This window comes from Mus caroli, unplaced genomic scaffold (assembly GCF_978045245.1).
Source record: "Mus caroli unplaced genomic scaffold, Mus_caroli_1 scaffold_11, whole genome shotgun sequence".
NCBI lineage: Eukaryota > Metazoa > Chordata > Mammalia > Rodentia > Muridae > Mus > Mus caroli.
Genome location: NW_028227266.1, coordinates 71,053,242 through 71,175,137, shown reverse-complemented (window position 1 = coordinate 71,175,137; position 121,896 = coordinate 71,053,242). Strand labels below are relative to the sequence as shown.

General features: G+C 42.9%; 2 protein-coding genes across 6 annotated transcripts; one reads left to right on the top strand and one right to left on the bottom strand.

The window, feature by feature from the left end:
* Positions 1 to 241: 241 nt before the first annotated feature.
* Tex9 (testis expressed 9) lies at positions 242 to 57,839 on the top strand. 5 transcript variants are annotated; one of them, XM_021172496.2, is made up of 13 exons: positions 242 to 258; positions 19,406 to 19,640; positions 19,748 to 19,827; positions 23,487 to 23,550; positions 25,289 to 25,368; positions 30,576 to 30,621; positions 32,170 to 32,252; positions 33,920 to 34,098; positions 36,205 to 36,287; positions 36,749 to 36,922; positions 40,683 to 40,817; positions 53,755 to 53,889; positions 54,449 to 57,839. In XM_021172496.2, exons 2-13 carry the CDS (start codon positions 19,569 to 19,571, stop codon positions 54,524 to 54,526), a joined length of 1,209 nt encoding a protein of 402 aa, XP_021028155.1. In that variant the 5' UTR covers positions 242 to 258; positions 19,406 to 19,568; the 3' UTR covers positions 54,527 to 57,839. The 5 variants fall into 5 exon arrangements, with proteins under 5 accessions (XP_021028155.1, XP_021028154.1, XP_085700904.1 ...); XM_021172495.2 differs by lacking the exon at positions 242 to 258 and adding an exon at positions 687 to 709; XM_085844778.1 differs by lacking the exon at positions 242 to 258 and having other exon boundaries at positions 19,325 to 19,640.
* A 489-nt stretch (positions 57,840 to 58,328) lies between these two features.
* Mns1 (meiosis specific nuclear structural 1) lies at positions 58,329 to 79,230 on the bottom strand. Its single transcript, XM_021172507.3, has 10 exons — positions 79,062 to 79,230; positions 78,286 to 78,507; positions 72,419 to 72,546; positions 71,079 to 71,181; positions 68,549 to 68,778; positions 67,938 to 68,154; positions 67,746 to 67,853; positions 64,257 to 64,514; positions 60,500 to 60,625; positions 58,329 to 59,078 (listed from the first exon to the last, which is right to left on the bottom strand). The coding sequence occupies exons 1-10, from the start codon at positions 79,062 to 79,064 to the stop codon at positions 58,998 to 59,000; spliced, it is 1,476 nt and encodes a 491-aa protein (XP_021028166.1). The 5' UTR covers positions 79,065 to 79,230; the 3' UTR covers positions 58,329 to 58,997.
* Positions 79,231 to 121,896: the final 42,666 nt, after the last annotated feature.

The window sequence follows — 121,896 nt, the reverse complement described above, 5'->3', positions numbered from 1 at the left end:
CCTAATTTACATATGGGCAGGGCCGATTGGCCTGTTTCCCAGGATATTAAAACAACATCCAAACTGCTACTTGCCAACACATCTTTCCTGTTCTTCATCAGCTGTTGCTTTGCTTCTCAGTAAACACTTGTTTGTCCATCTGCTGTTCCTCTAACCATGAGACATCGACTCAGGAATCTGGCAGCAGTGGCAGGAGGGGTGACCCTGCCCACTTGGGAGTCTTTTAGAAGGGTGCAGTAGTAACGCAGGGCATCACTGGTAAGCCGGTCCTTGGATTGGCTCCCATTTCATGCTGTCCATTCACCTTACGTACATCTTCCTGCTGCCTAGTCACGAGTAGCCATGGACTTTTGCTTACAATAGCTTTTCCTTTGTAAAACATCCTCTCTTTTGGCTAATTGTTTTGTCTTTTTATTGATTTGTGGGCATTTTTAGATGTGAGCTTACTTATTGGATATATTTGCATCATACAAGATATGTATGTATTTACATGTGTAGCAAATATTCTTTACCAGACTACGTTCTTCTCTTGATGTCTTTTAAGATATTTACTTTTTCTATTTTTAATTATATATAGGTATATGTGTCTGCACATGGGTATGTATACTTAAGGGCAGGTGCCACAGAGGTGAGATATAGAGTCTGGAGCTGGATTTACAAATTGTTGTGAACCATCTGATGTGGGGGCTGGAAACCAAACTCCTCAATGGTAGGTAACTTTTGACAAATTACAAAATTTCAGATTAGCAGACTTCTATGGCTCATGCTTTTGGTGAAATCTTACTGAAGGACTTGATGCAAGCTTATTCTATAGAGTAAGTCAGGAGTGTAGGAACCATGTGGCTTGCTGCTTTTTTTTTTGTAACTAAATCTGCATGGGAGCTTAGCACTTCCCATTCATTTATGAGCTGTGTGTGGTTGCTTAATGTGCTAACAGTCCAAGACCATATGGCTGAATGTCACTTGAGTGTGGCCATTACAGGAAAGATTTATGAACTCTCCTAAAATATTATTTCCCCCATGTTTATGCATGATGTCTAACTGGAGGAATTTTTATAATTTTATGAAATATGGGCTGTAATTTGAATGTCTTTAACATGTTATTCTATAGAATAAGCATGCATCAAGTCCTTCAATAAGAGTCCACCAAAAGCATGAGCCATAAAATAATATAGTTTGAATGTGATGGAAATTTAACCTCCAAGAATAGTGCTGCAACATTGGTATTAAGGTTCTTGGGTCATGAAGAACCTCTCCTTATCAGTGCATTCATATCAGTATTGTGATAACACTGTTTGCTAAAGAAAAAAATCCTACTCACTTCAAATGGCCGTGGTACTCTTATTGCATCACAGGTTACAGTTTATGAATTGGCCTGTTTGGAACTGTTTTCTGTTATACTGGGCTATTTATCATTGCACTGATACTTACCCATGTGAAGGATTGTGGCCTTGTGGTGACTCTTGATGTCTGATAGAGTAAGTCTTTCTGCAATTTCTAGACTATGATAAGTTATTTGCATTTTCCATACAAATTTTAGAATTTCTTAATAAATTTCCACAATAAACCCTCCTGATCTCAAATGGGATTGCATTGAATCAAGAACTTACTTAATGGTGTGGGGGGCAGAGTGATGGCTCATTTTCCAAGACAGCCAACTGCTCTTCTAGAGGCCATGTATTCAGCTCTCAACACACACCTCAGGCAGCTTGCAAGCACTTATAACTTCAGTTCCAGGGAATACAATACTTTCTTCTAGCCTCTTCAAGTCTCTGTACATATGTGTGCATGTATAAAACACACATGCACATACAAACACACACAAAGTCTAAAAAAGGAAAGTTACTACTTCTGGCAGAATTGACATTTTGCAGTACTAAGAACCTATCCACTTACTTACGTCTTCTTTAATTTCCCTGGAGCATTTTCTAGTTTTCAGTTTATTTATCTTGAATGTCTTTTATTAGGTTTACTTCTAGACTTATGAAAATATGGTCTCTTAAATTGAGATACTATTCACATAATATAAAATTTGCCCTTGTGACCATGTAAGTTTAGTGACTTTTAGACCTTTAACAGTGTTAGAAAACTGTTCTTTAACCCTTTCTTTTTAACCCTAAAACATTTCCTTCTAGAAATATTTTTCCTTTCTCTTTAGCCCCACCCCGTAGCTGTTAATTTATTTCTTGTCTCCATGGATTTGAATATTATTTATTTCACATAAGTGTAACATACACTATGTAGCTTATTGTGCTTATCATGCTTTTATGTGCATACAATAGCCTGATTCATTTTATTCTTTTTTATGGCTGAATAATATCTGTTGCATGGATATACATGACATTTTACTTTGAAATTCATCAGTTGGTAAATATTTGTGTTGTTTTCACTTCCTGATTATTATAAATAATACTGCTAGTATGTTTGTGCACAACTTTTTATGTAAACATTGTCTTAGTTACTTTTCTATTGCTACGATATAACACTATAACCAAGGCAACTTAGAGGAAAAAGAGTTTATTGGGGCGGGGCAGTGGTAGCACACGCCTTTGATCCCAGCACTTGGGAGGCAGAGGCAGGCGGTTTTCTGAGTTCGAGGCCAGCCTGGTCTACAAAGTGAGTTCCAGGACAGCCAGGGCTACACAGAGAAACCCTGTCTCGAAAAACCAAAAAAAAAAAAAAAAAAAAAAAAAAGTTTATTGGGGCTTACAGTTCTAGAAGTTTAGAGTCAGCATTATGGCAGAGAGCATGCAGCAGGCAGGCAGTTATAGTGCTGGAGAAGTAGCTGAGAGCTTATGTCTTAATCCGTAAGACCTAATAGGAAACAGCATGGGCTTTTGAAACCTCAGGGCCCACTGCCTGCAGTGATTTATCTCCTCCAACAAGGCCACACCTCCTAATCCTTCCCAAATCCTTTCCAACTACCAACTACCAAGCATTCAAATACATGAGATTGTGGGGGCATTTTCATTCAAATCACCACACTCATGTGGTTTTTGTTGCTTTTAGACAGGATCTATGTAGCCCTGGTTTTTCTAGAACTCATTATGTAGGACAGGCTGGCCTAGAACTTACTCTGCCTGTCTAGTGCTGGGATTACATATATGCACTACCACACCTCTTTCTCTTTCTCTTTCTCTTTCTTTCTCTTTTTCTTTCTTTCTTTCTTTCTTTCTTTCTTTCTTTCTTTCTTTCTTTCTTTCTTTCTTTCTTTCTCTCTTTCTTTTTTGAGACAGGGGTTCTTTGTGTAGTTCTGGCTGTCCTGCAACTCACTCTGTAGACCAGGCTGGCCTTGAACTCAGAGATCTGCCTGCCTCTGCCTTCCAAGTGCTGGGATTAAAGGCATGCGCCACCACTGTGCAGCTCAATATGCATTTTCAATTCTCTTGGAAAAGTATACCCAAGAATGGATTAGTTATGTCACGGAGAAAGTCTATTTTTAACTTTCTGAGGAGCCACTAAACTGTTTTTATGCAGTGGCTACATCATTTTCCATTCTCAATAGGTCTGATTTTGTACAAAATCTAAAATTTCTTTGTTTAATCTCTTTAGACAGTTTACAATAATGTTTACCAATACCTGATTTAACTTCAGCATCTTGCTTATTGTTTGCTATCTAATTAGTTGTTTCATAGTTTTGTTGCCATTTTACTGCCTATTAAATTGTTTTTGAAATTCAAATTTGTCTATACTTTTTGTTTCTTCTTTGTAATTTTTATTTGCTTACTGTATGTTATTTTATCCATGTTTTCATCCATGAAGTGCTGCATTGTGTGTGTATAGCACTGAGCTTCATGGCAGGTTATTCCCAGCTCTTACCTCCAATCTGCTGTTCTAGTGTTTCTGCCCATGCCTTTCACCTTTATTCATGCTGTAAACTCAAACACAATATTCCTGTTTTGGTTCTCTGTGTGCCTGTAAGAGGCCAGAGGTTAACCTCAGCTGTCATTCCTCAGGTACTATCCACCTTGTACTTGGTTTTTGTTTGTTTTTTTTTTTTTTTGGTTTTTCGAGACAGGGTTTCTCTTTATAGCCCTGGCTGTCCTGGAACTCACTTTGTAGACCAGGCTGGCCTCGAACTCGGAAATCCGCCTGCCTCTGCCTCCCGAGTGCTGGGATTAAAGGCGTGCGCCACCACGCCCGGCTTTGTTTGTTTTTAATGACCTTTGTTGATGTGCGTTCATGGATGGTCAGAGAATGGCCATTCTTTGGGGTTGGTTCTCAGGCCTGCTGTCAAGGGCCTTTACCCAGGAAGCCATCCTGTTGGTTCTGCCTTGTTTGTTTGTTTGTTGGTTGGTTGGTTGTTGTTGTTTTGAAACACAGTTTCTCATTGATCTGGAACTCACCAAGTAGGCTAGACTGGTCAGTGACCCCTAGAGATCCACCAGTCTGGGTCTCCCCAGTGCTGAGGCTACAAGAGAGTGCCATCTTGCCTGGCTCTTTTCATATGGGTTCCAGGGAACCTGGAGTGCAGGCCATGTGGCTTGACAGCAAGTGCCTTTACCCCATCCATTCACCCCACCAGGCCTGAAGAAGGTTCCTTAATACCTTTGCAGTGCAGATTTAATGGCAATGCCTTTCTTCAGCTATTGTCAATTAAAATCTATTTCTTCTTCTCATTAGAAAAACTGCTCCATGTGATATAAAATTTCACCCTGACAAACTTCCCTTCAAGCACGCTGCAGCTTTTCTCCCACTGTTTGTAGCTCACATAACTGCCAATGAGTTGTCCAATTTTGATCTGCATCTCTCTGTTCATAAAATTTCTTCTTATATCTGTCAGTCTTTACCTTTTATTTTTGGCAATTTGAATGTGATGATTGCAGCTGGTTTTATCTTGTTACTCTTATTTATGCTGCTCAGGATTCCCTGATGGATCTTGTTGGCTGCTTTCTGGTTGCTGTAACATGGACTTGAGACACTCAGCTTATGAAAGGGAAAGGCTCATTGGCTCATAGTTTTGGAGGCTTTAAGTCATTTGGTTGGCCTCATTGATTTGATGAGTTAGCACATCATGGTGGAGTCAGTGGTGGAACAAAGGAGAGGATAAGACTGGGAGTTGGGGTCCTGTTTCCCCCCTCAATGACATACCTAAGTGACAGAAAGGCTTTCTACTAGATCCCACCTCTCCTTCATCTGCAGGCTTCCCTATGGCACCAGCTGTGGGAAAGTTTTTAACATATGGAGAGCCACTGAGGGCAAATTACAGTAACTATTACAGATTTGTATTTCCCTCCTCTTCCCTCCCTCCCTCCACTCCCTCTATTTTTCATCCTTGGACTCTTTAAACTTGGACCCAGGTTTTCATACTTGATATCTTAAACATGAAAGCCTATAGGAATAGCAGGACTGAGTTCCATTAATCATACTTAATCACTACAGACCTAATAGCATAGAGTGCCACCCTGTCAACCCCTCTCCACACAGAGTAAAACCTCCACTCATCCATCTGCCCTCATTTGTATGACAGGAACTGAAAAAAAAAATCACAAATAAAAAAATCTCATGGCTGCCGGGCGTGGTGGTACATGCCTTTAATCCCAGCACTTGGGAGACAGAGGCTGGTGGATTTCTGAGTTCGAGGCCAGCCTGGTCTACAAAGTGAGTTCCAGGACAGCCAGAGCTACACAGAGAAACCCTGTCTTGAAAAACCAAAAATAACCAAAAAAACAAAACAAAAACAAAATCAAAAAAACTCTCATGGCCTGCTTCCCTCATACTGTATAAAAAGAAAGAAAAAAAAAAAAGAAAAAAAAACCCAAACCAACCAACCAACCTTGTGTTTATCTACACTGATCAGACTTAGATGAATTCTTTAACCTTTTACAATTCAAGGCCACCACATTAAGATTTCCCTAACTTGTTTGGGTCAGAATCTTTTTCTGTCAATCTGAGCTTTTATTCAATTTAGTCTTGGTATACATGGATGATACAGTTAAGGCTCATCTTCATTGCCGTGAGAAGTATTGTAGTCTTTCCCATCAGTGACTCTTACTACAAAGGAACCAATAGAGAGCATCCTCTCCAAGCCTGTTTCTTTGGCCAGCACGTCCCTTTGGTCATCCTCATGAAGCCTCCAGTCTTCCGCGGCACACGGTCACGTGGTGGGTGTTCGTCCATTTGGTGCTGCCTGACACAGTGTGCCTTTCCCGAGCTGTTCTCACTTGCTGCAGCAACCCTGACATTGTGCTTACTCTCTTCCTTTTCCATGCTTCTATATGACACCTACTTAACAAGTTCACAGTCTCTTGAGCACTTTGCTGTGGATGTTAATCCCACATATTAAGATTTTTAAAAAATTTACACATCTCCAATCTTCTAGTCCGTGAGATGAAGAACTGCAGGTTCAGTCTTGTACAGACCGCTCTTGCTCTTCCAGCACTCCTGGCTGAGCTGTACATGTTCTTTTCTTCTTAGTGGGTCCACATGACCCCACCCTGGTTACGCTCTGACCTTCATTAGAATCCTCCTAAAAGTACTTACCTTATTGTTTCTGGGGAGTTGTTGAACATACCCTGTCTTACAGAGGAGAGCTTCATTTTCTTAAAGCAGTTGAAAGTGGTAGCTCTCAATAGGGATGCTCTCCTTACTTTGGCAGACTTATATGTTTTAGGTGAATCTCAGAATTCAAGATTCTCGGGGATATCAAGCCAAATATTCCAAGTACCATATTCAGTACACATAGGAACTCAATTGTAGTAGATTATAGGTTTCTTGTTTGGGAGTTGAACAGTTTTTGAAGAGAATCACTAATAGTTACGTTTTGGAAATAGAGCCACTTCCTATGCTGCTAAGGGGGCCCTGTGGCTTTTCCTGGTCTTTTAACTGCTTGTTAGTTGCTTTCAGCTTTTCATCTTCTTACAGCACCAGTCCAGGTTAGCTTTAGCCATAGAGACTCATTGTCCCTGAACCCATATTCACATGTATCAGATATATCAATCTAACTATGCTAGTCATCCCTGTTGGGAGCTGGTAGAAGCTTCAACGGTTGCAAAGCTGGATATTTATTTCCCTCACCATCAGAGAGAGTGGCCTTTCTATCAAAGCCATGTGAATGATGTGACTCCAAATCCCATCATCTTACCTACTTTCCTAGATGTCTCCAGTATCAATCCTGGTTGGGCTTCCTTGTTTCCCTTTGTCCAACATGGTCATATGATATTCTGTCTATGTGAACTCACCTTAGCCTTTAGCTGACATACATCAAGACTGTGAGTATTCCAGTTAACTATGTTCTGAACGATAGCAATTCAAGTATTGTCCTCCCTAATATTTTCAGCCCGTAGATAGTTAAATCAGCAATGTTGTTTTGTTTTATAGTAAATCAATTCATATTTCTTTAACAAAATGTCTCAGGCCAAGTGGTGGTAGTACATGCCTTAAAACCCAGCACCTACCCAGCCAGAGGCAGGTTTATCTCTGAGTTCAAAGCCAGCTTTGTCTATAGAATGAGTTCCAGGATAGCCAGTGCTACACAGAGAAATCCTTTCTCAAAAAACCAACCAACAAAAACCCACAATGTCTTAAATTACAATTTATAAACAATAGAAGTGCTGCATCAGGCTAAATGTGCAGGCAAAATTCCACTGCATATGAAATAAAAATAAACAAGTTTATTTTAAAATTCAAAAATGTCTTCACCACCACTAAGAGTTTTTCTCATTCATTGCCTTTCTACATTGATTTTCTTGGTGAGAATCTATCCTGTCTTCCTTTTAACTTTGTCTAATGTGTTAGCTCTCAACTTAGTTGTAATCTTCCATATTTCCATTCCAGATTTCACCCTTATGTGCCTTTTTCCAAGTCCTCCAGATAAACTAGCTTACTCATAATTACCTAAAAATATTGTTTTTCTAGTTCTTCTGGTTTTCCTGAGCTGTTTCTTCATTCGGTTCTTAACCATGGATAGGTTATAAAGTCCATGACTTAATCACTTAACACAAAGTCATTTTCTCTCCAGTTTAGACCACTTTTGAATGCTAGAGTATTTTGATCCTTTATAGACTTTTATAGTGTTCAATTATAATGTTATAAAACATTTAGAAAATAAAAAAATTCAGAATAGATTATACATTTTAAATTTAATGTAACATATTTGTATGTGTTGGTAGTTTACCTGCACGATGCACCCAATGAATGCAGTACCTAAAGAGACCCTAAAGAGACCCATCAGAGGTCCTTAGACCCTCTGGTGCCGGAGAGAACAGTTGTGAGCTTCCATAGTGAGCTGGTGATTGAACCTGGGTCCTCTGGAAGAGCAGCCAGTTTTCTTCACCAGAGCCATCTCTTTAGCCCCAGATTGTACTTTTTTTGTTGTTGTTGTTGTTTTGAGACAGGGTTTCTCTGTGTAGCCCTGGCTGTCCTGGAACTCACTTTGTAGACCAGGCTGGCCTCGAACTCAGAAATCCACCTGCCTCTACCTCCCAAGTGCTGGGATTAAAGGCGTGCACCACCACGTCCCGCTCAGATTGTACATTTTTAAGGAGAAAAATGACGGGTTTGTTTTTAGGGAGGATGAAAATACTTTTAGTGAAAGTGTAAAGGGGACAACTCTGTCAAGTGAATGATAGTTAAAATAGCTTGACTTGTCTGTCGCCTTTGTGTGTGATCCCTTGAAAAGAAAGTGACTTCTGAAAATACAAGTTATCCCTGAGAAATTTTTTGTCTCCAAAGAGCAACGATATTGTGTAAGTCTGAAACCTCTGAAGAGACCATAAATTTTCCTGTTCTCTAAATTTAGACCCATCAACAGTAATGTCAGTCAGCCATTTACTTTAAACATATCAAAACGAGTTATGGTAAAGAGACTATCCATAAAGGGATAGATCTCATCACATATAAGTGACTCTTAGAAATATGTAATTGACTAAAGCCATGCAGTACTTATTTTACTAAGACAAGTGAAATGCCTAGCATATAGGGAACCAAAGTTAGCTGCCTGTGCCAGGACCTCTGTAGAGGGATGCGCATGTAACTAAGAGAAGCCACAGAGTCTGAAGGGCTCTTCAGGACTGTGGGGAAGATTGGATCACACGTGTCCCTTCCCCCACTTCTTTTTTAAAGCTATAGTTTATTGAATTAAGAGAATTGAAATTTCACTATCTCCATTTTAGAATGGCTAGGAATGCTTGAAGAAGCTCGGATTATGTAACTCTTGTTCCCCTAGTAAATAGCATTCAAAGATTAAACTAACTGAAGTAGAAAGAGAAATGAAGTCGCTGATAGTGTTTTAACTGACCTCGATGATCCAGATAAATTTAAATTCTTCATCTATAGCAATTGTGAAGTCTGTTAAGATACTTCTAGGTCAGAGGTGTTGCTGGTCTGAGCAGGGTTAAGTGGAATGGATGGTCCTGTTGTGGCTGTATAGAGTGGTAAGGATTTGAAAGCTCAACAACGAGTGAATGGGTTTTGCTCTTCAGAGGGGGGCCTTGCTATGTAGCCTTCATTATCCTGGAACTTGTTCTCTGCCTCACCTCCAAAGTGCTGGAATTACAAGCATGCACCACCACACTCAGATCATCCTTAGAGGGCTAAGAGGGTCTTTATGCTACCTCAATAGGCCCATAGATTACTTTGTGGCAAGTTGGCTACCTGCATTAACTTCTATGTTTTTCTTTATTTGTACTATTAATTGACAAGCAAACAATGTTTTTGAGACAGAGACAATGTAATCCTGGCTGGCCTGGAACCCACTTTGTTGACTAGATTAGCCTGGAATTGGGAAACCGATGTTGGGATTACAGACATGCACCAATGCACCCTGTGGACAAGTACAATTTTTTGGATTTATGTTTTGACAGACATAGATGAATAGCTTAATCAAGCTAATTTATAAAGAATTACCTATACACTTATTTATTTGTAGACAACACATACAGTCTATTCTTGTAGCAATTTAAAAGACTGTAGTATACTATTATTTACTATAGTTAATGTGACACACAGATTTCTAGAATTTTCCTCCTATATAACTGAAGTTTTTATATCCTTTGAAAACATCTTTCCAATCCCCCAAGCCTTAGAGCATAGATCCTTTCTCAATGTGGCTGCTGTGGGTATGGGTAAGTCTATATTTCTCGCAGTGCCTTGGGCAGCTATATCCTCTGTGGGTGCATAGAATTTATGATTTATTGACTTGAGATCTCATATCACATCTCCTTAGAACAAAAGACTCACTTCAGATGAGATGAGGCAATTTTTTTAGGACTATGCAAATCAATGGTCCTACTACACAACCTACCACCAGTAAACCCAAGAGGCTATCAACCTAAGCATGAAGTGGCATGACCCTGGGGGCTTATAGATGACTTCCAGGAGCGAAAACAGAACTATTCTTTAGCATGTTGTATACATCTTCAGATTGTGGTTAGTGGATGGTGTTTGTCCCCTGAAACTAAAATACTAGTTTTGGTGACCACAGATGGGAATAGCAGTGTGCCTACGCAACATAACCCTGTTTGTTAGCTGTCTTGTCAAAATACCTGACAAAGAAACTTAAGGATGGAAGGGTTAATTTTGGCTTGCAGTTTGAGGGTACCATCCATCATAGGAAGAAGGCAAAGTGGCAAAAACTGGAAGCTGCTGGCCATATCATATACACAGCTAGAAAGCCCTAAGCAATGGCGGTGGTGCTCAGCTTCCTTCTCCTTTTCATTCAGTCCAGGCCCCAGCTTGTGGGAGGGTGTTGCCCATAGCTAAGATGGTAAATTTCCCACCTTAACTAACCTAGACAACCCCTCACAGATATTCCAAGAGGCTTGTCTCTTAGGTATTTCTAGCTCCTGCCAACTTGACACTATTAAACATCACTCTCCACATGAATCACTTGGACAAAGTATTCCAGTTTTGTAGTTTTTAGAGTCTGTGGATTGAAAGACTTCTGGGGGAGGGGTTCCTTTTACAAAGTAGATGTTTTCTAAACATAAGACCATAGCTGCTTCTTGGTCACTTTGGACACCCTCTCCCTTTATAGCAGCTGACAGATGAAAAGAGCAGTGAACTTATGAGCACAATAGCAGGGATCATTGGCCTTGGTCATCATGAAGAGCTGATGCTCATACATACAGGGGCATGAAGAAATGGGAGTGTATTCAGGTAGCCTACTGGGACAGTTCTTATTTCTGTGCCCAGTTTTAACAGCTTGGCAATCACAATCTTGGAGGGCCAAAGCTTTCTGAGTATTGGAGACCTGAAATATACTATCAGATAATCCTAGACCATAGAAAACGCTTGTCAGGAGAAAGATATTTGCAGAATGATAGGTAGAAGAAAATGCCCTTAATCCCAAGATGCCACAGAGTGGCCCATGTTGGCTCACAGCTGCATTCAACTCATGAGAATTACATTGGTCTGTTAGTTGCCTCACCCAGAAATACCTGGGTGATGTATCCAGTCTTCTACCTATCACTGATTCAGACCCTGTGTGTCCCATAGCTCATGGCTCACAGATAGGTGGGCTCAAAGCCCCTTGCATCAAGGAGGATAATTCCAAGGCTCAGGCATGCTTAAGAGCTTCCTGTCAGGTTAGGCTATGACTAGGCTAGATTTCAGCTTTTAGATATTTCTTTGTTTTACCTCTTCTATGGTGCTATCCTGCCTGCTGTCTCCCTGCCTGCTGTGTCCCATCCTGATAGCTTTCTCCCAAGAACACGTCAATAAGTCAGTTGTATGAGAATCCTATGTCAGGCCCTTGTTTCTAGGTCCATTCTCCATCTACAAAGAACACTAGGGGGAACAGTATATACGTGCCTGTTATGCAGCATAGAATAAACTTTCTCCCAGGACAGGTGAGGCATTTTCTCTCACCTACCAGGAGATGACCCCTGGACCTATGCTTAGTAGCAAGTGACTATGAACATTTCACTACTCTTTTTTTTTTCCCCCGAGACAGGGTTTCTCTATGTAGCCCTGGCTGTCCTGGAACTAACCCTGTAGACCAGGCTGGCCTCGAACTCAGAAATCCGCCTGCCTCTGCCTCCCAAGTGCTGGGATTAAAGGTGTGCATCACCACTGCCTGGCTCATTTCACTACTCTTTTTTTTTTAATTTTTAATTTTTATTACGTATTTTCCTCAATTACATTTCCAATGCTATCCCCAAAGTCCCCCATACCCCCCCTCCCCCACTTCCCTACCCACCCATTCCCATTCTTTTGGCCCTGGCATTCCCCTGTATTGGGGCATATAAAGTTTGCAAGTCCAATGGGCCTCTCTTTCCAGTGATGGCCGACTAGGCCATCTTTCGATACATATGCAGCTAGAGACAAGAGCTCCGGGGTACTGGTTAGTTCATCATGTTGTTCCCCCTATAGGGTTGCAGATCCCTTTAACTCCTTGGGTACTTTCTCTAGCTTCTCCATTGGGAGCCCTGTGATCCATCCAATAGCTGACTGTGAGCATCCACTTCTGTGTTTGCTAGGCCCCCATTTCACTACTCTTAAGTGTTGGTTTCCTTATTGTAAAATAGAAATATGTATATTACTTGTATATTACTACCATCTAGAGTTATGAGTATTATACATAATGTATGGAAAAAGTTTTTTATCCAAATTAAGTACTTAGTAAATGTAGCTATTACTAATAGCTTTTATAATTGGATTCTAAAATTTAACTCATTAAGTATCCTAAAGGGGCACCTCTTGGCATTCTATCTGGATCTGATAATTAAGGTGCAGAAAATAGTCCATTCGGGATGCTCCATTCTCCCTACGTCTTGGATAACTTCTTGAGGACCAAGCTGTTTACCAGCATCCACCCTTCCTTAGTCCTGTTCACTTAACGGCACTCTCTATGTGAGAAACATTCAGCTTCCTTGTTTCTGACCATCTTGCCAACACTGATTTTGTCTTTCTCCCCAATCTGGAAGTGTTTTGCCAGTTGAAAGCAGAGCAGTTTCAACATGAGATTAATTTTTTCTGCTCAAAGGCTAACTTTTGTATGCCTGGGGAGATGGTTAGGTCAGCTTAACAGAATCTAGAATCACCAGGGAGATGGCCCTCTGGGCATGACAGTGTAGGATTATCTTGAATACATTAATTGATGCTCCAAGCTCCATCATGGTTGTTGGCAGTACTGCTCCCCTGGCAGAGGATCCTGGGCTGTATAAGATGGAGAAATAGAGCTGAGCACTAAGAGGTATTCATCACTCTCTGCTTCTTGACAGTCAAGCAATGTGACCAGCTGCTTCTGGTTCCTGCTGGCTTGACTGTCCCACCGTGATGGACTATACCTTGACCAGTGTGATGGTTTGTATATCCTTGGACCAGGGAGTGGCACCATCTGGAGGTATGGCCTTGTTGGAATAGGTGTGACCTGGTTGGAATGGGTGTGTCACTGTGGGTGTGGGTATAAGATCCTCACCCTAGTTGCCTGGAAGTCAGTCTTCCACTAGCAGCCTTTGGATGAAGACATAGAACTCTCAGCTCCTCCTGCGCCGTGCCTGCCTGGATACTGCCATGCTTCCACCTTGATGATAATGGACTGAACCTCTGAACCTGTAAGCCAGCCCCAATTTAATGTTGTTTTTTATAAGACTTGCCTTGGTCATGGTGTCTGTTCACAGCAGTGAAACCCTAACCAAGACAACCAGTAAGCCAAAAGAAAGCCCTTTTCCCTTGAGTTGCTCTTTTCAGGGGAAAGGAACAAGAATCCTGACTTTTCACATCTTCTTACCTCTCCATGTTATCCCAGGCCATGTTTATAGGATCTCTGCCTAATCCTCAGTTTATTACTCAGAACTCAAGCTCCCGATGGGGATAGGGATGATGGAACAAAGGCATGTGGGAGAGAATGCTAACAGCCTTTGTTGGAGGGGCTGAATCCAGTGCTCCACAAACACATGCTTTTGTTAGGCGTTTGCTTCTGAACCCTCAAATTTCAGGCCTTTCTCCATCTTCTATTTTGTCCGCCCAGGCCTACCGGAACAGATTCAGTGTCAATCTAAGTTGGTGAGTTTGCCATATGAACCCTGGCTTGCTACCCTGTGACATAATCTTATAACTAGGTCAGTTTCTCCTCCTGACCCACCCAGGACTCGGCTCCCAGAAGAGCTCGGAACAAAGCTCTATAAACAGCCTCCTATTTAATGCCCCGAAGAACTTGGGCTCTGTGCTGCATTACTCGTGTTCTTTTAAAATCTCCTAATCACCTGATTTTATGACAGACACTAATTTGTTTCTGAGCTTCAGATTCCATTTTTGTTTTAGCGCCCTAGGAAAATTGCTCAAGTTGCTTTAATTAGTATCAATTTGGTTGTCAGATTTTCAAGATGAAACCATTGTGTTCAAGCATTATTTAAGCTAGGGCATTAAAATTAGCCGGGGATTTTTTTTTTCAGGAATCACTAATTATGACCCAATTTTAAATGTAACATTTAAAAAGAATTATTAATAAGTCTATATCCTATCTCTTTGGGCTACAATATCTCATAGTTATATAAAAAGTTAATTGCTAGCCAAAATTTGTATCTCTTTTCACTGTGTAAAATATGTCAATGCAATTGTCTGTATTAAAAGAGGAAGAAGTTGAGTAATTGCAAAGTAATTTATATTTATCTTTGGAGTGCATGTGCCCTTAGATTTGAATATGTCTGAGTCTGATGTCTAGGGAATTCATATCAAAATAATGAAGCTGTGTTAAAAAAAAAAAAAAACCTCTCAAGTCGGGAGATTGCTTCCCTTTTTGTTGCTTTCCTGGGTTGGGAAAGAAGGCTAAATTGAACCCCATTCATCTTCAGTAGATTTGTGTGTTGAACACAGATGTGCAGAAGTGAAGTCATTGGTCTGAGAGGAATTCAAGAGTAGAGTAAAAATATGTTAAAATAGGAACTTTTAGATCTCTGTTGGATTATCTGATAAAGGCAAAGAAGGAGAATTAAAAATAAAGAAATGTAGAAAAGAAAAAAATGGTTTTGAAAAATCATTGCAGTATTCTGCACTAAGAACCGGGAGGCAGAACTGCCCAGGCATTAGGCTGGCGTGGACTCTATCCATTCAGTTCTTTCTGTATACTGTGATCTATACAGATAGAAGATGAACATGGAGACAAAGAGGCAAGAGTAGGTAATTGAAGTTTAAACTAGTATTTTTGGAAATTAGGTAATAGATTGTGGAAGGGCATCTTTTGATGTAATAATAAAAATATATCATGTTTTGGGGCTGGAGAGATGGTTCAGCAGTTAAGAGAACTGACTGCTCTTCCAGAGGTCCCAGGTTTGATTCCTAGCACCCATATACTGACAACTGCAGTAAATGACTTTTCTAATTGCAAGTACCTAACATTCTACCCATCTAAAGGCAGTATTTATTAATGCATTGTTTTCTTTTTCTAACTAGAATATACATGCTCTGAGACTAGGTACTGTGCCATAGATCTCCATATTAGGAGAATCATTTGGCTCATTTTAGATCCATCTTTTAAATGAATAAAGTACATTAAAACAAATGTATATGACAGGTCTGTCATCAGAGAGGCTTCACCCATCAACTAATGGAAACAAATGCAGAGACCCAGGAAAACATTAGGCAGAGCTTGGGGAATCCTCTGAAAGAGGAGAAGGAAGGGCTCAAGGACACCTACAGAATGAACTAATCTGGCCCCATAGGGGCTCACAGAGACTGAACAGGCAACCAGAGAACATACATGGGACTGACCTAGGCCCTCATATGTGACAGTTGTGTAGCTTGGTCTTTGTGTGGGACTTCTAACAGTGGGAGTATGGGCTGCCTCTGACTACATTTGCCTGCCTTTGGGACCTTTTCCCTCTACTGGGCTGCCTCTCCTAGCTTCAATAGGAGAAGATGAACCTAGTCTTCTATAACTTGATATACTAGACCTGTTTGATATCCATGGGAGGCCTCTTTTTCTGAAGAGAAAGAGAGGAAGAGTGGATGGGCATGGGGTAAGGGGAAAGGACTGGGAGGAGAAGAGGGAGGTAAGTTGTGGCTGGATGTCATGTAAATTAATTAATTAATTAAAAATAAGTGTATGTATGTCTTTAGGTTTCTTTCAATATTCTGAGTACCAAGCACATAGCTGTCTGATCTCAGCCATTTTAAGGGCTTCTCAACTTGTTCCCCTCGTGTCAATTGTGTGAGCTATGTGGAATAATTATGGGTCATATTATGGGTAATTGTGGTTTACTTTATTTGCATTGCATCTTTACAAAAATTATTTGAGATGGCACCAAACTTATTATAGTGGATGAGCCACTTTGCTTGCTTTCTCTTCCTCCTCCTAGAAGTTCTTCTCTTTAAAGTTTCATGGTGTGGGGCTAGAAAGATAGCTCAGCAGTTAAGAGCCTTGGTGTTCTTGCACAGCACCCAGACTCTGTTCCCAGGACCCACATCAGGAAGCTCACATCCAACTATAACTCCAGCTCCAGGTAACCAAATGTTCTCTTCTGGCTTCTTTAGGTACTGCACAAAATCCATCCATCCATCCATCCATCCATCCAGGCAAAATATGCATAGCCATAAAATAAATAAAATAAAATTTAAAAAAGTTTCTATGAAGAAGGAAAATATTTTCTGGGCAGGATCAGGTAGTTTTTTGTTGCGGCCATGAGGGTGTATCCAAAGGCATCTGGCAAATAAGTCAGCAACTGGAGGGTCAAAATCCCACCCTAACTGAGGATGGTACTTCCTACTTCATCTGGGAGTAGGGAATGGCCAGTGCAAGCTTGATTTTTCCTGAATGAACCTGGACTTGGTTGCTGCCATCACTAGTGGACCAGCTTCATCACCTTTGAACTTGAACTCACACCAGCATCTCCAGAGTTTCAGTGGTTTCTTTATTCTGAGGCTTCTAGCTTCTGAGACTAAGCACCTCTAGCTCTTTGGCCTATAGATAGTCACCATGGGACCATACAGAACCTGATTAGGCCAATTTCATGTCTGTCTGTCTGTCTTCCTACCTACTTTTCCATTATACTGCTTCTCTAGAGGGCCCTAAGGGACTGGGGAGATAGTTGTAAAATGGTTAAAGCACTTTCCAGAAGCTTGAGGACTAAGGTTCAGGTCCTCAGAACCCACGTGAATGCTGGGGAGGTGTGGCAGCCTGCCTGTAATTCCAGTCTCATGGACAATTATCCCCCAGAGCAAGCTGGCCAGCAAGATTGTACCAGCAAGCTCTGGATTTGATTGAGAGTCCCTGCCTCAGTGAATAAGATGAAAGTGTATGATTCCTGACAGCCTTGGGCCTCTATGAACATGTGCACCCATGTGCATAGACACCCACATGTGCATGCACATGTGCACACACACATGGAAACATGTAAAAACATGCCCAAAATGGAAGGAAATGGAGGAGAGAGCTGATTAACCTACCAGCCATGAAAATGGTTAGAAGGTCATGAATGCAAGCAGCTGCACAACTGCCCTAGTTTTCTAAAAACAAACTCCACTAAAGAAACGTCGCTGGGATTTGGGGCCTGGGTCTCCAGCAGAAGAGAGAGTGTGTGGAGAGATCAAGCCAAGAGAACCAAATCGGTCACAGGTAGAAACTAGAAAGAGGCCAGTAATGTTCCTCGCTGCTTACAGGCTTCGAAAAGGACATGTCCCTGCCAAGACCAGGAGTTCGCTAACATCTCACCCCTAGGACTATGAGACATTTGTGTTGTCTTCAGCCGCCAATTAGTAATACTTGTTAAAGCAGCCCAGAATTTCTCTTCTTTTAAAGAAGAGCCTCCCTCATCCCAATGGCTCTGTGAAGAGGGAAGGTTCTGCTGACTTTGCATGAGTTTTTTATAAGTGCTGATGGACTTAAAAGATGGTTGCTAGTGCTGTTTAGGATCCCTGTGTCCGGACTGGCGTTCTGTCACGTGACCTGCCCATTACTGTAAGAGGCATGTTGGCGTTGCCATCTGAGTCCTGGTATGCCTGCTTCCTTCCCCTTGCGGTGTGTAGTCTTACTGACTACAGCTTGACAATTCTGCATTAGGCAAATGAATGCTAAGGATTAGCATTCTAATCTAATTCTCCTTGAGGAATTAAGGTTTTCCTCCCTATATAATGTTCCTCTTTGTGCTTAATAATTTCTCTGAAATCATCTTTGTTTAAGGTGAACTGGATACTGTAGCTTAACTTTGGTTAATGTTAAGCATGGCCTGCCTTTCTCTAGCCTCTAACTTTTAAAATAACTCATTTAGAAATGTTTTAACATTTTGATTTATTCACATATTTACCATTCACTGCACATAAAGTGTACTATTCACTGATTTTTTAAATAAATTTAGGGGGATGTGCCACCAATAGCAATCTATTAATAAAGGAATTAATAGATTATCTACATAGCTACTACATGATCACTGACAGCACAAGGCTCAAATATCTCCACATAGTCCCTCATTTGTTCCTGTCTCCTTTTAGTTACAGTGACCTTAGTGTGTAGGAGAGGGTATCTTACACTGGTTTTGGTTTCCATCTATCTGAAGACCCACACTTCTGAGCATCTTTTTATATGTTTTAGTTATCTGTGTATTGTCTTTGGATAAATGCCTATAAAAGGCCCCTTAGTGGTTTTTTTTTTTTTTTTTTTTTTTTTTTTTTTTTTTAATTTTGGTTTTTCAAGACAGGGTTTCTCTGTATAGCTCTGGCTGTCCTGGAACTCACTTTGTAGACCAGGCTGGCCTGGAACTAAGAAATCTGCCTGCTTCTGCCTCCCCGAGTGCTGGGATTAAAGGCATGCACAACCATGCCCGGCTCCTTAGTGTTTTTCTTTTTTTATTCTAATCGTTCTTTATATTTTGTTCAGACAGTTGCTTATTCTTCTGGGGGCATAGCAAAAATAAAAAAAAAATAATAAAAAAAAGAAAAAAGGAAAAAAAAATCTCCGTATTCAGAGAATTCACACACATGGTGCTTATGGATAGGTTTTCATTTAGCTATGATGTGGAATTCCTTTTTTAATCTGGTGTGAAATATCAACCGTAGTTTGTTCTTTTATGTGTGGACATGCAGTTGCCTTCCATTGTTGCAGAACCCTCTAATCTTCTTGAATGACCTTGGCGTCCTTTAAATGGAAAGGCTTATTTCTAGACTCTCAGTTTTATCCCCAAACAATCAGATGCTGCCCTGTGTTGCCCTGGGTCTTAAGCATGAGATCATTTCCATCTCAGTGACTAGGTGCTGTTGATGCTATTCTTAGTCCTGCCTTGCAGAGGAAGTGGTTTATATCTGTGAATGGTATGTCTGGACTCAAACATGCGCCAAAATTGACTGCCTGAGCTCTCAGCCGTGGCGTGAGTAAATATTCACAATCAGAAGTATAGAACGACACTGAAAAATCCATTTTAGCAAAAACAACTGTGAGTGGGATTGGCCTACTGGGCTGGAGAAACACTCCCAGAAAGGGGCTTATACTTGCGTGTTGTCTGCGTGGTGGGCTCAGAAACCCTTCCATTTCCAGGCAGAGGACTCGCAGGTTTGTGGATTAAAGCGCTAGTCTCGATGGGTGAAGGGAAAACCAGGAGCTGCTGGTCAAAGCCTACGCAAAAGCTGTACTTGGTGGAGACAGAAGAGGCTGCCCTTTGGCGGGAGGCTGCCCGAGACCTGAGAACTCTCGCGGGAAGATGTACGGTCACCACGGCAACCGCATCGCCCTGGGGTTGGTAAAGATGGCGGGACGAAGTGTTAGAGTGCCGGTGAGTTCAACCCCAGACTACTGACCAGTGGTTGGGCTGCGGGCTGGCGGGCGGGACGGACGGACACCGGACTCTCTTGAACTTGAGCTCTGCAACTCTACCTGCAGAGACGCGGTTCTGCAGGTACCCAGTCGCGCGGGCAGCTTGCAGCTGGACGGGACCTCCTCGCCCGGGAGCAAGAGTACAAGTGAGCATCCCTCATATTTCCAGGGCGGTAACTGGGGTGCCTTTCCTGCAGGGTGGCTGCATATAGGGACCCTCTCTCTCTCCTCATTTCCCCTTAGCCTTGGCTCTTTCACAGTAGTAGCCTGAGAAAATATTTGTAGGGGCAAAACTGTAGTCCAAAACCGTGTTGGACGGCAGGAGGGTTCACTTGGAAGTGGTTTGGAGCGCAAAAAAAATCCCCAGATTTTGAGGATTCTCAAAGTACTAGAGTTTACTTTGCACAAATTTCTTGGAGGCTTGTTTTCCAAATGCAAAGCTCCTGTCTATAGTGTGTGTGTGGTGGTGGTGGTGGGGGGGTGGGGGTGGAGAAGAATGATATCCCTTCCTTGTCTTGTTCTCTGACAATTACAAAGCTCTTGAAAACACAGGCTTCACGATGTCTGCCAACCCCCACTGCCCTTCCCCAAATTTCTTGCAGAGGCCAGAACGACCTTTTCATTTTTGTTTCATTGCACTGCTTGGAACTGCATTTAGTTGTTGTCATTGCACCTGCAAAGTTTTGGCAACTCTGGCACTTTCATTTAACCTGCGTCTGGTCTCTTACTTACATAGCGTGGAACTCTTCGGTCACAAGGGACGTAGTTCTTGCTTTCCTCTCTTTTCGAGGGAATCACACTTGCCTTCGGACTGTAAAACTCAGAGGGGCCTCTGACAGTGCTGATCAGGGCCCTAGTTGTTTAATAAATTTTTTGCAATTAGCATATTTTGTTAAAATAAACTCACATGATTGCTTTTTCTCTCCCTGAGACAGGGTCACTACACAGCTGTGGCTGTCCTGGACCTCACAGAGCTCCTATCTGCTCTGCCTCTAGAGTGTTGAGATTAAAGGCATGCACCACCATACCCAGCAGTAGTTTACTTTTCTATATTCTGCCTCCTCTACTGGACTCTGAACTCCACCAGGGCAGAGATTATGTCTGCTTTATTTGCCATTTTATTTACCTTTTGTTTTTGTTTGATTTTCCAGACAGGGTTTCTCTGTGTAGCCCTGGCTGTCCTGGAACTCACTCTGTAGACCAGGCTGGCCTCGAACTCAGAAATCCACCTGCCTCTGCCTCCCAAGTGCTGGGATTAAAGGTGTGGGCTACCACCGCCCGGCTTTGCTTTTTTTTTTTTTTTTTAAGTGTATTTTAACTTTTTAAATTGAAAGCATTTAAACTAGCTTGTTTCAGGTACAACAAGAAGAAGATACGCATTTCAGCAGTGTGAAGACCTTCAGCACTGCTCTGCTGTGGTTCATGCTGTAGAGCCCTGTGAATGCTGGTGGAGACCACCATCTGCTAATTTTGATAGTGTGTCTTCTGTGTATCCCCTTTTCCCTGTTTATGACAATGAAAAATGAAAGACAAACAGTAACCACAAGCAGCTGTAATTTTGAAGAGCTCACATTAATAATTCATTATTTTATTTGAGGTTTGCTCCAGGAGTTGGGTAGATAGATCCCTTTTAAAATAGGCTCTAAAAAGTTGTTTGCTTTGATTCCTAACTTGACTAAATGTAATTTTTAAAAATTTTGATGTAGCTGGGCATGGTGGTGCACACCTTTAATCCCAGCACTCGGGAGGCAGAGGCAGGCAGATTTCTTAGTTCCAGGGCAGCCTGCTTTACAAAGTGAGTTCCAGGACAGCCAGGGCTATACAGAAAAACCCTGTCTCAAAAAACCAAAAAAAAAAAAAAAAAAAAAAAAAAAATTGATGTAAACTTTTCTCCACACTTTAATTCAGGTCATAAACTCCACATGGCAGAGGAGTTTATGGCAGGCAGGGCACCTCGGTAGGTCAGGAAACACAGAGTTCAGGCAGGAAGTGAGGCTGGACTGTAAGGCTAAGAGACCTCTCCTGGTACCCTACTCCAAAAGCTACACCTCCCTATCAGCACTGCAGGCTGGGAACCACCCGGGGGAAGTTAACTTTCAAACCATAACAGTCTGTCCTTTCTCCTTTTCCCTTTTTCAAATTAGAATTCTGATTACAAATTTTTTAATGTGTTTCTCTCTGTCTTTTATAGTGTAAGTAAGTCCCTCCTCTCCCTTCTTGTGCCTGCCTGTTCTCCCTTGGTGGCTAATGTGATCTGTTATTCTTTTAAAGCCATCTTCGGCAGGGCTAGTTTTCAGAGCCCTTACCTTCTAGATGAGAAAATGTCCTTGTAGCCTGGCTGTGTGTTTCTCCTACTGGCTTCCCTCTCTTCTGCACTAAAGTTGGATGAAGGTTGGGAGCCTGTCTCTGAACCGCCTGGACCCCTCCTCCGTGTGTTTGAACTCCAGGGTAGTCCTTCCAGCTCATCACCTGAGGTTGTGGGCAGAGTCTTTATGGCCACTTGGCTCACGTGCACACTGAGTTCTCACTGCTGGGGGGTTGTGGCTTCTATTCCTCTGTGTGGCGCTCTCGTAGAATTTTGAGTCATTCTTAATATGAGGCCATTTCCTTTGAGCTTGAGGTTAGTGATTATTTCTACCATTACATTTTATCTCTCATTTTAATGAATTTAGAGTAGAAAATAGGCTTAATCCTCTTGGTTGACCTGCATTGACTCTAAGTTTCAATTTAAGTCCTGATTATTCCAGGAAACAATTAAAAGTCACTTTAAATATAATAAATCTATTTCTTAGATACTTCTCTTTTAACCAAGTAATCCTAAAACATGAACACATTTCTTGCAGGTAAGACTGTTTTAAGAAAGGATATGGTGCTATCTGTCCTTCCCCTCCCCCTCCCCCTCCTCCTTAGGTTAGAGACTAGATTCTCCTGTTACTTTAGAATTATGTGCCAGTGAGCCTTCCTGAGAATTCCTTGACAGAATTTCAGCCATGGTTGGAAATGGGATCCTTCAATAGGAGAAAAAGACATATATCATAGTGTGAATCTTTAAAAGGGAAATAGGAACAGAATGTAATGCACTAGGCTAAATGTACTCTCTGGACTGTTGTGAACCCAGTTAAGATGCTGACCATGTGAAGATAAATATATTTCTTTCCTGTTTCTGGGTAAATACAAACTTGTGTGTGTGCTATAGATAAGAGTTGGGAGGAAAGATTAAAAAATAAAAAAGGTTAAATGATAACTTCCCCTTTGAAACATTTTCCTTATACTCATTCATGCTTTTTGTTAGAGTGCAAATGGAGGCCAAATTAGTCCCACATTTATGATGATATTGGTAGTGAAGTGTGTGGCTGAGTTGTAAGCTGGCTCTCCATACAGAGTAGCACCCTAGTCCATGCAGGCTTCTGTGATTCTGGCCACTCTAGTCATCATCAGGAGAGCAGCCCCATCCCCCACCCCCACCCCCTCCCTCTTGTCTCTAAAGACTCATGGTTGGAATTTGTGTTCTCTAGTGGTTAGTCCTGGAGCTGAGTTGAACTCACCCAGTTCCTCTTGCCTAACTTGCTAGTCTGATGACTTACTTCAGAAGACATTAGTGAAGGGCCATGACAGGCAGGGCAGTACTGCCATCCTACCAGAGGTAGGAAGAGGCAGCGGGTTCCAGTAGCTGGGTTCATTTTAGACTAAAAATGTTGTGTGTTTTGGCATGCATTGATTATAATGTACTTGCCCAAATGTAATTATTTTTATTTTTGTTACAATTTGAGTATAACCCAACTATCACATTATTTTTTGCTTTTAGGCGTTTAAATGAAGAATTGGAGGCAAAAACTGCTGATCTGGTTCGACAAGCTGAGGAAGTAATAGTAAGTAGACGTACAGTTTCCCCCTGTGAGTGCTAATTTTTAACTTTAAATCTAATGCATAACATGCATATTAAAAATACCCAAAGCATCAATGATCAGCTCACTGGGTGACAATAAGCAAGAGTGTGTGTGTACAGGGGTGGTTTCTAGTCCGATGCTCCAACCACATAGCCAACAAGAACATTACTGCAGTGTACTGGCTATTTTTGTGTCAACTTGACACAGCTGGAATTATCACAGAGAAAGGAGCTTCAGTTGAGGAAATGCCTCCATGAGATCCAACTGTAAGGCATTTTCTCTTTTTTTTTTTTTTTTTTGGTTTTTCGAGACAGGGTTTCTCTGTATAGCCCTGGCTGTCCTGGAACTCACTTTGTAGACCAGGCTGGTCTCGAACTCAGAAATCCGCCTGCCTCTGCCTCCCGAGTGCTGGGATTAAAGGCATGCGCCACCACGCCCGGCTTCGTAAGGCATTTTCTCAATTAGTGATCAAGGGGGAAAGGCCCCTTGTGGGTGGGACCATCCCTGGGCTGGTAGTCTTGGGTTCTATAAGAGAGTAGGCTGAGCAAGCCAGGGAGGCAAGCCAGTAAAGAACATCCCTCCATGGCCTCTGCATCAGCTCCTGCTTTCTGACCTGCTTGAGTTCCAGTCCTGACTTCCTTTGGTGATGAACAGCAGCATGGAAGTGTAAGCCAAATAAACCCTTTCCTCCCCAACTTGCTTCTTGGTCATGATGTTTGTGCAGGAATAGAAACCCTGACTAAGACATGCAGTAATCTTTTCCAGTACCAAAATAGAAGTACCATAGAGTTCTAATGTGTTCTAGCTGCTGTTCGTAGCTGAGCCATTCTTCACTGTCAATTTTTTTTTTAAGATTTATTTATTTATTATATGTAAGTACACTGTAGCTGTTTTCAGACGCACCAGAAGAGGGCGTCAGATCTCATTACAGATGGTTGTGAGCCACCGTGTGGTTTCTGGGATTTGAACTCGGGACCTTCAGAAGAGCAGTCGGTGCTCTTAACCACTGAGCCATCTTGCCAGCCCCACTGTCAATATTTTATTTTGATGCTTCATATAAATCCATCATTATTTATTAGTTGAGGATTAAGAAATATAGCATCTATAACATTTCACTTAATAGATAATAATCTCAGCAATGCTAGTTGGCATTTGTAATTAAGTATTTTACTGGAACTACTTTAATTTTAACTTACAGTTTTGTATTTGAACAGAGGGAAACATTTTCCCAGAAGAACAGCATGTCACAGTAGAACGAGAGGTGCATTTTCTATATGCTTAAGGAGTTCCCTACCAAGACCCTCCATGTCCACCCAGAAATAACAGTCTAAAAAACTGAGGGGGGCTGGGGAGGGGGAGGCTGCTTGCTATTCCCAGAAGCTCACTGAACGGAACGTCTGCCATCTTCAGTGTGCATTTACTGCTTTGTTGCTTACTGGCTCCTCACCAGAAGTTTCCGCTCCCCAGCTTCACACGGATTTCACAGGGTCTAATGGCTGCGGCAGCCTTACCACTCATGCTTTTATCTCCAGAGAGTTTCATAAGCTGGAATGAATGAAAGAGGAGTGAAACGGTAGCAGTCAACACTCACTTGTGATAGCACAGCATTCCTGACACTGTCGAGGCCTGGGCAGTTCTGGAATGATGAGTGTTCAGAGGGAGGTAAACTCAGTCCTGTCAGTGTTGTTGTGAGCATTCATGGTTTATCTTGTTTAACTAGAGAGAGCAGCAAGAAGTGCGAGCCAGGCCTTTTTCCGCACTAACTACATCATGCAAAGAGGAAGATGGTTACAGTTCGAGGTACGTAACTTCAATTCTCAGTTATGGCTTTCTTTCAGTGGTCCTTGTAAATCTTTAATGTATAAAATCTTTTTGAAAATGTTAATAATTCAAAGAAGAGTATAATATATATGTTGGGCTTTATAAGTTAGATTCAAGGCACGCTCTTCACCTGTTTTATCTCTTGTAACTCTAGGTATTGTTTTAAAGTAGATGTTACTGCCTTCATTTGAAGAACTGTAGCTTAGGGAAGGTCAGCGATAGGCAAAGGTCAAACAAAGAAGTTTCCCTGGGGTTCACAGCACAGCCCCTTCACAGGCCCTTTCTCACACACTCTACTTCCTTTCTTTTAAAGTTATGTGTGAAGATCAGGTAATGATAAATTAGTATAGATACACACATGTTATTTTTTGACTTCTTGTGCATTTTTAGTGCATCAAGAAACTAGGCAACCATAAAATATTTGTAATACATTTAGCAGAATGTGAGTTATATGTAAGTAAAATTGTATAGTCTTATTGAAGGAGAGGCAGTGATGGCCCCAAACAGCCCATGCCGTGACTTTGTCACTTTGTCTCTTGATAACTCACAGCTGTTTTAAGCATTACACAATGAAATTTTAGCCACACCTGTAGTTTCCGTTCAGTGGAATTCTCTTCTTGGTTCCAGTGAACACCACATTTCACAACTGAGTCTACAGGATTTTTTGTTTTTGTTTTTGTTTTTTCGAGACAGGGTTTCTCTGTGTAGCCCTGGCTGTCCTGGAACTCACTTTGTAGACCAGGCTGGCCTCGAACTCAGAAATCCGCCTGCCTCTGCCTCCCCAGTGCTGAGATTAAAGGCGTGTGCCACCACGCCCTGCTGAGTCTACAGTTTTTTATGAACCTTGTTCTTCAGTATACAGAGGACCCCAGTCACAGTGGTCACTAAATGGGCCTGTCTCTACTCTCAAGAAGTTAACACCTAGCCGGGCGTGGTGGCGCACACCTTTAATCCCAGCACTCAGGAGGCAGAGGCAGGCGGATTTCTGAGTTGGAGGCCAGCCTGGTCTACAAAGTGAGTTCCAGGACAGCCAGGGCTATACAGAGAAACCCTGTCTCGAAAAACCAAAAAAAAAAAAAAAAAAAGAAGAAGAAGTTAACACCTGTAATTACAGCCACCTGTCACCTTGTGTTTTCCCACCCATCCACTAGTTCCCAGGAATAATGACTCTGAGACTTCTTAGATACGAATAAATGCTTAGGCCAACAGCTTTGGTTCTGTTTACCAACTAACTGTTTTCTTAATTACTTATTCATTTTATTCTAAGTCATGCCATATAGCTGGCTACCTGGTCCTCAGTTTCCTATTACTGTTTTCTTCTGTGTCTGGGCCGAATCTCCTGTGCCTGACTATTTTCTCAGCATTCCTCTCTCTCTATCAGATGTTCCACCTTCTAATCTTGCCTCATCTCATTAGCCAATCAGCCTTTATTGACAGGTAATGCTTCCATTCAGTACAAAAGATTATCTCCATAAACGCCTATCTGTCAAACACCTGTCACGAGCACAAGCTGAGGAACTTGATTTGTCGTTTTGCAGCCCCCAGGTTGCTTGGCTCAACACCTGTCACTCTAGCTCCAAGGAATCTAACGAACACCTCTGACACACACTTACTGAAAAATAATAAGTATCAAAATAAGGATCTTTTAAAAAGCACCTGCTAGCTGCTCATCACCATGACTCTCTGCAACATAGCTATTGTGACTGGGGGCCTCTGTACAGTGAGGTGCGAGCCTTGGAATGAATTCTGTGTGCAGTAGTGTGCGGTACTCACTGGAACCACGGGAGAGAATCACACAGCACAGGAACTGCATGTGGCTAGAATTACACTGTGTATCTCTCAAAACCACTGTGGCTTCTCAGAAGACAGCTTCAAGTCATGGCTGTGTGAGGACTCTCACTGCCTGTCACTTGGAGGTTTTCGCTCCTGTAAATCAGAAGTATAGTTTGTATCATTGTTTGGCATGTGCGTGTGTCCAAGTGACAGTAGCCACTGACCTGTATGTGGTTCTGTCTGCTGTCTTATGAAAGAAAATACCCAGTAGCTACCCACATTCCAAAATTAGGATTACAGATAAAATTGAGCCTGGCTTTTATCCAGAAAACTAAAGAATCAAAATGATGTATGTGCAGCTGGTCTTTAGTTCCTGCTGAAGCAAGCGAAAGACGATTTTACAAGCATAAAAATAAACGCTGAACCTCTACTCAGTTTTTCTTGTGTCCAAAGTGGTGATGATGTCTCTGTTTACCTGCTACATGTGGATTTTTTACACTTATTTGTTTTTGTGTGTCTCTGTGTGCCCACATATTGTGTGCACACATGCATACAGAATGGAAGTCAGGAGATAACCTGTTCCCTCCTTCCACCACGTGAGTCCCAGGGATGAACTCAGGTCATCAGGCTTGACAGCAGGTGCTTTGATCTCAGAACTCGTCTTGTCAAACCGAGAATATTTCCTTTCTTTCTTTCTTTCTTTCTTTCTTTCTTTCTTTCTTTCTTTCTTTCTTTCTTTTTCTTTTTCTTTTCTTTTCTTTTTTTTTTTTTTTTTTTGAGACAGGGTTTCTCTGTGTAACCCTGGCTGTCCTGGAACTCACTTTGTAGACCAGGCTAGCCTCGAACTCAGAAATCCACCTGCCTCTGCCTCCCAAGTGCTGGGATTAAAGGCGTGCTCCACCATGCCCAGCTCTTTCTTTCTTTTTTAAAAAGATTTATTATATGTAAGTACACTGTAGCTGTCTTCAGACACCCCAGAAGAGGGCAACGGATCTCATTAAGGATGGTTGTGAGCCACCATGTGGTTGCTGGGATTTGAACTCAGGACCTCTGGAAGAGCAGTCAGTACTCTTTACTGCTAAGCCACCTCTCCAGCCCTATTTTCTTAATGCGGCTGTTTCAATGGGTGGCTTTTATCATGTGAAATGTGGCATTTGATTATTTTTGGGAATTATTAAAGATGAGAGACAATTCTGTAAAGAGACCATCCATTTCTCTTCAGAGTGGTAATAACTTAGAGAGATAGGCCGTGAGTTCTATGATAGGTCTTCAACACCTATGGTTGCTCTGTCAGAAATACAGTAAGGAAACCAGAGTTTAGTTTAACATCCAGCTGCTCTAGTGTGCTGGAAGGAAGGCTGACCACCCAGGCCATCCCAGTTATGCATCGGACAAAACTTCATGTGAGTCAGAGCACTGTCCTGCAGCACGTCTTGGGAGGGAGTGGGCCAGCAGAGGCAGCATGTCTACCTCATGTCATGGGCAGCTGGCAGATGTTTTTTTTTTTTTTTTTTTAAAGATTTATTTATTATATGTAAGTACACTGTAGCTGTCTTCAGACACTCCAGAAGAGGGCGCCAGATCTCGGTACAGATGGTTGTGAGCCACCATGTGGTTGCTGGGATTTGAACTCTGGACCTTCGGAAGAGCAGTCGGGTGCTCTTACCCACTGAGCCATCTCACCAGCCCCCTGGCAGATGTTTTTAAAATGCTCTTTGTTTTTATGTTTATTTATTTTTTTGACTATGTATGTGGGTATGGATGTCTGTGCATGGGAATGTCACTGTATGTGGGAGCCAGAGGCATTGGGGTCCCTGGAACTGGAGTTGCCCAACTTGGTTGCTGAGAACTGAACTCTGGCCTAGTGCTCAAGCCTCTGACTTCCCTCCAGCCCCTGGTAGATGTTTTCAGTTGTGCATGTGTGTGTGGGGGGGTGGGTGTGGAATGGGATGGGCAGTGCAGAAGCATGGTGATGCCTAATGAAATGGTAGGCGTACACTCAAAATAAGGACACTTCGAGATACTTATGTATAATTTTAGAAAGATTTGTGTGTTGTGTGTGAAAAAGGTTACTTTCCATAAATTTAAGATATTTTGAAAACGACTTTTCTAGTATATATGATCTAATTTTATATACTTTCATGTTAAATTGCAAGAAACCTATTCATGGCCAGGTCACTAGGTAATGTCTGATGGAAAGCTGTTTTATTTTGTGTGTCCTCTACTGTGGCCAGACATTCTAGGGAATATGATGGCATTTCCCTCATGTAGCAGTGGATAATAACACAGTGTGGTCCATGATATTAGTATAGATATTCCAGACAGTAGGTCAGGGGCAGGTGAGCTTTCCATGGAGAGGGCCAGGTAGCAAATGTTTTAGGATTTTTGGGCTTAGATAGTCTCTGACACAACTTAGATAGTCTCTGTTGTAGAGTGAAACCAGCACAGGTCATGAGTGGTGTGTGTAGATCCAAGGCAGTGGGTCATGAGTGGGTGGGCGTAGATCTAGCTACTGGTGAGCCAGTGTATGTATACACCTACAGAGATGCCTCATTCTAAACTACAGACATAACTAAACTGAAGATAAAAAGTTGAGGAAATAAAGTGGATTTAGATTTATCTATTCTCTTATTCGATGCCTGTTACTTAATGTCATTTTAAAATTTTATATATGAAATCTGTGCCAAATTCAAAGCATTAAACAATGAGAAAGGCAGGCTGGGCCCTACGGTCATGAGTTCATAATGTTACGAAGAGAGACCCTGACCAAGTGTTCAAGTGCACTAGAATGGTCGTGTTGAGCATGGTTACAAGTAAAAGTGCTGCAGTGGGTTATTTGTTATTAGTGCATGTGCGTGTGTGTGTGTGTGTGTGTGCACGCATGCCTGTGTGTGTGTTGCATGCATAGACGAAGATCAGAGGACAACCTGTGGGAATTAGTATTCTCCTACCACCATGTGGGTGCTGCAGATAAAACTCAGGTGGTCAGGCTCAGTGCATTTATATGCCGAGCCATCTTGCCAGCTCTGACTCATTTAAGAAATGGGTACCCTTTGTTATGATTTACACTAATAAAAACTTGTACATTCCCCTAAAAGAATATTGTCATACCTTCTCTGTAGTGAATTACTTAACCTGAGCACTTTTTATTTGCCATTATTCAAAGTAAATTTACGTCTAGGAACTAGAATCAAAGTGAAATGTAATTCTGTATGTATATATAATTATTAAAATATATGCATACATCTAGATATAAGTTACATAGAAATCAACTTATAAATCATGTCAAGTTAATGTATAGCTAGCTGGAATTGGAGCAATATTTCCTCTTTAGGATATAATTACTGTTGAATTTCGTGGTCTTTCAGCGTAGTATCATGTATTTTAATGTAGAGCTTACTTTTGGTTTGTAGAGATCTGTTGTCATCTGAAGGGGCTCATCCATGGACAGAAACCAAGGTATGAAGGCAAACTTTCCATAAATGCAACCACAGTCTGTACAATTTAGGATGTTTAACTAAAAAACAAAACAAAACAAGATTTTTATTTGTGCCACCTCATGCATATGGATGTCAGAGGACAGCGTGTGGAGGCTGGTCCTCCCCTTCCACCATGTAGAATCTGGGGATTGAACTCAGGCCATTACACTGAGCAAGCATCTTATCAGCTATCTTGCTGGTTCCTAGGGTTGGTTCGTTTGATTGTTTGTTTTTAAAGACAAGTAGGCAAAGAGTATGTCTCAGTAAACAGGATGTAAAACTTAATACTCAGCTGTGATCACTCATTCAGCATTGCTTATAAAGAGATCTTGGGCAATCTCTGTCTTGTAATTTCACTGAGTAATTTGGAGAATAGTGAACAAAGTTCTAAGGAAGAGACTTTATAGAATTAGGCTATTCATTCTCCATGAATCATAATCCTTAAAGTCACACAGGTCCTCATCCAGAAAGCATGGCACAGAGATCCATCAGGAAAGTGGGCTTCCTGGGATCTCAAGTTTCCATCCACAAGGGAGCTGTAAATTTCAATGCTAGCAAAGGCCTGCTTGCCACATGGTTGGCTAATGAGGGGAGCTGCATTCTATGAATCAAAGCATTCTGATTTAATATTCACTACCTGGCTGATTGTACATGCATCTTTGGAACTCATTTTCTATATTCCTGATTCTCTTGGTCTGGGTGCTGTTTAGGTCTTTCCTGCATAGTTCTGGGATTCCTGAAAATGCAGTAGAATTAGTTATATAAAAATACCAATTCTTATTTGTAGCAAAATAACAATTGCATATGTTACAAAATTGTTGGAGCTGGAGAAAAGGCCCAGTGGTGAAGAGCACTGACTGCTTGTCCAGAAGACCCAGGTGCAATTCCCAGGGCGCACATGGCAGCTCACAACTCTCTACAACTCGAGTCTCAGGGTGTCCGGTGCCCTCTCCTGGCCTCCAAGGACACTGGGCACACATGTGGTACACAGACATACATGCAGGCAAAGTACTCATATCCATAAAAACCAAAAACCAAAACCAATCTGAACAAAATTTCTGTTGTTAGCGATTATTATTAGACTTTGGCACTGGAGAGATGGCTCAGTGACTAAGAGTGCTGACTGTTTTTCCAAAGGACTGTAGTTCAATTCCCAGCACCCACATAGCAGCTCACAACTGTCTTAACTCTAGTTCCAGGGGATCTAACAGCCTCACATATGTACAATAATGATATACAGATGAAATAAAAAGTTTTAGAAAATCATTTTTAAAAAGATTTATTTATTTATTATATATAAGTACACTGTAGCTGTCTTCAGACACACGAGAAGAGGGCATCAGATCTCATTACAGATGGTTGTGAGCCACCATGTGGTTGCTGGGAATTGAACTCAGGACCTCTGGAAGAGCAGTCAGTCCTCTTAACTGCTGAGCCATCTCTCCAGCCCCTAAAAAAAAAAAACATTTTTTAAATGAAGAAATGATTAGACTTTTAGTTAATTATAGTTTCACTTCTTTTTCTCTAGCCAAAGACCAAAAACACTGGTCCTGTAAACAAGATTCAAAACAGACTCCACTCTGCAGATAAAGAAAGGAAAACAAATTCAAGGTACAGCACGGTTTGACATGTGAGAGTCTGTTCTACTCCTCTGCGGCTCACAGTGTCTGCATTCTCAGTATGGACTTTCTGTTTCTCCCGATTTCTATAAAGCTCCCAATACAAAGCGACTGCATCATACTCAGTAATGCAGTTAGTGTTCTCTAAAACAAACTCACTACCTTCTCATACAGATTCCTGCCATTCTAATGAGACACTATTGAACCTGGGACTGAGATCTGGGTTTTGTTTAAAGATTTTTTTTTAATGTGTGTTTCTATGAGTGTTTGCATGAATGTGTGCCATGTACAGGTGGGATCCCTCTGAGGTCAGAAGAGGGTATCAGATCCCCAGAGTTACCAACAGTTGTGACCTGCACTTAGGTGCTGGGAGCCAAACCTGGTTCCTCTGCAAGAACAAGTGCTCCTGACTGGTAAGCTATCTTTCTAGCCCTTGGACCTGGGTTTTCGAGTCATTCTGTCAGGTTCTTGTAAATTGATTAGATTGTCTTCTAGTTCTGTACTTCTTGACAGATGCCATCTATTTAGTTTGTGAGATGGATGGAATAGTTCGATATGGTATAAATTAGATTGTATCAAAATTTTAACTTACATTCTGCTGTTTTTGTTGTTTTTAAAGATTATGAGACTACCTTTAAGATCATAAACATGTTTTCATGAGACTGGCTTTTTTTGTTTGTTTGTTTGTTTTTGGTTTTTGGTTTTTCGAGACAGGGTTTCTCTGTGTAGCCCTGGCTGTCCTGGAACTCACTCTGTAGACCAGGCCGGCCTTGAACTCAGAATCCGCCTGCCTCTGCCTCCCAAGTGCTGGGATTAAAGGCGTGCGCCACCGCCACCTGGCTTGAGACTGGCTTTTTTAATAAAAGGAAAAGAGTTTGGATGTACTAACCGGTAAGCTGTTAAATCTTTGAGTCTGCGGTTTACCCAGGCTGCTAATTACATTATAATAATGTGGAAATCTTTAGTAACGCTTGTGCCTTTTAATTGCTTCAAAGGCAAAACAATAGAATTGAAGGGGCAGAAGATAGAATTAATAAAAACCAGCCTGAAGAGATCATTGGCTAAACTGCATATCCCACTGCAGGATTAATCCCCTTGTCCTGGGCTCCCAGTCAGTGTTTAAATAAAGGGGGTGACTGCGAGAGCTTAGGAGCATTTGCTGTCCTGTTAAAGGTCATCTGGGCTTCAGAATCACAGTCTGGGTGACATCCCAGTGTATTTGACCTGGTCCAGTCTTTAATGCTTTTGGGAGTGAGTTTCATTCCCTAATTCTTTCTCCAGTTAATGTTAAAAGTCAATTCCAACATTTTTTGTCACCTCTGATTCTTGTCAGAGTGTGTTTCCCTACGTGGTAAACAAATGTTAGGTGTGAGGACATGGTCATTGTTTCTCAGGATGGGGTGCCATCACCTGGACATTTCTTCTCCAGAAGCAAAATTAAAACTGTAGGCTGGATGTGACCAGTAGCCCTGCGTGTGCCCATCAGAAAGACTGAATGCCTCCTCAGACTCTTAGGACAAAGTCCTGGAAAGTCTCCACCGTAGCTGTCATCGTGTTTACACTTTACAACATGTCTGCCTGGTTGTTTTGGAGCACAGCTCCACCTCCTTTCCACCATTCTGTTTCTGCTCATGTATGCCCGTGTGTTTTATTTCTTAGTGCTAAACTGAAATATCCTGACGGGCAGACTGCCAATGATGTGGCCATCCCAGACGATTTCTCAGACTTCTCCCTTGCCAAGACGATTAGCAGGATTGAAGGGCAGCTGGATGAGGACGGCTTGCCCGAGTGTGCAGAGGACGACAGCTTCTGTGGTGTGAGTAAGGACATTGGGACAGGTAGGGTTTCTTTTCTTCATAGCTTTTCCCTTAACATTACAGTTACTTAGTTAGAAAAAAGATTTGGGGAAACTGTTTCTTTAAAAATGTATCACGATTTATGGATTTGTGTCTAGATAATAATAACGTACAGTCATGTAAAGGATGGAGGGAAGGATGGAGAGTCTAGATGAAGCAATGTTGTTGACCAAGGGTGGTGGCGTGAGTGCACTGAACTTCCCTCTGCTTTCATCTCTGTCGGATATTTTGTATTGTAAAAAGTCATGACTATAGTATTGTTTTGGGTTTTTTTGACGTTTTCAAGTGAAATTAAAATGTTGTATAGCTTATCACTGGAATGAAGTTTCTCTGAATTCCTTTTATTTTTATTATGTTGTTTATTATATGTTAAATTGATATATATTTGAAAAGGATAATTTAATTGATTAGCAACACATAAGTAATCAAATGAGTTTTTTAATGAATATAATTTCCTTTCTGATTAGCTTAGACTCTGCATGTAACTAGCAAAAGACTGAGGTGGGTTTTTTGTTTTTTTGTTTTTTTTTTTGTTAAGACTGAGTTTTTAATTATCTAAAAGTATTGTATTCGTTAGCAGCAGTGCCTCTAAAATTACTGAAATTGTGAGGATCCACCTGTGCTGTTGGGACAAAAACCAGAACAATTGGAATGAGTAAGCATAGTTACTGTGAACTGTCATTTGGCTGTGAAATGAGCGGGTGTGCACTATGGTTAGCTGTGACTCCAATCTGGCTCCTGAGCCCCTCTGTGATAGCAGTGTCTCCATTTGAAAATGAGTTTGTCAAATGATGTCTTGAACCTAGCTAATATATCACAAGAGGCTGACAGTATCTGAGGCAGAGGGTCCTTCAGAGCAGTGTTGTTTGAGCTCAATACAGACCAGCAGTCACGTCTCAGCTGTGCTTAGCCATTCAGCCAGGGTGCTGGACAGTCAGTGGTCACCAAGGTCAGTGGCAGATTCCCTTATTGCTAGGATACATGGCTTGTATGCATTGCACTACATTGGAGACCGGCCTTTGCAGAGCTGTCTGGGGCCTGGGTTTTTATGGTTCTTGTGAAGCTTGCACACTTTTCGGCCCATGCTCCTCATTGATGTGGGTTTCCTGTGCAGTCCCAGGGCATTGCTTGTTCCACCCAGGTGCTTGCTTCTCCTGTCAGCGTGTTTTGATTGTTGGGTGTTTAGCAGGAGTTTTAGTTTTAAAAGTTTACTACAGATGATCGTGAAGTTTATCTCTGAACTTTATACTGAAGAGTCCTAACAGGTTGTGTGTGTAATGATGATCAAACTAGTGCTCTAGTTGGTCACAGTGGGAAGCAATTCAGTTATGCATTTGTAGCATCACCTGACCTAGTCAAGCCCCTGGAACTAGTAGAAGGAAGAACAATAATGAATCAGGAAGTTGGTTGTTACTCTTCAGATGCCTTCCAGGGTGTGCTGGGCAGATGTTTGTTCCTGGAGACAGTCACCCACTGCCCTGTTACAGGACAGAGATGTAGAAATCCAGGACCAGCAACAGGCTTTACCATGAACAGTGCAGTAACACTGTCTCGGTGCCTTCCTTCTTCAGTGTGCTTGACCTGGGAGAGTATCCTGTACTCCAGGAGCTTGCTTGGCATGTCTGGGTTATGGTTGAACTGAATGAGTCAGTTTGGGAGCACAGACTGTAAGATATTGAAAATTCATTTTTGCTAGAGAAAATGTTTATTTCTGTCAAATTCTTGGACATTGCCAACCTGAGACTGATATCAATTCTGGTTGATATTGTTTGGATCACTGTAGTAGATGTGAGACCGGTCTGTAAATGTGCAAGAACGCCAGTTTGTAGTGTGGTTCTTAGAAGAAGGAGTTTCTGTCTGGTCCCTCTGCCCTTACCCACTCTCCATGGCTGATGTGGCCACCTGTTGCTGTTCCTTTTAGTTTCCTACCTGTGGAGTGTTTAATGTTCACAGTGTTCCTGTCATGGTCTCCTGTTAGACTGTCTACTTTGGCCATATTTTACTTATAAAATATGATTTTTTAATAATTTATACCTTAGATTTGATTTTAAAAAAAAAAAGCAATCATGTCATGATTTGACTTCACAGAGGCTCAGATCCGATTTCTAAAGGCCACGCTCCATGTGATGCAGGAGGAGCTGGACAGCGTTGTGTGCGAGTGCAATAAGAAGGTAAGCTTGCGTGGCCTCTGACAGCAGTGCGCTACTGAAGATGTGACGGACAGGCAGTTTTAATTGTATTTCAGATTGCCTTATTTGGATTACAAGCTATAGTTAAATATCAGATTTGAAAATTATATATATGTATATGTATCTATATATACACATATATATATCAAACTATTCTGAAATTCTGAATTACCACAAAGCTTATAAAAATATTTTTTGAATATCTCAAAATTGTTAAAATTAGAAATCCTTATTTTTGACTTGCTAGATAAGCGTATTCAATATAAATATTTCACTATAAATGACTTCCATTTCTGATAGTGAGTATGAAATGGGCTTTATTTTTCTCAGCAAATCATGAAAATATCTCTTCCAAGACCATCTGAGGCTCTTGTTTTCTGCTGTGTGTTTTGATAGTAGATCTTGTACATTTTTCACATAATTCATAATATCATTGATTGTAGGAGGATGAAATTCAGGACTTAAAGTCCAAGGTGAAAAATTTGGAAGAAGACTGTGTGCGACAACAGCGAACAGTTACATCCCAGCAATCCCAAATAGAAAAATATAAGAATCTTTTTGAAGAAGCAAATAAAAAATGTGATGAATTACAGCAGCAGCTGTCATCAGTAGAACGGGTAAACATTTTGTCTTGTCTTCTGACCCAGTCCCCAGGACACAATGAAACTATTAGAGCTACATTCTTGTTAGCCGTTCATTTACTAATATTTACTGAAAACACCCCCTTAAACAGAATATTTGACAACTTTTTGAGGTACACATACTGTATTTCACTTTCTAGTAAAGTATGCAGTTCAGTCGGTGGCTTTAGTAGATTCATGAGTTCATGTAGCTATGACCTCACATAGAACATATTCACATTTTCCAAAAGATGTCTCTTACCCTTCATTCCTCCCCGCACATCTCCTGACCGTGCCCACCCTGGGTTTCTGCTGTGTTTATTGTCTCAGTGGACCTGTCTGTTCCTTCCACACAGACACAAAGACCTACAGTCATTGGAATTGATTTCTCTTACTGAACACAATGGCTTTTTTTTTAACTGTTCAATCATATTACAACACTAATTGTTTCATTCTTCTTTAATTGTGGAGTATACTCTATTTTGTATAACACATTTTATAATTTATTGTTTGTTTATGTATTTGTTTATCTGGCAATGCTGAGGTTGAAGGCAGCGCCTTCCTCGCAGGGAAAGTTGCCAGCTGCTCTCTAATGACTCACTTCACTTCCATCAACACAGAGGGTCCAGGCTCTCCACACCCTCACCTGCCCGTCTTCAGTTATCCTTTGGCTATAGCATCCCACTGGCATGAATGTACACACAAACATGCATGCATACAGTAAAAATCTTTACTAAAAATCATCTTTATTGGCTGGGTGTGATGACCTATGTCTTTAATCCCAGCACTTGGGATTCAGAGGCAGGTGTTGATCTTGTCATGTGCTGTGTGCTCCTCTGTGGTCTGTCTGTACCCATGACAGGACCAGGCTCTAAGGCTCTTCATGATCCCTTTTGCATCCCCTTGTTAGATGCTTGGGGATTGTGTCTGATCTTTTGCTTTGCTGCTGCTTTTTTTTTTTTTTTTTTTAAGCATGTGTTTCCAAAGGCAGAAGTTTTAAATTTTTGGTAAATTGTATATATCATTATATTCAAGTTTTCATTCTGCCCAGAAACTTTTGCCTACACCAAAGCCATGAGAATTTTTCTTTTAAGTATTTTACATAGTCTGTATAAATCAGCATCATATGAGTCATATACATGTGATCTATTTCAAGTAGAGTTTATGTGTAGTATGAAATAAATGTCCATTTTTTTCATGAAGGTAAAAACATTGTGGGAAATACTGATTTATCCCCATTTCATTACTATGTCATTGACTGTCAGGCCCAGGTCAAGGAAAACTTTTAAAACAGGTGTAAAATTGAAACCTTGAGATTTTTCTCCCATAAAATTTGACAATATGTGAATTGGTTTCTTTGAGGGGAACAACAGTGGTTTTATCTGTTTTCAGAAAGCAGTGTGTCTTCTCTGCATGCTATAAAAGTTACCAGGACAGACATAGTGTTGGGCTTGATGGTTCAGCCTTTTATTCCTTGGGGTCAAAGCACTTGGGTGACAGAGACAGATCTCTGTGAGTTTGAGGCCAGTCTGCTCTAACTAGTGAGATTGATTCCGCCCCCAAAAGAGAGTTATCAGTGTACGATTGAAAACACTTGTTTTCAAAGTTTTTACCCAGGTTTTCTCTTAGTGAGCTTACTCACATGGAGACATGCCATGTGTTCCTTTGCTGTTCGTCCCCCTTGCTGTCCTTTTCGGATTTCTGAGAAGGAAGTTACAAAGTCACCAGCAAACTGAAGGGCAAAGGTCTATGGCGTTCTTGGTGAGACTGTTGGGAGGCAGCTTTGCAGGGGGAGCTGGGAGGGAGCGATGGTTCCCAGCATAGCTGCCTCCCACAAAGCTGTGCGGAAGGGCTGCGCAGCAGATGGCAGCCAGGCGCAGCTTGGTTTGTTTAGAGACCTACATAAGGAGCAGCATGTGTTTTGTTTTGTTTTTCCCTTTAATTACTCAAAGCCACAGAGATGAGTTTCAAAGATGATGTGATATAGCCAAGGAAGAAATATTTAAAAAGACAAGTGTCTAAAGTGAGCTCTGTCTCTACAGTGATTACTGGGTTTACTGAGTGCTCTTAGGAGGCTCTGGGCCAGCCCGGCCATGTGTTGTATGGGATACGATAGAGGTGTCAATATTACAAGACAAGCCTGAGTCATTTTTTTTTTGAATTTTATTACATATTTTCCTCAATTACATTTCCAATGCTATCCCAAAAGTCCCCCATAGCGCCCCCCACTTCCCTACCCACCCATTCCCATTCTTTTGGCCCTGGCATTCCCCTATATTGGGGCATATAAAGTTTGCAAGTCCAATGGGCCTCTCCTGAGTCATTTTTAATATTTAATTATTTATATGCATGTGTATGCCTGCATGCCTGTATGTCCACCAAGGGCATATGGTTGTCTAAGGCCAGAATAGGGAATCAGATTCCTGGAACTAGAGTTACAGGCTGTTGCAAGTGGCCTAATATGAGTGTTAGCAGCAAATGTTCTTAATCACCGAGCAATCTCTTAAGCCTTTATGAAGATACTGGTAGTGTCTTTTACACGCAACTATGATGCTGGGACTACAGAAATAAAAACCGGTGATAACTTTAAAAGTTTGTACTGCAGTGGGAGAAGCAAGCAAGGAAATGGTTTTAGCACCTGCAGCAGATGCTGTGCTAAACCATTTTCTGGATGGTCTAGAAGCTCTCAAGAAAAGGTATCAAATCAAATTAGATAACAGGGGTTGTATGGGAGGAGAAAAGTCCATGTCCACAGGGAGAGATGCAAGCAGTGCCGTGGAAGACCCTGATGGAACATGCGTGGTGGGGGAGGGAGCTTTTACCACCGAGTTTATGAGGTGAGGTATTTTCTTCAAACATTAACCGTCCACTTGCAGCAGCTCAGTATCTTAGAATAATTGCACAAATACAAGGCCCCCATACTTTACAAGGTAATGCTGTTTCTGCTCAGGTTGGAGAATTCCAGTGGGGCTAATGTACAGTCCTCCCTTTATCTCTTGTTTCTTCAACAGTAGACTTGGTCAGTTCTCCAAGAGCACTGTCCATGGGCAAATGACCTCTTACATTGGCCTTTTGGAGGGTTTGCAGAAGGCCTTGAGTGAGCTAGATGTGGAGGCGCATGCCTAGAATCTCAGCGTTCAGGAGGCAGACACAAAAGGCATGAGAGTTTTAGCCCCTCCTGGGCTACACTGCAAGATTCTGACTCCAGAAAAATTAAGTTTTAAAAGTTGTGCTCCTAAAACAGATATGGAGGATAATTACACAGTATTTTGAATCAGTAGAAGGAGGCAGAAAATACTAAACAAAAAGAGCAATATTCATTGGAGCTAGAGAGATTGCTCAGTGGCTAAGAACACTGGCTGCTGTTCCAGAGGACCCAGGTTCAATTCCCAGCACTCACATAGCGGCTCACAACCGTCTGTAACTCCAGCTCCAGGAGATCCGATGCCTTCTTCTGGGCTCTGCAGGCACCAGTCATACAAGTGGTGCAGAGGCAACAGTGCATGCAGACAAAGCACCCACCCCCCACAAACACAAAAGGGTAGAAATTTAAAAAATTATAAAGGCAGTCACAACTACATTTTTAGGTGTCTTTTTCGAATACCCATTTTGGGTGAGAATCCCCTGAGAACTGTGTCTCTTGATGCTTAGCCTGCAGCCCTGTGTGAATGAAAGCAAGAAACATAGAAATGAAATAATGTCAGACATAAAAGGGAACTAATGATATTTCAATACTCCATATTTTTTAACTGCACAGGAATTAGAAAGTAAAAGAAGATTACAAAAACAGGCTGCCTCAAGTCAGAGTGCCACGGAGGTCCGTCTGAATCGAGCTCTCGAAGAAGCAGAAAAGTATAAAGTGGAGCTGAGTAAACTCAGGCAAACTAACAAGGTATGCAAAGCCAACAGCTCCAGGAGTGCTCACCGCGGGTGTGCTCACCCTTGGGAGTGCTCACCTAGAGAGTGCCCACCCCCAGAGTGCTCACCTAGGGAGTGCTCACCCCCAGAGTGCTCACCTAGAGAGTGCCCACCCCCAGAGTGCTCACCTAGGGAGTGCCCACCCCCAGAGTGCTCACCCTTGGGAGTGCTCACCTAGGGAGTGCTCACCCTTGGGAGTGCCCACCCCCAGAGTGCTCACCTAGGGAGTGCCCACCCCCAGAGTGCTCACCTAGGGAGTGCCCACCCCCAGAGTGCTCACCTAGGGAGTGCCCACCCCCAGAGTGCTCACCTAGGGTGTGCCCACCCCCAGAGTGCTCACCTAGGGAGTGCCCACCCCCAGAGTGCTCACCTAGGGAGTGCCCACCCCCAGAGTGCTCACCTAGGGAGTGCCCACCCCCAGAGTGCTCACCTAGGGTGTGCCCACCCCCAGAGTGCTCACCTAGGGAGTGCCCACCCCCAGAGTGCTCACCTAGGGTGTGCCCACCCCCAGAGTGCTCACCTAGGGAGTGCCCACCCCCAGAGTGCTCACCTAGGGAGTGCCCACCCCCAGAGTGCTCACCTAGGGAGTGCCCACCCCCAGAGTGCTCACCTAGGGAGTGCTCACCCCCAGAGTGCTCACCTAGGGAGTGCCCACCCTTGGGAGAGTGCTCACCTAGGGAGTGCCCACCCCCAGAGTGCTCACCTAGGGAGTGCCCACCCCCAGAGTGCTCACCTAGGGAGTGCTCACCCCCAGAGTGCTCACCTAGGGAGTGCTCACCCTTGGGAGTGCTCACCCTTGGGAGTGCTCACCTAGGGAGTGCTCACCCCCAGAGTGCTCACCTAGGGAGTGCCCACCCTTGGGAGTGCTCACCCTTGGGAGTGCTCACCTAGGGAGTGCCCACCCTTGGGAGTGCTCACCCTTGGGAGTGCTCACCTAGGGAGTGCTCACCCCCAGAGTGCTCACCTAGGGAGTGCCCACCCTTGGGAGAGTGCTCACCTAGGGAGTGCTCACCCTCTGGAAGCAGTGGAAACCATTGTTTGTTTACTCGTTGCAGGGAGGGGGTGAGTGGGGTGAGAGATGTGTGGAGTGGGCTGGGGCACACATACCATGGTACTCCTGGGGAGGTCAAAGGGCAGCTTCATGGAGTTGGTTCTCTCCTACATTTTCTATGCAGTTGAGGGATCAAACTTAGGTGGCAAAGCTTACACGTTAAGCCTTTACTCACAGAGCCATTTCACCAGCCCAGAAAACAGGACTTTTGAAATTAAAATTCTTCATGTCATGTTGAATGTTCAAGAGTAGGACATTTCCACTAGTTAGAACTTTATGGTTTGGCTGTTGTTGTAATTGAGTGACTGTACAACTTTGGAGGGTTTATTCTTATCTTATCTTATTCTTATCTTCATATCTTTAGAGTGGCCCATGTTCTATGCCAGATTCTTTCTGAACTTGTGGATAAACAAAGGGAAAAGAGCGCATCTTTCATATCTCACCTGCTACCTTCTTCTCTGAACCTCAGGTTTCTGCCACACGTAGGGAGGGGCTGTAGTACGGGGCCACAGTTCTGAGCGTTGAGCACCTAGAGGCTTTTTGTGAAATTCAGACCCGTAGGCCTTGGCCTTGGAGCATCTCCTCAGGTTAGGGTGAGGCTGGAAAATGGCACTCTCATCTTTGGTGGTAAGGGTTACAGGCGTGTCAGCAGAGTCCTCAGTCAGTGCCTTGATGTCTGCTGCCTGAGAGGAGGTGGACACGGACGTGAGGGCCTTTTGTTTGTTCTATAAAGTGAGTTCTGTATCAACCTGATGGGATTGCTTCCTTAGGACAATCAGTACCTTAACAATGACTTAGAGAGAAGAGCCTCAAACTGAAGGAGGGAACTCAAGTGAGCAGCGTCATGATGGAAGAAATTGAGATGAAGACAATTCATTATCTGTACTTAAAGGATAGAAGGACCTTTAAGTTGACCTATGAGCAGTTCCAGAAGCTAAGAAAGCACGTCGAGACAGACCATTACCCTCAGGAGGACACTCTGCAGGCCTTGGCTGAGGAACTCAAACTGTGGAAAGAAGTCATCAGATCCTGGTTCTTCACTCAGCGTCAAAGAGAGATGAGGCACAGACGGTTTTTGATGGGTGTCAAGGGTTGGATAACTCGCTGTCACTACTGTACAACAAGAAGGACTGCCAGGCAGAAGAACTCCAAGGAGTGCTCTCAGAATGACCCTGGACACTCCGAAGCGTTGGAAGCCTTGAAGAGGCTCAAGCTCTCTTCTGGGTACCGAAGCAGAGATGGCATGTCAGAGGATGTCTGACTTTTCAACTTCTTTGTTGGGGCAGGGGTCTGTCTACGGAAGAAGGTACATTAATAATAAAGCTTGCATTCATAGAAAAAAACCAGAAAAAAAAAAAAAAACAAAAAAAACCCAATGACTTAGAAACTGCCTCGTTTCATAGCTGATGGTGCATTCTGGATTTTCTCAGTAACACTGGCTAGAAACAGAGACTTTGGCTAGTCTTCTGACACAAGTACCAGGAGCCAGCATACGGCACCTTAACTAGAGAATTTCAGTGAGTCCATCTGAGGCCCCTCATGCTGCGGGACCGCTTGTTCCATGTTCAAAGGTCATCAGAGATGATCTACGAGAGATAAGTCATCCTCACGTACCAACACTCAGCACGCTGTTCAGATAAGAAAGTCAAGGAGAGTAACTTGCTGATTTAGTTGTTGGTCTGATTTCTCCCCCACACCCCATGTTAGGAAAATAGAAAGGGAAACTGGTTTCTTGGCAATAGGCAACTTTCCTTGTATCTAGCAATCTTGAAAATCCAAGTAATAAAACCTTGGTATATGAAAAAGTGGATATGTGCAAGATTGACACAACTTATTTCAAATTTCAAAAGCTTTTAGTGAGACCTCATCTCAAAACCAGAGAAAAGACTTTCGACTCTTTTACCTATTTGCATATTTTTAGGATTTGTCACTGGGGATGTTTAGGCTCCACAGTGGCTTTGTTTTTTCTTAGCATTTAATCTGTGTGTATGTATTCTTTGGTGAGACCTTTATATCTTCTTATTCTTTTTAGACATGTGATTAGGTAAATTAAAACTTTCAGGTCCTTATGTTTAAAACATGACAAGAAAATAGTAAGGTTTCCTTAAAATGGAACAAGATTCTCTCACAGTCATCAGAAAGTTAAAGATTTGTTTTTAAAATAATGACAAAGTTATTTTCCACAGATGCTAGGAAACAGAAAATTGGATTTTAAGGTAAAGGTAACCTTTTGAACTGAAGTCAGTCAGCCTAAACCAGATGAAGGGTTACAGGAATCTTTATTATTATTATTATTATTATTATTATTATTATTATTTTAGTGTAAGGCTGGGTGTGTGTGTGTGTGTTATATGTACAAATGTATATACACACATGTGTATTGAAGGCCAGAGGTTGACCCTGGGGGCCAGGGTTGACACTCCATCTTCTTCAATCACTCTGCCTTATTTGTTGAGACAGGGTCTTGTACTGAACCAAGAACTGCCCCGTTCCTTTCATCAACCCGAATAGACTGCTCCAGGATTGCACTGGCAATGATTTACATGGGTGCCAGGGATCCAGACTATGGTCCTCGTACTTATCCAGTGTCCAGTGACTCAATCCAAACCCTCTCTGGATGCTTCTCTTTTCTCTTCTTCTTCTTCTTCTTCTTCTTCTTCTTCTTCTTCTTCTTCTTCTTCTTCTTCTTCTTCTTCTTCTTTTCTTCTTCTTTTCTTCTTCTTCTTGAGACAGGGTATCTCTGTGTAACAAGCCCTGGTTGTCCTGTACTCCTTTTTTGTAGACCAGGTTGGCCTCGAACTCACAGAGATCTAGCTGCCTCTGCCATCCAAGTGCTGGAATTAGAGGGGTGTGCTACCATGCCCAGCCTCCCTGTGATCGTAACTGTTCCTAAATGGCTTGTCTATGACTGTGTCCTCCACGTCTGGATAGTTGTAACTGTGGGACCTTCTGAGGGAAGGAGTTGTCAAATATTAGAAGCGGGATATTTGATGAAATGGTTGTTTGAAATTTGGAAGCAAAGTCCTTGTTACTTCATTTAGAAAGTGATCATTTCTGATTCTTTATCAATTCATTTAGAAATATTTCAGAGGTCCTTTTAGGTACTATGCCACCCAGAGGTCTATTGGAGGTTGTAGGTAGATAGTCAAGAATCAAATGTAGTTCTTGCATGAATATACCCAAGTTGATGGAGTGCAGAAATTGGATACTTAGGTTAGCAGCCAGGCAAAGCTAATCATGCACAGCTGTGGAGGGAACATGGTGTTCTGAGCAGGTAGCCAGACCATGGCATTTGCTTCCTAGATGTAATCTAAGGTTATACTGGAATCATCAGTAGCAGTTAGGTGCCAAGAGAAAAGATTATGAACAGAAGGAATAGTGTGTAGAAATGGCTGTGTGGCAAGAAAGAAGAGCAAGGCAATCATAGATGTGAAGGAGGCAGTAGGAGACAAGCCATGAACATTAGAGAGGACAGAAGTCGTTCACGTGACTCACTGGGCCACGCCTGAGGCTTCTGGAACTCATTCACAGAGCAGGGCAGATCAACTGTAGTTGCTCTGTAGAGAGGGAACTGTTGCAGAGGGCACAAATGAATGCAGGTGAGCTGGTTAACTAGAATACAGGCAAAGAGAGACAGTGTAGGCTGGGCTGACTGATTGTAGCAAAAATGGAAATGATTTGAGTATCAAAAATTGCATTTAAGAGAGAAAATCACAAGGACTGGATATGGGCTTTGCAAGGGAGAAACCTGAGGTATTGTTTTTTTTAAGATTTATTTATTTATTCATTCATTTTTAAGATTTATTTATTATATATATGTAAATACACTGTAGCTGACTTCAGACACCACAGAAGAGGGCATCAGATCTCATTACAGATGGTTGTGAGCCACCATGTGGTTGCTGGGATTTGAACTCAGGACCTTCAGAAGAGCAGTCAGTGCTTTTAACCGCTGAGCCATCTCTCCAGCCCCAAAAGATTTATTTTTAATTAAGTGCATGTGTGTATGTCTGTGGGTGGGGGTTATATGCACATGAGTTCAGGTGGCTGAGGAGACCAGATGAAACTATTGGATCCCTAGAGCTGGAGTTAACTACAGGCTGTCTTGAGTTTCCTGATGGAGGTGCTGGGAACTGAAATCGGGTCTTTTGTAAGAGCAGTTTGTGCAGTCTTAGCCACTTATCCACTTACCAGCTCAGGATTGTTTGTTTGTTTAACACGGTGCTGCCATTACTAAAATAAGGAAGTCTTGAATAGTTTTAGGGAAGGACAGTTGTGGTACATGCCAGTAGGCCAATAGTGAAGATGAGCAGGAGCATTGCAAATTTGAGAACTGAGGAACAAACTTTATGAATAATTTTGATACTGTATTGTTAAAGCTATGCTGAGGAATCTGAGATGGGCGGTCACGACTTACGAGTCTGCAGGAGCAGCAGCTAAGTGAGAGGCACAAGGGGTGGCATAAAGTGGCCACTGCGGTTGAGCGTCGCTGAGGTGCGGTTCTGTGAGAACTGTTCATGTACGCCGCGTCAACAGCTGAGCGTCACCTTAGACGTGCTTGTGTATGGTGCTTAGTGAGGAGGCTGAGTTCTGTAAGGGACTAAACGTGAGCGAAATGAGGAAACGAGTGAATGCATGTGAGTGAGAAAGTGGACCTAGAGAGAAACACAAAGTTGACTATTTGTTTAATGATGTAATTGAAACGTGGTGAAATGTAGATTGTATATGTATAGTTTGGATCTTGGCTCTTACATTTTCATTGCCCAGAAAGATCCTATGTCTTGTCCAGGTCCTTGTAGAGGTCCCACTGTGCTGACTGTCCTTCCTGACCTGAACACAGTGGACTCACTGATGGGCTCGCTTGGGACTGGAAGCGTGCACTCAGCAAGGAGTGGGGACTGACTCGCACTGGGAAGGTTTTTCTTCCACCCATCTTATTGATGAGCTATCAGTTACTCTTGTCAAAGAATGAGCTTTTGTTTTGCCTTGAGTCTGTTTTCTGTTTCCCTGACAACTCCCTTTCGCTTCTGCTTTCTTGTTTGGGTTTCAGTTTGCTCTTTTGTCTCTAGCTGAAGTTGAACCTTAGAGCATTGGTTTTAAATTTTGTTTTCTAAAGCATTTAAAGCTACATTTGCTTTTAAAATGATACTCTACATATGTCTAACAATTTCTGGCCTGTTTTAAGTATATTTTTCATACTTTCAGGATATAACTAGTGTAGCATAAGCCTGCACATGCTTGGAGTAAAATGTGATTGAGTTTGACAGTTACAGCTTGGGACTGAGACAGGAGCCGCCATGTTCAGGCAGCACTCAGTGATGCTCCACTAGGACGTTGCCATTAACCTGTGGTTTCACACAGATCATAGTTTACTCAGCCCCCTTCCTACTGTGCCCTGTTTCTCCTCATCTACTGTCCCCTTCCTCCCTTCAGGCAGCTTCCACTTTGCTTGAATATCATACAAATGTATATGCAAACCTGGAGTCTCTATGAGAGAAAGCAGCAATATTGTCTGAGCCTGGTCTGTCTCACTTGTTCTGACGACCTGCAGTTGCGTGCTCTCATCCGTCTATACTGTCCCCCATTGCCTTTATCCACGCAACTGCCAACTTAGATTCCTTCAGATAGATACCCAGTGTGGTACATGTGGGTCACATGGTAAATATATGTTTGTCTCTTCAGAAACCTTCATATTGCCTTCCCAGTTTCCATTCCCACCAGCTAGTGAATAAGCCCCTCTTCCCCGAGTCCTCACCAGCACTGGTCTTGATGGTGTCAGTTCTGACTGGGTGAGATGGGATTCCCTATGTAGTTTTCATAATAATATGATTTGAGATTTTCAGACTGTAAGTTTTTTGCATTATTTATAGATTCTAGATATTCCTGCCCTTTCAGGTATCAGATGGCTAGATCTGTAAGAAAAATTACTTATTTTATGTATGCTTGTCTGAGTATATGTAAATACCATGTGTGTACAGGTGCCCATAGAGGTCAGAAAAGGGTGTCAGATATCCTGCACCTAGATTGCAGGTGGTTGTGAGCCCACATATGAATTCTGCATACTGAACCCAGATCCTGTGCAAGAGATCTCAACCTTTGAGCCATCTCTCCAGCTCCATTTTCTGTAGTTATTTAAAGTATATAAGTGATATCCATTCTGCCTTTTTATTCCCTTCATTCTCTATGTTGGGTTCAATTTCTTTTTTCTTTTTGAGACAGGGTTTCTCTGTGTAGCCCTGGCTGTCCAGGAACTCACTCTGTAGACCAGGCTGGCCTCAAACTCAGAAATCTGCCTGCCTCTGCCTCCCAAGTGCTAGGACTAAAGACGTGTACCATCACTGCCCGGCCAATTTCTTTTTTCAATTTTTTCTTTTGTTAATTTTTCCACATGGACATGGAAACTGCACTGAAACTTTTCCTTCTGTCTACTGTAAGAACTTACCTGGGAACTTTACTGTGTGTATTCTGTTGGCTACTTCCCACAAATTGGATTATTTTAAAAATTTTCATTATGCTATTTAAAACACTGATTTTTCCTTCTGTTTTCTCCTTGAACACAAACATTACTTAGAAGTTTGCCCCTCTATTTCCACATATGAGGGTATCTCCCTCCCTCTCCAGATACCTTTCTTGGAGATTTCAGGTTAATCTCATCATGGATAGAGAGCACATGGTCTTTATAGATTTGTGCAGGCTTGTTTTATGATCCATAATATAGCTTAAGTTGGTAAATGTTAGTCTCATGTGCTTTCTGCCTTTGCTGGATGGAGTAGTCCTCAGATGTCAGCCATGTAAAGTTGTTGCGTGACAGTTGCTGTGTGTGGCACCTTCACAATTTTCTGTATATTTACATCAGGAGTAAAAGAGGAGTATAAAGGAAACTGTGGCTGTGTTAGCTTCCTCTTCAGCCTTATCTGCATCTCCATCCTGTTTGTCAGAGCTGTCACTAGAGAGAACATTGGTGTCTTCTTGGTGAATTGGCCACTTTGAAAATAACTCTTTTCTTCCCAGATGTAGCCTGTGCTCTGGGAAGCCTTGGTATCCCAGCAGCTTCAACTCTGCTCAGTTAATGTCACCTCTGCCCTGTCTTCTGTCCTTTCCCTGTTCACTGCTTTATGACTTGTAGATTACAGAGCTGAGGTTGGCTTTTTAGGACTCAGCTCTCTTAATATTATTTCTTATATGGACGGCCTGTCTGTTACCAACCACAGAATTCCTTTTCCTGGCTCATTTGCACTTTTTTGGTGCATGTCAGTATTTATTACGCGTCTTTAGCGTACCATTATCTGTATTCGGATGACACAGGAAGAATTTCACAGATAACCTACAGAACTTTCAGCAGCTATCACACTCTCTCTCCTCATTAGTGCACTATTTTTTATTATGGTTAACTATACATAGAATTTACACTCTTTTTACACATTTTTAAGTGTAAAATCTTTATTATGGTTTTGCAGTCTGCCTTTATGCTTCTCATTATGGAAAAGTGGGAACGCAGTAGCCCGACTCCCAGGCCCGCGCAGCCACCATTCAGTTTCTGATCCTGTGAATCTGACGTCTGTATGTGCCTCATTGCTGAGTAGAATCACATAGCTTTCTTTTTGATTAGCTTTGTTTGTTTGCTTGCTTAAAAGAGTGTTCTCGGGGTTGTTCCATCTTTTCAACTGTAACTTCTTTGGAAGGCTCAATAAAAACCCGTCATACTCGGATCTTCTCTTGTTTTTCTTCTCCCGGGGGGCACTTGGGTTGTGTGCTGTTGGGTGCTATCTGGAGTGCCTAGACCTGATCAGAGGTGAGGATCATTTGGTTTCAATAGCAGCTGTGCCATTTCACCTTTCCACTTGTAGAAATGACCAAGAGTCCCCGTATCATCAACATGAGTCATTTTGATTTTTATTGATACCGGTCATCCTAATGGGTTTTGATTGCTTCATTGAGGTTTTAATTCCCACATCCTTAATTATAAGTAATGTGTTCAGCATCTTGTATTTAGTAACCATTTGTTCATTTTAAAGAAACATCTGGTCAAGTCCTTTGTTAATTTTTACATTTTATTGTATGTATATTCTGGACATTAAGCCTGTGCATATGTGGCTTGTAAATATCTTCTCACATTCAGCCGACTGCCTTTTCAATGTTTATTGTGTACTCTGTGGCCTTTGTGTGATAAAGTCCAATTTATTTTCCTTTGGTGTCATCTAAATCCAGTGTCATTAAGAGTTTTATACCTTCAGCCTTTTTACTCAGAGTCTTTATTCATTCAGCGTGCGTGCACACACGCACATGCACACGCATGTATCTGGAGTATATACTATTTTTGCAGAGGACTCAAGTTCAGTTTCCAGCAGCTTCTAGCCAACTATAACTCAAGTTCCAGGGGGACTGACACCTTCTTCTGGCCTTTTGGCACCCAGCATGTCTGCAGTACACAGACTCCATGGAGACAAAACATTCAAACATAGGAACAACACTAAAAACACAGAGAAATAAACACAAGAAGACAAAAGAAAATTAAATATAGGTGAATGGTATGGACCCCTCATAAACCCTCACATACACAGGTGTCAAGCAGTCAGGAAAAGATTGTCTCTTGTAAAACGGTACGAGGGAACCCTGCAGCCTGTGTGTGTGTGTGCGTGTGTGCATGTGTGCACGCGAGTGTTTATTGCCAATGATACACTGTTCCAATTCTAAATATATAATAAATATTTGATTTGTTTTGAGCTGCCCAATATTAGTCTGTGAAAGGAACCCTTTTGTCTGTTGCTTTTGTAGCCTACAGCTTTGCCGAATCCATTTCTTGGTTATGATGATTTTCTTAGAAATCCGTACGGATTTCCACAGTTGCAGTCTTGTCATCTATGAGCAGTTTTCGTCCTTTCCATTGTGGATGTCATTTGTTCTGTCCCAGTTGCTTGGGTGATGTCTTCCAGTGCTGCATTCAGCAGAAGTGATAGAAGCTGCTGCCTTTGCCTCGATGCTGACCAACACCGGAGCTTTCAGTCCTCACCACCTGTGTGTGAGCTGAGGGCTTTTTGTCACACAATCCTTTTTATTTCTGTGAAACCAGCTGAAATGGCCACTCTGTGATTCCTGGTTCCATGTACTTCAGTCCTCCTTTTTTTGTGGCCTTTATCTGGGGTTAGTTTCCTTCTATTTGATACTTTTTTTCATGAAAAACTAATTGACTCCTTTTTTAGTATCATCAGAGATACTAAAAAAGTTTTTCTCTTTACCCTGTGAGTGTGGAATATTAGCATATTAACATTGAGATTTTGTGTTGAACCATCATTTGTCCTGGCAGTAGATCCCACTTGGTCATTATCTGTCATTCTCTTAATGTACTGTTGAGTTTGCTTTCCATCAGATTTTATCAGTGGTGCGGATCGGAGGTTTTCTTTTAATGGCTTCAGTTTGACTTTGGTTTATGAATGTTTCCCTGAGAATTATGAGATAATTACATAATTTCTCACTTCCCTTCCCCCTCTCCACACATCCCTTGATCTCTTTGAATTTTGTGGCTTCTTTTCATTCACTGTACTTACATACATATATATATATATATATATATATATATATATATATATATATTCCTAAACCTTCTTAGTCTGTTACTTCTGGTAAGTTTTGAGGACCAGGCTGGCCATTTGGTATTGGATAACTAGTTGGTATAAAAATATTTTTAATTAAAAAAAAAAAATGAACCTTTTCTCTACAGTTACTCAGCCTCAAGAGTTTTTTTGTTCTAACAAAATACTAATACAGAAGTATTCTGTCATTTTAGTTTGGGGTACTTGTGAGAAAATGGTGTCAAGTATTTAAGGATATGGTAGAACTCTCTCGTCAAGCCTTCTGGTTCTCTTCTTTTTTGAAAGTTTCATTAGTGATCCAAACTCCTAAATCTCTGAAATCTTTAAGTTTTGGTGAATTGAGATTATATGAATTAATATTATCTAGGTCACATAACGTTATAATCATACGATCCTTTTTATTTCTGTGAAACCAGCTGAAATGGCCACTCTGTGATTCCTGGTTTCATGTACTTCAGTCCTCCTTTTTTTTTTTTTTTTTTTTTTTTTTTTTTTTGCCACTGCACCTAAAGGTTTGTTGATAGTCACAGAGCAAACTTTGTTTCTTTGATCTATTAGTTCACTTATATATGCTCTCAAATTTACCATTTCTTTTCCTGCTAGCTTCAGGTGTCTCTTTGCTATTAGGAAAGGTTGGGTTGATTTGAGCTCATCTGATCTTCGTTGTGTCACCGTGTGAGCATCCCACCCATGAGTGTCATATTCTCTCCTGTAGATGCTGGTGCTTGAGTAATTGTCTAATATTTTTTGAAAATTGGTAGTTTGAGGTTTTGGTTCTTGGATGTCCCCACAAGCTTACATTGAAGGCTTGCTTGATCCCTGTGTCTGCATTACTGGGCAGTGGTAAAACTTTTAGAAGATGGGCCCTGGTGGAAAGACATTAGGCCATTGAGGGGTGTGGCCTTGAAGGAAATATTGGGAACTGAGCCCTTTTCTTCCCTTTGCTTCCTGGCTTCTTTAAAGCCCGGTGTCCTCTGCTGTGTGCTTTCACCATGACAGTCTGCTCCTCAGGCCTAAGGCACTGGGCCCAGGGAACGTGGGCAGAAACTGCTGAGGCCGAGCAAAGCAAGCCTTCTGCAGGTTGTCTCGAGCATTTTGCTATAGGCCAGAAAGCTGACTCAGTGTGTGCTTAGTTTACACATATTTAATTTCTAGCTTCAATTTATGGTTACAGAAGACACTGCATGGTTCCAGTCTCCTTAAACTTGTTAAAAATTATGATCCACCATGATTTACTATGGAAAATGACCTGGTTGCATTTGAGAAAACTATATTCCCTTCTTGTTGGGAGGAATATCTTTCTTAGTTCCAACTTATCTGCAGTCCCCCGTTTCCTTATTGATCTGTCTGGTGACCATGCGTGACTGAAAGTAAGATACTGAACTTTCTGCATTTATCGTAGTGATCTTCCTTGAATCTGTTCATTTTTGCTTCTTAGGCTTAGGCATGCTGATGTTTGATACACATGTAATTATCACAGCCAGCTTGGAGAACAGACCCTTTTGCCATTATGTAGTCTTGCCTCTTCCTAAGTCTGGCTGAGGAACAACTGTACAGTCATGCGACGGAGAGAGACTGATTTCTTGTGGCTACTGTTTCTGTGGATTATCTTCTTCCACCCCTCACATGTCTCTAGAGCTGAACCCGAACAGAAGATGCCTGGCTTCCCCTTTTAAGAAGTGTGTGTGGAATCTTAGCTCCTTCTGCTGTCTGACTCCTTTTGTGAAACCTTCTCTTCAGTACTGCAAGCACAGAGCCTTCCAGGACCTAGTAACGTCTACTGTTCCGTCTTTTCTGAGAGTTCAGATTTGCTGTCCTTGTTATTGCTGCGGATGAGTTCTCTGACCAGCTCTGCGGAATAAGTCTTTCACCGGCTTCTGAGACTCTCACTGCGGACATGATACTGCTGTCTGCCAGTGCTTTAAAAAAAGTGTGTGGGTAAAATGTGGGGCTCGTTCTTGGATCTCCAACTTGATGCAGTATCTCACAGTCCTGTTCTCTGTCTTGAGCCCAGCAGGACCACTGTAAACCTGTACTGTGGAAAATCCTGCTAGGGATGATAGTGGAATATGTGGCTCTTACCTCAAACGATCATACCATGTGCAAATTCTGCTACTGAAAAGTCTTATGTTCTGTCAAGTTTAGGTTTATAGATTTTTTTAGAATTGAAAGTTAATTTTAAAAATATTTTTAAAGAGCTGACTGAAATTATTTAGTAATATAAACAACAATGTTATATTTCAACTAATTTTTTTTATTTGCTTTCATAGGATATTACAAATGAAGACCATCAAAAAATTGAAGTGTTGAAATCAGAAAACAAAAAACTAGAAAGACAAAAAGGAGAATTAATGATAGGGTTCAAGAAGCAGTTGAAATTAATTGACATTTTGAAAAGGCAGAAGGTGAGTCTAACAATAGACGCTATCTATATCTTAGATACGCTACAGACAGACCTTTCTACCGAAAAGTTTGTTTTTACTTTGTTTATAATCTTACACATAAAATTGTATCTAAAGATGCACTGTATACGTGTGAAGTCACATCTGTGTAATACATAGTGAGGTTCACTGGTTTAAAATACACACGCACGCACACAGATATATTTGTATATATAGTCCCTCCCAACTACAGAAAGTACCACTCATGAAATGACTATTTTTAGTGGATTAATTTCCTCTTCAAACTTTGAGCAGTAATTCTAAAACACATTGTATCTTTCTTGAAACATGAAAAAAAGACAATTCACAGCTCTCTCTCTTGTTACAAAGATCAAGTATAATGATATCAATTTATTCTTTTAACAGTAGCTTGGTCTTCATGTAATACCATTTAAAGTGTTACACTTGCATGGTTAGTATATATAATCCAACAATAGCTTATTTTTTGATAGCATATTAACACAAATTTTCTTTTGTTGTGTATCCATCTCTAAATTGAACAATATATATTTTTTAAAAACAGATGCATATTGAAGCTGCCAAGATGCTGTCTTTCAGCGAGGAGGAGTTTATGAAGGCTCTTGAGTGGGGCAGTTCATGAGTGAGCAACTGCAATGGGATGCTCATTTGATATCAAGTGTAGTCTTCTTACTGTTCATGAGTAATAAGAACATTTGTGAAATAAAAGATTTAGATAATGACCTGTTGAAATAAACAGAATGTTTGGGAGGATGTTGGAAGACAAAGCCAGACTGCAACTCTGGCCTGACTTCCTTTTTCATTAATAGTTATCAAATAAGGAAGCAAGACTTCGACTTTTAATTATTTTTTATGACCTACTAGACCTGGGAGAGGACAGAGAAGATGGCAGGGCAAGATTCTGGAGATCTCCAGCTGCAGCTGCTGAGTCTGCCTGCAGGCCTGTGTGCTGTGCACGGTTGCTGCATCCAACAGCAGTGATGCAGGCTGGGACCAGGGGCTATGTGTGTATTCTCTTGTTCAGTGGTTGTGCACACAGGAGAGAAAATAGAGATGGAAACAGGGACACACTTAACTGTACTTATACACAAAGGATCATAAGTATAAGTGATTATGAACAATTTGGATAACACAGAATGTTTAATTTCTGGAGATATACTACCAAGAATTAACTAAGATAGAAAAACCTGAACACACCCATAGTAAGAAGGGAGATCAAGTAGATCAAATCCATAATAAAAAGTTCTATTGGGAGCTGGTGTGATGGCACAGTGGTTAAGGAGAGCATTGCTACTATTGCAGAGGACCCAAATTCAGTTCCCAGCACCCACAGGGCTGCTCACAGCCACCTTTAACTCCAGCTCTAGGGGTTCAAGGCCCTTTTCTGGCCTCCATTGACCTCTGCACAAACAGGATACACAGACATGCACTCAGGGATACACATAAAATAAAAATAAATATTTAAAAAAATGAAGTCTCCTCAAAGCAAAACACAGGACCTGATGGCTTCACTGCCAGCTTCTACCAAACATTTAAAGATTGGCAGTTCTTCTCAAACTATTCCAAAACACTGACAAAGACATTTCCACATTCAAGATGCTCATCCTGATACCGAAATCATGCAAGAGCAACAAACAAAACCAAGCCAACAACTCCCATAGTCCAGTGTCTCTGATCAACTCAGATGCAGAAATGCTCCCCAGAACACCAGCAAACAACTTCAATACATCAAAAGATCCCTCATCATGATGCAGTAGGATTCAACCTAGATGACTTGACATTCAAATCAGTAAGCATGTCACACTGACAGAACGAAGAAAAGGTTTGTAAATTCAGTAGAGAGAAAAGCCCAAGACCGAGCAACACTTCATGACAAAACTGTCAGCAAAGTAGGTTACAGAAGGAATGTGCTGTAACGTGAGTCATATATGACAAACCCACAGCCAACACACTGAACAGGGAAAAGTTGAAGCTTAGCCCATGTATCTGTGTATCCAATCCTTTTATATTGTGACATGATATTCTGATCTACAGAGTTCATACTGAAAGACTATGCAGCAGAATTACAAATTAAAAAAACGAATTTTGTATAACATTTTAAGTTTGCTATTTGTAGTGGTCTGCATTAATCACGTCCCAGGCTGGCCATCCCTATAAGACCTGAAATCAGACAGTTAAGAGCAACTGCTAGGCAGAGAGCACATGCCTTTAATCCCAGCATTCCGGAGGCAGCGGCAGGAAGATCTCTGTGAGTTCGAAGTTAGCCTGGACAGCCAGTTCCACACAGTGAAACTCTGTCTCCACCCTGTCCAAAACCTCCCCCAAAGAGCACTAGTTGCTCTTGCAGAGTACCCAGGTTTGGTTCCCAACAGTCATCTGTAACTCCAGTTCCAGAGGCTATGATGCCGTCTTGAGGCATTCTTGAGCACTGCATACATCTAGTACACATATATGCAGGCAAACACATGTAAACTATTTTTTAAATCTTAGCAGAAATGCTAATCAGATATAACCAGCAAGAGAAGGAAAAATAGGAAGGCTGGGAACAAAGAAGTTGGATTGTCCATTATCAAAAATGGTTCAGATCAAACCAACTGAGTAAAGTTACAAGGTAACAAAACCAATACATACACATCAGGAGACCATCAGCACAAGTGACAGCCTTGAGCTGTAGCTCAGCGGCAGAGCACTTACAGAGCATGTATGAGACCCCAGATCCAGTCCCTAGCATAGCACAAGCCAAAGTAGTGACATTTTTATACATCAGTGGCAAAATATCAGAGAAAAATCTACAGTAGCCCCATTTGTAGAATCTAACAAAAACATTTTAGACTAAATTTTACCAAGGAGATTGAAGATGGCTGTATTGAAAACTACAAAATATTGACGACAGAAACTTGAGAGAAGTAAATAGCTATTTAATGTTTATGAATTAGAAAACTGTCTTACATACTGCCCAAAGAGGTCTGTCGTCTCACTGTGGTCCCTGTGGAAATATCCAGAATGTTCTTCAGAAATAGAGAAAACGATTCTGTAATTGCCAAGGAACTATAAGCACATATATCACCAAAGTGTTCAACTCAAAGCTGACGACAAGACTTGTGGCTACTAACTGTGGTCCTACTAACTGTGGTCCTACTAACTGTGGTCCTACTAACTGTGGTCCTACTAACTGTGGTCCTACTAACTGTGGTCCTACTAACTGTGGTCCTAGCAAAGGGGGTAGGTACTAGACGATAGCAGAAGGTGCCACCATGTTGACTTTATGATGTGGAAACTTACAGTTCTTTGGAAAATTAGTTATGTCAAATGATGTTTTCCTGGGGCACACAGACAAAAGGATATCTTGATAAAGCAAACATGTGAAAGACTATTTTCCTGAAGCAGAGACAGGTGAAAAGATGTTTTGATATAGCAAATATGAAAAAGGAGCTGTGATGGAGGGGTATAGCCCCCCAGACAGTGGGAGAGGAGCTCTGAGTTGGTAACGACACACACGTACTGGTTCACCTTACATAGCTTTGTTGAGCTCAATTTGTGATAACACCATCATTGAGAGAAACTTGCCCAAGAACTGCTCGTGAGGTTCCTGTGGCAGCTTGCCAGTTCAGCAGCCTCACCTCAGGCCAGTTGGTGAGCCTGGCAGTTTCTTCCAGATTGACTACAGCTGCTGGTTCATGCCTGGTGTCTGTCTGTCTGGCCTGCAGCTGCTGAATTGTATTTGGAGTTTGCTCTAGGAATGAACTGCTGCCAAAGAAGATCCAGCTTGCCCCCAAAGAACTATTGCTGAACAGGTCCACTTCCCCCACATCCTAGTAGCTTTCCTCTTCCACCTCCTCTGTTGGGGCGTGGGCTAGAGGAGAGGTGGAACCCTTATTATAAGTGGGTTGCAAAAAATTTATGCCTACAGACCTAGGCAGAGTTTATGGTTTTTTTTTTTTTTTTAAGACCTCAGAGGTAATGATCACAAAGCTGCACATCAAAGGGAACAAACTATGGAATATGTTTTAAAATGTTAAAATCCAAAAACATGTATAAGCTCAGCATGGCGGGGCATGCCTTTAGTTCCAGCACTTGGCAGGCAGAGCTATAGAAAGAAACCCTGTCTCAACAAGCAAGCAAACAAACAAACAAACAAAATCCCAGAAAACCAAGTATGAACTCATTAGCAAGGAGGGAGGGAGAGGGACAGAGACAAACAACACAAAAAGACCTAAATAAACATTTCTTAAAGATGTGCAACCAACCAGTAAGTATGTGAAAAATTGTTAAAATATTACTGTCAGGGCAATAAGAAGTAAAACCACAATGAGAATAAACCTCAGCCAAATTAAAGTAGCACACACACACACACACACACACACACACACACACACGCGCGCGCCCAATCTCATATACGATGTATATATGAGGTGGGAACTGGAGAGATATATGTGCAGTAGATCGTCTACACCCACAGGGCAGCTGTCTCTAACTCTTAATTCCAGAGATCTGATGCCCTCCTCTGGCCTCCTTGCACATTGCACACATGTGGTGCACATATGAACATGCAAATACCCATATACACAAAATAAAAAAAAGAAAACCTTTTAAAAAATGAGAAGATAATGTCTGGGAGGCTGAGGAGGAGAAGGAACCATTAAGGGCCAATGGTGGGAATGTAATGAGTACACACATCATAGAAGACAGCCAGTATCGGGTTCTCGTATGATGATAATCATCCTGTTGTCGGGAATACATACATTTTAAAAAGCTGTGTGTTGAAGACCATCTGCACTGTCTGGAGGATGAGACAGCAGTACCGGAAGCATTGAGTAGTGAGCTTCTGTGTTTGGCCTCTGTGGTTCTGTGGAATTCTGTGATATGATGGCATCATAGAATGCATAGTAAGTAAAAATGACTAATTCTGCAGTTAAAGTACTAATGTGTTTAATTTTTGTCAAACTGTATACATGATGAAATAGGAGGATATTTTAGAACATGCATTTAGACCAGGGCCTACTGTCACCAACTGTAAAACAGCAGTTACGCTGACATCTAGTGGCAGCATCTGAGACCTCCAGGTCTCGCCCGGCCTTGCTGAGGCCTTGTCTTCAGACTCCATCCCTTTTCTGATAGGCCTTCCTGAACTCTTCACCAAGCATGTCAACGTCATCTTCTCTTTTAAACACTCCCTACAAAGAAGCATTTTGTTGGTTACTTTGAACGTTAGAGTATTTCACTGAATTTTCTTAGGACTAACACAGACATGAAGCTAATGAAGAAGCCCAGATAATGAGGTCTATTATTGAAACTTAATTTTAAATTACCAGAAAGACTGGCTTCACGTATATCCTGACTATTACTGAGCTGCCCCCATTTCCTGATTACTCAACCTCCGAGTATTAAGCTGTGCTAGGGTCTGCTGTGCCTTATGCTCTATCTACAGCCGTGACTGCCTACATTACAGGCTGATCTAAGCTAGGTTACTGTACGGACACACTCTTTCTGCCTCAGTCTGTGGCTCATTCTGAGACACTGAATTTTACTCTTTAACAGGTCCCAGCTATCCTCCAGAAGTATTTTCTCCACTCAAATGTTGAAATCCAAAGGCCCTCTCAGCATATATATAGTCTGTTTTATTAAATATACCAATCATGGGTGAATTTTGGCATCAGGCTATCGTGTATTTAAATCTACCTGACTTTAATACACTACTGCTAGCAACTTTTAATAATTTTCCTTTTTCTTTCATTGGTTAGGGACTGAACACACTTGATTCTGCATAGTCAATAAAGACCTCAAGCAATATGACTCATATATTTGAAGGACTGTGGCTTTATGAATCTCCATCTTTATATGGATAAGGAAGCTAATTATTAGCAGTCACAATGTGTCTCAAATACACATGAAAATTCACCGCCTATTGGAATAGCTCTCAACAGTTGAGGCTGCCCAGTACCTACTTACAATCAGTTTCCCACAGAGCAGACTTGGCTCAGACTCATGTCTAGCATGTGTTTCACCCATGACAAGGCTTCATGTCTCTTATTATCTTCATGTTTACCCTTTTATAGTTGTTCTAGGGTAGTTTGTTTTCAGATTTCCCATGCAACAAGCAGAATGAAGAGCCTCAAAAGTGTTAGTTCAGGGGCTGGGGATATAGGTCACTACATAGAGCACTTGCCTAGCAAGGCTCTAGGTTAGATCCCCAGCACCACAGAAGCTTGGCAAAGTAACACAAGCCTGCAGCCCTAGCCCTCAGGAGCAGAAGCAGGAGGACCACAAGTTCAAGGTCATCCTCGGTTTCATAGGGAGTTCCAGGACAGCCTGGGCTACACCTTGTCTCAAAAAGTAAAATGAATAAATAAATAAATAAATAAATACTCAATCTTGATAACTCTAGCTCAGATCACTAGTAATGTTCCAAGACAAGCTCTTACTATAGAGGCATTTAAAAAGGACTATAGGTATCAACTCTGCCAGGGTCCCAGTTCTTCACCAACAACAGCATAAAGTCACATGAAGTTTCTCCCTCTGACTCTAGAGTCACGCTTCAGCACCGTTGTTTTCTCCAGAAGGACGAGGCTCACACACTAAGGTCAGTGTCACTTACTTTGGGGAGATAGCCTAGTAACTTTGCAGCATGTTCTTTGAGGAGTCTCAGCCTCTCTTCTTCGATAATCTCATTGATGCAGCCCTGCCGCCTTTGCTGTAGCTGCAATTCCTCCAGCTCACGTTGCTGGAAACGAAATCAAAATGTTTTAACTGTCACACAATACATTCATCTCTTATGAAGTTTACAAATAAAGCTAGATGATAAGACTGGTGTGTTAATTATAAGATTAGAAGATAATTATGTATATCTTTATTTTTTAAAGATTTATTTATTATACATATGTGAGTACACTGTTGCTCTCTTCAGACACACCAGAAGAAGGCATCAGATCTCATTCCAGATGGTTGTGAGCCATTGTGTGGTTGCTGGGAATTGAACGCAGGATCTTAGGAAGAGTAGTCAGTGCTCTTAACTGCTGAGCCATCTTTCCAGCCCATAGTGTATGTCTTTTACATATATAAATATATATACCTGTATTTTTATCATCATTATCTCTCTAAACTTTCAAGAACAAGTTATATCCCACCCACATTTTTGTTTTCTTTATTTGTGGTGCTGGCGTTTGAACCCAGGGCCCTGCACCCGCTAGGCAAGTACTCTACCACTGAGCTGCAATCCCAGCCCTATGACAGGAAGTTTAAAGGACCCTTTTTTTTTTTTAGGAAAAACTTAAATCTCAAGAAAAAATGTATTCAAATGAGTGATTTCCTAACTAATTCAGCAAATATTTATGTAGTTTCCACCATATACCTAAAGATACCCCAAACAGTTTATAGTGTAAGACAAAAATAAAATCCTAATGCACAAAACAAAACACAGTTATCTGAAGATACGTTTTTTAAATGCATCTTTAAAGGTCTCAGTGGAGCACACTGCAGAGGTCAGAGTCCCAGCAAAGGAGCTATGGTACCTTTCTGGAGAATACTGAATTCCGTGGGTACTCTGAGCTATGGAATGCCGATGGCTGTCATGTACATAATGTTAGGGCCCAGAGAACTTTACCAAAACCACACTCCTGAGTAGGATCTGCAGAAGTGGGAACGGAATCAGGTAAGACCTCTACCACGGAACAGCAACCCAGCCCCACACACTGATTTAATGAGATGACATAACCTATCTAGTCTGGGCATAGCACAGGGTTTTCCTTCCTCTGCTGTGCTACCCCACACTACATGTTTACCCCCACTTCACATAATTCTACTCTAAGTCAGGTATTGCGGTTTAGAAAGGTGTGGGACAAAGCCTGAATAAACTGGTAGTAAAGTCTTTTTAGGAATTTGTTTAAACCATACACATTCTTAGAGGTGAACAGGATTATAGACAGCTACTTAGGCCTCTGAAATAGGAATGGGCAGTTTAGTGCTTTTAAGGCTACGCAATGCTATGAATTAGTAAGTTTTGTTAAGGCATCCGCATTTGCTCCAGGGCAAAGCAAAAGTGCTCACTTGTCTTAGCACACCGACATCTAAGCCAGTTCTTCATACTGGGCATGCTTACTACTAAACCCTAAAACATATGTGATAGCGTGTGTTACTAGGGGTTTTAGTGAGTTCCATGTTTGCATGTCTTGCTGGCTTTTCTCTGAGTGTCCTGATCAGCTCTGTAACCCCTAGATAGGGTGTCCACTGTCCTACCCTTCTACAGGAGAGTTAACTCCTAGGCCATACAGGTGATTCCAAAACCTTTTAAATTTTCTATATTCATTAACTCAACATTTAAAAGTACCAAATGTCAGGCAAATTGCACTTTATAGAGCATTATAAACCCCTTAAAGGTTAGATTCAGGCCAAGACTGACTTACTCTAGGCCTAAGCAATTGTGGCTTTGATCTGTTTAAGAGTACACTGAGGTTTAAGTGTGAAGCAACAGGATATTTATAAAAATTACTGATTGGCAGCCTGACCAGTTACAAGGGGACCAAGCTGAAATGCCAAGGAGCAGGAGGGCCTTCTGGCCTCTTCGTCTTCTGTGATATCATTTACAGTCTGGTTTTTTTTTTTTTTTCTTCTCATCTTAAACCATAACTGTGACGTGTGCTCCCTGAGTCTCTCACACTTGAAACCTTTGAAATATTTTGATTCCTTCCTTCTTCTACTCTATATGCTAGGGGGAAAATCATACAGTCTCAATTATTTCCTGTAATTCATCTGACATCCCCTGCTGCTGCTGCTGTTTGTGGCCTGTAAAAGCTAGAACTGCCACTGGACGTCTCAGAGGCCACTCTTACTACATTTAGAGTTTTCATCTTTTAAGAGTTTCCACACAAGACTGTGTTGAGTTCTTAAAAATACCCTTCCAGTGAGACAGATCACCTGGGGATTCTTTCAATTTGTCACTGACACATAAATATTTAAGTCAGTATGTCAAACTCACAAGCTGGTTCCCTGTCCAACTTTTTCCCCCCTTATTAGATGGGGTTTCTCTGTGTAGCCCTTGCTGTCCTGAAACTCCGTCTGTAGACCAGGCTGGCCTTGATCTCTGAGCTCTGCCTGCCTCTGCCTCCTGAGTGTTGGGATTAAAGGTGTGTGCCACACCACCTGGCTCCCTATCCTATCTGACTTTTAAATCAACATTTCCAACAATCAACCTTCTCTTCCAGCCACAAAATCAATGTGAACAAATACATATTCCTTCCCAGGCTGCTTGCCTCTCTACGTGCTCCTTAGGACATGGCTGGCTCACTTAAGAAAGGAGTGTTGTAGTGCTGCCTTAAGTCCTCATCTCTCCAGATTCAACTGGTCCCCAGGATCATCAGTTCTGCACGTGTGGCATCTAAGGAGCCCCTTCTGCGTGCGCACATGCCACCTCTTATCACCGAGACTCTGTACACTGCTTACTGCCCCCACTAGCTCTGGACTTGCCCCTTTTACCTCTATTCTCAATGATGCTACTTGGATCATCCATGCCAAACTTAACATGCAATTCCCTAAATTCTTCAGTGACTTCTCTTGGGGAAAGTCCATCTTAATATTCAAAGGTATCACGATGTATAATTCTTCTCTGCTATACCAATGTCACCACACCCTTATTATCACACACAAAATACATTTATAACTTAGTTATATATTGTTCTTGACCAAGACTATATTCACAGATGGTAGTTCTCAAGTCCAGCACATAAAAGCCTCAATAATCAGATGCTTTAATAAATGATCACTCAGTAAACGTATAGCTCATATGATCAGTAAGAAAATACCTAACGTATGACACATAAATAGTTTTCAGTGGGCTGAGGCGATGGCTCAGTGGCTAAAGTGTCTGGAACACAACCATGAGGACCTGAGTTTATATCATCAGAACTCGGGTAAAGTCATGTGTGGATTCCAGGTTCTGACAAGTGGAAGACGGCAATAAAAGAATCCCAAGGAATCCCAAGATGTCCAGCCCCCAGGTCATCTGCAGTGGACAAGACCTTGCCTTACACAAATTGAAGGAGAGGAGCAATGTGAGGTTGTCCTGTGCTACACACACAGACACACACACACTAGGCCACACATGTGCACACTCAAGCACACACACACACTAGGGTGCACATGTGCACACTCAAGCTCTCTCCTCTCTCCTCTCTCTCTCTCTGTCTCTCTCTGTCTGTCTCTCTCTGTCTCTCTCTTCTCTTTCCTCTCTCTCTCTCTCTCTCTCTCTCTCTCTCTCTCTCTCTCTCTCTCTCTCTCTCTCTCAGCAAATGTTTACTGATGAACACATGAGCTGGGTGCTGTTCAATGAGAATAACCAAAGAACCCAAGGCTTTCCTTACTTTGTCTGCGAGAAACTGGTTCCGGCGTTCTTCAATGAGTTTCTCCACGGCACGTTTGTGCTCCAGCTGCTTCATTCGCTGTTTCTGGGCATTCATGAGCTCAATGCGGTCATCTTCGGCAAACTTGGCCAGCATGGCTTTCTTAAAGGTCTCTTCCTCCTCTTTTGCAGCCTGCAGTATGACTTCCTTCAGTGCCATTTGGTCTTCAAAGTCTTGCTTCATCTCCCTCTGCCTCCTCAGTCTCAGCTCTGCTTCTTCCTGCACGACAGTGGGGCTAGAGTTACGTGTGCCCTGCATTGTCATGAGGGGGCAATCTCAGCGAGAGGGAGCCGGGAGGAGGGTCAGGAGCTTGAGACCAGCCTAGGCTACAGTGAGATGCTGTCTCAGGAAACAAGACAAAAGAATAAGACAGAGTTAGGGGGCTGGAGAGATGGCTCAGGGGTTAAGAGCACTGGCTGCTCTTCCAGAGGTTCTGAGTTCAAATCCCAGCAACCACATGGTGGCTCACAACCATCTACAGGGGGATCTGACGCCCTCTTCAGGCAGGCAGATGTATATGCAGCAGAGCACTCATAAATTAAATAAATAAAAATTAAAAACAAAAGACAGAGGTTATGCTGCAGATTACAATATGAAATCAGAGACAGAATTAAGCTACACTCTGTCCCAGCCTCTTAAGACTTTTGAATAAAGTGACATGACCTTTTTAAAATTGATTTTTACTTGTGTGTGTGTGCGCATGTGTGTGTGTGTGTGTGTGTGCGGGCGCTCATGCGCACATGTGCAAGTGTGCACAGAGGCCAGAAGAGGATGTTGGATGCCCTGGAACAGGAATTATAGGTTCTTGGGTCCTCTCCAAGAGCAGCAAGTGCTCTTAATTATTGGATCTATAGCATGGTGGTCATTTATTCTAAAAATTTTAAGTTGTATATGGTGCCATCTTGTTTCTAGGTTCAGAACTGATGTGTGACTGATTTGAAAGGAGCCACTGTGAAAGCCTTTGCCCACCCCTGCGTTTACTCATCTTCAACCGAGGACGATTATGTCATGTGTCCAAGGTGTGGACCAACTTCCTCACCTTGTGACACCTATGCTGCATGTACCCACTCTAGTTTCTAACCCTCTGATAATTCTCAAAGCAACAAACAACAGAACAAAACAAACAAACAAAACACCCCCCCAAACTGCAAAATAGTTTAAAAAAAAATCAGTCATCTAGCAATGAAATTGGAAGTTTTTCAAAGAAATAGAAGCATACTGGACACAACTAAATTCCTTTCCTGTGAGCTTTTATTTTCTAAACACTTAAAATTTTTCATATACAAAAAATGTAAAAACGTTTATAATAATCATCTATATTCCTAACAGCTGAAGTCTAATGATGACAGCTTGCTGTTGGTGTCCTGTCACCTATCTAATGACAGCTTGCTGTTGGTGTCCTGTCACCTATCTAATGACAGCTTGCTGTTCGTGTTCTGTCACCTATCTGTTCACCCAGAGCTAGCATGCACTTTAACTCACATTATCTTGTAATCCTCCACCACCCCCAAGCTCTGGGAAGCCACTGTCCACGCGCATCTAAAATCTTACCCGCCGCACCAGCCTCTCACTTCCTCCATGGGCGTGGGCCTCTCGCATCCCCTCCTGAAACTAATCAAGCTACTCAAAGACATATATTTTGTTTTATGTTCTGGGTACAATGATGTTTTATACTGCATATTTTGTACTTACTTGCCAAGTAATTGCACAGACATCAAGGGCTTGGAGAACAGTTTAGTTTGTGACATGTAGTCTGAATGCCTCGAGTTTATGGCATCTGCACACAGTAATGTACTTTATATAGTAACATATATATTTATATATATATGCACATATATGCAGTCCTGGGAATCTACCACCTATGCAAAATTTTTGTTCAATTCAATAGTGAAGACATCTTGCAAAGAACAAAAGGAGGGAGGAATGTTTGGCCAAAGAATTGCTTTGATGTGAAAATGTCCATACACCCCCTGCTGGGTCCGCATAAGGAATAGACTAGTCACCAGCAGTGCGGGCTACCAAATTTCCTGCCCTTTCCTGTGTTCCAAAACCCGTTACATGGTCTTGAAACCTTTAAATCATTTGCTGTACAGTCACTCGGACCCCAGTAACTTTCCAGAGTCTCTGTTGGGAACAGAATGTATCAGGAAAGAAGAAACCCAACCCAGGGCAAGTTGGAAAGATGGTTACACAGTGCTCACTGAAGCTGTGTTCTCAGGACCTTCCCTGGGAAGGACAGAGGAGTGATCACCCATCAGTGACTTTCCAATTGGTGGGGAGTGGGTAGAGAGGTCTGCTTCTTACTGCCACAACTCTCCCCTGACTGTGGAGAAGCTGTCAGCACAGTTAATCTAAGCTCTCACAAATGTGCCCCACAGCTGTTCCCAGGGGACAAAGGGAACGCATTTCCAGAGATGTCTGCCTTGGGAAAGCAGTTGATCTCACAAAGTTCCACGTGTGTCATCTATTCATTGAGTATTCTTGACTACTTCTTAGTACAACTAAAGGCTCACATACTGCATCTTCTTTACATTCCATCAGCTGATGGACATGAAGGCTACTCTCATGTTTTAGCTATTATAAATATATTTGTAAACACAAGATTACTGGCTTTTAACTACTCCTTTCTAAAACTGTAAAGATAATACTTTCCACTAACCTCTGCTGTGCCCACATATCTTTAAAATTATTATTCAGTTTGCAAGTATCTTTCCTTTGCTCATTGCTTATTAGAAAGAAATACATGGTTTCATTGTGGTGCACTTAATGACTACATAATCATTCTTATTATGGATTCTTCATTTGAAAAGACTTAAAAATCGTGTGAATTTACAGAGGTTCACTTTGGGTTCTAGGAGCTGTCCGTGTGTATTCTCTGTGGATGGATGGAATCTGTATTGTGCTGTTGTTTGTTGGGTGGAGTCCTCTTTAACCCTGGCTGTTAACACAGCTGTTTCAGGCTGTCATTATGCAGGGTGCTGTTCCCGGGGACTGGGTGCATTAATGATAAAGGAGCACTCTGGTTGGATCTTCCTACTCTCCCCCTCTCATCAGTTTTCCTTCATGTGTCATGAAGCTGTATTGTCAACGGTCACAGGCATATACCTGGATGAATTTATTTTGACTACAAACTTCCATGTCCCACAGTTGACTTTGCCTCATATTAACATATGCACTCCAGTCTGCTTTGCGTTGCATTGTGTTTTCCTCCATCCTGCTTTGAGCTTGCATGTGCACTCATTTAAGCTGTGTGGGCTGTGACTGACCCAGCTGCATCAAGCTCTTCAGGACGCTCTATTTTTGTCGAGTCTCTTAACTGCAGCATTGATGACTTGACACACAATGCGGCCACCACTATGGCTGGGTTTAACTATGCTATCTTCCTGCCCCTTCGCTTCATTGCTAAAGTCTTCTCTTCCCTAATCAACCCTCGGTCTGTGGCTAACTTACTTTCACTTTCAGCTTGATGATCTCAGCCTGCTCCTCCTGGTACAGCTCCTGCCGCACTTGCTCCAGGTCATCCCGCTGCCGCAGTGTTTCCTCCAGCTGCTTGATCAGCTGTTAATAAAACACCGGTTTAGGAACTGGATTGGGCCACTGTTTCAGGAATTTAGCACTCTTTAAAAAGTAGTATTTTTATACCAAATTCTGACGCTGGACCCTCTTTTCCTCGATCTCGTGAACTCTAGCCATCCGCTCGCCTTCTCTTTGCTCCTGTATGTTTGCAAACTCTATGATTTTCCGGTTCTCTTCCTCCATCTCCTCACGCTTCTTTTGTCTCCAGAAGTCTTGTGCCCTCTGGAATTCTTCAATATACTTCTGAATTGCATTCCTTTTTTCTAATCTTTGCTGTCTTTCCCTAAAAAGCAATCAGGAGAATGGTTTATAATTACAGAAATAATAAAATAATGGCAAACACGGACTGTTCAGAGTCTATCGATTCACAAATGCCACAGACTTTCCATACATACTGCTGGGCTCTCTTCTAAGGGTTCACAAAGGTGACTGTCTGTCCACAAAATCCATACAGCACTCTGTATTTAAGCCGTGTGCCAAGGAGAGCCATCAGAAAACAAGTGCTCTGACATATGAGATGTACAGAACACACATGACATCTATTATTTTTCCAATCACCTATTACTACTCATGCTAGCCAAAGTGAGGAAGAGCTGTAAAGTCACGATAGAGCTCACGCTGAGTGAGCACACACACCCAGTGGGGGGGTATAGCGGTTTGTCTCCGGGTGGACTTACACCTGGTCTTCCTCGTAGATCTTCCTGACAATTTCGTCTATCATGAGTTTCTCCTTCAGCAGCTGCTCGTATGCCTCCTGCTTCCTCCTCTCTTGCTCTTCCAGCTGCTTCTCCAGGTCTAGGTAGTACTGTGCCCTCTCCTTGTTCCGCCGCTCTTGCTTGTCGCTCTCTTCCTTCAGCAGCCTATCATGCTCCTCCATCATGATCCTTTCTATCTCCGCATCACGTTTCTGGCATTGAAACAAAACCCTTCCACGTTCAGGAGTGGACACAGCTTATTACAGCACCGTAAACAGTTGTACCCTAAAAACCTGCTATGTAAAACACTGTCTATTAAGTAAGAAGCAAGAGTTAAGTCTTAGAGAGCTGGAAGGTGTGAATGAGGAGTCAGACCTGAAAGGGGCGTTCCTACTCTTTCCAGAGGCTCCTAGGACAACCCCTGGCAAGGATAATAAAGTCCACATTCAGAAACCACAAAGTAAAGATTTAAGTATTTTGTTTTTAATTACTTCAACCACCAAACCATTGCCCCCTCTGCTGGTTGATCACGGTAGTGTCCGTTCTAATGCCACTGTTTGCCAGCTGCTGTTGAGCGCTCCTCTGCCCATCCTTGTTGAAGGGCCCTGAGCAACTCTCCGGTTCCCCCAGCTCAGCCCTTCCCTATCCACACATCGTCTCGGTTATTTAGTTACTGAGTAACTGTTCGTAAGCTCAGTGTGGTGGCTTCCGCTGAAAGACCACACACATCACTGTGGCTGTTCTCTCTCATCTTCAGCTTCGTTCATGAAGGACCACTCCCACCGAGTTACAGACTCACTGGCCTTTCCGTAAGTGGAAGCCCGTGCCTCTTTTCAGCATGGTCAGAACTGAGTAGGTTTAAGCACTGGAGCAATGGTGGAAACTACCCTCACCTGCTGTGACTGCACTCCAAATGTCGGATCAGTTAGCAGCAAAGAAAGAGAGGGAGCCGATGGGAAGACCAATGCAGTCATTCCCAAAGCTGATGGCTATCACACATGCTGGGTATCGTGACTTAATCATAAGTTCTCTTATCTTTGCTCATGCTGTACTACATCCTTCTACAATGTAAGATAGCAAGAAATATGTATGATAACAAAAAATGTATATAGACCCCACAGCCTTACAGAAACACAATGCTCTAACTTTATAGTTAAGAAAACCAGCTAGAGCTCCACAGGACCCGGGTCTCACCACCCACATTAGGCAGGCAGCTCACTAGTACTTGCAAACCCGATTCCCTCTTCTGACCACATGGGCACTGCATGTATGTGTTGCATGTAGACAGGCAAGCAAACATGTGTTCACACACACACACACAAAAACCAAACCTAACAAGTACAAAGATATACTTCCATTTAAGTCAAGTCCTAGGAGTCTATGGCTCTAATTTTTTGAGTCAATTTTGATTTAGAAGACAGTAGCATTTTTAGGAGTTGAATGTCTACAGTGGCCATGGATGATCTCATCTATCAGAGTAATCAAAACTGAACACAGAACAAACTGTACATTATGTTCTAGTCTATCATTGGAAACAGAGGACTACACAGTTCACAAACAGGCCTCCCCGTCTTCTTTAGGCTGTCCCTGATAGCAGCATGTTCTACAACAGTGGTTCTCACCTTGTGGGTTGTGAACCCCTTGGGGGTAGTTCGATGACCCTTTCACAGGGTGGTATATTATGATTCATAACAGTAACAAAATTACAGTTATAAAGTAACAATGGAATAATTTTATGGTTGGGGGGTCATCACAACACGAGAAACGGTATTTACGGAGTAAAAAGGCTGAGAACCACTGTATTAGAATCTTCTAGGTAGCCTGTGTCCATGCTGCACCACACTGGTTGAATATTGTTATCATGTCTATAATCCTGTGTGTATAAACGTGTTTGTTAGTATTCACAACCCACATGTACAAGCATACATTTATATGTAACTGTCTGGCTTCCCTGTGAGAAGGAGCTCGGTGGTGGCTGAGATGCCACGCACCTTAGTTTTAGGCGTTAACTCAGCGAGCCCGTTCACAGTGCGTGCCACAGCTGCCGGGGCAGCTCCCGAAGCTGCTTCGACCTTCCCCTCAAGACTCAGACAGGGATGAAAACAGAAACCCAGGTTAAAGAGGTTACTGAAAAAAACGAGAGTTAGAAAGTGGGATGGAGAGAGAGCCCCGGTGTGTATAGAACGGGAAAGCTCTGCATCCACTGCCAGGCTCTAAATATCCATAGGTAAGCAGTGGGAAAGCATAGTCCCCAGTTAGGACGCAGACAGTTTGTACTGAGTCAGCTGGCCGTGGGAGCAGGCTCAGGAGCACGGCAGATGCGGGAGTTAGCTGGGCCTGAGGGTTCCAGGGTGCAGGCAGACACAGTGGAAATCACCTAAGGGTCTGAACATCACAGCTTGGGGAACCTGGTCTAGCAGGTTCTTCACAGGGGCGGCTGCTCTCAGGACCAGGCCTGCCTCATCCCTAACAAGGCTCAAGCGACCGACCGCACAGAGAGCAGCCAGCTTACCATCTGCTCGTACTTCATGGCGTCCTTCTCCACGATCTGGGCTGCTCTCTCTTTGTTCATGTAGGCAGCTTTCAGTTTCTGCTCCAATTCTCTGAGCTCAATGCTGAGGGGAAACGCAACTTTAAGCTTAAGGACAACAAAATAACTCAGCTTTACACAAAGTCCGGTGAGTTCTTATTTACTCAAAGAAAGCACACACACAACTGGTATCATTCAAGTCCATAGACAACTCACCTCATTTAATGGACACTGTAAAGGTTAGCCCTTAAACCTTATGCTTGAGAAGGGGTTACTCTTCTCTAGTTTAATCTTCCTTTATTTTAATTAATATACTGAAATTTGTGGGAGTCCTGTTCTTCTGTGCAGTGGGTCTGAGATCAAATGCAGGCCTTCAAGCTTGGCAGCAGGTTAGCATTAAACTATCTTGCCTACCACAGATTATTCTATCCTAGAGACGTAGTCTCCATCTTTGGTTGTCTTCATAAAGACTCAGTAATTCTCTGGAAAGTGTATCTCCAGTTCTGGTGCCCACAGGTCTTAACTGACAGTAAGTTATAGCTAGCTTAAATGATTCAATCTAAGCCGGGCAATGTTGGCACACACCTTTAATCCCAGCACTTGGGAGGCAGAGGGAGGTGGATTTCTGAGTTCGAGGCCAGCCTGGTCTACAAAGTGAGTTCCAGGACAGCCAGGGCTACACAGAGAAACCCTGTCTTGAAAAACCAAACCAAAAAAAAAAGAAAAAATCTAAAGCACCATTAAGAAATTTGTGGTAGGGCTAGGAATGGTGGACCATGCCCTAGAACCCAGAACCTGGGAAGCAGAAGCAGATGGATCTCTGAGTTTAAGGCTAGCCTGCTCTACCCAGGGAGTTTCAAGCCATCTAGGGCTTCATAGTGAGGCCCCAGCTCAAACAAACAAACAAAAAAAACTAATACAAGCCAAGTATTCTAGGATTCCACAAGTCTGTTTTTTGTTTGTTTGTTTTTGTAATCAGAAATCATTTTAAAATTTGTCCTTAAAGAAAAAGACAAAAAGGGACCAATCCATAGTCTTCATTATTGCCACAAACACTTAATCCCCCTAAAGCAGCTGACCTGAACGCTTTCTGTGGGTTGAGGCTGTGACTTTGGTAGGACACTTGCCCAGCGCATGTGAAGCCCTGGGTTCAATACCCAGCCCCACGGCAATAGTTCAAATGAGTATCTTTGAGCTAATGCTCCATTCCCAGGAAAACCATACCCTGTACGTGCAATGATCTAAAGTCTCATGTTCAGGTGCCAAGGGTGACAGAGCGCAGGGGTGGAGACTACACAAGCAAGCGGAAGAAACCATGACACCTGTTCTCTCTCACTTGCTGCCTCATCTTCTCATCCTTCAGACTCTCGTGCTTCAGTCTGGCCAGTTCGTTTGCAAGTCTCTCTTCCTGCTCAAGCTGTCGCTCCCTCAGCATCTTGTTTGCTTCTGCCTGAAGAGAGAAGTGGAGCTTTAGTTACCTAGGTCCTCAGATCAGGCACTATCCAAGTTCATGGACTCTACAACAGCAAACTGACTGCTCTGACAGCGAGAGTTCACTTCAAAATAAAAACATATCTCAGCAAATACATCTCAAATATTTTACCACAGAAAAAACGTAAATAACACCAATACCGTGAAGAATATTAATATACCTATATTAATTTTTTTAATGTACCAGTATTCTGTAACTCCTCTCTAATCTTGCATTCAACTCCATTGTCCCTATTTTCTATCTCCATCACAGTATTTTAAATCAAATCCGAGGGGGGCTGCAGAGATGCTCAGAGATTAAGGGCACTGGCTGCTCTTGCAGAAGAGCCAGGTTTAGTTCCAGCACACACATGGTGGCTCACAGCTGTCTGTCCCAGAGGCTGATGATGCTCTTCCGACTTCCTTGGCACCAGACATGCACACCGTGCAGTTATACACATACAAATAAATACAGCTTTAAAACCCAGATAATAAAACAGCCTTGGAGAATGCTGCCCGCCACAGTAACCGCTTGGTATGGATCTACCTGACAAGAATTTCTTTTTCATAACCATACCATAAATTAGCAATACTTCCTGAGTGAGATCTAAGGTCTTGCCCACACTCATTTCCCAACTGTCTCAAAGATACTTTTTTCAAAACCAAATACAATTTACAACGTTGTTCTAAGTATCTTTCTCCAGTCTCCTTTATTTTATATATTAGTCACCCCTCAATACACACACACACACACACACACACACACACACACACACACACTTTTTTATCCCCTAAGCCAACAATTTGTAGTAATTACAGCCTGTCTAAGTTAGGATTTCTTTATTGTAATAAAACATATGACCAAAGCAACTTGGGAAGGAGTGGGTTTATGTCAGCTTACAGCGCCACGTTATAGTCCATGATGAAAGCGAGTCACAGCAGGAACGTGGAGGCAGGAGCTGAGGCAGAGGACAAGGAAGAGTGCTTCTCACCGGCTTGCTTACCCCTAAAATTCAGGACAGCCAGACCACAATGATACTGACCACAGAGCTGGACCCACCCACATCAACTATGGATCAAGAAAATATAGCATAGGCTTGCCCACAGACCACTCTGGGTCACTTTCTCAGTTGGAGTTCCCTCTTCCTAAATGACACCAGCTTGTGTCAAGCTAACATAAAACTTTCCTATTGGATAGCCCATGTTTTCTTGTTCTTCTCTTAGGAATTCCCTAAACTAGCCTCTCTTCGGTTTCCTGTAAAATGGCGGGAAGATCTGGAGGCTTCAGTCCTTGGTGAGTTAGGAAGCACATGGTGGTCTAGGCCTAGAGCACAGAATCCAGGAGGCCAAGGCAAGAGAGCCACCAGGCATCCACGCACAGCTTGGCCTCATAGTGCGTTCCAGTCCAGGGATGTACATTAAGACACCTCAGCAGCCGGGCGTGGTGGCGCACGCCTTTAATCCCAGCACTTGGGAGGCAGAGGCAGGCGGATTTCTGAGTTCGAGGCCAGCCTGGTCTACAAAGTGAGTTCCAGGACAGCCAGGGCTATACAGAGAAACCCTGTCTCGAAAAACCAAAAAAAAAAAAAAAAAAAAAAAAAAAAGACACCTCAGAAATAAAGAAATAAACAAAAAAGTAACACATGAAAAATGTTCAACGTTATTAGCCAAAAGAAATGTGGATTAGGAAGCAGAGGGATGGGCCCGAGTCTACTTCCCAGCATCCATTTCAGATGGCTCACAACTACCTGGACCCAAGAGACCCACAGTCCCTGAGGGCACCTGTTCAGATGAACATATCCACATGCAGACAAAATCTACACATAATTAATAAAAATATATCTTTTACACAATCTACACACAATTAATAAAAATACATCTTTTTTTTTTTAAAAGCAAGTTAAAAGCCAGGAGGTAGTGGTGGACACCTTTAATACCAGCTTGGGAGACAGAGACAGGTGAATCTCTGAGTTCAAGGCCAGCCTGGTCTACAGAGTGAGTTTCAGGGCAGCCAGGGATACACAAAGAAACCCTGTTCTGAAAAACAAACAAAACAAAAACAACAAAAAGGCAAATTAAAATTACACTGGAACAATACTTGAACATTCATAAAACACACACACACACACACACACACACACACACACACTGGTGACACGAAATAGTGAAAAACTGCACCATCTATACATTGTGAGGCACTCTGGAAATCAACCTAGTAGTTTGTCAAAAGGCTGGCCTACAATTACTACGCAAACAATACACTCTTAAGCACTTGTCTCAGAAAAACAAAACATGTTTATTTAAAAATATGTATTTAAATATTCACATCAAATTTATTTATAATATCCAGTATTGGAAATTCCTCATCAGGTAAAGGGTCGAGAATATTGTGTATATCCACACAACAGAATACTACTTGGCAATAAAAAGGAAATAATCCATAAAAATAAAAAATAAAATACACATAAAGATACAATTAAAAAAAAAAAACTTTAAGAAGATAGGATTCAAAACACGAACTCTTAGCTGACACTCCCTGTCTCTGGTTCCCTCCATGCAAAGGGCATAAAGGTTCGTAGTCAGCTGGATGTGTGTTCATCAGAAGGGAGCCCACCCCAGCCAGCCGTGGTTCAGCCTACGAGACAGCGGGGAGGGGAATCAGCACACCTGTGTTTCTGCCCCGGTCGCTGTGTGCAAACACGAGTTGCTACAAGCTGTTAAATTTTCAGTAACGTATTACATGGTAGAAAGCTGACACCAAACTACACTTTCCACAAGTGTCAGGAAGAGACTCTCAGGCTGGAAAAGCGAGACCGGAGGGACCAAGGAGACATGACACTACAGGTAACTTAGGCTAGAACAAGAAGAACATGAGGAAAAAGCAAAAGCCAACAAAAAAACCACGTATTTAGTAAACCCTCAAGTTCAGTCAACAGAACAGTAGGAACTACTCTGTGGTGAGAATTTCATGGTTTTCATCTTCTATGTAAGATTTCTATGTAAGACTCTGGCATAGGAAGCCGGGCAAGGGGTTTATGAAATCTCTATACAGTTTTTTATTTCTTTGATCAATCCCATCTTGCCTCAAAATAAAAAGCTATAATGTGTATATTTTCTAGGTCTGTTCACCAAAAGGCCCCAGAGGTATGATAATCTGGAAATAGTGATCACTCTGACTTTGGCATAACTGGGGTGGCACAAGGCCTGCCGAAACGAGCCCTGTGTGAGCCGGCTGCTCCGGAGGAAGTGATGAGCAAGCCAGCAAGCCCCAGGAGCTGCAGGGAAGCCCACAAGCTGAAAAGCCAACCACATCACTCTATTCCGAGTCTTACATCTGAAACCCAGTAGATGAAATGCTGTACTTCCTGTCCAAACTAACAAGGGTGAGCTTAGGACCCAGGAAGAGACAGTGTTACAATCAGAGTCCAAGGCAAAAAACAAAAAATCAAAAGCCCTGAAGCAGGTATCTCCTCTTGAAGGGGTCTGGTCGGAAGAATTAGCTGTTTTGGTAACTCTCAGCCTCTTTGTTCTACCAAGCTTTCAACTGGCAGGATGAGGCCCTCCCTCATGTGGGAGGGTAAACTGCTCACTCAGCCTGACTTGGTGTCACTCTTATCTGAAAACACCCAGAAAAGGTTAGCTCAGGGCCCGATCAAGCCAAGCCAACATGTAACATCAGCCACGGTAATATACTTTGTTCTGGCAGAAGGCAAGAAAGTTATCAAAGATCAGAGGTTGTTTTGTCAAAAGAGCACAGAAGCACCCACTGGCCAAGGACAGAATGATGGGAGGATCAAAGAAATACCAGGCCCCTGGTAAGATGGCTTGGGGGGGGAGGGGCGAGGCAAATGTGCCCAAGACTTGCACTCAATCCCCAGGACCTGCATGAGAGGAGGAGGAAATGGGACTCCTGCTAATGGTCTTCTTCCCCACTACACAAGGGGGGAGGCAGAACTGGGGGAAGAGAGGGGGGACAAGGAGTTACTTTCTTATCTTGTCCTCAAGACAGTAAAGAATAGTAAATAACAGAGGCTAGGGCTGTAGCTTAGTGGTAGAGTGTTTGCCTTGCATGCATGACGTCCTCGGTTCAATCCCCAGTACTGTCAGGAAAACCCACCTGCAATTATACATGAATTCTTCAATGTTGATCTCATAAAGATATTTCATGATTTGTTTAAAAAAATACTTATTTTAATGTGTATCGGTGTTATTCCTGCATTTGAGTATATGTACCACGTGTGTGCCTAGTGCCCACAGAGACCAGAAGAGGGTGTGGTAACCCCTGGAAAGAGAGTTGCAGACAGCCCCATGGGTGCTGGGAACTGCATCTGGGTCTTCTGCAAAAGTAACAAGTGCTATTAACTGATGAGCCATTGCTCCAGCCCCATAGAGATATATTTTTTTAAAAAGACATATTTTTAAAAAGAAAATAAAAAATCAAAGAGGACAAAACTTTAAAATAACCCCAACATATGCAGAAACAAGTTCATGTAAAAAGTCACCATTTTCTCCCCAGTATAAGATGAACTGCAATCTAATCAAGTCTTCCTGGCTAACTGCCTTTCCAGACCATGGGAAAGATAAAGGCACACACCACAGAAACCAGACAGATATAAAACCACACCCATCTAGAAGATAACAGGTCTGATATCTCCATCAGGTTAAACACATGAAGTTAACAAAGGATGCATCGATGACGATCATATTAATGAAACATTGTCCATAAAAACTATATACACTGTATGAACCTTGCCTGGTCCTGATTAAAAGAAGCCAACGCTAAGGACAGATTTCAGCATAGTACAGAATTTTGCTTAGAGGCATCTATCATGAGAAGATGACATCAGAACAACACTCGAAAGAAAACATCCCCTCTTCATCAGATAGACCAATGGTCGCTAGGCGGAGTTAGGGTATATGGGAGTTTCCTTAAAGACATAATAAGAATAAAAAGATGGGAGGCCAGGGTTTTCCTGTTCAGAATTAAAGGGTCAGGTCTATGCTACTGGAACTTAGGACAGAAGGAAGCCGACACCTTTAAGCCTTTCTTTTGCTATTTCCAGATCCACCCTCAAAATCCTGGACATAACTGCAAGCTAGTGCTCAAAACACAACAAAATAGGGGACATTCTTTTCACACTTAGGAGAAAATTCACTTGTCTCACTTCCTGTCTGTTTCCTCTTTTCTACTACAATCTCCTAAAAAATATTTAGAAATACCCATGATAGATTAGCCAGCATAGCAGAATGTAAACACACGTATTCAATAACTGAACTCTTCAAAAATTAAAAATATGAATAAGTGTACATCTCACACATATGTTCATCTCCTACCACTTTAATAGTGTCTATGTTTAACATCATGAATTTTTAGAAAGGAAAGAATTTCTTAAATTTCTTATTAGAAATGTACAGAAGGCAACACAGTTGCACTCACATAAACAAAACTGTGATGTTAACAATTACGGATTTCATGCTTATTTTTAAAAACAAAAATGGATATTCTTGCCAAATGCTATTCTAAAGTCTTTCGATTTGCTCGTTGTTAAAAGCATGCAAATTGACCAACTGACACCACGTTCTTCAGCTAAAATAACCAGGACTCCAAAGGATTCAGTCAGTTCCCAGCTCTCTGTATTTCCTCAACTCCAGGCAGGGCTGACAGCCATCTTTCACCTTTTCCAAGGAAAGAAAACTATACAAGGACACTGCAACTTACTTTTTGGATGGCTTCTTCCATGTCGAGCTCAAACTGCTCATTCTGCAGCACTCGGAGGAACCTCTGGCGGTCCACCTTCTCGTCGTTTTCATTTTGCACCACTTGGTTCTTGGCTTGCCTCTCTAACTTATTCATGACTTGTATGTTCAATGATTTGCGGAATTTTTCATCTACTAACTTCTGATGCTTTTCACTAAAGCTCAAAGCTCTCTTTTTGGTCGCCTACAGTGGGGGGGGGGGGGGAGGGAATACACAGATTTCAATATTCTTCTTTCAAAAAGATACTGCTGAAAATCCCTATAATAAACAATGTAAAATAGGTAACAGTATAAAAGGTCTTTGGCTTTAATTCTGGATATACTAATTAATATTTAAATATGATAATGTAAACTTAACGGTGTACTGATTAAGTGAGTACTACTAATAGTCCTTATTTTGTAGTGGAAGCAGGAAAAGTTAAAATTCAACAGCACCAGTGAGGGCGAAGCGGATGCTCTCCAGCTGCAGCTTTATCACCAGAGAGTTGCCTCTCCCCCCACCCACAACAGAGCAGATTTAAAGATGTATCTATTTCGATGAGAGGGGGAAAGGTGCAGAAATGCCTTGAGTGTTCCTGAAAAAACCCAGAACCTTCTAGAAAGCAAATCGAAGTTTCTCACTGACCTCTCGGATTACACACTTCAAATTATATTTCAGAGAGCTCTAGACTACAAATAAACAGACATGCAGTTTGAAGATCCCTGACCGCCCCTTCTCCCGGCCTCCGAGCTGCTCACCATCAGGGTTGGCTTTAAGCCTCCTTCTCCAGCAGGATGGGTCTCTGCCTCAGTTGCAAACGCGTCTTCCAGAGCAGCAGCCACGGCGGCGGCGGATCCCTTTGCACGCTGGGTTAAGTTTACGATGTGTCCGGGCAACCGCCAAAAAATGCACCGCCCGCCCAAGAGGGACGCGGCCTCCCATTGGCTGAAGCAATATCCAATCAGCACGGAGAGTCTTCGTTGCCAGGCAGGAGCGCTCCTTCCATAGGACCAAGCCAAAAGCGCGAAGTTCGGACGCTGTGCCCTAGCGGGAGCTGTTTATATGCGAAGGGAATCTATCTCTGCGGTCTGGAGCCCAGCTAAAGCCCCAAGGAACCCCAATAAGCTCGGACTAGTCACTGCAGTGGACTGAGGGATGGTGCTCCCTCTACCATCCTCAGGCGGTAGCAAGTTGCCTAACGTGGGTGCTGGGCCCTCCAGAAGAGCCGCAGGGCTCCCCACCGCGCCATTGCTCTAGCCCTGATACACTCATTTTAGAGATGAAATATTTTTGAGAATTTAGAGACACGGACGAGACTTATTTACTTACCTGGAACAGAAGCCACTGGATCGCTAGCGGAGTGTGAGAATGGAGAACACGTAAAAACGGAACGGGTGTGGCTGCATACCTGCAATCCCAATGCTCTCTAAGGCCAGGACCAGTGACCCTTCTAGCAGGCTGGCCCGCGTGCTGAGGGATGGCACCACCCACTGTGGTCTAGACCCACCCCCTATATTAATTAGTAACAATAATGATAATAATCACCGCACGCCTTTAATCCCAGCACTTGGCAGGCAGATTTCTGAGTTCGAGACCAGCCTGGTCTACAGAGTGAATGCCAGGACAGCCAGGGCTATACAGAGAAACTCTGTATCAAAAAAACCAAAAACAAAAAAAGAAAAATAAATCATATGAAACTGACTGTGGGGCACATAGAATGCAAAGCATTCTAGGACTCAGGATGCAGCTAACAATCCCTTGGAACTCTACTAAGAATGTGGTTTATGTATATGTAACTAAATTTTAGCTAATACATTAAAAACAAAAATTGTGTCTTGTGGAATATCATGTAACATCCTGATGCATTGTGTAATATTTAAATCAGTAAACACCAAACTATTTCTTTAGGGTGAAACAATCTTTTCCTCTGTTTTTGTACCATCCTACACCCCCACCTTGCTGTGCACCCCTGTACTTCTGACTATATTTTGCTAACTGCAATCTAGCCTTTCACCATTTCTCCCTGCCCTAGCCCCTATCATCACCAATCTGCTTACAGTTTCTGTGAAATCAACATTGTTAAAGACTCTACCGGTTCTCACAATCATACTTGATCTTTTTTTCTTAAGAACTTTTTGAGATTTAACTTTATGTAAATAAAGTGTCTATGCGCCACTATGTGTCTGATGCCCACAAAGACCAGAAGATGTTATCAGCTACCCTGGAGTTAGAAATTCCTGGAGGTAGGTTACTAGAGCTGTCATGTGGGTGCTGGTTCCCAAACTCCAGGTAATCTGCAGGAATAGGCGGCACTCCAAACCGTTGAGCCATCTCCCCCAGCCCCACTCTGGTAGAGTAATATCTGTGTAGCACCTAGATTATTTCAGCTGATACCTCCAGTTCATCCACACTGTCAGAAATGGTAAGACTTTATTTTTCCCTGTGGTTGAATCTTATTCTTCTGTCCATTTATTCACTGATGGACACAGGATATAACCATGACTTGACTACTGTAAATGGAGCTGCAACCAACGTGTGCATTCAGAGGCCTTCAGCATTCGGATTCCATGTCCTGTGGATATATAGATTATGGTGGGGGGAGGAGGCAGTAGCTCTATTTTAACTCTGGGGGACCTTAGTGTAGTATACTACAATGGCCACACTTATTCACATTCCACCAACAGCATACAAGTGTTCCCTTTTCTCAGTACTCCCAACAATGTTTATTATTTTTAATATTTTTGAAAACTATTCTTGCTGGGGTCAAATGATATCTACTCATTGCAGGTTTGGCTTTTGTGTCCTGGATCATTATTCATTAGTGATGTTGAAATGGATACATTTTAATGGTGGCCTCTTTTATTGTTTGTTTTTCATTTTATTTATATTATCTTTTATTATTTATTGTTGTTAGAAGTGATTGTCTAGGCCCATTACCATTTTTTTGTTTTGTTTTGTTTTGTTTTTTGAGACAGGGTTTCTCTGTATAGCCCTGGCTGTCCTGGAACTCACTTTGTAGACCAGGCTGGCCTCGAACTCAAAAATCCGCCTGCCTCTGCCTCCTGAGTGCTGGGATTAAAGGCGTGTGCCACCACGGCCAGCTCCATTGCCTATTTTTAGATCAGGTTTTGTATATATGCTATTGATTTTTGGAGTTCTGTATAATCCAAGTTTGGTCTCTGTTGCTGTGATAAAAACACTGACTAAAGCAAGTTGAGGAGGAAAAGGAGTGTTTGGCTTACTGGTTATAGTCAGCCCTGTTGGAAAGCCAAGGCTGGAACTCACAGGGCAGAACTCGAGGTGGGGACTGAAACAGAAACCAAGGAGGTCTGCTACTGGCTGCCTTACTGACTTTTGCTCTACACCCCAGGCCCACCTACTAGGGATGGTCTACAGACAGGCCAATGTGATAGACACAACTCCCCAGTAGAGACTCCCTTCTCCCAAGTGGCTCTAGTTTGTTCAAGGTGAAAAAAAACAAAACAAACAAACAAACAAACAAAAACAAAAACAGACACACAGTCTAGTTCTCAACATCTTGTCAGATGCGTAATTTGAACATTGTTCCCCTAAAGGGCACTGTTTTACAGGCTATATCTATATTCTGATTCCGTTAATTCAGTGGTTCTCAGCCAATGGCTTGACCTCTAAGACCACTGGAAAACACAGATACTTACAATTCATAACAGTAGCAAAATTACAGTTATGAAGCAGCAACCAAAACTCTTTTATGGTCGAGGGTCACCACAGCATGAGAAAGGGTATTAAAGGGCCCCAGCATTAGGAAGGTTGAGAACCTCCGCATTAGTCCTTCCTCTGCTGGCCATTTGTCTACTTTGGCTTTGGTTTCCTGTGTAAACGGGTGATCGTGTAGTATTTGTCCCTCCCCAACCAAAAGCCCTGCTGCTTCCCAAATTTTAAAACATTTCTTAATTTTGTTTCTAGTACCATCCCGATTTCAGGCACATCTGGATCGCTAGCCTAGTGTCAGTTGATATTCAAGCTGGTGGGTGACTGCAGTCTAACCATGATCTTCTGCGCATGGATTTCGGTTTTCCCCGCAGCCCCTCCTGAAAAGACTGTCCTTCCCCCAGCGGGTGTTCAGGGTTCCCGGGTTGGGCAGCAGGGGTCTGCAGATGGTGAATATACTTCTGGCTTTCTGTTCTGTCGCATTGGTCTGTAGGGCTGTGCCGAATGGCAAGTCCACATTGCTTGATGAAACTGCTTCTTCGTACATTCTGAAAGCCAGGGATACAATGCTTTCTTCGTTTTGTTCCTCATGACTGTGGCTTGTGCAATGTCTCATAAAGCAGCTTCTAATTAAAACGTGTTCACTGGTCCGTCAGCAGCAAACACTCTATTCACCCTTGATGAATTCCAGACAGTTAAAGCAGCTCCTGGCAGTGATCAGGCCTAAGTATTGGCTCAGTGAACAGATGGTGGAGGTCGTATAACCGCTTTGCATGTGGAGACAGCGCTACTCAGAAATCATCTTGCAGAGGTGTTGCTCTTCACTAGCCCAGTGGGAATTCTGAAATTATAAAACTGATAGCAATTTTGTCTATTTTCTAACGACAAACTTTTTTGATTCATTTTTCCATTTTAACTCCCTGATTTCCGTTTTATCATCTTAATTTCCTTCCCTCTGTTTGTTTTTAGTGTTGTTTTATTTTTTCCAGTTTCTTAATGCAAATGTTTAAATATTTGAGACCATTTGTTTTAATACAAGCAAATAATATCAATTTCTCTCTAAGCTTTAGTAATCTCTCATATATGTATGGTATATATATGTAGTATATATACCATACATATATATGTATATACAATGTTGTATTTAATATTCATTTAAAATATCCAGGCTTATTAGTTGATCACTGAGTGTCTTAATAATTTTTCTATTGCAATGTTAAAAAACACCCTGACCAAGGCAGCTTATAAGAGAAAGCTTTTAATTTGGCTTGTAGTACTGGAAGGTTAGAGTCTATGACTGTGAAGTAGAGGCACAGCAGCAGGAACAGCTGGGGGTCACATCTGGGTCTATAAGCAAGAGGAAGAGTGAACACACTGGGGATAGTGGGCAGTCCCCCCACACCCCAGTGATACACCTCCTCCAAGGCCATGCCTCATAATACACCACATTGAGCTACCAAGAAACGTCCACTCCTTTCATTGATTTCTAGCTTAATTCCACAATGGCCAAAGAATACATTTTGTGTGGTTCCCATTCTTCTATATCTGTGGTAGCTCATGCAGGATATAGTCCGTTCTTGCCTGTTCCATGAGCATGAAAAATTGTATTCTGGTATATTCTGGTGTTGCTGGCTCTATAAGGCCAAGTTGGTTAAAGACACACTTTGGCATCTGTCTTCACAGTGTTTCTGTCTGTCTTACCAACTACTTGTTTATGAAACTGTTGGGTGTCATTACGAATTGCTTCTCTTCCTCCTTTTTTTTCGTTTCAGCCACACGTGGGTCACATAATTTGGGAATATTTTCATGTCCGGGTAACATTTTGAAATAGCCTCTCTGGCCTTGATAACACTGCTGGCTCTGAGGTCTGTTTGATATCATCGTTACTGTCTGAGAGTTTTTCACGGCTTTTTTTCCTTTTCATATTTGTTCATATTTTGGTGATTTTCCTATGCATCATTTCCTTTACACTTTATATCAGACCTATGTCTTATTCAGTGGAAACAGTGTACAGATGTCTATGTGGCTAAAGGAAGTGCTTGTTGGGCCAATGAAATGGATTAGTGGCGAAGGCACACTATCAAGCCTGATGACCTGAGTTTGAGCCCCAGGACCCACGTGATGGAAGGAGAGAACCAACTTCCACATATTGTCCTCTGACCTCCACACTCACAGTGTGACACCTGCACACACACACCTGCACGTGCACACAATGAATGCAAAATAGTTCATTGAAAAGAAATTGTCGCATCTATTCTTTGCACATTTTTTTTAATTTCTCTGATTCCATTTTATTTTATTATTGCCTTATCTTACTTCCTTAAATTCTTACTGGTAAATACCATAATTCTACTTTATTTGTCCCTATAAACCATAGGACAACATCTAATTCTTCTGCGTCATTTTTTTTTCTGCTTTATACATTTTACTTCTACACATGCTATAAGTCCAAAATATGTTTCTACAAATGTTAGATTATTGGATTATGTCAGGAAGTTCCCAGGTTATGTACACATTCAAATGTACTTGCCTTCTACCTATGAGGAGCCTGTTGCAGATATTCAGCATCGCTAGTTTTATTTTCAAGATTTATTTTATGTGTTTAAGTATTCTGCCTGTATGTATATATGTGCAAGCTGTGTGTCCAGTGATCTCAGAGGCCAGAAGGGGGCCTTGTATCTCCTGGAGGCTGGCAATATAGACAGTTGTGAGCTGCCATTTGGGTTCCGGGAATGGAACCTGAGTCGTCAGCAAGAGCAGCCACCTGCCGAGCATCTATCTCTCCAGCCCCAAGTTTTGTTTCTGACCTAACATTTCCATTTAACTCTTTCTTACGGTTACTTTCTTTGCAGCTGAAATTGCTCATCTTTTCACATAAACTGTCTGCCTTTTCTATCAGACCTTTCCGAAGGTCCTGATATCCTATTTGCTAAATCCCATTCTGCGATTTAAATTTCCTCTATCTGACAATTTTATTATCTGGCTTACATGCTGATCATATTTTTTTATTTTTTACATTTTGATTTTTGTTTTCTGTTTTATGATTCTGTTAGACATCATGTACAAGTCAGAAGAACACTTCAGAAGACCAAAGCCACACAGGGAAAGAGCAGGCCTCTGGCACTAAAGACTACTAGTGTAGCAGGCTGAGGCAGTGTTGCTGGATTGGAGTGAAGTTGTTGCCATATCTCTACCTTCCATTTCTCCAGTGTCCCTTTCAGCCTACAATAGTCGGGGCTTTCCAGGCATTCCCCCTCAGTGGTCCTGATCCTGTCTCCACTCTCTGCCTTCCTGTATTCCTGCCTCTCAGAGCATCTCTCCTCCTTGCCACTCCTCCTTCTAGCAGCAGCCAACACTTTTGGTTGTGCAGGCTCACCAGCCAGGCCAGGGAGAACCACTGTCTGTTGTCCTGGCCCAGCCTCAATCGGAGACAGGCCCTGGTACAGAGTCCTGGATGTAGGGATGAAACATGATAGAAAACATTAACAAGAATTCACTGTTTCTTGTTGGCTTTCAAGCAAGTTCAAGATCTTTAACCTGATTCATATATACACAGGTACATCTGTTCAGATTTTTTCTTCAGTCTTCAGACGCCATAAATTCCTTTGAGCTCATGTCTGTCGCAAGACCTTTGGACCTGTCTGTCTGTCTGTCCGCCCAGCAGTAGCTTTCTAGCTTCCTCTGCTCTCCCCCACTCAGTGAATTTTGAAGGATAATTTTATAAATTGTACTTTTATTTTGAACTGTGTGTATAAGTGTATGTCTGTGTGTGTGTGTGTGTGTGTCTGTGTGTGTGTGTGCACACTCCAGCACTTGTGAGAGTGTCCATGGAGGCCAGAAGAAGGTGACAGATTCTCTGGAGCTGGAGGCTTGGGCAGTTGAGAGCTGTCTGATGAGGATTCTGGGAACTGAACTCTAGCCTTCCATAAGACTAGAAAGTACCCTTAACTGTGCAGGCCACCTCTCCAGCCCTTGTTTCCTTCTGTCATAAGAGAATGTGATGACTGAAATCCCAAGCTCACTTCATTTGTCCCTGAGGTGAAGCATACTACCAGATGTAGATCAAAGAAACAGACATTCACTGCCCAACTCACTCCCAACAGCGAGTTACCTGATGGAAAAGCAAAGGCTTAATTTATGGTGCCTCTGCATCATTCTTTCTGTTGCTCTAGCATACCTTTGACTTGGTACTTGCATACCCTGTACTGTGTAGTTTTTAAAAAATCGATCCACGCTAAATCTGGCTAGTCACTGGGCATCTGCGGTCTCGCCAACCCCCATGGCCAGCTTGCTGCCAAACCTTTTGCACTTTGCAGACCATACAACCACTGTGGCTAGCCTGCAGAAAGCCAGCTACCACTCTGCTCAGATCCCTTTAGCCCAGTAAAATGATAACACTAGAGACTTGAAATATACCAGCCAGATTTATAAAGGCAAATCTTCAACTCCAAAATGCCCTCACAAAGAACACAAAACTCAATCGATATACTTCCCAACCACAGGCTCTAGCATTATCTGACCAATTAAGATTTCACCTGACCTCACCCGAGTCCAGGCACCCCTCTTGAGGGAGCAGAAAATACAAACAGCAATCCACACCATGGTACAGCCACTCTTCCTGCTCAATCTCCTGGGTGAGGTGACCAAAAAAGCATTCGGCAGCAGCATTTTTAAACTCAAACCATGTAAAGATTTAGTCTCTAGAGTAAAAACCTACATAGCCGGGTGTGGTGGCGCATGCCTTTAATCCAAGCACTCAGGAGGCAGAGGCAGGCAGATTCCTGAGTTCAAGGCCAGCCTGGTCTACAGAGGAGTTCCAGGACAGCCAGAGCTATACAGAGAAATCCTGTCTCAAAAAACAAAAACAAAACAAATTTTTCCTTTTCCCGTTTCTCCCCTTCCTTCTTTTTTGCCCAGAAGCTACAAGCCAGTTTCCTTCTTTTAATCCCTGACAAAGAATATGTATTAAAACTTTTCAAAAATATTTACTTCATTTTATTTTATGTGTGTGAATATTACATGTATGTATGTATGTACGTATGTATGTATGTATGTGCCCCAGGTGCATTCAGTACCCACAGAGACCAGAAGGGGACATCAGATCTCATAGAGCTGGAATTACAGTTCCCTGCTTGTGAGCTGCACGTGGCTGCAGAGAACCTGGGTCCTCTGGGAGAGCATCAGGTTCTCTTAATCACTGAGCCGTCTCTGCAGCCCCTGCACTATAACTTACAATTCTCAATTGTGCTTTCCCACATATCTCCTCACCATGTTTGCCTAGTGGTTTGGTACCTCCCAGAGTCACATCATTTACACACTGGACAAGCATGCATTTACACTTTCACGTGCCTTATGAGGACAGGTCTGGAAGAACACAGCTTTGACCTACATCAAGAGGCATCTCTGCCATCGGAAACAGACCAACAGCTCTTGAGTCGGCTCAGTCGGGAGATGCTCTGCCTCCTGCAGTTCGTTTCCAATATTTTTATAAGATTTCATTGGGAGTTTTTTTCTAAGAAATACTTCTCCAAAGCCCAGAGATGTCAAGGTTTCTTAATATCCCTTACCTAATAAGATCCAATCGATCTCTTGACAACCAAATGACCTCTCATCTTAGATACATGCAGTTAAGTTGCCACTGATCCTTGAAATATTCATCAACCAATATAAATGTCTTTTTAAAAAGCAACATTGTATAAATATTGTTGCTAAATACTTAAAGGGGAAAGTGATGTTGGATTTTGTTAACTCAGAAAAATAGACATCTGAAGGGTACTGGTGTGCTGTCTTTGCCAGGAAATAGTTATAACTTAGAGACTGGTTCATTAATCAAATGTACAAAGTGTTTCACTCATCAATACACAGATTATCAGTTTAGCCAGGCAATTAAATATATCCATAACAGCTCCCTTGTAAAAATATGTAGTTAATATTTTGGAATACTATACACAATAGTCAATAACTCAACTGTATTGCTAACAGTCTGAATTTCTCAAAACATACTCAGCACAGAGCCTTAGGCATAATATTTCTTGACAAATGTAAATAGAAAGATTGCCTATATATTTAAAATGTGGTAATTTGCATATTAGGATGCTCAGAGATGTAAATTCGGAAAGAGAGCCAGTGTGGGAGGAAGGAAGGACATTGTGTGCAGACAGAATTATGAAACTAAGGAGACAGAAGAGATTTACAAAGGCTGACCTACATAATGGATTTACAGTCACGGAGAGGGAAGCCAGAAGGCCGGGAGGGTCTGAGCTAGTGGAGGTCTAAGAGTGTTCACACCAGCAGCAGCCAAATGAAATGATGGTACTACAGAAGGAGGTGTGAGACCAGGGAGAAAGCCCAAACACATGGACCTGAGACAGGGGAGATGAGTGAGCCTGCAGAATCCCTACAAGTTCTGGGCCAGCTGTCCTGGTACCTGCAGTGGGAAAAAGCAAAGAGAGGCTCAAACAAGGTAGAAGGCACGAATTGACATCTGAGGCTGTCCTATGACCACATGCACACTTGTATGTTCTCACACAGGCTGTAAACACACACACCATGAACACACACATACTAAGCACACACACACACACCATGTACACATACACCATGTACATACACACCATACACACACACACACAAAGACACACCATGCACACACATACTATGCACACACACACACACACAAGGAACATATAAGTGCAAGAAGAAAGCACTAGAGGTAAGTCATAGCAATTAGGTGAGCATATGAATGTGCTCACTGACACGCCTTTGTGGTTAGGGGTGTAAGAAATGTAAAGTCAAGACAAGAGGGGGAAAGGCTGTAAACAGTGTCAAGGCTGAACCAGAGCTTTTGAACAAGCTCTGAGAGCCTTGAGCATTTGGGGTCTCTACATCTCTGTCCTGAATCCACTGTTTGCCCTATGTGTAACATGATGCAGGGTGGAGCCAGACATGCAGCCTGCTGCAGCCTTCTCCCCAAAGAGCGGTGGGAGCTCTGTAGTCCAGATGAGCCCAGGTTGAGGAATGGCAGGTATAGCATGTTCACTTGTGTGGATTAGAATTTAATTCCTAACAGCCAAACAGCAGCACTGCAAAGCACTTCAGCAAACACATGCTCTTCTGTCAGCCTTTGCCTTTCTCACTGAAGACCTGCAGCTCTGCAAGGAAGCTTATCACAGCTGCTTACTTTTAAATACCCATGGGTATTACAGAAGGATTTGTGCAATACTTGAACCATCCAAGAAGTGACTCTGGGGAGATGTCTGAACAATGGTTATATTTCCTCAAGTTAATGGGCTGTTTTAGAGTAGTTTTGGGTTAACAGGAAAATGGGCGGTATGTATATAATCTTCCTGTGCCCCTACACCCACAGTTTCTCTACCATATGTTAGCGTGATATATCTTATACTTGATAAACTGTTCCTGATCCATTATTATTAGTCAAGAGTTGAGTAAAAACTGCCCTTAGGTTGGTATTGGTCTCCTGACGCCTGTATGTGTAGGGGAAACCTACAAGGTCAGGGGCAAACACATACAGGTCAAATTCCAACACTAATAGTGTCATGAGTGAGAGGTTCCTCCATGCTCCACCCATTTAGCCTCCCTCCCTCCCAGCTGCAGAAGCCCTGGGAACCACATGACTTTCTATCATCTCAGCTGTTGGCCTTTGCCAGGACGGCATCATTGGAACCAAAGAGTATGCAGCCTTCTTCACCTGGCTTCTTTCCCTTCTAAATTTTGTGGGAGCTCCATAGGTTGTTTCTTCTTATCGCTGAATAATATTCCATTGTATACCATTAAAAAATAGCTCCTGGGAAGGTAAGATGGCTCAGCAGGTGAAGGCACTCGCTGCTAAATCTGATGAACTTAGGTTGAGTCCCCAAGGACTCAGTGATAGAAGAAGAGAATGAACTCCCACAGATTGTCCTTTGACCTCCACATATGTGCCATGACACACACACACACATGCACACATACATACATACGTACACAAAATAAAAGGAAAAACAGTTTTTACATTTAAAGATAATTTCTAGTGATAATTTCCATTATAAATGACATTTATTATTAAGGATGACTTATATCTTCCTAGCCTTAAAAGTAAGTTTTTGGTTTATCTTTTTTTGGAAAAATAGCTTTTCACTTACAGACTTGCACCAAAGGTCTAGACTACTGCAGAGACTTTTCCCAATAGCCAATGACAGATTACATTGATTAGCACTTCCCAGTAGTTACAGCATAGCAGGGTTGTGCTTAGCAGAGTCACAGGTAGGAGATCACGCATGCCAATAGGTCTGTCTTACAAATTGGTACTACACAGTAAAAATTATTTCCGAAGTTGCGTTGCCTTCTTAAAGGAAGCAATTAGAACCAAAATGGTTTTTCTTTCATTCAGAAAAATGCCCAAGTCTGATCCAATTTGCTGCAGCTGGCCCCCCACCTGCAGAGGACAGCTAAAGCACTCTGCACATCAGACACTTATCTTCTAAATATTGATAATGCCATTTTTCATTTCCTCGACATGAAATCCCACAGGGAATAATTATGCTAATAAACCTTAATGATTCTTGCAAATAAATGATCAAACCAAATTGCTGCTGCTGATTTATATTAATGGACGCCTTTAGGAAGAGCCTGCCAGCGAGGCGCTGCCTCTGGAATCTCAATTTATCTTATTTAGCTGAAGAGCATACGAAATTTGTTAAATGGATGAAGTGTTTAAAATATAATGTGTTTGCGCAGATTTCGCACTTCATAATGTTCCCGAATTACCATCATGCCTCGTGGCAAATTCACACTTAATGGCTTCCTCGCACATAACTTCCTTTTATACTTTCTCTCCGAGCTGCAGCTACAATGTGACAACTTTCTGATTGGCTTGGGATTAACCAGCTCTCCCACGTCGAGCACAAATGCTCCATTCTGCTCCTGAGTACTTCAGCCACAGTGATCTAGAAATCAGCTCGGTCACATAATGATGACGTGATGCAGTGCTACCTACCTGCTCAGAGGGTGAAAGGACACGGTGTATCTGTCAGGAGTGTCCTTTCTCTCTCCATTTGAGCCAAGTCTACAAGACATTTGGGGGGTTGGGGGGGCAGCTTGGTCTACACAGCAAGTTCCAGGCTAGCCAGGATTCCATAGGAATCCTGTCTATAAAATAACAGACAAAAACACATGGGGATTGCTGACTTTACATTAGATGTGGGGGCTGGATAGATGGCTCAGTGGTTAAAACACCCACAGGGGGCAGCTCACAACCTCCTATAACTCCAGCTCTAAGGAATCGGACACTCTCTTCTTAGATATATGGACGCCTGCATATATGGGTGGGTACGTGCACGCACACACACACACACACACACACACAATTAAATAACAAGTCTTATGACTGGAAATGAATGGTAGAATTGCCAGGACCTGGAGATGCTACCCAGAAAGAATCTATTGCCATTCCATAGATAGGAATATAAATTTATCTGAGTAATCCTGTGAAAATCTACTTTCATTTAAAATATCAGGCAACTGAGAAAGACATCCTCACTTCAGACAATTGCCTCAGCTCTCCAGTTTGTATATTCAGAGTCATGGAGGAGAGATGCGGAGTGAAGACACAACAGGTAAAGAGAAGGGAGCTCAGAAGCTCCGAGTGAGTAGGAACATTGGGACATTGGGACAGGTACACCCCTTACACGTGTTCACACCCCTTATACATGTTCACACCCAGGCAGGCTGTGGCCCATTTTGGCCAGTTTCAGATGCTACAGGACTCATCACACTCTGCTCAGAGACTCATAGCCATGTGTGTGTGGGTGTTCTGATTAAATTTATTGTGACGAGCAAAACATGCTCACCTCTAAACTGTGCATATTCTCTAACACCATGCCCTCCTGACAGGGTCTCACTGTGACTTTCCGGCTGGCCTGGAACTCACTGTGTAGACTAACCTGGCTTGGAACTCACAGAAATCCACCTGCCTCTGCCTCCTAAGTACTGGGAAAATTCCTAGTTGTAAAATAAATAAATAAATAAATAAATAAATAAAATGTATGTCATATATACCTTCTTTTTTCTTTCAAAGCAAATGCCTAAATAAAGAAAAATTGATCTGTTTATGATATTTTTCTCTAATGAAAAATTAACCAAACCAAATATGTTAAACTAGTAAGTGTAAACTTGTATTTATTGTGGGTTTTTATTTTTAGCAAAAATGGGGATGAAGTAAGTAGGGCCTGGGTAAGCCAGTTGTGGCCCATGAGCCCTGTAGCTGGGAACCATGTGTCTGCAGGGCCAGGGACAAGCCTTGGAGCAGTCACTTGGGATACCAGGATGAAGTCTGTCACAGAAAGGGAGGCTAGCTGGACACTCAGAAGCTGAGCCCCCGTTCTAAGGTACATGGAGAAGAGAAAGATGCAGTTACTCTGGAAAGAAAATCAGATGGAGAAAGTGACTAACTGAGGGGACTGGAAGATCCCAAGCTTCCCAAGAGCACAGAGGCAAGACATTGACACCAGCTGTTTACATCATCTTCAGACCCAGTACCTGCTTTGATCATTGCTGAGTATGAGAGACAGGGGTGGAGTCATTGAACTAAAGCAACAAATAAGAATGGGATGGAAGTAACAGATGTCAGCATGTGCAGGAATGAGTGGATGGTGTCTGGGTATTAGAAAAGTATCCTATTGCCTTGGCATTTATTGTGTACCTACTGTATGCCTCATAGTCACTTTATCTATAACACTGTTGTCTTTACTCATCAGAATAAGCTCACACACTTTACAACGCAAACTCACTCATGGGAAAAGAACAAACCAACATCACACACTAGTGTCCTCTCCAAATGAGGATCACAAACAGAACTTATAAAGGAGAGGAGCCTGGGAAATAGTACAGGGTATCCAAGTTTGTAAGTTAGGCATTGCTTCCTGGGTTATTTTAGTGAGCCTTAGAATTTAAATATTATACCAATGTTTACTTTTAGATAACTAATGTGTTTCTTTTTATTTTATTATTTTATCCATATAGTATCTATGTGGGTTTCTGAGTGCAGTGCCTGCAGAAGCCAGAAGAGGGCAATAGATACCCTGGAATTGGAATTACAGGTGGCTGTGAACTATAGGTGGGTGCTGGGAATTAAACTCTGGTTCTCTTTAAGAGCAGCAGGTACTCTTAACCTAAGCCTGTAGGGACATAAAGGGAGAAAAAAAAAGCAGGCAGGGGCAGGAAGAGCCTTCAGCATAATGTAAGGGTGACACCTGTCACAGGAGATGGGAAGAATAAAAGCAGGGGCCTCAGACCACAGCACAACTCTGAGAAAGTCCCTGCTGGGCCACCAGGAAGTCCCCATTAGTAGTTTCCTATTGGGGGGGTCCCACTTAGGGTCACCACTGGCTGTGAGCATGTACTGACGGTCTGCAGGGAGAGGCTGGTTTCTAAATGAACGTGGAAATGAATCAAAAGGGGCGGCAGTTAAAGGATCGGTGGAACAATGTGTGACACAGCTGGTCTCTGTGCTCCCACGGGTGTGGCTGCCTTTCTAATAATCTGGTGTAACGTCTTCACTGGTGCCTCACCAAATGCTTCTCTAAAACAACCACACGGACAAGCTTTCTCTGCTCACATCACGCAAGCAGGTTAGAAGGATTCCTGAGAGACAGTACAGCTTGCAATCTATCACCAGGCCCTCAGGCTGACAACTCAGGAGCCCTGTTTTTCCGGGAGTCAGCCTTCAGCCCCGCCGCTGTTGTCAGAGTTTCCCTTTGGTTGGGCAATTTAAGATAGCCTCGACTATCTCCCCACTCGCCCTTTGTAACCGTGCTGCTCAATAAGCGTGGAAAAGCCTTCAATTTTTCAAAGGGAGGCTTGGACCCTTACAGAGCAAGATTCATGAGATGAACTCCCGGGTGACTTGGGAGTAAGGAAAGCCGTTTACAAAAGAAACTTAAGATTTAGCCAGATTTGGTGCACACTGCTAGTCCCAGCACTTGGCAGGCAGAGACAACAGATCTCTGTGAGTCTGAGGTCATCCAGAGCTACCCAGTTAAGAGCTTTATGAAAGAAAAAAATAAACAGTAACAATGAAGTCTTCCAGCGGTATTTCATAATGGAACACAGACAGACACTCAGAAAGGCCCTAGGATGCAGAGCTGAATCAATTTGCAGGGTACAGTAGCAAGGGTAGACAATAGCTTTGACCTTCAACAAGTCATTTAACCTTTCTAACATCTGTTTGCCCCCTCTATAAAATGAAGCGGGTGAGTTACTCCATCCTTGAGGCCTCTCCTAGCACTAACATTTCTATGAAATGAAAGTCAGCTCACAGATTAATTGGGTTTCTGAGCCTCAAGCAATTAATTACACTGTGGCTGCCCGTTAGCAGCCCCATCACAGAAGAAAATGAGATTCCACTGGCAGATTGTAATCTGCACTGACTCATGTTCATTTTTAAGTTCAACACTGTTTTTAAGATTTGTAAATTAACACATTCCCAAGAGGTTTCCAGGCAAGGAGTAGGGCCTGATAGACAAACGGTAACTCCTAAGTCCTCAGATCTTTCTGTTGCAAACAGTGACGTGCAGACGTGTGTGTGTGTGTGTGTGTGTGTGTGTGTGTGTGTGTGTGTGTGTGTCCCAGTCTTCAGGACCTCCGCAGGCACTGCAGAGGTCTGGAAACTGACAATGGTCTTGGGAAATTCTTCACCAGTTTCTATGTGCTCGGGGCTGCAGACGGTCAGGGAGTCTGCTACTGCCTAAGCACACTTGACTTAATCGTTGATTTTCTGTGTTGACTCCCTGTGCGATGTGTGGATTGTACAGGAGTGTGAGTGTGCAAGTGCCTGTCACTCTGCAGCACACAGGTGGAGGCCAGAGCAGGATGTTAGGTGACTTATGTTAATATCTCTCCCCGAGCTGGAAGCATTCGTGTGGGTGAGGCTGGATGGCCAGTAAACTCCCGATCTGCCTCTGTCCTGCTCCCTGGGGCTGGTGACAAAGACACACTCAGCTGTGTCAGCCTTTATTTAGGTGCAGGGGATTTGAACTCTTGTCTTTGTGCTTTCATGACCAGCACTCTATCCCATTCTTACCCTCTGAGCCATCTTCCCAGCCCTCGTTTTTTCCTGCTTTCTCTTACTTTGCCTCTGTTTGGACTTGATTGAGGTAGTTAACAAACGTTACTTTTTTTTTTTTTTTAAAGCAAACTGCAAAATCAGTCTTGATTTCCAATTAAACTATTGCAATCTCTTTTTAATGTCCATCTAATTAAGCAGTACTGCTACTTCCTCTTGAATATTATAGCTCATATATATTTTAGACTTTGGAACTTAAGTACAGTGAGGCATTCAGGTGATACCTTTGGTTCCAGCACTCACACACATATCAAACACTCACACACAGTGATAACAACTAAAGTTAAAAACATGTGATACTGTTGTGCATATTTTAATAAGAATGGCTGGGGCATATATCCAGAAGATGTCCCAACTGGTAAGAAGGACACTTGCTCCACTATGTTCATAGCAGCCTTATTTATAATAGCCAGAAGCTGGAAAGAACCCAGATGTCCCTCAACAGAGGAATGGATACAGAAAATGTGGTACATTTACACAATGGAGTACTACTCAGCTATTAAAAGGAATGAATTCATGAAATTCCTAGGCAAATGGTTGGACCTGGAGGGCATCATCCTGAGTGAGGTAACACAATCACAAAAGAACTCACATGATATGTACTCACTGATAAGTGGATATTAGCCCAGAAACTTAGTATACCCGAGATATAAGATACAATTTGCAAAACACATGAAACTGAAGAAGAACGAAGACCAAAGTGTGGACACTTTGCCCCTTCTTAGAATTGGGAACAATCACCAATGGAAGGAGTTACAGAGACAAAGTTTGGAGCTGAGACAAAAGGATGGACCATCTAGAGACTGCCATATCCAGGGATCCATCCCATAATTAGCCTCCAAACGATGACACCATTGCATACACTAGCAAGCATTTTCTGAAAGGACCCTGATATAGCTGTCTCTTGTGAGACTAGGCCAGGGCCTAGCAAACACATAAGTGGATGCTCACAGTCAGCTATTGGACGGATCACAGGGCACCCAATGGAGGAGCTAGAGAAAGTATCCAAGGAGCTAAAGAGATGTGCAACCCTGTAGGTGCAACAACATGATGAACTAACCAGTACCCCAGAGCTCGTGTCTCTAGCTGCATATGTATCAAAAGATGGCCTAGTCGGCTATCACTGGAAAGAGAGGCCCATTGGACATGCAAACTTAATATGCCCTAGTACAGGGGAACGCCAGGGCCAAAAAGTGGGAATGAGTGGGTAGGGGAGTTGGGGGGAGGGTATGGGGAACTTTTGGGATAGCATTGGAAATGTAATTGAGGAAAATACGTAATAAAAAAATATTAAAAAAAAAAACCCAAAAAAAAAAAAAAAAAAAGCCGGGCGTGGTGGCGCACGCCTTTAATCCCAGCACTCGGGAGGCAGAGGCAGGCGGATTTCTGAGTTTGAGGCCAGCCTGGTCTACAAAGTGAGTGCCAGGACAGCCAGGGCTACACAGAGAAACCCTGTCTCGAAAAAAAACCAAAAAAAAAAAAAAAAAAAAGAATGGCTGGATCACCTTCATAGAATTGCTGTCAGTTCTGTACTGGGTTTGTAAGACAACTTTACACCCTGATATGCAGGTCTGTTTCACTACACCATGGCTCATATATTTCTCTCTAAAGATACTTTTTAGTGCATAGAAAATTTACATTTATACTAAATGGATTTGTTTGGCTTTACTCTTTTTTTTTTTTTAAAGATTTATTTATTTGTCATATGTAAGTACACTGTAGCTGTCTTCAGACACTCCAGAAGAGGGCGCCAGATCTCGTTACGGATGGTTGTGAGCCACCATGTGGTTGCTGGGATTTGAACTCTGGACCTTCGGAAGAGCAATCGGGTGCTCTTACCCACTGAGCCATCTCACCAGCCCCTTGGTCTTACTCTTAAGCTCACTTTTTAAAATGTGAGATGATGACGCTTCTGAGACATAATGTCAATTCTCCTGAGAGTCAATACATTTAGAATGATATGAGTACCCAGTTTTACTGTAGGCACCTTGTGGACACACTATAGGTTTGGATATAGACCACTGGAATAAGGAGGCGTGAGCCACACACGGCTTTGCTTCCTAGAGGAGATGAAGGTCATTCTTGCTCCGTGTGTAATATGATCCCCTTGCATGCAGTAACAGCAGCAAGGCCAAAAACTTTGTACATACCTGGCATGGTGGAACACGCCTTTAATCCCAGCACTCAGGACACAGAAGCAGGCAGACCTCCAAGTTCAAGATCAGCCTGATCTACACAGAAAATTCTAGATCATCTGGGGATATATAGTAGCCCCTGATTTAAACACACACACACACACACACACACACACACACACACACAGCTTAACTAAAAATCATCTGCACTTTTACTATATTATATCTTTTTGATAGTGGACAGTGTTGCCTTATTGTTGGTGCCTACAGACTTAAAGGCTGAGGGTGTGTGTGGCAATTTCTTTCTTTCTTTCTTCTTTCTTTCTTTCTTTCTTTCTTTCTTTTTTTTTTCTTTCTTTCTTTCTTTTTTTTTTTTTTTTCGAGACAGGGTTTCTCTGTATAGCCCTGGATGTCCTTTGTAGACCAGGCTGGCCTCGAACTCAGAAATCTGCCCCAAGTGCTGGGATTAAAGGCATGCACCACCACCGCCCGGCTGTGTGTGGCGATTTCTTAGAATCAAACAGTAAGGATGGTTACCTAGTCCTTCATAAAATGGTCCTCTGCAACATGCAAGACTATCAGATAGCATCTTACCCTCATCTGCAAGGGTGGAGTCCATCCACACGAAGCCTGCCACTGTTTATCAATTAAGTATGCATGATTCCAGGGGCTGGAGAGATGGCTCGATTTATGAGCTTTATATCAACAGAATTACAATTTACAAGATGCCAATACAATAATTTCAGAGCCAATTGATAATGATAAAAGCCTTATCCCAATATTTCTAACCTTGTGAAATCATAGCTACTTGTGGCTGGAAAATGAAACTTGGGTATATGTCAGCAGCCATCTTGCTTCTCTTCCCCTCTGACATGCCGGTGAAGAGCACTGACTGCTCTTCCAGAGGTCCTGAGTTCAAATCCCAGTAACCACATGGTGGCTCACAACCATCTGTAATGAGATCTGATACCCTCTTCTGGAGTGTCTGAAGACAGCTACAGTATACTTACATATAAAGAATAAATAAATCTTTTAAAAAAAAGTATATATGGTTCCAAACAGTCTCTTATTTTAACAATGGTCAAAACATCTTCAGAAGGAGACCCCACGCCCAGGAAAACCACTTTCTCTGTCTATGAGCACAGGTTCTTCTTCCTGCTTGATCCTATCCCACCTACAGGCGCCTCCTCTAGTACTCATGCTGTTCCTCCACATCTGAAGTCTCTTCATCCACTAAGTCTAAGCCTCTCAAAGCCACCCATAAGGACTGCGGTTTAAAAAAAAAAAAAAAGCTTTTAAAATTTGTTTGTTTTTTAACCTTGTAGTGGCTTGGATGAGAATGGCTCTCATAGGCTCCTATATTTGAATGTTTTGCTCACAGTTGGTGGACTGTTTAGGAAGCATCAGGGGCTGAGGCATTTCTAGAGGAGGTATGGTGTTATCAGAAGAAGTATGGTACTGGGAGTAGGCTCCGAGGTTTCAAAAGCAGGTTCTAGGCCCAGTCTTGCTCTCTATCTGTAACTTATAGGTCAGATGGGAGCTCTCAGCTACTCCTCTAGCACACGTCCGCCCACCCACCCGCCTGCCTGCCTGTCATCCTTTGAACAGGATTGGGCAGGCCCCCAATCAAGTGTTTTCTTCTGTAACTTTCCTTTTCATGGTGTCTCTCTATAGCAACAGAACAATAACAAAGACATCTGAATCTTGTGCCTCATGTCCTCAGTGGTCTCTACCATGGTGGACTCTTCTAGAAGGTCCAGATCCACGGGAGGAGCCCCTCCGGTGGCTGCTGTGGCTCCATGAAATGTACTTTTTATTTGGTATGATTCAAAGTGCTAGGATCCAATGGGTATTACATACCTTAAATAAAGTACACATTTCTCTTGAGCTGTAGAATGAAGAATGAATATTATGTAGGAAGACTTGAAGACAATATTAATTCCATTTTACATCTCTATCAGAGCTCTTGTGCCACCCAACCATGTGTGCTTCAGTAAGCAGTAATGCTTTGAAAGAAATTATTCTTCTGAGCATGTCCCCATCATGAGCCACAAATAGTCAATTTGGTGTATATGAGCTACATCTCTGTTGTTGTGATAAAATAACATGACCAAAAACCAACTTATGGCAGAAATATTTTGTTCAGGTTTATGGGTTCAGAGGGGTAAGAGTTTATCATGGCGGAGAGGTAAGGTGGCAGGAGGTTGATATGTCACATCTCAGTGTCAACCACCAAGGAGAGAGAGAGCAAAATGGAGATGGTGCAGGGTTAGGAACTCTTAAAGCCCTCCCCCCAGGACATGCTTCTTCCAGCAAGGCTGCTCCTCCTTTTTTTTTTTTTTTTTTTTCCGTTTGTTTCTTGTTTCATTTTATTTGTTTGTTTATTTATTTATTTTATTAGATATTTTCTTTATATACATTTCAAATGCTATCCGGAAAGTTCCGTATACCCTCCCCCTGCCCTGCTCCCCTACCCACCCACTCCCACTTCTTGGCCCTGGCATTCCCCTGTACTGGGGCACATAAAGTTTGCAATACCAAGGGGCCTCTCTTCCCAGTGATGGCCAACTAGGCCATCTTCTGCTACATATGCAGCTAGATGTGAACTAAGCAGTACCCCTAGAGCTCGTATCTCGAGCTGCATAGGTGGCAGAAGGCTGATCCTCCTAAACCTTTCCAAACAGTGCCACCAACTGAGGACCAAGTGTTAAATACCTGAGTCAGTGGGAGACAGCGTTGTTTGAACCACAATGTTGTATAAACACTGTGGTGTAATGCAGGTTGTGGGCTTCATTTGCAGAGCACAGGCAGCGTGATTTCCTGTAACTCTTAGGAGACTGGAGATCAGGATGGTAGGTATATGGGTTTCAACTTTACCAGATGCATCAGCCCTTAACCAGAGGGTGAACTTGCCCATTCAAAATCTGAAACCATGTATTGACATCCTCTAGCTAAGAAATTCCTGATGTTATCGGCCAGGGGGTGGGGGTGGGGCTGTACTTTGAAATTTTGTGTTCATATGGCTACATGCATCCACTCATGGCCAGCTCTTCTGTTGGTAAACTCCTGCAATCTCACCTGTCCACTGTATGTTATGGAGAAGGTGTCTTTCTTTAAATTACATGGACCAACTTCTGCTACCTTCAGCTCCAATGGACACATCTCACAGCAAAGAGGGACTTATTACTAGTTTCAACTCACATAACATCTATTCTTAATTCTTATTTTATTATCTTAGCATCAATTCAAGCTGCTTTCAGACTAGCCAAGGATAGACACTCCACCTCAGCCCCCGAAATGGTACAAGTGTCTCTTGATGTCATCCTGTATCTCTAAGCTCAATCATAGCAGATAAAGGCTTGGAATTTACTGGTTTTACCATGTGCTAGTAGCCCCCCCCCCATTTGTTATCTAATTTTACCCTTTAGCATTCCAGGACTAGGTAGTATGGTTGTTGTTAACTTAGAGTTGGAAAGGAAGACACAGAGCTCAGGTTTAGGATGTGTACGCTCATTCAGCTCCAAGGTGACCATAGTGCCATCCAAACACACAACACTGACAGCAACAACAGAAGCTGTAGGGAAAAAAATTACCCTCTATCCTCAGCTCCAAACGCCTAGGGAGGCACAGAGAGAGGAGCCTGAACAAGGGAGCATTTAGTACCAACTCCTCGCCCTGACAAGAAGATTAGGTATTCTGGCAAGAAGAGCATTTTGAAGAACCTGTGATTCACCCCAGGCTGGGTCAGAAGGAAGCAGAATTTAATAAAAAGCAAAACCCAAACAACTTGTTTTTCCATGTTCATGCTTTGCAGAATGCTGAACACAATGAGGCACAATCAGGTATTATTTCAGAGATTAAACTTGCCACAGCAAGGACTCACAGTAGAATATCATCTCCACTGGCCAAGCTGAGAAGTAGAGCCCACAACCACACTGGCATAGCAAAATATCTGTGTTCCCTTGTGCATCTCTGGATAATTGGCCCTCTGACACCAGCCAGACCTGGAAGTTAATTTTGTTTATTTTCAAGAAAACTCACAGGACCCAGACTCAGACGGGTTTCCCCACTAATAAGAGTTGATCTCATTGCTCTAACCAGACTGGCATCCCAGGACTCGCTGGGATGGAATAAGGCTGGCAATACCACTGGAAACACTCTTGTCTGTGTGGGACTACAGCACGGATTAGCAGAGCAGATTGAAGGTGTCTTGGAAGGAGAATCCCAGTAAGGATATAAAGCCATTTCAGTAGAGACTGCGCAGAATTTATCCAAGACACAGGACTGTGTCAACAGCCAATATGGGCTGTCAGTATAGAAACGCTGTGTGCTTTAGGTAGGACTTACCTTCCCCTGTGCTGAAAGTGCTGGCAGCTGCCTCCAGACACTACCGTTGCTCCTGAGGGCTCACTCCCTAGGGCTGCCCAACTTCAGTGCTTCCAAAGAGATGCTGCTAGGCCTTCTCTGAGGCTGCACTGAGCCCAGGTTCTCCCTTGCCTAACTTGCCTTCTTCCCATCCACAGATGCTCCATAATGGACATATCTGTATGCTCAGCTTCTTTCTTGAGAAACCCAATTGCAATTCCAGACCAATCAGGTTCTTTGTTTTTAATAGGTGTGCATGTTTTCTTACTTAATACTAGAATACAATATTGCTGAGATTTTGGTGTGGCTGTTTATTTGTGTTTGTGTGTGTGTGTGTGTGTGTGTACATGCATGTGTGGAGTTCCCCAAATAGACTAGGTTGGCTGGCTAGCAGGCCTCAGGATTCCCCAGCCCTGAGATCACACACATGCCCTCTTCTGTCCTTCATGGAAACTGCATATATGTGGTCCACAGATATATATGCAGGCAAGATATACCTTAGAAGAAGAGGAGGAAGAAAAGAAGAGGAGGAAGAAAAAAGAGCAAGAAGAGCAAGAAGGAGGGAGAGGAAGAGGAGGAGGAGAGAAGGGGAGGAGGAAGAAGGGGAAGAAGAGGAGGAGGAGGAGGAGGAGGAGAGAAGAAGAAGAAGAAGAAGAAGAAGAAGAAGAAGAAGAAGAAGAAGAAGAAGAAGAAGAAGAAGAAGAAGAAGAAGAAGAAGACGACCTGCACCTGCAGTGTTGGGGCTTGCAACACTGGGTGCACATTGGAATCAACACTGAAGACTGGCTCTGCATCTATCTTCAGAGGTTACGAATTAATGCATTTGGGTTTAGATCGAATGTTAGGACTTTAACTCCTCAATAATCCTAACCTCCACCAACAACACGGTTTCATGTGACCCAGGCTGGTCTTAGACTTGCTACATAACAGAGAATACACTTGAGCTTCTGATGCTTCTGCCTGGACCTCCTGCTGCTAGGCCACCACACTTGGTTTGTGTCAGTCTGGGGATGGACCCCGGGGCTTCATGGATGCTAGGCAAGCACTCTGCCAACTAAGCCAACTAAGCCATATCCCAGGCCCAGTCATTCTAATGTCAACGTTCTTCAGTGAAGCTGAGCTGAAAGACCACTGATCTATAGATGGGAGATGAAACTGGAATGGTTAAAACAAACACGATCATTGAAGAAACAGAAAGAAAAGCAGTACAGCTGTGCCCTGGAGGCTTTGAGAGGGGCATGGTCCGTGGATAGAATGGTAAATGATACCAGATGCCGAGGAGAAGCTAAACACAATGAGGAGAAGAGCTCTGGGGACACAGATATGACAATAGCGGTGAGAGTCCTACTTGGCCCAGGTTGCACTGTAGACACTGAGGACACTGACTCTTATGGCCCCCTCTACCTCCGTTCACGATCGCCGGAGCCCCAACTTGGTTTTAGTCTCTCTGGCTGCCTTTAGTCCAAGGGTTTAGATATCCAGGTATCCCTCAAATAACTCTGCCTCAACAACTTACTAGAAAACTCAGGCAACAGGTATATCTCAGACTCATCCAATGCATTCAACTAGCTCATATTACAAGCTGCTATTGGGCAGTGGGTGCACGGGGCTGGAGAGATGGCTCAGCAGTTAAGAGAGCATAGAGTTCTTGCGGAGGACCTGAGTTACAGTCTCAGAGCCCATGACCAAGCAGCTCACAACTGTTTGAAGCTCTGGTGTTAGTGTACCTGGTGCCCTCTTTTGACCTTCATGAGCACCTGCACACAAGTGCACATAACACACATATTAATAAAAGTACAGTAACTTTAAAAAAATAGAATGCACCTTTTTGTTCCTACATAATTTCAAGTTCACTGAGGCAGAATGTAACAACCAGAAGGCAGTGAACTTGGCTCCACACTTGTTTCCACGAACCTGGCTCGGGCCTTGACCCTTACATCCTCAATCTTCCCCTTAGATCCCCTCTGGCCTGCCTAAATAATATAGCTAAACAACCATTGACAATCTCCTCGTTCTGCACGACAGCTCTGTTTACATCATTTGGGTTTTGTTTTTTCTGAAGAAACATTAAGTGGGCACCTATAAGGCACAAAAAAATATTTAAAACCTTCCTATAATGTCAAGTGAATTCCTGTTTAAAACATCTTAACTATAATCAGAGATAACCTTAGAACACACCTAGATCACACACAGGTCCACTTGTTATGGCTCTCTTTGTAGGTAAACAGAAAGCTAAATAAACGCACATCTGCCTTAAACTTTAGCACAAAATAATGGGTATTTCTTTTCCCTTTTCTCTTTCTTTCTTTTTTTTTTTTTTCCTTTTTTTCTTGATTGGAGATAGGATCTCATGTAGCTCAGGCTGGCCTTGAACTGGCTTTCTAGCCAACACTAGCCTTGAGTTCCTGATCTTCCTGCCTCCACCTCCCAAGTAGTAAGATTACAGACATGTAGTATCACTCCTCACTCCATTAACAGAGTCTCCCCTTGGACCTGATGATCTAACTCGAGGCCTTGTACATAGTAGGCAAGTGATGTAGCAGTCCAGACACTAAGCATGCGCCACACATCTTCTAGAAGCTGACCTAGGCTTCTGCTTAGGAGAATGAGGACTTCCTGGCTGGCATCCAAGGCCTCCTGCACTTTAACCCTCACCTGTCTTGGCCACAACTTCTAGAATTTCTCCTTTCAAAACCCTTCCCTAAAGACACTTCAGGGCACCACACTTCTGCCCTGCTCCCACGCAATCCTCCACATCTTGCAAGGTCAAGCTTTCATGTCACCAGCTCCATGAGACCAGCCAGGTCCTCTGAGTTGATATCACCCCTCTCACCAGAGGGTCCCAGGCTTTATTTTCATCTTCCTTGTGGCTTTTTGTCTTTGGTGGTTGTTGCTCATGTCCTCTTTTCCATGCCTCACCCCACCAACAAAAGGTCGGTGAGACCTGGGCCAATCTGCAGACGTCTGTGCCTCCTCTAGTGTGGTGCCTTTAAATTTCACTGGCTGCTCACACAGGCTTAACACAGCAGCAAGTCTGCATCGCTGTGGGCTTCCTACCTTGTGAATGGTGGTAACCGCATCACAACTTCTGCTAACTCTAGTCTTCTGGATCCTGAACTCAAAGTGCTAGATACATACTGCAAGCCTTGTATTGCGTGTTCTTATTCTGAAGCTATAGTTGTGATGGGAGAGGGAGGGGGGAAGGGGGAAGGCAGAAAATAGAAACAGTCAAATGGAATAAGAGACATCAATTGAAGATAACAGAAGCTTGCACAGTTGCTGTGGTAAAGCAGTGCATAAGAGTCACTTGGGGTGTTAAAAGGAAGCAGCAGCTGAAATGGGCTGTGAATCCTCCGTTCAATAGTGTATAGATTTTGAATACTTCAATTCTGTGAAAAAAGGTTGAGCCAAGGACACTAGAGGGAGCCAGGGCATGCAAGCTGGAGACAAGGCTCCCAGCTCAGCAAGCCTCAGGTTTACTGTCCCCCAAACATTTACTTGGATTGGCTAGGAAAACCTTCACTATACATTCAAATGCTTACTATTTGGGTCTCATCTCTCTTTTCACTGTCATGGCCAGGTAACATGAATAAAGAACATTTGGGAGATGAGGAAAGTTGAAGTGGACAGATCTTGACATATTGTGCCATATTAAACAATGGGAAATTATACTTCTGCTAAAGCACTTGACTATTATTTTTCCAAGTGTATAAAGGTAGATTTGTCCTAAGGTTTGAGACGTAAAAATAAGAGCTAGTGTGATATTGGGACCCACAAGTCCATCATCTTAAACTGGGTGGTGGTCCCACATGGGGGTAAGCGAATGTGGGGCTGAGACAGTCTAGACAACAATGAAAGGTTTCTACATGAATCATAAACAATTAACTCCCAACTAAGCATGCAACGCATCAGCATGTCTGTATAAGTACTTGTCTTTGTTGCTTCATGTGACTTCATTATAGCCTCAGATCTGAACACACCATGTGCCAGTCTGTATGTACCAGGTGAACTGTGACACCACACATCACCCATGATCACTGCCTGAATCACCCCAGCTCAGGCCAGAGCTACTGTATGTTGGATTTTGTATTTTTTCTGTACATACAAGGTCTTCAATTCTCATAGAGACATATAGAAGGCATATATAGAGACATATACAGATTATAGAAAACAAAGACATTTAATATTTTTGTCCAATCATTCTTTTTTAAGATTTATTTATTTTATGTATGTGAGTACACTGTAGCTGTACAGATGGTTGTGAGCCTTCATGTGATTGTTGGGAATTGAATTTAGGACCTCTGCTCAGTCTGGTCGGCTCTGGTCCAAAGATTTATTTGTTATTATACATAAGTACACTGTAGCTGTCTTCAGACACACCAGAAGAGAGCGTCAGATCTCTTTACAGGTGGTTGTGAGCCACCATGTGGTTGGTGGGATTTGAACTCAGGACCTTTGGAAGAGCAGTCAGTGCTCTAACTGGCTGAGCCATCTCTCCAGCCCTCTCGTTTCATCATTCTTTGCTATGTGAGCATCAAATTAGCATCTTGTTGGATTGAATTGTGTTGGAATGCTTGATCTTGAATCCAGTTGTTATCGGCTGCCGGCTTGGATTTCATAAAAGAAACCGACAAAGAAATTTTAGCTTCAACGACTTCTGAAACGGCTCTAATGACACTCCTAACATTTTGTGCTATACGTTTATGAAAAGTGGTATTCTCAGCTCTTGACAATGATAAAATCAAAGTATCCACATCACAGAGCAAACAAACCCTTCATGACCGAGTTCAGATGCCACTGTTGCCATAAAAATCAACCAAGTCCCTTAACTGACCTGTTATTTCCCCCACCTGAACTCTCTCTGGCCGTTCCCTTGAGGGCTCTTCCTTTGGTGACCTCAACACATCCTCTTTGTCAATCCTCAAAGAAAGGCCTGATACCTCACCTCTCAGAAGTCTCCGTCTCCCAGCAGCACCCAGAAGAGAAACTTCACTCAGTACGATCCCCTAGTCCCCTAATAGAAGGAACTGCATAGCCATTTCCACAACTCTTGTTTCTAGTCCCTAACTTAACAATTAATTTTAAGATGGAAAAGAATAAAGTGCTAAGTAATACATCCTAAGAAAAGCCAAGAAACAGGATCGAAGCAAAAGGTACAAGGGAAAAGCCACTGCCCAGAGATCAAGTAGAGAGCTGAGCTTTTGAGCGTGGGAAGCTCTGCAGAGGCTGCAACCCCACCCCAACCCCACAGCGGCTGGGGCAGCTTTTTCTCTGCTGAGCTGTCAATCCACTTCACTAATGCTCTTACCACTGAGAAACTGAACGGTAGCCGGAAGCCCAGAGTAGCCCTTTGGGTGGGGTAGTAAATCCCCCAATAGGACTTCTAGTAGTTACTGGAAGGGTCCAGACTTCAAGACCTTTCTTGCTTTCTCATGCTGAAATCTTGAGGAAGCCGGGATAGTAGTGTGACATGTGGTCAGAGCTATGAGAAAGTAACTAACACAGACAGTATCTTTGTCTGCAGTTCCTAGCGGGGTAGCCTATCATTCAGGAGACAGCTTCTAGATGATACTGAATCCCAAGAGAGGGGCCTGGCAGATGAATGACATCAGCCAAGGCAACCTGAAGGGCCTCGTGCCACACAACGATAAAAATAAGTACCCTCTATCTCACTTCAGACAGTCTGAAAGGCAGGCTTTTGGAAAAGCATTATCCCCATTGAGAGGATGGCCCTACCTAACAAATTCTGCTGTGAGGGTGTGGGAGGGGCGCCTCTATGTCTTCTATTTCCCTTAAGAAGTTCAGTCACGTTCAGTCACATGCCCGGCTCGCAGCCTGTTTATCAGGATCAAGCACGCTCTCTGGAGAGCGCAGACAGCAGGATGGGCCGAGCTCGGATGACAGTCTGCCCTGTGGAGATTGACTTTAATGAAGCAAGAATAAACAGGAAGATTAAGTACAAGCAGAAACCGGTGACAAGTTCTGAGCTCACCTCTCTGCCGGAATTGAAGGGCTCTCTGCAGCTGAGCGAGTCTCTGTTAGAGAGAGGCATCATCTGTTTGGTCGCTAATGATCCTGTTATCCACATCGGGCCCCAGTGTGCGCAAAGAAAAGTTTTCTCTCAATTTAGAGAGCAACTTCTGTATGTTTTATTTATATCTACTCACAAAACAAATTGTTTTCTAAGATTGGAAAAGTTAAGATTGATTAGGTTCGAGAAAATATTTAATAAACTGAAAGTGACATCCTTTTAGGGATTAAGGATTGCTAGTATTACTCTGCTATCTGCACCGAGCATTCACGCCTACTCGGGGTGTTTATGGCATAAAGGTGGCTAGTTCTGCAGGGAGATCTTACAGAAGGATGACTGTCCTGGAATAAGCAGACCAGCCAGCTAGTCTTCTTTATAAAGCCACTTCATAGGGCTTTCTAAACTGATCCTAATACCCCACTGTTTTGGTTCCTCATTTCGTGTATGATTTTTGAAAAGTAACTTTTTAAAAACCTGTTTTGCAAAACAGCCAATAAGCAAGGCCAGGATTCCCACCGGCCCTTTGGGGATGCCATTTCATTCATATCCTGACTACTGAGTTTTTTCTTTCTTTTTTTTCCCCACTATTGTGTTTCTTTTGGAAAAAAAAATAGATCTCATTAAAACTGGAATGAAGTCTGAATTAGCTGTAGCACATTCTGCAGTACTTAATTCAACTGGGAGTTGCTTCGTGACTGAGTATCTGTAAATGTGGTGCCTGAGACCACTGAGGATGCCACAATGTAGCTGACAGTGTTTAACATTTGTACCAGCAGGTGGCACTCCGATCCAGCCCGATGCTCTACCCTCCCGGTTCTAAGGTTCAAGGAATGGAAACTAAGCAGGACACTGCTATCTGTCCGAGTGTACCGAAGTGATCAAAGTATACTGGGTATCAAACATTTGCTTTTAAAAGCTGACGTGCACAGCAGTACAGTGTCCACATTTAGCAAAGCTACCAGAATGCCCGAGATCAGGTGGTACGGACCAAGGAAGCCTCTCAGGGTTGATTAACCTGTCTTCTCTGAATAGAACAGAAGAGACATGAAGCTTCAAGGCAGACATTCTGGGCAGAAGTGGCTTCCAGAAAGGTTTTGTGAAAGCCAGAGAAGTATGTGTGAGGAAGATGAAGCATTCTGGGTCTGCTCTGAGCAAGCCACATGAGAGAGAGCTGCTCACAGGGCAGCCAGGCTTCCTCTCGTGAGAAGAAAGGGCAGAAGGGGACAAGAAACAGAATCAGACAAGGTTTTGTCTTGCATTTAATTTTTGTTTTTGAGTAGCAGGAAATAAAATAGGAATTAGACAAAAGTACTTACAGTTTTACTTTATATTATATAACTCTAGACTATATTTATTTAATTATATTAAATATATTAAAAATGTAAAGTCTAATCAATGGCTGGACATATGTGGGATTTTTTTTTGTTACCATAACAAATGATTTCCTAACTTTCTGGCTGCCTCCCACAATCTTCATGTATGTTTTTGTGATGTGAGACTATACACACTTTCATGTTTATATGTGTTCATGTCTGTGTTAAATATAATTTAAAAAGTAAAAATAAAACAGGAGCAGTCGGTCCAGGAAAGCAGCAGACACATAGTCCCCTTCGCAGATGCATCATTAAGAGAAAGGACCTAGAAGACAAGCTCAGACTGAGAGGTTGGGGGGGGGGGCATTGGACAGAAACAATACAATATAGAGGGACCCAAGCGTGATGGAGAGAGGTTTCCCTTTAAAGCCTGGAAAGGACAGGGCAGGTGGGATGGTGCAGCCGTTAAGACGTTCCAAGGCTCTACCCCGAGTGCTCAAACGGTGGCTCACCATCCTTAACTCTATCTCCAGGGTATCCAGCACTGTTTTCTAACCTCAGTGGGTACCAGGCATGCATGTAGCACACAGACATACATGCAGGGGAAATATCACACATAAAATAATTATTTTCAAAGGAGCTTCATTAAGAGAGAGAGAGTGTGTGTGTGTGTGTGTGTGTGTGTGTGTGTGTGTGTAGGTGCAAGAGAGGAATGGCAGGAGGGAGGGCGGGGTGGGAGAGGGTAGAGAATCTTCACTGGAATGAACCAAGTCTAAGAAAGAAGGGGGCCGGGCGTGGTGGTGCATGCCTTTAATCCCAGCACTCGGGAGGCAGAGGCAGGCGGATTTCTGAGTTCGAGGCCAGCCTGGGCTACAGAGTGAGTTCCAGGACAGCCATGACTACACAGAGAAACCCTGTCTCGAAAAGCCAAAAAAAAAAAAAAAGAAAGAAGGGAAGGTCAGGAGCTTTTCATGTTTTCTAAGTCTGGGAGGCAGACAGGAAGTTTCAGCTTCACATCATGTAATTTAGTTCAACGCAGCGTATGTGACAGGGAGGATGGAGGGGTCAGCTATCCCAGAGTAAGAGCTGTAGTGTCACTGCATAGACTCCTGTTGCTCAACTCTCTGACCCTCACCGCGGAGGGATGTTCCCTCATCTCTTCAGGCTGTGGTTCTGGACCTTTCAAAGTGATCATTGTCTTTTAGGGGCAGGTCTGTGTGCCAGCAGTGTAAGTATAAGTGTAAGGCACGCGTGCACGCGTGCTTGTGTGTGTATGTGTGTGTATGTGTGTGTGTGTGAGTAAGACTATGTGCGTGTCTGTGTGTGTGTGTTCAAGTATGCATGTCTGTGTCTCTGTGCATGTGTGTGTGCATGTGTCTGAGTGTCTATGTATGTCTCTCTGTGTGTTTGCATGTGTGTATGTCAGTGTGTGTATATGTCTATGTGTGTCTCTCTGTATGTGGCTATGTGTGTGTCTGTCTCTGTGTGTGTGTGCATGCACATGAGCACACACGCATGTATGTATGGTGTATGGAGGCCCAAAGTCAGTGCTCAGCACCTTTCTTGTTTTCCGCTGTATTCATTTTTTAATACTGAGCTGTGCATGTGGAGGCCAGAAGAACATTTCCAGTAGTCTCCTCTCTGCTTCCACCATGTGGGTCCCCAGAATCAAACTCTGCTCATCTGCCTTAGCAGCAGCTGCTAAGCCATCTCACCACCCCTCCACTTTATTGTTTTTTCAAGAAGGGCTCACTGACCCTGGAGCTTGCTGATTGGCTAGACCGTTCAGCAAGATGCAGGGATCTTCCTGTGTCTGTCTCTTCAGAGCTGAGATTTCAGATGTGTGCCGCCTACCCGGCGTTTCTCACAGGTCCTAAGGATCTAACATCGTTCCTCATGTTTGCACACAGCAAGCCCTGTGTGTGATTGATTTATTTTACCTAAGCTTAGAACAGCAGAAAGGTCCCAGGCAAAGATAGGTGTCACATCTAGCATGGTTCGAGGGACTGACCTAGATGGGGCATCCAGGGAAGGAAGAAATGACAAGACATACAGATTCAGAGAAGCTGGGATCGTGTGGGCTCAGGAATCTTTCTGATAGAGAGGTTGCAGCACTCTTATCTTAGCTCAGTGTGTTTGTTATCTAGACTTGACAAGAAGGTAAGGCTATTGATCACAGCCCAACAAGGAAGGAGGGTTTGTGGTATACAGCTGGATCAAGGAGACATGTTTTAGTAATTGTGGTAAAAGCCATGTCTGTAAGGGAACAATCTTCAGGTTGTCAACATCTGGGTGGACATTTTCTGCACACACTATCCAAATCTGCACATAGACCAGAAGGCTTTGCCATCCCTCGGAGCCTCATTGGGCTAGGGAGGGGCTTTGCTATTTCCCATGGGGCTGAAGCATTGGAGTCCTTGTCATGGTCATGTGTGTCAGCAGAACATATTCATCCAGGACTTCATTCTCCCAGGGCTTCCTTCACTCCCTACAGACACGCATGAGGTTAGAATTAGCCTGTTCTGGTTCTGAGAGCCCTCAAGCAATGGAGACTTAATGGCATGGCACTCTCTGGTGTGAATTCAAAGCTAAAGCAGGAAGGCGGAGCTCCAGATAATACAGCAGAAACGGCACCAAACTTTTAATTGTCCCAAAGGAATGGAGTGGCCAGTGAAGTGTCTGGGGGCTTAGGGCAACAGAGTCAACTTCATCTACAGAAAGGGATTTCTGGTCCCTGTGGAGCTTGCAAGGATTAAGCCCTTAAAGCACTGTGCTGAGGCCCTGGCTTCCAGAACCCCTCGGCCAGGTCAGCATTTTGCTCATGGTTTAAAGTAGCATTGTGCTTTGGCTAAAAGAAGAAAATGAAGGTCATTAATTCTTGAAGAGCTTCAAACTCGGGAACCTGAGACTTCACCCTCTTCTGGAGCAGGGAAAGCACTTTTAAATGGGCTAGCTAGATCATGGGGTCGCCTCAAGAACAGCAGCTCTCTGAATCTGAAGGGATGCTCTCAGGTGGCTTCCTTGCAGAGCAGTGGGGCTTGCTGAAGGAAGGGGTTTGTTTGTCTGCAAGATACAGAGCAGTGTCTGTGGAGTCTATGAGAGATGGGAGTGGAAACAGGGCTGCCAGGCCCAGGACCTTTGGCCTATTCACCCTTGCCCCCTTGAGGTCAGAGTTCTACCCCTGCTGTCCTAGGCCTACATGATTGCTGACCTAGGTGTTCCTCACTCTAAAATACCCATAAACCTCTGAGTTAGATGCAGTGAGGAAAAAGATTAACACAGAAAGATAGGCATGGTGTGTCATACTGTGGAAGGCTTCAGATATCTAAGATCTCTCTCCCTCTCCCTCTCCCTCTCTCCCTCTCTCCCTCTCCCTCTCCCTCTCTCCCTCTCCCTCTCTCCCTCTCCCTCTCCCTCTCCTCCTTCCTTCCCTCTCTCCTTCCTTCCCTCTCCTTTTCCCCTCCCCCTCTCCCTCTCCATCTCTGTCTCCCCTCCTCTCTCTCCTTCCTTCCCTCTCCTTTTCCCCTCTTCCCTCCTTCCTCCTCCTTCCTTTCTCTTTCTTTCCTGGCTTTTCACAGAGGGTTTCACATATCCCAGGCTGACCTCAAACTTGCTATGAAGGCATACGACCTTGAACTCCTGGTCCTTCTACTTCCACCTCCCAAGGGCTGAGGTGACAGACTAGCACCCCCAAGCTCAGTTTGTGTGGCGCTGTGAATGGAACCCAGAGCTCTGGGCATGCCGGGCAAACACCTCAGCCACATCTTAATCCTCTATCACAGCGTTGGGACCAGAGCGACACGGAGTTTTAGCCTTGGCAGTTTATTACATATTTGCCAAAGCACTTGCAACCTAAAATTTTTATTTCCAGCCATAACCCACAAAAGAAATCTCACAGCCCCTAAAATATTCATGTTACTGCTGCTGCTAGAATGTGGGGGTTTGCTTTCGGCAATACCTTCGCATAAAAGACAACGTAGTGAAGATAATTGGCACGAAGCCGTCCTTCCGTCCGCTTGCTCATTTGCTCCCTTTCACTGTAAGACAATAACAGAATGAAATGATGTCTCATTTGGCTTTACACATTTGCATACTTAAATGTTTGGATACTTCCCTGTTAAGCAAATGGAGCCTGATAAGACAGAGAGCTAGTGGGTGAATACCTAACATCTTCAGATGTTTTCCTTCTTCCTGGCTGTGGAGTGTTAGCACTTTTTTTTTATTGTTATACCATGTGAATGGTGTGTTGTTGAATAGCCAATGCAGGTTAACGCACCTACACACAACTGTGAAAAAAATTATATGGATATTTACATTTTTTTCTAAATACATACAATATGGAAGTAATATTTAAAGAAACACCAACTCCCACTAAGCCACGTTAACATTTAACAGCCAGAAGACAATGGCCCTGGGCCTTCCTCCTCCTTAATTACACGGTCTTCTTTGACCAAGTCAAACTCTCAAAATATGTCTACGAGTCCCAGGAGTATGCCTGGGTATTAAAAAAACAAAATTAGCTTCAGGCACAGCCACCCCACTGATACAGACTGCACATTACATCTGCCTTTCTGGTGGATTTGAGATTAGTTAACACAAAGGCAAGAACTGTTAAAAGGATGTAGACGGATGCTAACACCCACCCCAGCCACCACAGTCTACAGCTCTCTTACCCTTCAAGGCTTCAGAGGTGACATGAGGTGTTCTCTTCCCTTTCCTTGGCTGTCTGCTGATGTCTCCATGCAGTGCTTTGTGGTGCCTACTTGTTCTAGCTTGAGAAAGGCGTACTTCCCTACACATATGCATACATACACTCACATAGACCTATGCATTATCATCTCTCTCCAGACTGTGTTAGCCACAAGTCTTATATCCAAGCAATTTTTGGACACTTTCTTGGTGGAGCCAGTGAGATGGATAAGGCAAATAAAAATAAAAGTGCTCCTGCAAGCCTGAGGACCAGAGTTCGATACCCAGAACCTACATAAAAAGCCAAATAAGACATATCTGCACTGCTGCATTCCTAAAGTGAAATGGAAGGCAGAGCGAAGGCCCCCAAACCATCCTCTGATTGCCACACATGTGCTGAGACATGCGAGCGCTCGCGCGCACACACACACATGCACACACACACACACACGCATGCACATGTCAAACATATTTTTTATATCCACTTGAACACCCCATGGAGGCATTCAGTCCATCTCCTTCATATCCCCTCTGTCCAAAACAAGAACCATAGAATGCACAGTGTCGCAGACTCCAATTGAATGAAGAGGATAGAAGTCAACAAAACAATTCCGGTCCCTCCTCTACTGATCAGCCAGTGTTTTCTCTGACACTTTAAACTCTAGGATTATGACATTTTAAGTCCCAAAGGCCAACTTTCATTCAGACAAACAAACAAACAAACAAACAAAAACAAAAAGCAAAAAAACAAAAAAGAAAAAACAAAAAAAAAAAAAGAAAAAAATCAATATAAGGAAGACTTAAATAACAACATTAAGAACTTGAGCGTATGGGCATAGCACTTTTGTTTGTTGACTGCTTTTTTTTTTTTTTTTTTTTTTTGAGACAGGGTTTTTCTGTGTAGTCCTGGCTGTCCTGGAACTTGCTCTGTAGACCAGGCTGGCCTTGAACTCAAAAATCCTCTTGCCTCTGCTTCCCAAATGCTGGGATTAAAGGCGTGCGCCACCACGCCCAGCTTGTTGACTGCTTTTTAAGACAGACTCTACATAGCCATGGCTGGCCTGGAACTCACTGTGTAGAGCATGGTGGTAATCCTCCTGCCTCTGCAGCTTGTGCTGAATTACAGGTGCATGCCACCACCATGACTTCAATTTATCTATTATGCATCCATCATCTTTAAAAGAAAATGTACTTCTTTTTCATGCACAACTGAAGCATTTATACACACCACTACATAACAGAACAGAGAGGAAGCCATGATAGATCCCAAAGAATCAAACTATGTATTCTCTGACTGTAAGCAATAAAATGCAAAACCAATAATAGAAAAAGAAAGAGGTACATGTCTCCTTGTCTAGAAACAACAACAACAACAAAATTCCAACAAAACCCTCTGTAAAATGAAATGGCACACACAGGAGAAAACCTCTAAGGCTCATCAAATCACGAGTTAGAGGGAAATATGTAGCTTAAGTGCTCTTCTGAGGAAAGTGAACTGAAGGGTTAGCCTTGGGAAAGAGATTAAAAAAATAAAATATTCTGGGGTGAGAGTTGGGGGTAAGTAAGATCAAGTACTTTGTATACACGTGTGAGATTTTCAAAAATAAGAGTTTAAAAAAAATAAACAATAAAATATTGGACAGTGGACACACACACACACATAGAGAAATGCAGGGAAAGCAAAACCTAAATTGTAAAAGATCACCCAGCTGGGCTTGCGAGATGGCTCAGCGGGTAAGAGCACTGACTGCTCTTCCAAAGGTCCTGAGTTCAAATCCCAGCAACCACCTGGTGGCTCACAACCATCTGTAATGAGATCTGACACCCTCTTCTGGTACGTCTGAAGACAGCTGCAGTGTACTTATGTATAATAATAAATAAACCTTTGGGCTGGAGCAAGCAGGGACTGAACGAGTAGAGTTGACCGGAGAAAGCAGGGCTGACTGGAGCGAACAGAGGTCCTAGAAATTCAATTCCCAACAACCACATGAAGGCTCACAACCATCTGCACAGCTACAGTGTATTCACATAAATAAATAAATAAATAAACAAACAAACAAATAAATCTTTAAAAAAACATCCGCCAACCAAACACATTTCTAGGAAAAAAAAAAAAAAAAAAGAAAAGGAAAGGAAAGAAAAGAAAAGAAAAGAGACATTACAAAGACTTGTGAGACTCAGCGGGTAAAGATGCTTAACAAACCTAAAACCTGAGTCCTGTCCTATGTGGTAGAGCCCATATGCATGCTATGACATGTGACTGCATGTATGTATGCTGCATGCACAAGACATTGCAAATAAGATACAGAAAAATTATAGATGTGAGGTTTTATATAGAAATATAAACACACTAGTGTAGTAAAATATAGGCAAAACCAATGTGTTAGAAAGTATGTAGGGCCAAAATTTTTGTTTGTTTGGTTGGTTTTTTGAGACAGGGTTTCTCTGTGCTGTCCTGGAACTCACTTTGTAGACCAGGCTGGCCTCGAACTCAGAAATCTGCCTGCCTCTGCCTCCCAAGTGCTGGGATTAAAGGCGTGCACCACCACTGCCTGGCTTAGGACCAAAATTGATACAAGAGCAAATATACAATAAAAATGGATTCAATGAAGTTGAAAACATGATTCACTCTTCCATTTAAACAAAACAAAACAAAACAAAACCACACCTCTAGCTCCAGAATTAGACAAGTTCCACCAAACTTTCTAGAAATACCAATTCCCACCACATGAAAGGGGATTCAAGGAGTCAAAAAAGAAGCAGTCTGCTCAAATATCCTGGGTTACAATACAGAATGGAAAAGCTGGAGGATCATCAACCTGCCAGAATTCTAAAAATCAATCCAGATGTTTAGAGCTCTGCCAAATGCAACATCAATTCATAAAATCCAAAATTATAGCAGAAATAATTAAGGAGAAAATATGATATTGAAAATAATACCATCCATGAGTGAAACAGCTGCTAAATATATCGAACAGTGAGATAACGAAGCACACAGAAGACCTACGTGAAGAAAGAACTAACTCCTTTGTAAGATGTGTGGGTGTGTGCATGTGCACGTGTGTGTGTATGTGTGTGTGTGTGCAGGGGCCAGAAGAAGTGAGGTTGAGGGCAGCTGTGAGCCACCCTATGTGCATGCTGGGGTCAGCAGCAAGACTATCCCTCTCTGTCCCTGCTGTCGATTCCAGCCCCAAGAACTAAAACCTTTAGAGGCCATTACGAACACCTGACTCCGTATGTGCAGCCAGCGTATGTGGGAGCGGGTGGACGGCTCTCTGTCTGAAGATGCCAGTTTTCCTCAAGTTAACCCATAAAAAATAATTCAAATCTAAATTTGAATCTCCGTTTTTGAGGCACTTGACGAGGATTTCAGAGCATAACTGCTTCAGAGCAGGGCTGGTTTCTCCTGCTTATTTTGTGCTGCACCTCATTTTGCCTTTTCCTTTCATTACAACACAGGTGGTATTGAGCAAAAAAAAAAAAAAAAAGTTAATGTGTTTACTTCATTCGCTTTGTGAGTACAGACTTCCTTCTGGGCCATCTGCATAAGCTCCCGCGTGTGTGTCCAGGAGGAGCGTGGTTAGTTACAAACGCGAACAGAAAGAGGAGTTGATACAGAGAATGTTTGATACTCAGAATGCTGTCTTGCAGAAAGATGTCAGTCCCCAAATGGAACTTTTTTTTAAATCACAGCAGGATTTTAGAATTCTTACTTCCCCTTGAGCATGTTAATAATTAAGTCTGAAGGAAACAACACGAAGCTCTCGTGTAACAAAGACTCTCATTCTGTTCTCTCTCACACATGTGCACACGTATACGGATGCACACGTCCATATGCACCCGTGTTCATGCTTACTCCAGAGCTACACCAAGAAGCATGTTGCTCTTTGCTAAGGAAGAATGTGGTAGAAAGAGAAGCTTCAGGAGGGAAAAACCTTTCTCACACCAAGACAGTGTAAGAAGGAAATTATCAGTGGGTTGTAGCGGTCTCTCCCCTGCCCCCCTCTCTTCCCACCCCCTCTTTTCCCGGGGAAGTAATTTACTCAGGATAGATACAGAAATGGCCCGCATTACACAACACACTGTGGTCTCTGGACCAGAGATGCCAATTGCGCCTCCCCTTTAGCCACACCTGGCTGCCGGAAGGGACCCTGGCTGGGCAAACAGTCTCGACACCCAAGGAAGAAACTTGTACCACAAACTCAGCAATGGGGGCGTGGGGAGCGTTACCTATCCCTAAGTCCAGCTTAATCCTGTCTACCTACACCAGCTGATGGTTACCCATGAAGATGCCCTGGAGAGCCACCAGAACCAAGGCACACCTGGCTCTGGCAGCCACATGGCGTCAATGGCATACACATAAGTAGAGACCCAAGGCATCCTCAATTCAACATAGGGCTCTGGTCGCTCTACCTGGTCCTCATCTGTGGGAGACTTTTGTCTGTGCCCTCACTACCCGCCAGTTAGGGACGCTACTGCTGCGTGCGGTCCCCAGCCCACAAGATCTCTTTGCTGGCAGAGAGAGAGGTGTTTACCTCTCTTGTTTGCCTGCTGTGGGTTTTAAAGCCTTCCAAAGATCACCAGCCAATGTCAGTTTGCCGGTTTCCCCCCAGGCTCTCCAGCTCAACACAGATCCTGCCATGTGTGCTTTTTAGTGACCCCAGGGGTTCCCTTCACTGTCTTTTCTTGGTCTTATCCACTCTTGGTTGCTTTAACACTTATAACCTGGATCCACATGTCAAAGCTATTCAGATCCTCCAGGCCTCTCTTCCCTATTGAAATCACGTTCAACCATCCAAGCTGCATCAGGAAACCTTACAAGCTGCATCCCAATCCTAAGGCCCTTGCTGCACTGACTCCCTTGCTGGTCTCCAATGCTGGCTGGCTCCTTGAACGGACAGCACACATCTCTCTCCACGCTTGCTTCCCTCACTATCTCTTCTACTGCATTTCCCCTTCCCCTTTGTTAGATTTGTCCAGTGGGCTCCAGGTTTGGGGGTCACCTGAGGTGTTACAACAGAAGTATAGCATGTTTTTTTTCCCCCTGTCACCTTGGCTCTAAGAAATACCAAGCTGGGGATGGAGAGATGGCTCAGAGGTTAAGAGCACTGGCTTCTCTTCTAGAGGACCGGGGTTCAATTCCCAGCACCCACATGGCAGCTAATAGATGTTTGCAACTCAAATCCCAGGGGATCTGACACCCTCTTCTGGCTTCCCTTAGCACTAGACATACATGTGGCGCATAGACATGCGTGCAGGTAAAACACTTATAAAAATCAGTAATTAGAAAGAGAGAAGAGAAATAGCAAGCCAACATCTCTATTTCCCTCTCAGTCCAGAGGCTAGTGTGGGGGATGGCCTCATGCCTCTTTCTGTGCTTTATACCAGCAAGCTCTTTCTAGGCAGACAGCTCTGTCTCAGTTGATGTCTTATTGCACAGCAGCTGCGGTTGTAATGTCTGCCTGAGCTTCCTGGGAACCCTGCTCCATACACACCATGTTCAGAATCTGCAATGTACTCTCTGGTCCATTAGTCATTCTCACATTCATCAAGGATTCATAGGTTATAGAGGAAGAGAACCCCACCGAGACTCCCCCACCGTACCCCCAAACTTTCCACTTTCACTTCCCTCTGGGAATACAGCTCAGTCTTGTTTCGTGTCATATCACTCAGTGGGGTCAGGGATCAACTGGCACTACAGCAGGAGGCATTCCATTCCACACTACACGGAGGGTGCTTGTGCCAGGATCCTCTCTATGGATGCTCCCCCGGAAAGAGAGTTATCTGTAGTGACATGTCCTATCTCTCAGGGCAGGAACAATGTAACTGCTCTTCCCAAGCAATATGTGGCTCTATCTCATCCCTATCAGGGCACCAAGTGTTGCAGAAATGTGTCCTAGATAGATGTAATGAACGCATTCACCCTAAATAAGGTACTAGCGACAAACTAAACACTCCATGCACATGTAGCGTCATGAACCAGTGTACTTTGGAGGCCTACTGACCCCCAAACAACTGAATCACCAAAAAAAAAAAAAAAGAGTCCACTTTGGATAAGGCCGTCTCCATAGCTGCAATAGATGGCTTTGTCACTTTCCTCCTAACGTAACCTCCCAACACCACATGCAGCCAGGACACAATTACATGCAACTGGACGGTGGGGAGGGGCAGGACAGAGAGTCTGGATGCTCAGCTGAGTGTCAAACCACGCTCCCCAGCCTCTCCTAAGAGGAAATCTCAGCAGGTTGGATCTTGAGGGCTGACTGTGGGCAGTCGCGGCTGCTTCGATTCAGACAGTAATGGCTGCTATGCTAGGGAACAAAGCCCCACACACTCTCAGACTGTAACAAGGTACACAGAACAACACGGAGCCTGCTTTTGCTACCCTGTGACCTAACTCTGAGGTGGGGCCCATGAGAACTTACCCTGGAGCTCTAGAGGTGACCTCACAGCACAAGATTTGAATGGACCCCTTGGACCAAGAAGCTAGCTGGTGCCATTAGAACCCTGTGTGGTAATGGTAAGTAGACTCACAGACAGACAGCCACACACACACATACACACACACACACACACATGCTCCCCCCTTCTCCCCCTCCCCCCGTGTGCACGCACTATATCAGCCAAGAAACCTCTAGAGATAGATAAAACACAGCCTGTGGGTCGGACCCCTTTCTGTAAACACCCCGTCCTTTCCGAATTGTGGACAACTGTTCTGGAGCTGCAGTCATTAATTTAAGCAGAGACCACATAGTCCTCCTATACCTTCAATATCTCTTCTCTGAGCCTGTGTGTCCAGGCCTTATGAAAAGAACAAGGAAGAGATGGGGCCTAGGAGAGGCAGGAGGCACAGGGCACAGCAAGTCTAAGGAAACTACCTCCGTTCTTCAATCATGACATCAGATAACAAAAGTCAGTGCCCTGTTCCAGACACACAGGCCATCCTGGAGAGAAGCTGCCATCCCAGGCCAGCCTGACTGACCTAGTGAGACTCTAAGACTGAACTGAGAAAGGCAAAAGACTGAACATTTTTGTCTATAATTGGATCAACCTGAATACATTATCCCCAACCAAAGGGTGGAGGCCCTCATGCAAGTCCAGATCAGTGATGGTAGATGAGCTACGAGGCTCTGAACTTCCCAGGTGTCAATTTACAGTGTATAAAACACCTACCTGTTTAGATCCGGAGACTTCAAATCCCTTCTTTATTGTGCACCTAAGAAAACACTGCCCAGAAAAGCCCTTAACTGGGTCTAGAATTCAGTCTCCCGATCTAGTAGTTTTAAACCACACAGTGATGTGTGCTGCAGTCTGAAGGTCTCAGAAGGAAGAGCCCACTTAAGCATCACAGAAATGGCAAGAATGATAAACTGTTTGTAGGGTATAGCCACTGAGTGACAGTGTGTGGGGGGCCTGCAGTAGAGCAGAGTTCTTACCTGTTGAGGGCTGTGAAGAAAGAGGGGAGTGTTTGTGTAGGAACTTAGGGGAGCAAAGTGGACCCAGGAGGAGAGAAACACGGCTGTCACAAAGCAACTCATCCAAGCTGCCAGGTGGGTCTTTTGCTGGCTGTACTCTGTTTACACTCGAATAATCCTGCTCATCTCAGTTCTCATTAGCTGATTCCAGACTCCACAGAAGCCCTGGAAAGCAGGCCACAGAACCCAGGCTCACCAGGCACAAGCTGCTGGAGTTGAGCCATGACTGTAACACCAGATACTTGCCTCTGGGTTTTGCATGAGAAGAGAGAGAGAGAGAGAGAGGAAGAGAGAGAGAGAGAGAGAGAGAGAGAGAGAGAGAGAAGAATGTTATTACTGAATAAGATACTCTCGTAAGATTTGGTGGGACTGTTTCAGAGTACAACATCCAGTACCCAAGCCACTAGTCTTAGAAGGGAAGTTCTACAACAAGACTTTTCTTCCTCTCATCTTTCCTTCCCTTCTTCCTCTTCTTTTCTCTGTCCATCTTTTCCTCTCTTGTTTTTTTTTTTTTTTAATTTTTATTTATTTATTTATTTATTGGAGCCAGGAACTTGATATGTGTGCCTGGTTAGCTAGGTAGCTCAAGGTGCTCTTGAACTCTAGGCAATTTGTCAATCCCAAAGATGAGAGGAGAAAGACCACCAACCCAAGCCATTATGGCCGATTTAATTAAAGCATGCCTTTTTGTTTGTGTACTTGGGCTGCCTCCCCCTAAGGCAAGGTTTGAAGGTCAGGCTCGGATGTGAGGTAGAAAAGGGTTTTGTAGCTCAAG

Excerpts from the sequence above, each read along its gene's own strand:
- Tex9 (XM_021172496.2), top strand. The coding sequence starts at position 19,569 with ATGTACGGTCACCACGGCAACCGCATCGCCCTGGGGTTGGTAAAGATG. Across the intron at positions 30,622-32,169 it reads ATCCATGGACAGAAACCAAG|CCAAAGACCAAAAACACTGG; the intron begins GTATGAAGGCAA and ends CTTTTTCTCTAG. Across the intron at positions 34,099-36,204 it reads GAGTAAGGACATTGGGACAG|AGGCTCAGATCCGATTTCTA; the intron begins GTAGGGTTTCTT and ends TTGACTTCACAG.
- Mns1 (XM_021172507.3), bottom strand. Across the intron at positions 72,547-78,285 it reads TGGAAGAAGCCATCCAAAAA|GCAGAAGCAAACAAGATGCT; the intron begins GTAAGTTGCAGT and ends TTCTCTCTTCAG. Across the intron at positions 59,079-60,499 it reads TACTAGGCTATCTCCCCAAA|GGAGTGTTTAAAAGAGAAGA; the intron begins GTAAGTGACACT and ends GCTTCTTTGTAG.